We start from the raw sequence: 144,179 nt of genomic DNA on the forward strand, positions 1-144,179 counted from the left end.
ATAATTCAAACAACGAACAAGAAGTAATGTGACATAAACTTATGGGGTTTTTTCCTGGCACATTGCATTCTAATTTACAACCTGGTAACATGACTTCCAGAAAGGATCTGCTGCCCTAGTAACCGGATTTGGGGATGGAGAAATGCTGCAGACTTGTGGCCGTTTCCCACAACAGCAGCTTTAAAACCAGTGCTAAGGGTCACTAAATATTCACACTCATTGCAGCCCTGTAAATGACACCTACCCTCAAAAACATCCTGGTATCGAAAATCGACCGAAAAAATCAAGAGGGCAACCTTCCAAGAAGACAATTTCAAGAGGTTTATTGTACTCACAGTTTTTTCCTGTTTTTGTTTAACAGAATAAAAAAAGGTGTGGAAAAAAGCTGAACATTAGGAATTATTAAAGACATGCAAATCCAAATTACAAAAACCTATCAGCTCACACCAGTCAAAATAGTCATCAGCAAAAGTTCTGCAAACAATAAATGCTGAAGGGGTTGTGGAGAAATGCGTACCCTCGGTTCTAAGTGGGATGTGGTGAGAGCCACTAATGAAAACACAATGTAGCTGCCTCGAAAGGTAAACATTGAGCTACCATTCAATCAAGCATACCCGTGCTGGGCCTATCGCCTGAGAGGATGAGAATCAAAAAGACACAGGCTGGCAATCATGCACTCCAGCCATATTTAACACTGCCAACACTTTGAAGCAATGAAAATGTCCATCAACAGAGGAATGCACAAAGAAGAAGTGGTCCATGTACAGAATGGAATATTACACCAATAAAAAATGTAAATTCAATTTAAAAAACAAACATAAGTAAGGAGACATCAGCTTTTGTGGGTTTATGCGGGGACACTCCACTTTAATTTATAACCAAGGAACACCACTGGCAGGAAGGTCTGTTTCCCTAGTTACCAGAGTGGGGAAAGCAGAAATGCTGCTGCCCTCTGGCCGTTACCTGCAACAGCAGCTTTAAAACCTGTACTAATAGTCACTTCATATGCACAAGTACTGGAGGGCTGTAAATGAAACCTGCCCTCAAAATGTCTTCAGGGAGCTAATGGCCAAAATATTTCAAAATGTGGCACATATTTCAAGAAAACCATTTGAGGAGGTAAGCTGTACTCACAGTTTGAAGAAAAAAAGGACATGCCTGAATGCTAAATTTCAAGGCATTATGAGACACATGCAAATCCAACCACAAAGAGGTATCAGCTCACAGCAGTCAGAATGAAAATTAGTAGAAAAACTACAAACAATAAATGCTGAAGGGGTTATGGAGAAGTGCATACCCTCAACTTTAAATGGGACGTAACCTGGTAAGAGCCATTAATGGAACAGAATGGAGGTGCCTTTACAAGGTAAACAATTGGCTACCATATGATCCAGCGGGCCCACTACTTGGTCTAAAACCGAAGATGACAGAATTGGAAAGACACAGGCAGGCAAATGTGCACTGCAGCAGTATTACAATAGTCAAGACGTGGAAGCAACCAAAAATTCCATCAACAGATGAGTGGACAAAGAAGAACTGGTACATGCACAGACCGAATATTAGCCAAGGAAAAAAATGACACAATGCCATTTGCAACACCGTAGATGAGTCTAGAAGTAATCACACAACTTGTCGTAAGTCAGAAAGTGAAAGACACATATACTATGATATCACTTATAGGTGTCACCTAAAAATTGACACCAGTGAAGATGTTTCCACAGAGAAAGGCAATCACAGATTTATTAAACAAACTTATGATTCACCAATGGAAAGGTGTGAGGATTGGATACATTAAGATATCGGGGTTAACAGAGATATACAAACACAGGTGAAGTCTATAATCACCAAAGACCTACAGAATACCAAGAGAAGACTACTCAACATTGTGTCGTAACCTACATGGGAAAAGGATCCAAAGAACAATAGATATATGTGTAAAACCACCACATCTTGCACACCTAGAACAAGCAAAACATTGTAATCACACTTGCTGTGATAAAAAATGAAAATTAAATTTAAAAAACGAAGAAGTAGTGGGATATAAAGTTAAGGGGCTTTTTCCTGGCACATTCCATTCTAATTTACAACCTAGAACACGACTTTCATTAAGGCTCTGTTGCCCTAATAACCAGATTTGTTAAAGGAGAACTGTGCCTCTTTGTGGCCCTTTCACACAGCAGCAGCTCTAAACCCAGCGATAATGATTACTTGATATTCAAAATAATTCCAGGCTTGTTAATGACACCTGCCCTCTAAACAAATCCGTGGTCACTAAATCGAGCAAAAATCTCAAAAGACGTGCATGTTTCAAAACGACAATTTAAAGAGGCATATTTTACGCACATTTTGTATTCTTTCCTTTTCTCTTTTTTTTGTTAAAAAAAGGGCAAGGAAACATGCTCAACATCAGGAATTAATAAAGCCATGCAAATCCAGTCTACAAAAACGTTCACCTCACAGCCGTCAGAATGATCACCAGCAAAAAAGTCTACAACTTATAAATGGTGAAGGGGCTTTAGAGAACTCTGTACCCCTCTAGCTGCTGGTGGGATGTCACCTGGTAACAGACAGTACTGAAAACAGAATGGAGGTGTGTTTAAAGGTAAAAATTGAGCTACCATGTGATCCGGTAGGATCACTGATGGGCCTATCACCTGAGTAGACCAGAATCAAAGAGACACAGGCTGGCAATCCTGCACTGCAGCAACATGTACCATAGCCAAGACTTGGAAGAAACCAAAATGTCCATCAACAGAAAAATGCACCAAGAAGAAGTGGTCCGTGTACACAATGGAATATTAGCCATGGAAAAGCATGGAACAGTGCCATTGGCACCACCATAGAAGGATCTAGAGATAATCACCCAACTTGAAGTAAGAAAGAAACCAAAACACAGATATCCTATGACATCAATTATAGGTGTTACCTAAAAATTGATACCCATGAAATACTTTCCAAGAGAAGGACACTCATAGATTCAGAAAACCAAATTATGTTTAACCAAATGGAAAGGTGTAAGGAAGGTATGAATTAGGATATGGGGATTAACAGACATGTACTAATACACATGAAATATATAATCACCAAATACCTATGGAATACCAAGAGAGGTCTACTCAACATTCTGTAATAACCTACATGGGAAAGGATCCAAAGATGAATAGATCGATACATACATAAAATGAACCAGATTCTGTACACCTAGAACACACACAACATTTTTATCAAATTTACTCTGACACTAAATAAAAATTAAATTTAAAAAACAAACAAGGAGTAAGGAGATACAAGCTCTTGGGGGGTTGCCCTGGCACATTCCACCCTAATTTGCAGCCTACTAACAGGATTTCCAGGAAGGCTCTGTTGCTCAAAAACCCAGAGTTGGAAATGTAGAAATGCTGCCACCTTGTGGCCGTTTGCGGCAAGAGCGGCTTTAAACCCACTGCTAATGGTCACTTAACATTCACAGACTCAGGGCTGTAAAGGACACCTGCCCTCAAAAGATGTCCTGAGCTAGGGAATGCCCAAAAATATTCAAGACATGCAAATGTTTAAAGGAGATAGTATGAAGAGATAAGTTTGCACACTCTTCTTCAAAAGAAAGGAAAATGGATAAAAGCTCAACATCAGGAATTATTAGACTCATGCAAATCTAATCTACAAAAACGTTTCAACTCACACACGTCAACTACCATCAGCAAAACGTCTACAAACAATACATGCTGAAAGGGTTTTAGAGAACTGTGTACTCTCTAGCTGCTGGTGAGATGTAAAGTGGTTACAGCCAATAATGAGAACAGAAAGGACCTCGTTTAAAAGTAAAAACTGGGGCTTCCCTGGTGGTGCAGTGGTTGAGAGTCCACCTTCCGATGCAGGGGACACGGGTTCGTGCCCCAGTCCGGGAAGATCCCACATGTCGCAGAGTGGCTAGGCCCGTGAGGCATAGCCGCTGAGCATGCACGTCCGGAGACTGTGCTCCGCAACAGGAAAGGCCGCAACAGTGAGAGGCCATCGTACCACACACACCAAAAAAAGAAATGTAAAACCGAGCCACCATTCCATCCAGCAGGCCCAATGTTGGGCCTCTCACCTGAGAAGACCAGAATCGAGAAGACAGAGGCTGCAACAGCTGCACTGCAGCCACTTTCACAATAGCCAAGATACGGAAGCAACCAAAATGTCCATCAACAGATGAATTGATAAAGAAGAAGTGGTCCATGTACACAATGGAATATTAACCTTGGAAAACCATGAAACACTGCTCTTTGAGACACCATAGATGAGCCTAGAGATCATCACAGAACGTGAGGTAAGTCGGAAAGCAAAATACATATCCTATGATATCACTTATAGGCGTTATCTGACAACTGACCCAAATGAACATATTTCCACAGAGAAAGACACTCACAGACTTAGAAAACAAATTATGCTTATCTAAAAGGAAAGGTGGAGGGAATGGATAAATTAAGACCAGGTTTACCATACGTGTACAAATGCGTATTAAATACATATGTCAAAAAGACCGGCCATATAGAAACGGAGGTCTACGGGACACTCTTCAACAATTTACATGGGAGGAGGATCTGCACATCTATATCTATATATCTATATCTATATCTATATATCTATATCTATACACATATACATATATATAAATATAATGTACAAATGAACCAGATTGTGTCACCTAGGACAAACAATATTCTAATCATTACCCTGATTTAAATAATTCAAACAACGAACAAGAAGTAATGTGACATAAACTTATGGGGTTTTTTCCTGGCACATTGCATTCTAATTTACAACCTGGTAACATGACTTCCAGAAAGGATCTGCTGCCCTAGTAACCGGATTTGGGGATGGAGAAATGCTGCAGACTTGTGGCCGTTTCCCACAACAGCAGCTTTAAAACCAGTGCTAAGGGTCACTAAATATTCACACTCATTGCAGCCCTGTAAATGACACCTACCCTCAAAAACATCCTGGTATCGAAAATCGACCGAAAAAATCAAGAGGGCAACCTTCCAAGAAGACAATTTCAAGAGGTTTATTGTACTCACAGTTTTTTCCTGTTTTTGTTTAACAGAATAAAAAAAGGTGTGGAAAAAAGCTGAACATTAGGAATTATTAAAGACATGCAAATCCAAATTACAAAAACCTATCAGCTCACACCAGTCAAAATAGTCATCAGCAAAAGTTCTGCAAACAATAAATGCTGAAGGGGTTGTGGAGAAATGCGTACCCTCGGTTCTAAGTGGGATGTGGTGAGAGCCACTAATGAAAACACAATGTAGCTGCCTCGAAAGGTAAACATTGAGCTACCATTCAATCAAGCATACCCGTGCTGGGCCTATCGCCTGAGAGGATGAGAATCAAAAAGACACAGGCTGGCAATCATGCACTCCAGCCATATTTAACACTGCCAACACTTTGAAGCAATGAAAATGTCCATCAACAGAGGAATGCACAAAGAAGAAGTGGTCCATGTACAGAATGGAATATTACACCAATAAAAAATGTAAATTCAATTTAAAAAACAAACATAAGTAAGGAGACATCAGCTTTTGTGGGTTTATGCGGGGACACTCCACTTTAATTTATAACCAAGGAACACCACTGGCAGGAAGGTCTGTTTCCCTAGTTACCAGAGTGGGGAAAGCAGAAATGCTGCTGCCCTCTGGCCGTTACCTGCAACAGCAGCTTTAAAACCTGTACTAATAGTCACTTCATATGCACAAGTACTGGAGGGCTGTAAATGAAACCTGCCCTCAAAATGTCTTCAGGGAGGTAATGGCCAAAATATTTCAAAATGTGGCACATATTTCAAGAAAACCATTTGAGGAGGTAAGCTGTACTCACAGTTTGAAGAAAAAAAGGACATGCCTGAATGCTAAATTTCAAGGCATTATGAGACACATGCAAATCCAACCACAAAGAGGTATCAGCTCACAGCAGTCAGAATGAAAATTAGTAGAAAAACTACAAACAATAAATGCTGAAGGGGTTATGGAGAAGTGCATACCCTCAACTTTAAATGGGACGTAACCTGGTAAGAGCCATTAATGGAACAGAATGGAGGTGCCTTTACAAGGTAAACAATTGGCTACCATATGATCCAGCGGGCCCACTACTTGGTCTAAAACCGAAGATGACAGAATTGGAAAGACACAGGCAGGCAAATGTGCACTGCAGCAGTATTACAATAGTCAAGACGTGGAAGCAACCAAAAATTCCATCAACAGATGAGTGGACAAAGAAGAACTGGTACATGCACAGACCGAATATTAGCCAAGGAAAAAAATGACACAATGCCATTTGCAACACCGTAGATGAGTCTAGAAGTAATCACACAACTTGTCGTAAGTCAGAAAGTGAAAGACACATATACTATGATATCACTTATAGGTGTCACCTAAAAATTGACACCAGTGAAGATGTTTCCACAGAGAAAGGCAATCACAGATTTATTAAACAAACTTATGATTCACCAATGGAAAGGTGTGAGGATTGGATACATTAAGATATCGGGGTTAACAGAGATATACAAACACAGGTGAAGTCTATAATCACCAAAGACCTACAGAATACCAAGAGAAGACTACTCAACATTGTGTCGTAACCTACATGGGAAAAGGATCCAAAGAACAATAGATATATGTGTAAAACCACCACATCTTGCACACCTAGAACAAGCAAAACATTGTAATCACACTTGCTGTGATAAAAAATGAAAATTAAATTTAAAAAACGAAGAAGTAGTGGGATATAAAGTTAAGGGGCTTTTTCCTGGCACATTCCATTCTAATTTACAACCTAGAACACGACTTTCATTAAGGCTCTGTTGCCCTAATAACCAGATTTGTTAAAGGAGAACTGTGCCTCTTTGTGGCCCTTTCACACAGCAGCAGCTCTAAACCCAGCGATAATGATTACTTGATATTCAAAATAATTCCAGGCTTGTTAATGACACCTGCCCTCTAAACAAATCCGTGGTCACTAAATCGAGCAAAAATCTCAAAAGACGTGCATGTTTCAAAACGACAATTTAAAGAGGCATATTTTACGCACATTTTGTATTCTTTCCTTTTCTCTTTTTTTTGTTAAAAAAAGGGCAAGGAAACATGCTCAACATCAGGAATTAATAAAGCCATGCAAATCCAGTCTACAAAAACGTTCACCTCACAGCCGTCAGAATGATCACCAGCAAAAAAGTCTACAACTTATAAATGGTGAAGGGGCTTTAGAGAACTCTGTACCCCTCTAGCTGCTGGTGGGATGTCACCTGGTAACAGACAGTACTGAAAACAGAATGGAGGTGTGTTTAAAGGTAAAAATTGAGCTACCATGTGATCCGGTAGGATCACTGATGGGCCTATCACCTGAGTAGACCAGAATCAAAGAGACACAGGCTGGCAATCCTGCACTGCAGCAACATGTACCATAGCCAAGACTTGGAAGAAACCAAAATGTCCATCAACAGAAAAATGCACCAAGAAGAAGTGGTCCGTGTACACAATGGAATATTAGCCATGGAAAAGCATGGAACAGTGCCATTGGCACCACCATAGAAGGATCTAGAGATAATCACCCAACTTGAAGTAAGAAAGAAACCAAAACACAGATATCCTATGACATCAATTATAGGTGTTACCTAAAAATTGATACCCATGAAATACTTTCCAAGAGAAGGACACTCATAGATTCAGAAAACCAAATTATGTTTAACCAAATGGAAAGGTGTAAGGAAGGTATGAATTAGGATATGGGGATTAACAGACATGTACTAATACACATGAAATATATAATCACCAAATACCTATGGAATACCAAGAGAGGTCTACTCAACATTCTGTAATAACCTACATGGGAAAGGATCCAAAGATGAATAGATCGATACATACATAAAATGAACCAGATTCTGTACACCTAGAACACACACAACATTTTTATCAAATTTACTCTGACACTAAATAAAAATTAAATTTAAAAAACAAACAAGGAGTAAGGAGATACAAGCTCTTGGGGGGTTGCCCTGGCACATTCCACCCTAATTTGCAGCCTACTAACAGGATTTCCAGGAAGGCTCTGTTGCTCAAAAACCCAGAGTTGGAAATGTAGAAATGCTGCCACCTTGTGGCCGTTTCCGGCAAGAGCGGCTTTAAACCCACTGCTAATGGTCACTTAACATTCACAGACTCAGGGCTGTAAAGGACACCTGCCCTCAAAAGATGTCCTGAGCTAGGGAATGCCCAAAAATATTCAAGACATGCAAATGTTTAAAGGAGATAGTATGAAGAGATAAGTTTGCACACTCTTCTTCAAAAGAAAGGAAAATGGATAAAAGCTCAACATCAGGAATTATTAGACTCATGCAAATCTAATCTACAAAAACGTTTCAATTCACACACGTCAACTACCATCAGCAAAACGTCTACAAACAATACATGCTGAAAGGGTTTTAGAGAACTGTGTACTCTCTAGCTGCTGGTGAGATGTAAAGTGGTTACAGCCAATAATGAGAACAGAAAGGACCTCGTTTAAAAGTAAAAACTGGGGCTTCCCTGGTGGTGCAGTGGTTGAGAGTCCACCTTCCGATGCAGGGGACACGGGTTCGTGCCCCAGTCCGGGAAGATCCCACATGTCGCAGAGTGGCTAGGCCCGTGAGGCATAGCCGCTGAGCATGCACGTCCGGAGACTGTGCTCCGCAACAGGAAAGGCCGCAACAGTGAGAGGCCATCGTACCACACACACCAAAAAAAGAAATGTAAAACCGAGCCACCATTCCATCCAGCAGGCCCAATGTTGGGCCTCTCACCTGAGAAGACCAGAATCGAGAAGACAGAGGCTGCAACAGCTGCACTGCAGCCACTTTCACAATAGCCAAGATACGGAAGCAACCAAAATGTCCATCAACAGATGAATTGATAAAGAAGAAGTGGTCCATGTACACAATGGAATATTAACCTTGGAAAACCATGAAACACTGCTCTTTGAGACACCATAGATGAGCCTAGAGATCATCACAGAACGTGAGGTAAGTCGGAAAGCAAAATACATATCCTATGATATCACTTATAGGCGTTATCTGACAACTGACCCAAATGAACATATTTCCACAGAGAAAGACACTCACAGACTTAGAAAACAAATTATGCTTATCTAAAAGGAAAGGTGGAGGGAATGGATAAATTAAGACCAGGTTTACCATACGTGTACAAATGCGTATTAAATACATATGTCAAAAAGACCGGCCATATAGAAACGGAGGTCTACGGGACACTCTTCAACAATTTACATGGGAGGAGGATCTGCACATCTATATCTATATATCTATATCTATATCTATATATCTATATCTATACACATATACATATATATAAATATAATGTACAAATGAACCAGATTGTGTCACCTAGGACAAACAATATTCTAATCATTACCCTGATTTAAATAATTCAAACAACGAACAAGAAGTAATGTGACATAAACTTATGGGGTTTTTTCCTGGCACATTGCATTCTAATTTACAACCTGGTAACATGACTTCCAGAAAGGATCTGCTGCCCTAGTAACCGGATTTGGGGATGGAGAAATGCTGCAGACTTGTGGCCGTTTCCCACAACAGCAGCTTTAAAACCAGTGCTAAGGGTCACTAAATATTCACACTCATTGCAGCCCTGTAAATGACACCTACCCTCAAAAACATCCTGGTATCGAAAATCGACCGAAAAAATCAAGAGGGCAACCTTCCAAGAAGACAATTTCAAGAGGTTTATTGTACTCACAGTTTTTTCCTGTTTTTGTTTAACAGAATAAAAAAAGGTTTGGAAAAAAGCTGAACATTAGGAATTATTAAAGACATGCAAATCCAAATTACAAAAACCTATCAGCTCACACCAGTCAAAATAGTCATCAGCAAAAGTTCTGCAAACAATAAATGCTGAAGGGGTTGTGGAGAAATGCGTACCCTCGGTTCTAAGTGGGATGTGGTGAGAGCCACTAATGAAAACACAATGTAGCTGCCTCGAAAGGTAAACATTGAGCTACCATTCAATCAAGCATACCCGTGCTGGGCCTATCGCCTGAGAGGATGAGAATCAAAAAGACACAGGCTGGCAATCATGCACTCCAGCCATATTTAACACTGCCAACACTTTGAAGCAATGAAAATGTCCATCAACAGAGGAATGCACAAAGAAGAAGTGGTCCATGTACAGAATGGAATATTACACCAATAAAAAATGTAAATTCAATTTAAAAAACAAACATAAGTAAGGAGACATCAGCTTTTGTGGGTTTATGCGGGGACACTCCACTTTAATTTATAACCAAGGAACACCACTGGCAGGAAGGTCTGTTTCCCTAGTTACCAGAGTGGGGAAAGCAGAAATGCTGCTGCCCTCTGGCCGTTACCTGCAACAGCAGCTTTAAAACCTGTACTAATAGTCACTTCATATGCACAAGTACTGGAGGGCTGTAAATGAAACCTGCCCTCAAAATGTCTTCAGGGAGGTAATGGCCAAAATATTTCAAAATGTGGCACATATTTCAAGAAAACCATTTGAGGAGGTAAGCTGTACTCACAGTTTGAAGAAAAAAAGGACATGCCTGAATGCTAAATTTCAAGGCATTATGAGACACATGCAAATCCAACCACAAAGAGGTATCAGCTCACAGCAGTCAGAATGAAAATTAGTAGAAAAACTACAAACAATAAATGCTGAAGGGGTTATGGAGAAGTGCATACCCTCAACTTTAAATGGGACGTAACCTGGTAAGAGCCATTAATGGAACAGAATGGAGGTGCCTTTACAAGGTAAACAATTGGCTACCATATGATCCAGCGGGCCCACTACTTGGTCTAAAACCGAAGATGACAGAATTGGAAAGACACAGGCAGGCAAATGTGCACTGCAGCAGTATTACAATAGTCAAGACGTGGAAGCAACCAAAAATTCCATCAACAGATGAGTGGACAAAGAAGAACTGGTACATGCACAGACCGAATATTAGCCAAGGAAAAAAATGACACAATGCCATTTGCAACACCGTAGATGAGTCTAGAAGTAATCACACAACTTGTCGTAAGTCAGAAAGTGAAAGACACATATACTATGATATCACTTATAGGTGTCACCTAAAAATTGACACCAGTGAAGATGTTTCCACAGAGAAAGGCAATCACAGATTTATTAAACAAACTTATGATTCACCAATGGAAAGGTGTGAGGATTGGATACATTAAGATATCGGGGTTAACAGAGATATACAAACACAGGTGAAGTCTATAATCACCAAAGACCTACAGAATACCAAGAGAAGACTACTCAACATTGTGTCGTAACCTACATGGGAAAAGGATCCAAAGAACAATAGATATATGTGTAAAACCACCACATCTTGCACACCTAGAACAAGCAAAACATTGTAATCACACTTGCTGTGATAAAAAATGAAAATTAAATTTAAAAAACGAAGAAGTAGTGGGATATAAAGTTAAGGGGCTTTTTCCTGGCACATTCCATTCTAATTTACAACCTAGAACACGACTTTCATTAAGGCTCTGTTGCCCTAATAACCAGATTTGTTAAAGGAGAACTGTGCCTCTTTGTGGCCCTTTCACACAGCAGCAGCTCTAAACCCAGCGATAATGATTACTTGATATTCAAAATAATTCCAGGCTTGTTAATGACACCTGCCCTCTAAACAAATCCGTGGTCACTAAATCGAGCAAAAATCTCAAAAGACGTGCATGTTTCAAAACGACAATTTAAAGAGGCATATTTTACGCACATTTTGTATTCTTTCCTTTTCTCTTTTTTTTGTTAAAAAAGGGGCAAGGAAACATGCTCAACATCAGGAATTAATAAAGCCATGCAAATCCAGTCTACAAAAACGTTCACCTCACAGCCGTCAGAATGATCACCAGCAAAAAAGTCTACAACTTATAAATGGTGAAGGGGCTTTAGAGAACTCTGTACCCCTCTAGCTGCTGGTGGGATGTCACCTGGTAACAGACAGTACTGAAAACAGAATGGAGGTGTGTTTAAAGGTAAAAATTGAGCTACCATGTGATCCGGTAGGATCACTGATGGGCCTATCACCTGAGTAGACCAGAATCAAAGAGACACAGGCTGGCAATCCTGCACTGCAGCAACATGTACCATAGCCAAGACTTGGAAGAAACCAAAATGTCCATCAACAGAAAAATGCACCAAGAAGAAGTGGTCCGTGTACACAATGGAATATTAGCCATGGAAAAGCATGGAACAGTGCCATTGGCACCACCATAGAAGGATCTAGAGATAATCACCCAACTTGAAGTAAGAAAGAAACCAAAACACAGATATCCTATGACATCAATTATAGGTGTTACCTAAAAATTGATACCCATGAAATACTTTCCAAGAGAAGGACACTCATAGATTCAGAAAACCAAATTATGTTTAACCAAATGGAAAGGTGTAAGGAAGGTATGAATTAGGATATGGGGATTAACAGACATGTACTAATACACATGAAATATATAATCACCAAATACCTATGGAATACCAAGAGAGGTCTACTCAACATTCTGTAATAACCTACATGGGAAAGGATCCAAAGATGAATAGATCGATACATACATAAAATGAACCAGATTCTGTACACCTAGAACACACACAACATTTTTATCAAATTTACTCTGACACTAAATAAAAATTAAATTTAAAAAACAAACAAGGAGTAAGGAGATACAAGCTCTTGGGGGGTTGCCCTGGCACATTCCACCCTAATTTGCAGCCTACTAACAGGATTTCCAGGAAGGCTCTGTTGCTCAAAAACCCAGAGTTGGAAATGTAGAAATGCTGCCACCTTGTGGCCGTTTGCGGCAAGAGCGGCTTTAAACCCACTGCTAATGGTCACTTAACATTCACAGACTCAGGGCTGTAAAGGACACCTGCCCTCAAAAAATGTCCTGAGCTAGGGAATGCCCAAAAATATTCAAGACATGCAAATGTTTAAAGGAGATAGTATGAAGAGATAAGTTTGCACACTCTTCTTCAAAAGAAAGGAAAATGGATAAAAGCTCAACATCAGGAATTATTAGACTCATGCAAATCTAATCTACAAAAACGTTTCAACTCACACACGTCAACTACCATCAGCAAAACGTCTACAAACAATACATGCTGAAAGGGTTTTAGAGAACTGTGTACTCTCTAGCTGCTGGTGAGATGTAAAGTGGTTACAGCCAATAATGAGAACAGAAAGGACCTCGTTTAAAAGTAAAAACTGGGGCTTCCCTGGTGGTGCAGTGGTTGAGAGTCCACCTGCCGATGCAGGGGACATGGGTTCATGCCCTTGTCTCGTAAGATCCCACATGCCAAGGAGCTGCTGGGCCCATGAGCCATGGCCACTGAGCCTGCACATCCAGAGCCTGTGCTCCACAATGGGAGAGGCCACAAAAGTGAGAGGGCCGCGTACTGCAAAAAAGAAAAAATACACTAGAAGGAATCAATAGTAGAATAACTGAGGCAGAAGAACGGATAACTGGCCTGGAGACAGAAAGGTGGAATTCACTGCTGCAGAAAAGAATAAAGAAAAAAGAATGCAAAGAAATGAAAACAGCTTAAGAGACCTCTGGGATAACATTAAACGCAACAAAATTTGCATTATAGGGATCCCAGAAGGTGAAGAGAGAGAGAAAGGACGCGAGAAAATATTTGAAGAGATTATAGTCGAAAACTTCCCTAGCACGGGAAAGGAAATAGTAGCCACCCAAGTCCAGAAAACACAGAGAGTCCCAGGCAGGATAAACCCAGGAGAATAATGCCGAGACACATAATAATCAAACTGACAAAAATTAAAGACAAAGAAAAATTATTGAAAGCACAAGGGAAAAATGACAACATACAAGGGAACTCCCATAAGTTTAACAGCTGATTTCTCAGCAGAAACTCTACAAACCAGAAGGGAGTGGGCTGATATATTTAAAGTGATGAAAGGGAAGAACCTACAACCAAAAGAACTCTACCCAGCAAGATCTCATTCAGATTCAATGGAGAAATCAAAAGCTTTACAGACAAGCAAAAGCTAAGAGAACTCAGCACCACCAAACCAGCTCTACAACAAATGCTAAAGGAACCTATCTAAGTGGGAAACACAACAGAAGAAAAGAATCTACAAAAACAAACACATAACAATTAAGAAAATAGTAATAGGAATATACATATCAATATTTACCTTAAATGTGAATGGATTAAATGCTCCAAACAAAAGACACCGTCTTGCTGAATGGATACAAAAACAAGATCCATGTATATGCAGTCTATAAGAGACCCATTTCACACCTAGGGAAACATACAGACTGAAAGTGAGGGGATGGAAAAGGATATTCCATGCAAATGAAAATCAAAAGAAAGCTGGAGTAGCAATACTCATATCAGATACAATAGACTTTAAAATAAAGAGTGTTACAAGAGACAAGGAAGGACACTACATAATGATCAAGGGATCAATCCAAGAAGAAGACATAACAATTATAAATATATATGTACCCAACATAGGAGCACCTCAATACATAAGGCAACTGCTAACAGCTATAAAAGAGAAAATCGACAGTAACACAATAATAGCAGGGGACTTTAACACTTTACTTACACCAATGGAGATCATCCGGACAGAAAATTAATAAGGAAACACAAACTTTAAATGACACAATAGACCAAATAGATTTAATTGATATTTATAGGACATTCCATCCAAAAACAGCAGATTACATGTTTTTCTCAACTTCGCGCAGAACATTCTCCAGGATAGATCACATCTTGGGTCACAAATAAAGCCTCAGGAAATTTAATAAAACTGAAATCATATCAAGCATCTGTTCTGACCACAAGGTTATGAGATTAGAAATCAATTACAGGGAAAAAATATGTAAAAAACAGAAACACATGGAGGCTCAACAATACGTCACTAAATAACCAAGACATCACTGAAGAAAGAAAAGAGGAAATCAAAAACAACCTAGAGACAAATGACAACAAAAACATGATGATCCAAAACCTATGGGATGCAGCAAAAGCAGTCCTAAGAGGGAAGTTTATAGCAATACAAGCCTACCTCAAGAAACCAGAAAACTCTCAAATAAACAATCTAACCTTACACCTAAAGGAATTAGAGAAAGAAGAAAGAAACCCAAAGTTAGTAGAAGGAAAGAAATCATAAAGATCAGAGCAGAAATAAATGAAATAGAAACAAAGAAAACAATAGCAAAGATCAATAAAACTAAAAGCTGGTTCTTTGAGAAGATAAACAAAAATGATAAATCGTTAGCCAGACTCAAGGAAAAGAGGGAGAGGACTCAAATCAATAAAATTAGAAGTGAAAAAGGAGAAGTTGCAACAGACACCACAGAAATACAAAGCATCCTAAGAGACTTCTACAAGCAACTCTATGCCAATCAAATGGACAACCTGGAAGAAATGGACAAATTCTTAGAAAGGTATAACCTTCCAAGACTGAAAGAGGAATAAATAGAAAATATGAATAGACCAATCACAAGTAATGAAATTGAAACGGTGATTACAAATCTTCCAACAAACAAAAGTCCAGAACCAGATGGCATCAGAAGAGAATTCTATCAAATATTTCGACAAGAGCTAACACCCAACCTTCTCAAACTCTTCAGAAATTTGCAGGGAAAGGAACACTCCCAAACTCATTCTATGATACCACCATCACACTGATACCAAAACCAGACAATGATACTACAGAAAAAGAAAATTAGAGGCCAATATCACTGATGAATATAGATGTAAAAATCCTCAACAAAATACTAGCAAACAGAATTGAACAACACATTAAAAGGATCACACACCATGATCAGGTGGGGTCTATCCCAGGAACGCAAGGGTTCTTCAATATACACAAATCAATCAATGTGATACACCATATTAACAAATTGTAGAATAAAAATATCATCTCAATAGAAGCAGGAAAAAATTTTGACAAAATTCAACACCCATTTATGATTAAAAATTCTCCAGAAAGTGAACATAGAGGGAATCTACCTCAACATAATAAAGGCCATATATGACAAACCCACAACAAACATCATTCTCAATGGTGAAAAACTACAAGAATTTCCTCTAAGATCAGGAACAAAACAAGGATGTCCACTCTCACCAGTATTATTCAACATAGTTTTGGAAGGCCTAGACACAGCAATCAGAGAAAAAAAGAAATAAAAGGAATACAAATCAGAAAAGAAGTAAAATTTTCACTGTTTGCAAATGACATGATACTACACATAGTGAATCTTAAAGATGATGCTAGAAAATTACTAGAGCTAATCAATGAATTTGGTAAAGTTGCAGGGTACAAAATTAATGCACAGAAATCTCTTGCATTCCTCTACACTAACAATGAAAGATGAGAAAGAGAAATTAAGGAAACAATCCCATACACCATTGCAACAAAAGGAATAAAATATGTAGGAATGAACCTACCTAAGGAGGTCAAAGTCCTATACTCAGAAAACTATAAGACACTGCTGAAAGAAATCAAAGATTATATAAACAGACGGGAGTATTAACCATATGCTTGGATTAGAAGCATCAATATTGTGAAAATGACTATACTACCCAAAGCAATCTACAGATTCAATGCAATCCCTATCAAATTATCAGTGGCATTTTCTACAGAACTAGAACAAAAAAACCTTAAAATGTGTATGGAGACACAAAACACCCCGAATAGCCAAATCAGTCTTGAGGGAAATTAAAAGAGCTGGAGGAATCAGACTTCCTGACTTCAGACTATACTACAAAGCTACAGTAATCAAGACTATATGGTACTGGCACCAAATCAGGAATATAGATCAATGGAACAGGATAGAAAGCCCAGAGATAAACCTACATACCTATGGCTAACTCATCTATGACAAAGGAGGCAAGGATAAACAATGGAGAAAAGACAGTCTCTTCAGTAAGTGGTGCTGGGAAAACTGAACAGTTACACATAGAAGAATGAAATTAGAACATCCATAACACCATACACAAAAATAAACTCCAAATAGATTAGAGATCTAAATGTTAAGACCAGACGCTATTAAACTCTTAGAAGAAAACATAGGCAGAACACTCTATGACATAAATCACAGCAAGATCCTATTTGACCCACCTCCTAGAGAAATGGAAATAAAAACAAAAATAAACAAATGGGACCTAATGAAACTTAAAAGCTTTTGCACAGCAAAGAAACACATAAAGAAGACGAAAAGACAACCCTCAGAATGGGAGAAAATATTTTCAAATGAAGCAAATGACAAAGGATTAATCTCCAAAATTTACAAGCAGCTCATGTAGCTCAATATCACAAAAACAAACAACCCAATCCAGGAATGGGCAGAAGACCTAAATAGACATTTCTCCAAAGACGATATACAGGTTGCCAACAAACACATGAAAGGATGCTGAACATCACTAATCATTGCAGAAATGTAAATCAAAACTACAGTGAGGTATCACTCACAGCAGTCAGAATGGCAATCATCAAAAAATCTACAAAAAATAATTGCAGGAGAGGCATTTATTGGAGAAAAGGGAACACTCTTTCAGTGTTAGTGGGAATGTAAATTGATATAGCCATTAGGGAGAACGGTATGGAAGTTCCTTAAAAAACTAAAAATAAAAGTACCATACGACCCAGCAATCCAACTCCTGGGCATTTACCCTGAGAGAACCATAATTCAAAAAGAGTTATGTTCAACAATGTTCATTGCAGCTCTATTTACAATAGCCAGGACATGGAAGCAACCTAAGTGTCCATCGACTGATGAATCGATAAAGAAGATCTGGCACATATATACAATGGACTATTACTCAGCCATAAAAAGAAACAAAACTGAGTTATTTGTAGTGAGATGGATGGACGTAGAGACTGTCCTACACAGTAAAGTAAGTCAGAAAGAGAAAAACCAATAGCGTGTGCTAACACAGTTATATGGAGTCTAAAGAAAAAAAAGTTCATGAAGAACCTAGGGGTGGGACAGGATTAAGGACACAGACGTACAGAAAGGACTTGAGCACACGGGGAGGGGGAAGGGTAAGCTGGGACAAAGTGAGAGAGTGGCATGGACATATATACATTACCAAATGTAACATCGATAGCTACTGGGAAGAAGCCACATAGCACAGGAAGATCAGCTCAGTGCTTTGTGAACACTTAAAGTGGTGGGATAGAGACAGTGAGAGAGAGATGCAAGAGGGAGGGGATATGGTGGTATATGTATAGCTGATTCACTTTGTTATACAGCAGAAACTAACACATCATTGTAAAACAATTTTACTCCAATAAAGTGGTAAAATGAAAAAAGAAAGAAAGCCCAGAGATAAACCTACATACCAATGGTCAATAATCTATGACACAGGAGGCAAGATTATACAATGGAGAAAAGACAGTCTCTTCAATCAGTGGTTCTGGGAAAAATGGGCAGCTACATGTAAAAGAATGAAATTAGAATACTCCCTAACACCATACAGAAAAATAAATTCAAAATGGATTAGAGACCTTAATGTAAGACCGGACAGTATAAAACTCTTAGAGGAAAAAATAGGAAGAATACTCTGACATAAATCACAACAAGATCTTTTTTGATCCACCTCCTAGAGTAATGCAATAAAAAAGAAAAATAAACAAATGGGAACTAATGAAACATAAAACCTTTTGCAAAGCAAAGGAAAGTAAAAACAAGACGAAAAGACAACCCTCAGAATGGGAGAATATATTTGCAAATGAATCAACAAAGGATTAATCTCCAATAATATATAAACAGCACATGCAGCTCAATATTAAAAAAAAACCCAATACAAAAATGGAAGAAGATCTAAATAGACATTGATTCCAAGAAGAGAGAGAGATGGCCAAGAAGCACATGGAAAGTTTCTCAACATCACTAATTATTAGAGAAATGCAAATCAAAACTACAATGAGGTATCACCTCACACCTGTTAGAATGGACATCATCAGAAAATCTACAAATAACAAATGCTGGGGAGGGTGTGGAGAAAAGGAACCCTCTTCCACTATTGGTGGGAATGTAAATTGATACAGTCACTATGGAGAACAATATGGAGGTTCCTTAAAAAACTAAAAATAGAATTACCATATGATCCAGCAATCCCACTACTGGGCATATACCCAGAGAAAAACATAAATCAAAAAGACACATTCACCACAATGTTCACTGCAGCACTATTTACAATAGCCAGGTAATGGGAGCAACCTAAATGCACACAGACAGACGAATGGATAAAGATGTGGTATATATATAAAATGGAATGTTACTCAGCCATAAAAAGGAATGAAATTGGGTCATTTGTACAGACGTCGATGGACCTAGAGATTGTCATACAGAGTGAAACAAGACAGAAAGAGAAAAAGAAATATTGTATATTAATGCATATATGTGGAACCAAGAAAAATGGAACAGATGAACTGGTTTGCAGGGCAGAAATAGAGACACAGATGTAGAGAACAAACGTATGGACACCAAGGGGGGAAAGCCGTGGGGGGGGTAGTTTTGGGATGAATTGGGAGTTTGGGATTGACTTATATACACCCATATGTATAAAATCGATAACCAGAAAGAACCTGCTGTATAATAATAAAATTAAAAATGAAAAAAATAAATAAACATACAAAAAGTAAAACAAAAAAATAGTTCTTCCATTCCCATACATGTATTTACATGAATGAATTATTTCCATGCTTCTATCTATAAATACGAAAAAGAGGAATAAAACCTACATTCAACCCAAAAAGAAAAAAAAAAGCAGAAATCACCAGTTATAAAAAGGAAAACCCTATCAGGGCACTTGCTCCAAAGGTAAAGAATCCTGAAGTTGGTCAGAGGTGGGTAATCGTCTCCCATGCAGCCAGCAGCCCCCCCCCCAACAAGGAGCGTCCTCATTGCAAAGCTGGGGGACCGTGCTGAGGCATCTCTGAGTAAACGTGAGCTGAGCTCCAGGCCAGCTGCTGCTGAACTGTTCCCACAGTTCCCAGGTAAAACACCTGAATCTGTGCAAGGACTTGAAAGCCTAGAGGAAGGGCCATGGAGCCACACCAGTGACAGCACCCAGGCTGACTTGGTGCCTACAGGCCAACCAGGATGGTCCTGGCCCCGGGCACACTTCTGGAAGCTTTCCATTTCCCTGCCTGAGATACCCCTCCTGTCCCGGCCCCCACTGCTTTTTTCCTTACTCACCTCTGCCTGGGGAGAAATTCCAGCAGCAGATATGGGTGACACATCCTCTTCTTTAGCAGTTGGCAGCTTGACAACTCCTGCAGAAAGCCCAGCAGAGCCCCACTCACACCGGGCCACCCAAAAAACCGTGGCCCCTCCCTCCCTCCCACCAGCCCAGCCCCGACACTGCTGACGGGGCAGAGAATATGGCGTCAGACACAACTGAAGGGGCTCTTGCTGCCTGGAGCGGTGTTTATATTGACCCCAAACCAGGCACGCCTGTAGAGGGCTGGCCGGCAGTGTCAGGCTGCCCAGGTCAGCCAATCCTCGCCCCTCTGGGGCTCACAGCAGCAGAAAATGGACCTTGATGAACCGACCAGGTCCAAGGAACAGGTGTGGGCTCCTGAGAGTCAGGATAGACAAGGGGCTGCAGCTCTGGCTTGTTTTCTAATCATTTTATCTGGCCCATGAGTGGGAGACAACTTCAAGAAGACCCTCTCCTAATGAGAGGAACCCAGTGGTCAGGGAGAGGAGGGGTGGTGGGTGGAGACAGAGGCCTGGTGCCCCGGCTGCAGTGGAAGTCTCTGGAAGACCAGGTGGAGGGAGGCCGCACAGAGTGACGCCCAGTGTCACAGACCTGTTGGAGCTGTTGTCTGTTAGTTCAAGTCGTGCTCTGAGGTGCTCTGTGTCAGCCCTGAGTGACAGGTGAGCTGGGGGTGCTCTGCAATGGGGGCTATGTGCACAGTTCCTGTGTGCCCAGTCTTGCTGGGTACCTGCACAGGTGAGCTCCATATCCTGGGAGGGGCCTGACCACGAGAGCCCCGTGGGCTGCTGGGTATCTGCACAGGTGAGCTCCATATCCTGGGAGGGGCCTGACCATGAGAGGCCCATGGCCTGCTGGGTACCTGCCCAGGTGAGCTCCAAATCCTGGGAGGGGCCTGACCATGAGAGCCCTGTGAGCTACTGGGTACTTGGTAAAGGACGCCAGGTCAGTAAAGCACCTGAAAATATACATCCAGTAGTTCCTAATTCCTACACACTGATGGTCATTCTACCATCCACCAGGACATGGTATTCTGTATTAGACTTAGATGATGTCTTCTTCTGTATTCCATTAGTCCCAGAGTCACAAGAAATTTTGAAGTAGCGAGGAATCCAGCCGGTCTTATTGGCCACCGTCACTGCAGTGTCTGTAGGTTTTTCTATGGTGACAGTGTGATATACGGTTCCCCTGCCAAGGTATGGGTTAGGATCAGGGTACGGTTTAGGGTATGATTTAGGGTTAGGGTTATGGTTAGGATTAGCATTAGGGAATGGATACAGCTTATGGTACCAGTTAGTGTACGACAACGGGTTTGGTTAGAATCCATGTTAGGGTGTGGGTTAGTGTTAGTATACGGGTTAGGCTTAGGTTGTGGGTTAGGGGACGGTTTAGGGTTAGGTTTAGCGTTAGGGAAAGGGTACGGATTAGGTCACTGTCTAGGGTATGACAACGGTTTAGGGTACCTGTTATGGTTAGTGTTACTGTTAGTGTACGTGTTACAATTAGGACTTGGGTAAGTAGAAGGTTTAGGGTTAGGGTTAGGGTACGTGTTAGTGTTAGTCTATGTGTTATTATTATGGCAGAGCTTAGTGTAAGGTTTAGGGTTAGGGAACGGGTACGGATTTGGTTAGAGTTTAGTGTATGACAACATCAGCCTTTGGAGGTTTATCCAGGCACATTCACCTCTAGTGTATAAAAGAGGAACACCACTGGCAGGAAGGTCTGTTTCCCTGGTTACCAGAATGGGGAAAGCAGAAATGCTGCCGCCAAATGGCTGTTGCCTGCAACAGCAGCTTTACAACCTGTGCTGAACGGCACTTCATATGCACAAGTACTGGAGGGCTGTAAATGAAACCTGCCCTCAAAATGTCTTCAGGGAGGTAATGGCCAAAATATTTCAAAATGTGGCACATATTTCAAGAAAACCATTTGAGGAGGTAAGCTGTACTCACAGTTTGAAGAAAAAAAGGACATGCCTGAATGCTAAATTTCAAGGCATTATGAGACACATGCAAATCCAACCACAAAGAGGTATCAGCTCACAGCAGTCAGAATGAAAATTAGTAGAAAAACTACAAACAATAAATGCTGAAGGGGTTATGGAGAAGTGTATACCCTCAACCTTAAATGGGACGTAACCTGGTAAGAGCCATTAATGGAACAGAATGGAGGTGCCTTTACAAGGTAAACAATTGGCTACCATATGATCCAGCGGGCCCACTACTTGGTCTAAAACCGAAGATGACAGAATTGGAAAGACACAGGCAGGCAAATGTGCACTGCAGCAGTATTACAATAGTCAAGACGTGGAAGCAACCAAAAATTCCATCAACAGATGAGTGGACAAAGAAGAACTGGTACATGCACAGACCGAATATTAGCCAAGGAAAAAAATGACACAATGCCATTTGCAACACCGTAGATGAGTCTAGAAGTAATCACACAACTTGTCGTAAGTCAGAAAGTGAAAGACACATATACTATGATATCACTTATAGGTGTCACCTAAAAATTGACACCAGTGAAGATGTTTCCACAGAGAAAGGCAATCACAGATTTATTAAACAAACTTATGATTCACCAATGGAAAGGTGTGAGGATTGGATACATTAAGATATCGGGGTTAACAGAGATATACAAACACAGGTGAAGTATATGATCACCAAAGACCTACAGAATACCAAGAGAAGACTACTCAACATTGTGTCGTAACCTACATGGGAAAAGGATCCAAAGAACAATAGATATATGTGTAAAACCACCACATCTTGCACACCTAGAACAAGCAAAACATTGTAATCACACTTGCTGTGATAAAAAATGAAAATTAAATTTAAAAAACGAAGAAGTAGTGGGATATAAAGTTAAGGGGCTTTTTCCTGGCACATTCCATTCTAATTTACAACCTAGAACACGACTTTCATTAAGGCTCTGTTGCCCTAATAACCAGATTTGTTAAAGGAGAACTGTGCCTCTTTGTGGCCCTTTCACACAGCAGCAGCTCTAAACCCAGCGATAATGGTTACTTGATATTCAAAATAATTCCAGGCTTGTTAATGACACCTGCCCTCTAAACAAATCCGTGGTCACTAAATCGAGCAAAAATCTCAAAAGACGTGCATGTTTCAAAATGACAATTTAAAGAGGCATATTTTACGCACATTTTGTATTCTTTCCTTTTCTCTCTTTTTTTGGTAAAAAAAGGGCAAGGAAACATGCTCAACATCAGGAATTAATAAAGCCATGCAAATCCAGTCTACAAAAACGTTCACCTCACAGCCGTCAGAATGATCACCAGCAAAAAAGTCTACAACTTATAAATGGTGAAGGGGCTTTAGAGAACTCTGTACCCTCTAGCTGCTGGTGGGATGTCACCTGGTAAGAGACAGTACTGAAAACAGAATGGAGGTGTGTTTAAAGGTAAAAATTGAGCTACCATGTGATCCGGTAGGATCACTGATGGGCCTATCACCTGAGTAGACCAGAATCAAAGAGACACAGGCTGGCAATCCTGCACTGCAGCAACATGTACCAGAGCCAAGACTTGGAAGAAACCAAAATGTCCATCAACAGAAAAATGCACCAGGAAGAAGTGGTCCGTGTACACAATGGAATATTAGCCATGGAAAAGCATGGAACAGTGCCATTGGCACCACCATAGAAGGATCTAGAGATAATCACCCAACTTGAAGTAAGAAAGAAACCAAAACACAGATATCCTATGACATCAATTATAGGTGTTACCTAAAAATTGATACCCATGAAATACTTTCCAAGAGAAGGACACTCATAGATACAGAAAACCAAATTATGTTTAACCAAATGGAAAGGTGTAAGGAAGGTATGAATTAGGATATGGGGATTAACAGACATGTACTAATACACATGAAATATATAATCACCAAATACCTATGGAATACCAAGAGAGGTCTACTCAACATTCTGTAATAACCTACATGGGAAAGGATCCAAAGATGAATAGATCGATACATACATAAAATGAACCAGATTCTGTACACCTAGAACACACACAACATTTTTATCAAATTTACTCTGATACTAAATAAAAATTAAATTTAAAAAACAAACAAGGAGTAAGGAGATACAAGCTCTTGGGGGGTTGCCCTGGCACATTCCACCCTAATTTGCAGCCTACTAACAGGATTTCCAGGAAGGCTCTGTTGCTCAAAAACCCAGAGTTGGAAATGTAGAAATGCTGCCACCTTGTGGCCGTTTGCGGCAAGAGCGGCTTTAAACCCACTGCTAATGGTCACTTAACATTCACAGACTCAGGGCTGTAAAGGACACCTGCCCTCAAAAAATGTCCTGAGCTAGGGAATGCCCAAAAATATTCAAGACATGCAAATGTTTAAAGGAGATAGTATGAAGAGATAAGTTTGCACACTCTTCTTCAAAAGAAAGGAAAATGGATAAAAGCTCAACATCAGGAATTATTAGACTCATGCAAATCTAATCTACAAAAACGTTTCAACTCACACACGTCAACTACCATCAGCAAAACGTCTACAAACAATACATGCTGAAAGGGTTTTAGAGAACTGTGTACTCTCTAGCTGCTGGTGAGATGTAAAGTGGTTACAGCCAATAATGAGAACAGAAAGGACCTCGTTTAAAAGTAAAAACTGGGGCTTCCCTGGTGGTGCAGTGGTTGAGAGTCCACCTTCCGATGCAGGGGACACGGGTTCGTGCCCCAGTCCGGGAAGATCCCACATGTCGCAGAGTGGCTAGGCCCGTGAGGCATAGCCGCTGAGCATGCACGTCCGGAGACTGTGCTCCGCAACAGGAAAGGCCGCAACAGTGAGAGGCCATCGTACCACACACACCAAAAAAAGAAATGTAAAACCGAGCCACCATTCCATCCAGCAGGCCCAATGTTGGGCCTCTCACCTGAGAAGACCAGAATCGAGAAGACAGAGGCTGCAACAGCTGCACTGCAGCCACTTTCACAATAGCCAAGATACGGAAGCAACCAAAATGTCCATCAACAGATGAATTGATAAAGAAGAAGTGGTCCATGTACACAATGGAATATTAACCTTGGAAAACCATGAAACACTGCTCTTTGAGACACCATAGATGAGCCTAGAGATCATCACAGAACGTGAGGTAAGTCGGAAAGCAAAATACATATCCTATGATATCACTTATAGGCGTTATCTGACAACTGACCCAAATGAACATATTTCCACAGAGAAAGACACTCACAGACTTAGAAAACAAATTATGCTTATCTAAAAGGAAAGGTGGAGGGAATGGATAAATTAAGACCAGGTTTACCATACGTGTACAAATGCGTATTAAATACATATGTCAAAAAGACCGGCCATATAGAAACGGAGGTCTACGGGACACTCTTCAACAATTTACATGGGAGGAGGATCTGCACATCTATATCTATATATCTATATCTATATCTATATATCTATATCTATACACATATACATATATATAAATATAATGTACAAATGAACCAGATTGTGTCACCTAGGACAAACAATATTCTAATCATTACCCTGATTTAAATAATTCAAACAACGAACAAGAAGTAATGTGACATAAACTTATGGGGTTTTTTCCTGGCACATTGCATTCTAATTTACAACCTGGTAACATGACTTCCAGAAAGGATCTGCTGCCCTAGTAACCGGATTTGGGGATGGAGAAATGCTGCAGACTTGTGGCCGTTTCCCACAACAGCAGCTTTAAAACCAGTGCTAAGGGTCACTAAATATTCACACTCATTGCAGCCCTGTAAATGACACCTACCCTCAAAAAACATCCTGGTATCGAAAATCGACCAAAAAAATCAAGAGGGCAACCTTCCAAGAAGACAATTTCAAGAGGTTTATTGTACTCACAGTTTTTTCCTGTTTTTGTTTAACAGAATAAAAAAAAGGTGTGGAAAAAAGCTGAACATTAGGAATTATTAAAGACATGCAAATCCAAATTACAAAAACCTATCAGCTCACACCAGTCAAAATAGTCATCAGCAAAAGTTCTGCAAACAATAAATGCTGAAGGGGTTGTGGAGAAATGCGTACCCTCGGTTCTAAGTGGGATGTGGTGAGAGCCACTAATGAAAACACAATGTAGCTGCCTCAAAAGGTAAACATTGAGCTACCATTCAATCAAGCATACCCGTGCTGGGCCTATCGCCTGAGAGGATGAGAATCAAAAAGACACAGGCTGGCAATCATGCACTCCAGCCATATTTAACACTGCCAACACTTTGAAGCAATGAAAATGTCCATCAACAGAGGAATGCACAAAGAAGAAGTGGTCCATGTACAGAATGGAATATTACACCAATAAAAAATGTAAATTCAATTTAAAAAACAAACATAAGTAAGGAGACATCAGCTTTTGTGGGTTTATGCGGGGACACTCCACTTTAATTTATAACCAAGGAACACCACTGGCAGGAAGGTCTGTTTCCCTAGTTACCAGAGTGGGGAAAGCAGAAATGCTGCTGCCTTCTGGCCGTTACCTGCAACAGCAGCTTTAAAACCTGTACTAATAGTCACTTCATATGCACAAGTACTGGAGGGCTGTAAATGAAACCTGCCCTCAAAATGTCTTCAGGGAGGTAATGGCCAAAATATTTCAAAATGTGGCACATATTTCAAGAAAACCATTTGAGGAGGTAAGCTGTACTCACAGTTTGAAGAAAAAAAGGACATGCCTGAATGCTAAATTTCAAGGCATTATGAGACACATGCAAATCCAACCACAAAGAGGTATCAGCTCACAGCAGTCAGAATGAAAATTAGTAGAAAAACTACAAACAATAAATGCTGAAGGGGTTATGGAGAAGTGCATACCCTCAACTTTAAATGGGACGTAACCTGGTAAGAGCCATTAATGGAACAGAATGGAGGTGCCTTTACAAGGTAAACAATTGGCTACCATATGATCCAGCGGGCCCACTACTTGGTCTAAAACCGAAGATGACAGAATTGGAAAGACACAGGCAGGCAAATGTGCACTGCAGCAGTATTACAATAGTCAAGACGTGGAAGCAACCAAAAATTCCATCAACAGATGAGTGGACAAAGAAGAACTGGTACATGCACAGACCGAATATTAGCCAAGGAAAAAAATGACACAATGCCATTTGCAACACCGTAGATGAGTCTAGAAGTAATCACACAACTTGTCGTAAGTCAGAAAGTGAAAGACACATATACTATGATATCACTTATAGGTGTCACCTAAAAATTGACACCAGTGAAGATGTTTCCACAGAGAAAGGCAATCACAGATTTATTAAACAAACTTATGATTCACCAATGGAAAGGTGTGAGGATTGGATACATTAAGATATCGGGGTTAACAGAGATATACAAACACAGGTGAAGTCTATAATCACCAAAGACCTACAGAATACCAAGAGAAGACTACTCAACATTGTGTCGTAACCTACATGGGAAAAGGATCCAAAGAACAATAGATATATGTGTAAAACCACCACATCTTGCACACCTAGAACAAGCAAAACATTGTAATCACACTTGCTGTGATAAAAAATGAAAATTAAATTTAAAAAACGAAGAAGTAGTGGGATATAAAGTTAAGGGGCTTTTTCCTGGCACATTCCATTCTAATTTACAACCTAGAACACGACTTTCATTAAGGCTCTGTTGCCCTAATAACCAGATTTGTTAAAGGAGAACTGTGCCTCTTTGTGGCCCTTTCACACAGCAGCAGCTCTAAACCCAGCGATAATGGTTACTTGATATTCAAAATAATTCCAGGCTTGTTAATGACACCTGCCCTCTAAACAAATCCGTGGTCACTAAATCGAGCAAAAATCTCAAAAGACGTGCATGTTTCAAAATGACAATTTAAAGAGGCATATTTTACGCACATTTTGTATTCTTTCCTTTTCTCTCTTTTTTTTGTTAAAAAAAGGGCAAGGAAACATGCTCAACATCAGGAATTAATAAAGCCATGCAAATCCAGTCTACAAAAACGTTCACCTCACAGCCGTCAGAATGATCACCAGCAAAAAATCTACAACTTATAAATGGTGAAGGGGCTTTAGAGAACTCTGTACCCTCTAGCTGCTGGTGAGATGTAAAGTGGTAAGTGCCAATAGTGAGAACAGAAAGGAGCTGTGTTTAAAAGTAAAAGTTGAGCCAGCATTCCATTCAGCAGGTCAACCGCTGAACCTCTCACCTGAAAATACCAGAGTCGAGAAGACACAGGCTACAACAGCTTCACTGCAGGATTTTTCACAATAGCCAAGACACGGAAGCAACCAAAATGTCCATCAATGGATGAATGGATAAAGAAGAAGTGGTCCATGTACATAATGGAATATTAGCCATGGAAAACACTGAAACACTGCTCGTTGAGGCACCATTTATGAGCCTAGATATAATCTCAGAACATGCCGTAAGTCAGAAAGAAAAAGACATATAGTATGATATCACTTATAGGTGTTATCTAACAACTGACAAAAATGATAGCATTTTCACAGAGAAAGAAACTCACAGACTTAGAAAACAAACTATTCTTATGTAAATGGAAAGGTGGGTGGTATGGAAAATTAAGATTAGGGTTACCATATGTGTACAAATACCTACTAAATACATTTATCAAAGAGACCGACCATATAGCAAGGTAGGTCAATGGAGCACTCTGCAATAATTTACATGGGAAGAGTATCTGTACATGAATATATTACATATGTGTGTGTGTGTGTTTGTGTGTGTGTGTGTATATATATGTAATGTACAAATGAACCAGATTGTATACACCTAGGACAAACAATATTCTAAATATTACCTCGATTTAAAAAGACTAAAAAATCGAACAAGAAATAATGGAATATTAACTTACGTGTTTTTTTCCTAGCACATTCCATTCTAATTTACAACCTGGGAACACAACTTCCAGAAATGTTGTGCCGCCCTAGAAACCAGTTGTGGGAACGGAGAAATGCTGCCGCCTTGTGGCCGTTTCCCCCAACAGCACCTTTAAAGCCAGTAGTAGTGGTCACTAAATATTCACACTCATTACAAGCCTGTAAATGTCACCTGTTCTCAAAAAAATCCTGGGGTCAAAAATCGACGAAAAATTCAAAACAGGGCAGCCTTCCCAGAAGACCACTTCAAGTGGTTTATTGTACTCACAGTTTTTTTCTGTTTTTGTTTAACAGAAAGAAAACAAAGCATGGAAAAATGCTGAACATTAGGAATTATTAAAGACATGCAAATCCAAATTACAAAAACCTATCAGCTCACACCAGTCATAATGGCCATCAGCAAAAATTCTGCAAACAATAAATGCTGAAGGGGTTGTGGAGAAATGTGCACCCTCGTTTCTCAGTGGGACATGGTAAGAACCAGTAATGAAACCACAAAGGAGGTGCCTTGATAAGGTAAATATTGAGCTACCATTCAATCAAGCATACCCACTGCTGGGCCTATCACCTGAGAGGATGAGAATCCAAAAGACACAGGGTGGCAATCCTGCACTCCAGCAATATTTACCACAGCCAACACTTGGAAGCAACAAAAATGTCTGTCAACAGAGGAAGGCACAAAGAAGAAGTGGTCCATGTACACAATGGAATATTACTCCAGTAAAAAATATATATAATTTCAATTTAGAAACCAAACGTAAGTAAGGAGACATCAGCTTTTGGGGGTTTGTCCGGGCACATTCCTCTCTAATATACAACTGAGGAACACCACTGGCAGGAAGGACTCTTTCCGTAATTCCCAGAATGGGGAAAGGAGAAATGCTGCCGCCCAATGGCCGATACCTGCAACAGCAGCTTTAAAACTTGTGCTAATGGTCACTTCATATGCACAAGTACTGGAGGGCTGTAAATGAAACCTGCCCTCAGAATGTCTTCAGGGAGGTAATGGCCAAAATATTTCAAAATGTGACACATACTTCAAGAAAACCATTTGAAGAGGTAAGTGCTACTCACAGCTTGAAAAAAAAGAGGACATGCCTGAAAGTTCAATTTCAAGGGATTATGAGATGCATGCAAATCCAACCTCAAAGAGGTGTCAGCTCACACCTGTCAGAATAAACATCAGCAGAAAAACTACAAACAATAAATGCTGAAAGGGTTGTGGACAAGGGCATACCCTCAAATTTAAGTGGAACATAACCTGGTAAGAGCCACTAATGAGAACAGAATGGAGACGCCTTTACAAGGTAAACATTTTGCTACCATATGATCCAACAGGCCCTCTCCTGTGCCTATAACCGAAGAAGACATAATTGAAAGACACAGGCAGGCAAATGTGCATTTCAGCAGTGTTACAATAACCAAGACATGGAAGCAACCAAAAAGTCCATCAACAGGTGAGTGGACAAAGAAAAACTGGTCCACGTACAGATGGAATATTAGCCAAGGAAAAAATGACACAATGCCATTTGCATCACCATAGATGAGTCTAGAAGTAATCACGCAACTTGTAGTAAGTCAGAAAGCAAAAGACACGTATCCTGTGATATCACTTATAGGTGTTACCTAAAAATTGATATCAGTGAAGATATTTCCACAGAGAAAGGCAATCACAGATTCATTCAACAAACTTATGGTTCACCAATGGAAAGGTGTGAGGATTGGATACATTAGGATGTCAGAGTTAACGGAGATATACAAACACAGGTGAAGTATATAATCACCAAAGACCTAGGGAATACCAAGAGAAGACTACTCAACATTGTGTCATAACCTAAAATGGGAAAAGGATCCAAAGAAGAAAAGAGATATGTATATGTGGAAAACAACCACATCTTGCACACCTAAAACAAGCAAAACATTGTAATCACACTTGCTGTGATAAACAATGAAAATTAAATTTTAAAAAAGAACAATATTTAGTGAGATATAAACATAAGGGGCTTTTTCCTGGCCCATTCCATTCTAATTTGCAACCTAGAACAGGACTTCCATTGAGGCTCTGTTTCCCTAGTAACCAGATTTGGTTAATGAGAACTGCTGCCGCCTTGTGGCCGTTTCACACAACAGCAGCTCTAACTGCAGCTGTAATGGTTACTTGACAGTCAAAATAATTGCAGGCCTGTAAATGACACCTGTCCTCAAAACAATCCTTTGGTCATAAATCGAGCAAAAATCTCAAAAGACATCCATATTTCAAAACGACAATTTCAAGAGGCATATTTTATGCACATTTTATATTCTGTCTCTTTTTTTTGTTATAGAAAAAGGCATGGAAAAACGCTCAATGTCAGGAATTAATAAAGCCATGCAAATCCAGTCTAGAAACACATTCACCTCACAGCCGTCAGAAGGATCATCAGCAAAAAAGTCTACATAGTATAAATGCTGAAGGGGTTTTAGAGAACTGTGTACCCTCTAGCTGCTGATGGGATGTAACCTGGTAACCGCCAGTACAGAGAACAAAATGGAGGTGTGTTTAAAGGTAAAACTTGAGCTACTATGTGATCTGGTAGGCCCACTGATGGGCCTATCCGCTGAGTAGACCTGAATCAAAAAGACACAGGCTGGCAATCCTTCACTGCAGCAACATGTACCATAGCCAAGAGTTGGAAGAAACCAAAATGTCCATCAACAGAAAAATGTACCAAGAAGAAGTGGTCCATGTACACAATGGAATATTAGCCATGGAAAAGCATGGAACAATGCTGTTGGCACCACCATAGAAGGATCTAGAGATAATCACCCTACCTGAAGTAAGAAAGAAAACGAAAGACAGATATCCTATTACATCACTTATAGGTGTTACCTAAAAATTGATACCCATGAAATAATTTCCAAGAGAAGGACACTCATAGACTCAGAAAACCAAATTATGTTTAACCAAATGGAAATGTGTAAGGAATGTATGAATTAGGATATGGGGCTTAACAGACATGTAGTAATACATATGAAATATATAATCACAAAATACCTATAGAATGCTAAAAGAGGTGTACTCAACACTCTGTAATAACCTACATGGGAAAGGATCCAAAGATGAATAGATCTATACATAGATATAATGTAGCAGATTCTGTTCAGCTAGAACAAACACAACAATTTTCTCAAATTTGCTCTTATAATTAGTAAAAATTAAAGTTAAAAAAAGCAAACAAGAATTATGGAGATATAAGCTCTTGGGCGTTTGCCCTGACACATTCCACTCTAAATTGCATCCTACAAACATGATTTCCAGGAAAGATCTGTTGCCCAAAATCCCAGAATTGGAAACGTAGGAATGCTGTCACCTTGTGCCATTTCCCGCAAGAGCGGCTTTAAAACCACAGGTAACCATCACTTAACATTCACAAGGACTCACTCTGGGCTGTAAAGCACACCTGCCATCAAAACTTGTGCTGAGGTATGGAATGGCCAAAAGAATTCAAACCTGGCAAATTTTTCAAGGAGATAGTATGAAGAGGTAAGTTTTACTCACTATTTTTCAAATAAAAAAGGAAAATGGATAAAAGCTCAACATCAGGAATTATTAGACTCATGCAAATCTAGCCTATAAAAGGTTTCAACTCACGCAAGTCAACTACCATCAGCCAAAAGTCTACAAACAATAAATGCTGAAGGTGTTTTAGAGAACTGTGTATCCTCTAGCTGCTTGTGAGATGTAAAGTGGTAAGATCTGGTAATGAGAACAGAAAGGAGCTGCGTTTAAATGTAAAAATTGAGATGTCATTCGATCCAACACGCCCACAACTGGGCCTATCACCTAAGCGCCGAATCGAGAAGACACACGCTGACAAATGTGTACTGAAGTAATACTGAAAATAGCCAGGACATGGAAGCAGCAAAAATGTCAGTTAACAGATGAATGGACAAAGAAGAAGTGGTACATGTACCTAATGGAAGATTAGCTTTCAAAAAATGAACAATGTCATTTTCATGACTACAGGTGAGTCTAGAAATAATCATATTATGTGAAGTCAAAAGTGTATGATATATAGCCTATGATATAATTTATAGATGGTATCTTAAGATTCCTACCAATGAACATATTTCCAAAGGAAAAGACACTCAGAGACGTATAAAACAAACTAATGGTTAACCAAAATGAAAGGTGGGAGGATGAGTAAATTAGGATTATGGGGTTAACATACATACACTAATATATGTTATAAGTATATAAACTTATAATATATAAAATATACAAATTATATAATCATTAATATATATATATTATATAATCACCAAACACCTACCAAACACCAAGGGAGCTCTACTCAACACTATAATAACCTACATGGTAACAGGATCCAATGATGAACAGATATATGTATGAAAAATTGATCCTAATTGGTACATCCAGAGAATCACAACACTCTAATAAAATTTACTCCAATAGGGGCTTCCCTAGTGATGCAGTGGTTGAGAATCTGCCTGCCAATGCACGGGACATGGGTTCGAGCCCTGGTCTGGGAGGATCGCACATGCCATGGAGCAACTATGTCCGTGAGCCACAACTACTGAGCTTGCGTGTCTGCAGCGTGCGCTCCACAACAAGAGAGGCCACAATAGTGAGAGGACCACGCACCTCGATGAAGAGTGGTCCACGCTTGCTGCAACTAGAGAAAGCCCTCTCACAGAAACGAAGATGCAGCACAGCCAAAAATAAGTAAGTAAGAATCTTAAAACCTATGGATTTAAATGTCTCCATAACTGAATCAAGCGTGTGTACAGTGGCATAAGCGCAGCAGTGAAAATCAACTAAATCCCATTATAAAAATAAATTTTTTAAACAAAACACAATGACAGTGAATTAGAGAGCAATTCTTATATAATTCACTCAGGGCTTGTGATGCAACCTGGATTTACCTCATCTACACCCAGAGCTGAGTGACCCATAAGGCTGGACACTTGGGGCTGATAGGATTGGTGAGGTTTGGTGAGCAAATGCAGACCCTTTGAAGTCATATTGCATGGTACCCCTTCCATGGGTCTCAACTCTCCAGGTTTAAGGGATTCTTCCTTCAGCTAAAACATGCATGGGGACCCCAGAGTATGATCCACCATGTGATCAGGAAACGTGTTCAAATGTGTCTCAGTATTAGTCCCCTGGTACTCGGGTGCAACATTCCAGATGCTTTACTAACACTCTCCCCACTTGGAGAGTGAGTGCCTTTAACCTCCTGTTTGGCCCAGTTTGCAATTTCTGTGGAAAATAAACAGGAATAGGGAGAACGAATGAGAGACTAGCTGGAGGTGTCTGGACTGGCAAATTTAAATCTCATTTCCCACCAGGAAGAGGAATTAACCAAAGGCTCAGCATGGCATGCCGGAACCACACTAGGGTCTGAAGCAATCCTGCGGGGTTGTGGCCAGCTCAAAAGAAAGCGAGTTGAAGAAAGGAGCTCAGGGGCCCTGTAATTCACAAACCTGCAGGGGTATAAAAGACAGCTATCGTCCAAAAATATATTGAAGTAAGTCTGCCAAGAGGACTTGAAAGTGGGGCAGAATTGCAGGAAACCGATTTCAGGAGATAGACTGGAATTGCATGTAAAGCATAGGAAGAGAGGCAGAACGTCCACAATGATGCACTTGGCCAAAAAGGGCGTATGCGTTTTTTCCTGAATATATCCAGGAAAAAACGCATACGCCCTTTTTGGCCAACCAAGCAAGCTTGCAAAGGAAATCTGCACTACAATGAAGTCTCACTGCCCCCCGGTCAAAAGGGACATCTGAAAAAAGTGTAAAATCCAGAAAGGCAGGACAGGCCATGGAGAACTGGGAGCCTTGTTATGCTGATGGGCGGGATGTAAATTGCCAACAGCCACTCTGGAGAAGTGTATGGTGTTTCCTGAAACATCTAAAAAACAAAGCAACAGAGCCTAAGGCACTTCCACTTATGATCCTATAGCTTAGGGAAATTAAAATCAAAAAACACAGCCACCCCAAAGTTTGGGACGGGTCTGTTAGAAGAACCTCATTTACGGTACAAGTTTAATATCACAGAAAGCGAAAAATGGATAAAGAAGTTGTGGTACTTACATACAATGCAATATCACTCAGCAATGAAATCTATGTCATCAGGCCCGTAGCAGTATAATGAGTGGATTCAGGTACGATGATTCTAAGTGAAATAAGTCACACAGAAAAAGAAACATCATAAGATATCTCTAATACACTGAATGTAAACTTGGCTACACAGGAACAGAATTACAAAACAGAACAGGTTCTCAAGTGTAGAAAACCAACTTACGCTTGCTTAAGGGGAAAGGTGAGTTGGGGTGCTGCATAAAACCAGAGATTGAAATTAGCACAGATACCGTTCCATAAGCCAAATATGCAATAGAGAAGAGCTACTCCTTGCTCAACGAAGAGGACACAGAACCCCATATTAAACGCCTAAGAATATACCTGACTAGTAAGAATCTTAAAACCTATGGATTTATATGTCTCCGAAAGAGAATCAAGCGTGTGTACAGCGGCATAAGCGCACCAGTGATAGGATTGGTGAGGTTCGGTGAGCAAATGCAGAACCTTTGAAGTCATATTGCATGGTACCCATTCCATGGGTCTCAACTCTCCAGGTTTAAGGGATTCTTCCTTCAGCTAAAACATGCATGTGGAACCCAGAGTATGATCCACTGTGTGATCGGGAAACGTGTTCAAATGTGTCTCAGGTTTCATCCCCTGGTACTCGGGTGCAACATTCCAGACGCTTTACTAACACTCTCCCCACTTGGAGAGTCAGTGCCTTTAAACTCCTGTTTGGCCCAGTTTGCAATTTCTGCGGAAATGAACAGGAATAGGGAGAACCCATGAGACACTAGCTGGAGGTGTCTGGACGGGCAAATTTAACTCTCATTTCCCACCAGGAGGAGGAATTAACCAAAGGCTCAGCGTGCCATGCCGGTACCACACTAGGGCCTGAAGCAATCCTGCGGTGTTGCCGCCAGCTCACAAGAAAGCAAGTTGAAGAAAGGAGCTCAGGGGCACTGTCATTTACAAACATGCAGAGTTATAAATGACAGCTATCGTCCAAAAATATATTGAAGTAAGGCTGCCAAGAGGACTTCAAAGCGGGGCAGAATTGTAGGAAACCGATTTCAGGAGGTAGACTGGAGTTGCATGTAAAGCATAGGAAAAGAGACAGAACGTCCACAATAATGCACTTGGCCAAAAAGGGCGTATGCGTTTTTACCTGAATATATTCAGGAAAAAACGCATACGCCCTTTTTGGCCAACCAAGCAAGCTTGCAAAGGAAATCTGCACTACAATGAAGTCTCACTGCCCCCCAGTCAAAAGGGACATCTGAAAAAAGTGTAAAATACAGAAAGGCAGGACAGGCCATGGAGAACTGGGAGCCTTGTTATGCTGATGGGCGGGATGTAAATTGCCAAGAGCCACTCTGGAGAAGTGTATGGTGTTTCCTGAAATATCTAAAAAACAAAACAACAGAGCCTAGGGCACTTCCACTTATGGTCCTATAGCTTAGGGAAATTAAAATCAAAAAGACACAGCCACCCCAAAGTTTGGGATGGCTCTGTTTACAAGAACCTCGTTTACAGTACAAGTTGAATATCACAGAAAGTGAAAAATGGATAAAGAAGTTGTGGTACTTACGTAGAATGCAATATCACTCAGCAATGAAATCTATGTCATCAGGCCCGTAGCATCATAATGAGTGGATTCAGGTACGATGATTCTAAGTGAAATAAGTCACACAGAAAAAGAAACATCAAAGATATCACTACTACACGGAATGTAAACTTGGCTACACAGGAACTGAATTACAAAACAGAACAGGGTCTCAAATGTAGAAAACCAACTTATGCTTGCTTAAGGAGAAAGGTGAGTTGGGGTGCTGCATAAAACCAGAGATTGAAATTAGCACAGATACCGTTCCATAAGCCAAATATGTAATAGACAAGAGCTACTCCTTGCTTAACGAAGTGGACTCAACACCCCATATTAAACACCTAAAAATATACCTGACTAGAAAGAATCTTAAAACCTATGGATTTATATGTCTCTGAAAGAGAATCATGCATGTGTACAGCAGCATAAACACAGCAGTGATAGGATTGGTGAGGTTCGGTGAGCAAATGTAGACCCTTTCAAGTCATATTGCATGGTACCCATTCCATGGGTCTCAACTCTCCAGGTTTAAGGAATTCTTCCTTCAGCTAAAACATGCATGTGGATCCCAGAGTATGATCCACCGTGTGATCGGGAAACGTGTTCAAATGTGTCTCAGTTTTCATCCCCTGGTACTCAGGTGCAACATTCCAGACACTTTACTAACACTCTCCTCACTTGGAGAGTCAGTGCCTTTAACCTCCTGTTTGGCCCAGTTTGCAATTTCTGCATAAGATGTACAGGAATAGGGAGAACCAATGAGAGACTAGCTGGAGGTGTCTGGATGGGCAAATTTAACTCTCATTTCCCACCAGGAAGAGGAATTAACCAAAGGCTCAGCATGCCATGCCGGAACCACACTAGGGCCTGAAGCAATCCTGCGGTGTTGCGGAGAGCTCACAAGAAAGCGAGTTAAAGAAAGGATCTCAGAGGCACTGTCATTCACAAACCTGCAGAGTTATAAATGACACCTATGGTCCAAAAATATATTGAAGTAAGGCTGCCAAGAGGACTTGAAAGCGGGGCAGAATTGCAGGATTCCGATTTCAGAAGGTACACGGGAGTCGCTCTTAAAGCTTAGGAAAAGAGACAGAACCTGGAAAATAATGCACTTGGCAAAAAAGTGCATACGTGTTTTATCCAGAGCTCTCATAACTGAGGGGAGGAGATTCCCAGCAGGCTCCAACTGCCACCTGAGGGCTCACGTTGCCAAGGCAACGTGAGCAAGCCAGGCAGAAGTTACCTCACAGCAGAGGTCCCACCTCACAGAAGGGTGAGAAACCCAGCCAACATCAGACTCTCACCAGAGGGCCCACATCACCAAGGGGATGGGAACCAGGCAGGAGTGTCTTCACACCAGTGGGGCCACATCATCGAAAGGTGAGGTACTCAGCACATGTGTCCTCAAACCAGAGGACCCACATCACCAAGGGCCTCGGAGTGAGGCAGGCAGGAGTAGCCTCACAACACTGGGCACATAGAATAAAAAAGTGAGGAATCCAGCAGTTGGAAGCTCCCAGCAGGCGGCCCAGAGCACCGAGGCTATGGGATCCAGGCCACAGTGAACTCACAGAAGAGGGCCCATGTCATGAAACTGAGCAACCCAGCCATTGGGACCTCAGAGCAGGAGGCCCACATCCCCATGGGGATGGAAATCTGGTAGGAGTGTCCTCGCACCACTGAGAACGTATCAGAAAATTTTGTGAGACCAGCAGTTAGGGCCTGACGTCAGAGGACCCTCATCACCAAGGGAAGAAGGCGCCCAGCAGGCTCCAACTGCCACCAGAGGGCTGACGTCACCAAGGTGATGTGTGCCAACCAGGCATGAATGACCTCACAGCAGAGGGCCCACCTCAGAGAAGTGTGACGAACCCAGTCAGGATCAGACTCGCACCAGAGGGCCCACATCACCAAGGGGATGGGAACCAGGCAGGAGTGTCCCCACACCAGTGGGACAACATCATCGAAAGGTGAGGATCCCAGCACATGTAGCCTCAAACCAGAGGAACCACATCACCAACGGGTTCAGAATTAACTGGCAGGACCGGCCTCACAACACAGGGTCCATAGAATATAAAAGTTGAGGAATCCAGCAGTTGGAACCTCCCAGCAAGCGGCCCAGAGCACTGAGGCTATGGGATCCAGGCCGCAGTGAACTCACAGCAGAGGGCCCACATCATGAACCTGTGAGCAGCCCAACCCTTGGGACCTCAGAACAGAAGGCCCACATCCCCATTGGGATGGGAACCTGGCAGGAGTGGCCTCGCACCACTTAGCACATATCAGAAAATGTTAGGAGCCCAGCAGTTAGGGCCTGACGCCAGGGGGCCCTCATAACTGAGGGGAGGAGACTCCCAGCAGGTTCCAACTGCCAACAGAGGACCCACGTCTACAAGGTGGCATGCGCCAGCCAGGCAGTAGTGACCTCACAGCAGAGGGCCTATCTCACAGAAGGGTGAGGAACCGAGGCAGGATGAGACTCTCGCCAGAGGGCCCACAACACCAAGGGGATGGGAACCAGTCAGGACTGTCCTCCCACCAGTGGGGCCACATCATCGAAAGGTGAGGAACCCAGCACATGTGACCTCATATCAGAGGACATACATCACAAAGGGGATGGGAGTGAGACAGGTAGGAGTAGCCTAAAAACAGAGGGCCCAAAGAATAAAAAAGGTGAGGAATCCAGCATTTGGAACCTCCCAGCAGGTGGCCGAGAGCACAGAAGCTATGGGATGCAGGCAGGAGTGAACTAACACCAGAGAGCCCACATCATGAAAATGTGAACAACCCAGCCGTTGGGACCTCACAGCAGAAGGCCCACATCCCCATGGAGATGGGATCCTAAGAGGAGTGCCCAAGCATCACTGGGCTCACTAAGAAAAGTTGGTGAGCCCAGCAGTTAGGGCCTGACCCAAGAGGGTCCTCATCACCGGTGGGAGGAGATTCCCAGTACACTCCAACTGCCACCACACGGCTGACTTCACCAAGGCAATGTGTGCCAGCCATGCAGGAGTGACCTATCAGCAGAGGGTCTCCCTCACAGAAGGGTGAGGAACACAGCCAGGAACAGACTCTCACCAGGGGGTCCACATAACCACGTGGATGAGAACCAGGCAGGAGTGTCCTCACACTAGTGGGGCCACATCATCGAAAGGTGAGGAACCCAGCAAAGGTGGCCACAAACCAGAGGACCCACATAACCAAGGGGTTGAGAGTGAGGTAGGTGTCTGGACGGGCATATTTAACACTCATTTCCCACCAGGAAGAGGAATTAACCAAAGGCTCAGCATGCCCTGCCAGAAGCAGATTAGGGCCTGAAGCAGTCTTGCGGGTTTGCGGCCAGCTTACAAGAAAGCGAGTTGAAGAAAGGAGCTCAGGGGCCCTGTAATTCACAAACCTGCAGAGTTATAAATGACAGATAACGTCCAAAAATATATTGAAGTAAGGCTGCGAAGAGGACTTGAAAGCAGGGCAGAATTTCAGGAAACCGATTTCAGGAGGTAGACTGGATTTCCATTTAAGCATAGGAAAAGAGGCAGAACATCGACAATGATGCACTTGGCAAAAAAGGGCGTATGAGTTTGTTCCTGAATATATTCAGGAAAAAACACATACGCCCTTTTTGGCAAACCAAGCAAGCTTGCAATGGAAATCCGAACTACTATGAAGTGTCACTTCCCCCCGGCCTAAAGGGCCATCTGAAATAAGTGTAAAATCCAGAAAGGCAAGATAGGCCATGGGGAAAAAGGAGCCTTGTTATGCTGATGGGCGGGATGTAAATTGCCAACAGCCACTCTGGAGAAGTGTATGGTGTTTCCTGATACATCTGAAAAACAAAGCAACAGAGTCTAAGGCATTTCCACTTATGGTCCTATAGCTTAGGGAAATTAAAATCAAAAAGACACAGCCACCCCAAAATTTGGGATGGCTCTGTTTACAGTAACCTCTTCTACAGTACAAGTTAAATATCCCAGAGAACAAATAATTGATAAAGAAGTTGCAGTACTTACGTACAACAGAATACCACTCAGCAATGAAATCTGTGTCACCAGGCCTGTACCAGCATAATGAGTGGATTGAGGCACGATGATTCTAAGTGAAATAAGTCACACAGAAAAAGAAACATCATAAGGTATCACTAATACACGGAATGTAAACTTGGCTACACATGAACTGAATTACAAAACAGAACAGGGTCTCAAGTTTAGAAAACCAACTTATGCTTGCTTAAGGGGAAAGGTGAGTTGGGGTGCTGCATAAAACCAGAGTTTGAAATTAACACAGATACCGTTCCATAAGCCAAATATGTAATAGACAAGACCTACCCCTTGCTCAACGAAATGGACTCAACAATGAGGTATCACCTCACACCTGTTAGAATGGTCATCATCTGAAAATCTACAAACAACAAATGCTGGAAAGGGTGTGGAGAAAAGGAAGCCTCTTCCACTATTGTTGGGAATATAAATTGATACAGTCACTATGGAGAATAATATGGAGTTTCTTAAGAAACTAATAATAGAATTACCATATGATACAGCAATCCCAGTACTGGACATATACCCAGACAAAACCATAAATCAAAAAGAGACATTCAACGCAATGTTCATTGCATCACTATTTACAATATCGAGGTAATGGAAGCAACCTAAATGCACACAGACAGACGAATGCATAAAGATGTGGTACATATATAAAATGGAATATTACTAAGCCATGAAAGGAATGAAATTGGGTCATTTGTAGAGACGTCGATGGATCTAGAGACTGTCATACAGAGTGAAGTAAGTCAGAAAGAGAAAAACAAATCTTGTATATTCATGCATATATGTGGAACCTAGAAAAACTGTACAGATTAACCGTTTTGCAAGGCATAAATAGAGCAACAGATGTAGACAACAAACGTATGGACAACAAGGGGGGAAAGCTCTTGGGGGGGTGGTGGTGGGAGGAGTTGAGAGATTGGGATTGGCATGTAAACATTTATATGTATAAAATAGATAACCAATGAGAACCTGCTGTATAAAAATATAAAATAAAATTCAAAATTAAAAAGAAATAAAATTTAAAAAATAAAACAGAAAAAACAATTATTCCCTTCACATACATGTATTTATATGAATAAATTATTTCCATGCTTATATCTGTAAATACAAAAAAGAGGAATAAAATCTACCTTGAACCAAAAACGAAAAAGAGAAAAAAAAACAGAACCCACCAGTTACTCAGAGGAAAACCGTATCAGGGCACTTGCTCCAGTTGTAAACAATTCTGAAGTTGGTCAGTGGTGGGGAATCGTCTCCCATTCAGCCAGCAGCCCCCACACAACAAGCGTCCTCATTGCAAAGCTGGGGCACCATGCCGAGGCATCTGTGAGTAAACGTGAGCTGAGCCCCAGGCCAGTTGCTGCTGAACTGTTCCCACCCTTCCCAGGTAAAACACCTGAATATATACAAGGACTTGAAAGCCTAGAGGAAGGGCCATGGAGCCACACGAGTGACAGCATGTCAGCTGACTTGGTGCCTGCAGGCCAGCCAGGATGGTCCTGGCCCTGGGTGCTCTTCTGGAGGATTTCCATTTCCCTGCCTGAGATACTCGTCCTGTCCCTGCCCCCACTGCTTTTTTCTTTCCTCACCTCTGCCCAGGGAGAAATTCCAGCAGCAGGTATGGGTAACACATCCTCTTCTTTAGCAGATGGCAGCCTGGCAACTGCTGCAGAAAGTCCAGCAGAGCCCCACTCACACTGGGCCACCCACAAAGCCGTGGCCTCTCACTCCCTCCCACCAGCCCAGCCCCGAGACTGCTGACAGGGCAGAGAAAATGGCGTCAGGCACAGCTGCAGGGGCTCTTGCTGCCTGGAGTGGTATTTATATTGATCTCAACCCAGGCACACCTGGGGAGGGCTGGCCAGCACGGTAAGGCTGCCCAGGTCAGCCAATCATCACCCCTCAGGGGCTCACAGTTGCAGAAAATGGAACTTGCTGAACCGGCCAGGTCCAAGGAACAGGTGTGGGCTCCTGAGAGTCAGGATAGACAAGGGGCTGCAGCTTTGGCTTGTTTTCTAATCATTTTATCTGGCCCATGAGTGGGAGACAACTTCAAGAAAACCCTCTCCTAATGAGAGGAACCCAGGAGTCAGGGAGAGGAGGGGTGGGTGGTGGTTGGAGACAGAGGCCTGGTGCCCTGGGTGCAGTGGAAGTCTCTGGAAGACCAGGTGGAGGGAGGCCACACAGAGTGATGCCCATGGTCACAGACCTGTCGGAGCTGCTGTTTGTTAGTTCAAGTCCTGCTCTGAGGTACTCTGTGTCAGCTCTGAGCGACAGGTGAGCTGGGGTGCTCTTCAATGAGGGCTATGTGCACGGTTCCTGTGTGCCCAGCTCTGCCACGGTACCTGCAAGGGTAGCTCTGTATCCTGGGAGGGGCCTGACCATGAGAGCCCCGTGGGCTGGGTTGGGGGTGGGGTACCTGCCCAGGAGAGCTCCATATCCTGGGATTGGCCTGACCACGAGAGCCCCATGGGCTGCTGGGGACCTGGTAAAGGATGTCAGGACAGTCAGTGAAGCCACCGAGGATATACCTCCAGTTGCTCCTGATTCCTACACCCTGCTGGTCATTCTACCAACCACCAGGACATGGTATTCTGTATTAGTCTTCAATGATGCCTTCTTTTGTATTCCATTAGTCCCAGAGTCACAAGAAATTTTGGCTTGTGAGTGGCAGGACTCAACATACAACTAAAACAATACTTCCGGGCCGTCTTGCCCCAAGGGTTCAAAAATTCCCACACCATCTTTGGGGAAAGCTTAGCTAAAGACCAAAAAGTTCTACCTCTGGAAAAGGAAACCCTCCTTCAATATGCAGATGACATTCTGATCGCCAGCCCTACTAAGGAGGCCTCTGAACTACCAAGCCAATAAAGGATAGAAGTTGTCCAAGAAAAAGCTCAAATATCACAGACTGCGGTGACCTGCCTGGGCTTCATTCTCACACAAGGTCAGAGAAGCCCATCCCAGGAAAGGGAAGAAACCATTTGCAGCCTTACCCCTTTCTAAAACTAGAAGACAGCTTAGGGGTTCCTGGGGAGGCCAGGGTTTGCTGCTTCTGGATCCCTAACTACAGTCTACTAGCTGGGCCTCTATATGAAACACTGAAAGGAAAAGATGATGATCCTTTTGAACAGAATCCAGAAGTGGCCTTTCAAGAATGGAAAGAGCAGTCAATTCAGACCCTTGCCCTGGAACTCCCTAATTGAGCTAAACCCTTTGACCTTTCCATTCCCGGTGAAAGGTGAATCGCCATTGGAGAATTAGTGCAAAAACTGGGACCACTTGAAATGGAACAACGCAAGAATGCCATCCAGGTAGGATAAACTACAGTCACTAAGGGGCTTGGCCCACTGCCACATCTGGCCAAGATACTGGTGGTATCTAAAAATCTGGAAATCAGCAGCCCAAAAGGCCACCTCCCTCCTAAGGGAAAAGGACCCCACGTGGTGATCCTAATCACCAACCATGCCCTGAAGTTGCAGGGTTCGCTCCGTGGGCACACCGACCTCGAGTGAGGAGGCCCTCCAACTCCAACATCCAGATAGATAACCAGGGGCAACAGGGCACCATGACGACTCGTGTGAACATCACTTGACCTGGAGTTTCTCTCATAAAACAACAATAGTGTGTCCCGAAGGAGTAGACTACTGCTTGCAGGACTTGCTGCACCCGGAAGGGAGTTAATAATCTTGGCGGGGGAACCGTATATCACACTGTCACCATAGAAAAGCCTACAGACACCGTGATGATGGTGGCCAATAAGACCGGCTGGACTCCTGTTTACTTCAAAAGGCTGTTGACTCAGTGGCCATCATGGTCCTTGATCACCACTGACCCTGGACTGTCTGGGAGTTGAGCGGGCAGGGCTCTGACACCTGGTGCTGTTTTTACATTAATTCAGGGGCCTAATTGAAGAAAGAGCAGACTACTGGTCAGAGCATCTAGGCTGGCAGAAACGGTCAGCCTAAGGTGGCCGAACAAATGTGGGGCGGGGTGAAACCGGCCCCCACAGCGTCTCTGCACATCTCTTTCCTGGACCCTTAAAGGTCATTAGAATCTATAACACTTCCAATGCTGGTGCTCAGGCAGACGAGCAGGGAGGCAGGGGTCCTGGGGCCAATCAACGTCACCTGGAGGCTGCTGGGGAGAAGTTCTGACCCTCGTCCCCTGGTATGAGAGCTCCCAACTCAGCACTCAGCAGTTACAGAAGAAGGGTCTGCACCCTCAGCACTCCAAGAATGAGGAACGGGACAAAAGGCAGAGGAGGGCTTTGTCCCCAGCAAAGCCCATTAAAAATCCCTGGGAGATAAAAATAGAATCTGGGCAATAAAGTCAAGTCTGACCTTTTTTATCCTTTGTGCTTTGTCTAATTTCACGAGCTCCTAGGGTCCCACATGCAGAGGTTCCACACCTGGCACTTCAGACCAGATTTCCTAGTGCAGAATGGCTGGGTCGACACCTCAGCTCCTGGGGCCCAGTGCAGACTCCGAGATATAGAGCCTGAGCTGCAGCCAACCTGGCCCTCGAGAACTCCGCCCCCTCCCTCCCACTGACTCTGACAGGATCTCTACACAGCAGCCCAGCCCACAGCCCACGGGGTAGTGCATGCTCTCACCTCTCCATTCTCTGATGAAAATATAAAGTTTCCTTTGCTTGGGAACCAAACTCAGTCTCGATCTGTTGGCCCCAATGACACTGGGCAGGGGGACCCTTGTTGGGGTCCACTCTGGAAGATCAGTAACAGAAATTGAGACTATTGTAACTTCAATGAACAGATGTGTGAGCCAAACTGTAGTTAACATAGAACAGTTTATAAGGCTCGGGTAAAATAAGATGTTTCTAACACTTCCATTTGATATTTCCATCACTTTATTATAAGCAAGTTCAGTGAAAAGGTTTGTCTTATTTGTCAGGTCAATATTAGAGAAATGAAGTGATTTCTTTCCAAGGATGTACATCTAATAATCTTGGTTAAAGCTTCAATCTTGTTTTAAATGCTTTTCCATTGAAAATGATACCTCTCTTTCAGCTCCCGCATTTCTGAGAAGTATAAAATCTTATAATTTATTATTACCAAAGGGGAAAGGTGGGAGGAGGGATAAATTAACAGTTTGGAATTAACACATACACACTGCTATGTATAAAATAGATCATCAACAAGGAACTACTGTATAGCACAGGGAACTACACTCAATATTTTGCAATAACCTATAAGGGGAAATAATCGGAAAAAGAATAGATATTTTTATTGACATCATCTATCAATGACAGTTAAAGTGTAACCTAAGGGAAGCCGGTGGTGAGTGCTTCTGACCCTGAAGACTTCAATCATCTAAAGTTTGGACTCTGCCTATTTCCCAAGGCCCTTAATGAACATATGTGTAGCTGTAGCTTAAAAAATTTCCCAGTTTGGGTTTCGGGGAGACACTGATTTTGAAAAAGCCCTGGTGTTCTCCTTACATGAATGGGACTCTTCCTACTGCTAAAACATGTCTGTCACACCCAGAGGATGGTATACCGTCTGATCGGGAAGAGTTTGGAAAAGGCATCTCATCTCCTCATCTCCTGGTGCTCGGGTTCACCCCTCCAGCGTCTTTACTAACAGTCTCCCTACTTGGAGATGTCAGCACTGTCAACATCCTGTTGCGTACAGTTTGGAATTTGTCCAGAGGATGAAGCGGAAGGATGAGGAACAATGAGAGACAAGTCCTAGGTGTTCAGACAGGCACATGTCACTCTAATTTCCAATCAGGAAGACGAATTGACCAAAGGCTAGGGTTGCCCATGGAAACAGTATAGGGTTTGAGGAAATCCCACTGCTTTGTGGCCAGTTCCCATAAACACAAGTTGAACAATGGAACTCAGGGGCAGTAAAATTCATGAAACTGCAGAGTTGAAAATATCTATCACTGAAAAATGTCTTGAGGAAAGTCAGAGAAAAGGATTGGTAAGCAAGGGAGAATGGCAGGAAAGGGATTTGAGGAGGTAGAAAGGACTCGCCATTAAGCACAAGAAAAGGGGCTGAACATTGCCAACATTGTAGTTGGCCAAAAAGGCTGTATGCGTTTTTTTCTGCATATATTCAAGAAAAGGGCATACACTTTTCTGCCAACCAAACAGGTGGGCACTGGAAATCAATACTACAAAAGATATCACTTCGCATCAGTCAGAAGAGCCATCCTCATAAAGTGTAAACACCAGAAATGCAGGACAGGGCAAGGAGAAGAGGGAGCCCTGTGAGGCTTATAGTGGAAATGTATATGGCCAACGGCCATTCTGGAGAAGTGTATTGTGTTTACTGAAGCATCTAAAAAATGAGCTACAGAGCATAGGGCACTTGCACTCATGGGCGTATATCTTGGGAAAAACAAAAATCGAGAGGACACAGGCACCCCAATGTTTACTGCCTCTCTGTTTAAAAGATCCTCGACTAGGATATAACTTAAATGTCTCTGGAGGGAAAAAATGGATAGAGATGTGGTACTTATGTAGAGTGGAATATTACTCAGCCTGGAAATCAATGTAATATGGCCAGTTGTAACAACTCCGGAGGAGTTACGTATGATCATTCTAAGTGACATAATTCAAAAAGAAAAAGACACATATCATAAGATATCACTTAAAGGTGGAATCCAAAATGGCTACACATGAAATAAATTACAAAACAAAAACATAGTCAAATATGTAGAAAACACGCATAAGGCTGCTAAACGGGAAAGGTGGGGAGGGGTGAGGCATCATCCAGGAGGTTGAAATTAGCAAAGATACCATTCCAAATACCAAACTGATAATCAACAAGGCCTACACGGTAGCTAAAAGAACTGCCCTCAGCACACTCAAGTCACCGGAAAAAAATATCTATGACTGGTAAGAATCTGAAAAAGAATTTATTGATGTCTCTCTGTACGTGAATCAAGTGGATGTACAGCAGCAAGAAACAGAGCTTTGAAAATCAGCTGTAACCAACATAGTAATAAATTGAAAAAAATAAACGACAGAGAGACAGAGAAAACCTCTTACAACTTTTCCTCAGGGACGGTGATGCAACATGGATTGAACACATCTAGACCCACAGCAGGATGAGACATAAGGCTGGAAACTGTTCACGCTAAGAGAAATGTGAGGTTGGGTGAGGAAATGCACACCCTTTAAAGTAATACTACCTGGTACCCATTCAATGGGTCCCAAATCTGCAGGTTCAAGGAATCTTCCTACAGCTAAAACATGCATGGAAAACCCAGAGGACTGTACACCATGTGATTGGGAGATGTGTCTAAAATGCACCTCATTTATCCTCTCCTGGTGCTCCTGTTCATCATTCCAGCCACGTTACTTAAAAACTCCCCACTTAGAGAATCAGCACATTTAAACTTCTGTTTCACACATTTTGCAAATTGTGAGGAGGATGAACGGGAAGAGGGGGAACCAATGAGAGAATAGTTGTAGGGGTTTGGACGGGCACATGTCACTCTAATTTCCCATTAAGAATAAGAATTAAAAAAGGCTCAGCCCACCTCGCCGGAGCCAAAATAGGGCCTGAAGCAATCCTGCAGCTTTGAGGCCAGCTCACAAAAGAGCAACTTAAAAAATGGAGCTCAGGGTCACTGCAATTCACAAACCTGCAGAGTTATAAATGAAAACTAACGTCCAAAAATATGTTGAGGTAAGGCAAAGAAGAGGATCTGAATGCAAGACAGAATTGCAAGAAATAGATTTCAAGAGATAGATTGGACTCGTCTTTAAAGCACAAGAAAAGCGGCACAATTTCGACAATGATGCAGTTGGCCCAAAAGGGAGTATGCGTTTTTTCCTGAATATATCCAGGAAAAAACGCATACACACTTTATGGGCAACCAAGCAAGCAAGCAATGCAAATGTGCACAACAAAGAAGTCTCATTTACCACCGGTCAAAAGGGCCATCCGAAAAAATTGTAAAAACCAGAAATGCAGCACAGGCCATGGAGAACAGGGAGACTTTATACGCTGATGGACAGTGTGTGAACTGCTGAGAGCCACTCTGGAGAAGTGTATGGTGGTTCCTAAATCATCTAAAAAAGACAGCTACAATTTCTATGGAAGATGAACAGGAATAGGGAGAACCAATGAGAGACTAGCTGGAGGTGTCTGGACGGGCAAATTTAACTCTCATTTCCCACCAGGAAGAGGAATTAACCCAAGGCTCAGAGTGCCATGCCGGAACCACACTAGGGCCTGAAGCAATCCTGAGGTGTTGCGGCCAGCTCACAGGAAAGCGAGTTGAAGAAAGGAGCTCAGGGGCACTGTAATTCACAAACTTGCAGAGTTATAAATGACAGCTATCGTCCAAAAATATATTGAAGTAAGGCTGCCAAGAGGAATTGAAAGCGGGGCAGAATTGCAGGAAACCGATTTCAGGAGGTAGACTGGATTTGCATGTAAAGCATAGGAAAAGAGGCAGAACGTCCACAATGATGCACTTGGCCAAAAAGGGCATATGCGTTTTTTCCTGAATATATTTAGGAAAAAACGCATACGCCCTTTTTGGCCAACCAAGCAAGCTTGCAAAGAAATCTGCACTACAATGAAGTCTCACTGCCCCCCGGTCAAAAGGGCCATCTGAAAAAAGTGTAATATCCAGAAAGGCAGGACAGGCCATGGAGAACTGGGAGCATTGTTATGCTGATGGGCGGGATGTAAATTGCCAACAGCCACTCTGGAGGAGTGTATGGTGTTTCCTGAAACATCTAAAAAACAAAGCAACAGAGCCTAAGGCACTTCCACTTATGGTCCTATAGCTTAGGGAAATTAAAATCAAAAAGACACAGCCACCCCAAAGTTTGGGACGGCTCTGTTTACAAGAAACTCGTTTACAGTACAAGTTCAATATCGCAGAAAGCGAAAAATGGATAAAGAAGTTGTTGTACTTACGTACAAAGCAATATCACTCAGCAATGAAATCTATGTCATCAGGCCCGGAGCAGCATAATGAGTGGATTCAGGTTCGATGATTCTAAGTGAAATAAGTCACAAAGAAAAAGAAACATCATAAGATATCACTACTACACGGAATGTAAACTTGGCTACACAGACACTGAATTACAAAACAGAACAGGGTCTCAAATGTAGAAAACCAACTTATGCTTGCTTAAGGGGAATGGTGAGTTGGGGTGCTGCATGAAACCAGAGATTGAAATTGGCACAGATACCGTTCCATAAGCCAAAAATATAATAGACAAGAACTACTCCTTGCTCAACGAAGTGGACTCAACACCCCATATTAAACGCCTAAGAATATACCTGACTAGTAAGAATCTTAAAACCTATGGATTTATATGTCTCCGAAAGAGAATCAAGTGTGTGTACAGCGGCATAAGCGCAGCAGTGATAGGATTGGTGAGGTTCGGTGAGCAAATGCAGACCCTTTGAAGTCATATTGCATGGTACCCATTCCATGGGTCTCAACTCTCCAGGTTTAAGGGATTCTTCCTTCAGCTAAAACATGCATGTGGAACCCAGAGTATGATCCACCGTGTGATCGGGAAACGTGTTCAAATGTGTCTCAGTTTTCGTCCCCTGGTACTCGGGTGAAACATTCCAGATGCTTTACTAACACTCTCCCCACTTGGAGAGTCAGTGCCTTTAACCTCCTGTTTGGCCCAGTTTGCAATTTCTGCGGAAAATGAACAGGAATAGGGAGAACCAATGAGAGACTAGCTGGAGGTTTCTGGACGGGCAAATTTAACTCTCATTTCCCACCAGGAAGAGGAATTAACCAAAGGCTCAGCGTGCCATGCCGGAACCACACTAGGGCCTGAAGCAATCCTGCGGTGTTGCGGCCAGCTCACAAGAAAGCGAGTTGAAGAAAGGAGCTCAGGGGCACTGTAATTCACAAACCTGCAGAGTTATAAATGACAGCTATCGTCCAAAAATGTATTGAAGTAAGGCTGCCAAGAGGACTTGAAAGTGGAGCAGAATTGCAGGAAACCGATTTCAGGAGGTAGACTGGAATTGCATGTAAAGCGTAGGAAAAGAGGCAGAACGTCCACAATGATGCACTTGGCCAAAAATGGCGTATGCGTCTTTTCCTGAATATATTCAGGAAAAGACGCATACGCCCTTTTTGGCCAACCAAGCAAGCTTGCAAAGGAAATCTGCACTACAATGAAGTCTCACTGCCCCCCGGTCAAAAGGGCCATCTGAAAAAAGCGTAAAATCCAGAAAGGCAGGACAGGCCATGGAGAACTGGGAGCCTTGTTATGCTGATGGACGGGATGTAAATTGCCAACAGCCACTCTGGAGAAGTGTATGGTGTTTCCTGAAACATCCAAAAAACCAAGCAACAGAGCCTAGGGCACTTCCACTTATGGTCCTATAGCTTAGGGAAATTAAAATCAAAAAGACACAGCCACCCCAAGTTTGGGACGGCTCTGTTTACAAGAACCTCGTTTACGGTACAAGTTCAATATCGCAGAAAGCGAAAAATGGATAAAGAAGTTGTGGTACTTACGTACAAAGCAATATCACTCAGCAATGAAATCTATGTCATCAGGCCCGTAGCAGCATAATGAGTGGATTCAGGTACGATGATTCTAAGTGAAATAAGTCACAAAGAAAAAGAAACATCATAAGATATCACTACTACACGGAATGTAAACTTGGCTACACAGACACTGAATTACAAAACAGAACAGGGTCTCAAATGTAGAAAACCAACTTATGCTTGCTTAAGGGGAATGGTGAGTTGGGGTGCTGCATGAAACCAGAGATTGAAATTGGCACAGATACCATTCCATAAGCCAAAAATATAATAGACAAGAGCTACTCCTTGCTCAACGAAGTGGACTCAACACCCCATATTAAACGCCTAAGAATATACCTGCCTAGTAAGAATCTTAAAACCTATGGATTTATATGTGTCCGAAAGAGAATCAAGGGTGTGTACAGTGGCATAAGCACAGCAGTGATAGGATTGGTGAGGTTCGGTGAGCAAATGCAGACCCTTTGAAGTCATATTGCATGGTACCCATTCCATGGGTCTCAACTCTCCAGGTTTAAGGGATTCTTCCTTCAGCTAAAACATGCATGTGGAACCCAGAGTATGATCCACCGTGTGATCGGGAAACGTGTTCAAATGTGTCTCAGTTTTCGTCCCCTGGTACTCAGGTGCAACATTCCAGACGCTTTACTAACACTCTCCCCACTTGGAGAGTCAGTGCCTTTAACCTCCTGTTTGGCCCAGTTTGCAATTTCTGCGGAAAATGAACAGGAATAGGGAGGACCAATGGGAGACTAGGTGGAGGTGTCTGGACGGGCAAATTTAACTCTCATTTCCCACCAGGAAGAGGAATTAACCCAAGGCTCAGCGTGCCATGCCGGAACCACACTAGGGCCTGAAGCAATCCTGCGGTGTTGCGGCCAGCTCACAAGAAAGCGAGTTGAAGAAAGGAGCTCAGGGGCACTGTAATTCACAAACCTGCGGAGTTATAAATGACAACTATCATCCAAAATTATACTGAACTAAGGCTGTGAAGAGGACTTGAATGTGGGGCAGAATTGCTGGAAACCGATTTCAGAACGTACACAGGAGTCGCTCTTAAGGTATAGGAAAAGAGACAGAACTTGGAAAATAATGCACTTGGCAAAAAAGGGCATATGTGTTTTATCCAGAGCTCTCATAACTGAGGGGAGGAGATTCCCAACAGGCTCCAACTGCCACCTGAGGGCTCACATTGCCAAGGCAACGTGAGCAAGCCAGGCAGGAGTTACCTCACAGCAGAGTTCCCACCTCACAGAAGGGTGAGAAACCCAGCCAACATCAGACTCTCACCAGAGGGCCCACATCACCAAGGGGATGGGAACCAGGCAGGAGTGTCTTCACACCAGTGAGGTCACATCATCGAAAGGTGAGGTACTCAGCACATGTGTCCTCAAACCAGAAGACCCACATCACCAAGGGGCTCGGAGTGAGGCAGGCAGGAGTAGCCTCACAACACTGGGCACATAGAATAAAAAAGTGAGGAATCCAGCAGTTGGAACCTCCCAGCAGGCGGCCCAGAGCACCGAGGCTATGGGATCCAGGCCACAGTGAACTCACAGAAGAGGGCCCATGTCATGAAACTGAGCAACCCAGCCATTGGGACCTCAGAGCAGGAGGCCCACATCCCCATGGGGATGGAAATCTGGTAGGAGTGTCCTCGCACCACTGAGAACGTATCAGAAAATTTTGGAAAACCAGCAGTTAGGGCCTGACGCCAGAGGCCCTCATCACCAAGGGAAGGAGGCTCCCAGCAGGATCCAACTGCCACCAGAGGGCTGATGTCACCAAGACGATGTGTGCCAACCAGGCACGAATGACCTCACAACAGAGGGCCCACCTCAGAGAAGTGTGACGAACCCAGTCAGGATCACACTCGCACCAGAGGGCCCACATCACCAAATGGATTGGAACCAGGCAGGAGTGTCCTCACATGAGTAGGGTCACATCATCTAAAGGTGAGGAACCCAGAACATGTGGCTTCAAACCATAGGACACCCATCACCAAGGGGCTGGGAGTGAGGCAGGCAGGAGGAGCCTCATAACAGAGGGCCCAAAAATAAGAAAGGTGAGGAATCCAGCAGTTGGAACCTCCCAGCAGGCGGCCCAGAGCACAGAGGCTAGGGGATCCAGGCTGGAGTGAACTAACACCAGACAGCTCACATCATGAAACTGTGAGCAACCCAGACATTGGGACCTCAGAGCAGAAGGCCCACATCCCCATGGTGATGGGAACATGACAGGAGTGTCCTGGCATCACTGGGCTCACATCAGAAAACGTGGGGTGCTCAGAAGTTAGAGCCTGACGCTAGAGGGCACTCATCACCGAGAGGAGGAGGCTCCCAGCAGGCTCCAGCTGCCACCAGAGGGCCAAAGTCGCCAAGGCGATGTGTCCCAGCCTGGCAGGAGTGACCTCACAGCAGAGGGCCCACCTCACAGAAGGGTGAGGAACACAGCCAGGATCAGACTCTCACCAGAGGGCCCACATCACCAAGGGGATGGGAACCAGGCAGGAGTGTCCCCACACCAGTGGGACAACATCATCGAAAGGTGAGGATCCCAGCACATGTGTCCTCAAACCAGAGGAACCACATCACCAAGGGGTTCGGAATGAGGCTGGCAGGACCGGCCTCACAACACAGGGTCCATAGAATATAAAAGTTGAGGAATCCAGCAGTTGGAACCTCCCAGCAAGTGGCCCAGAGCACCGAGGCTATGGGATCCAGGCCGCAGTGAACTCACAGCAGAAGACCCACATCATGAACCTGTGAGCAGCCCAGCTGTTGGGACCTCAGAACAGAAGGCCCACATCCCCATTGGGATGGGAACCTGGCAGGAGTGGCTTCGCACCACTTAGCACATATCAGAAAATGTTAGGAGCCCAGCAGTTAGGGCCTGACGCCAGGGGGCCCTCATAACTGAGGGGAGGAGACTCCCAGCAGGTTCCAACTGCCAACAGAGGGCCCACGTCTACAAGGTGGCATGTGCCAGCCAGGCAGTAGTGACCTCACAGCAGAGGGCCTATCTCACAGAAGGGTGAGGAGCCAAGGCAGGATGAGACTCTCACCAGAGGGCCCACAACACCAAGGGGATGGGAACCAGTCAGGACTGTCCTCCCACCAGTGGGGCCACATCATCGAAAGGTGAGGAACCCAGCACATGTGGCCTCATATCAGAGGACATACATCACAAAGGGGATGGGAGTGAGGCAGGTAGGAGTAGCCGAAAAACAGAGGGCCCAAAGAATAAAAAAAGTGAGGAATCCAGCATTTGGAACCTCCCAGCAGGCGGCCGAGAGCACAGAAGCTATGGGATGCAAGCAGGAGTGAACTAACACCAGAGAGCCCACATCATGAAACTGTGAACAACCCAGGCGTTGGGACCTCAGAGCAGAAAGCCCACATCCCCATGGGGATGGGAACCTGACAGGAGTGTCCTGGCATCACTGGGCTCACGTCAGAAAACGTGGGGAGCCCAGCAGTTAGAGCCTGATGCTAGAGGGCCGTCATCACCGAGGGCAGGAGGCTCCCAGCAGGTTCCATGTGCCAACAGAGGGCCCACGTCGCCAAGGTGATGTGTGCAAGTCAGGCAGGATTGACCTCACAGCAGAGGGCCTACCTCACAGAAGAGTGAGGAACCCAGCCAGGATAAGACTGTCACCAGAAGGCCCACATCACCAAGTGGATGGGAACCAGGCAAGAGTCTCCTAAGACCAGTGTTACCACATCATTTAAAGTTGCGGAACCCAGCACATGTGGCCTCAAACCAGAAGACCCACATCACGAAGGGGTTGCGAGTGAGGCAGGCAGGAGGAGCATCACAACACAGGACCCATAGAATACAAAAGTTGAGGAATCGAGCAGTTGGAACCTCCCAGCAGGTGGCCAAGAGCACAGAGGCTATGGGATCCAGGCCACAGTGAACTAACACCAGAGAGCCCACATCATGAAATTGTGATCAACCCAGCCGTTGGAACCTCAGAGCAGAAAGCCCACATCCCCATGGAGATGGGAACCTAAGAGGAGTGCTCGAGCAACACTGGGCTCACTAAGAAAAGTTGGGGAGCCCAGCAGTTAGGGCCTGACGTCAGAGGGCCCTCATCACAGAGGTGAGGAGGCTCCCAGCAGGGTCCAAGTGCCACCAGAGGGCTCATGTCAACAAGGCGAGGTGAGCAAGCCAGGAAAGAATTACCTGATAGTAGAGGGCCCAACTCACAGATGGGTGAGGAACCCAGCCAGGATCAGACTCTCACCAGAGGGCCCACATCACAAAGGGGATGGGAACCAGTCAGGATTATCCTCACACCAGTGGGGCCTCATCATCTTAAGGTGAGGAACCCAGCACATGTGTCCTCAAACCAGAGGACCCACATCACCAAGGGCCTTGGAGTGAGGCAGGCAGGAGTAGCCTCACAACACAGGGCACATAATATAAAAAACGTGAGGATTCCAGCATTTAGACCTTCCAGCAGGCGGCTCAGAACACCGAGGCTATGGGATCCAGGCCACAGTGAACTCACAGCCGAGGGCCCACATCATAATACTGTGAGCAACCCGGGCGTTGGGACCTCAGCGCAGAAGGCCCACATCCCCATGGGAATGGGAACCTGGCTGGAGTGTCCTCGCACCACTGGGCGCACATCAGAAAATGTGGGGAGCCCACCATTTAGGGCCTGACGCCAGAGGGCCGTCATCAACGAGAGGAAGAGGCACGCTGCATGCTCCAACTGCCACCAGAGGGCTCACGTCTCCAAGGTGACGTGTGCCAACCAGGCAGGAGTGACCTCACAGCAGAGGGCCTACCTCACAGAACGTTGAGGAACCCAGCCAGGATTAGACTCTCGCCAGAGGGCCCACCTCACCAAGGGGATGGGAACCAGGCAGGAGTGTCCTCACACGAGTGGGGTCACATCATCGAAAGGTGAGGAACGCAGCACATGTGGCCTCAAGCCATAGGACAGTCATCACCAAGGGGCTGGCAGTGAAGCAGGCAGGAGGAGCCTCACAACAGAGGGCACATAGAATAAAAAGGTTGAGGAATCCAGCAGTTGGAACCTCCCAGCAGGCGGCTCAGAGCACCGATGATAAGGGATCCTTGCTGGAGTGAACTCACAGCAGAGGGCCCACATCATGGTACTGTGAGCAAGCCAGCCGTTTTGACCTCAGAGCAGAAGGCCCATATCGCCATGGGGATGGGAACCTGGCAAGAGTCTCCTCATTCACTTGGCGCACATCAGAAAATGTGGGGAGCCCAGCAGTTATGGCCTAAGGCAAGAGGGCTCTCATCACCGAGGGGAGGAGGATCCCAGCACACTCCAACTGCCACCAGAGGGCCCACGTCGCTAAGGTGACGTGTGCCAGACAGGCATGATTGACCTCACAGCAGAGGGCCCACCTCACAGAAGGGTGAGGAACCCAGCCAGGATCAGACTCTCACCTGAGGGCCCACATCAGCAAGGGGATGGGAACCAGTCAGGACTGTCTTCCCTCCAGTGGGGCCACATCATCGAAAGGTGAGGAACCCAGCACATGTGGCCTCAAATCAGAGGACACATATCACAAAGGGAATGGGAGTGAGGCAGGCAGGAGTAGACTAAAAACAGAGGGCCCAAAGAATAAGAAAGGAGAGGAATCCAGGAGTTGGAACCTCCCAGCAGGTGGCCGAGAGCACAGAAGCTATGGGATGCAGGCAGGAGTGAACTAACAGCAGAGAGCCCACATCATGAAACTGTGAGCAACCCAGGCGTTGGGACCTCAGAGCAGAAGGCCCACATCCCAATGGGGATGTGAACCTGGCTGGAGTGTCCTCGCACCACTGGGCGCCCATCACAAAATGTGGGGAGCCCAGCAGTTAGGGCCTGACGCCAGAAGGCCCTCATCACCGAGGGGAGGAGGCTCCCAGCAGGCTCCAAGTGCCACCAGAGGGCTCACGTCCACAAGGCGAGGTGAGCAAGCCAGACAGGACTGACCTCACATCAGACGGCCCACCTCACAGATGGGTGAGGAACCCAGCCAGGATCAGACTCTCACCAGAGGGCCCACATCACCAAGGGGATGTGAACCAGGCAGGAGTCTCCTAAGACCATTGGTCCCACATCATCGAAAGGTGAGGAACCCAGCAAAGGTGGCCACAAACCAGAGGACCCACATCACCAAGGGGTTGAGAGTGAGGTAGGTGTCTGGACGGTCATATTTAACACTCATTTCCCACCAGGAAGAGAAATTAACCAAAGACTCATCATGCCCTGCCAGAAGCAGATTAGGGCCTGAAGCAGTCTTGCGGGTTTGCGGCCAGCTCACAAGAAAGCGAGTTGAAGAAAGGAGCTCAGGGGCCCTGTAATTCACAAACCTGGAGAGTTATAAATGACAGATAACATCCAAAAATATATTGAAGTAAGGCTGCGAAGAGGACTTGAAAGCGGGGCAGAATTTCAGGAAACCAATTTCAGGAGGTAGACTGGATTTGCATTTAAAGCATAGGAAAAGAGGCAGAACATCGACAATGATGCACTTGGCAACAAAGGGCGTATGAGTTTGTTCCTGAATATATTCAGGAAAAAACACATACGCCCTTTTTGGCAAACCAAGCAAGCTTGCAATGGAAATCCGAACTACTATGAAGTGTCACTTCCCCCCGGTCTAAAGGGCCATCTGAGAAAAGTGTAAAATCCAGAAAGGCAAGACAGGCCATGGGGAAAAAGGAGCCTTGTTATGCTGATGGGCGGGATGTAAATTGCCAACAGCCACTCTGGAGAAGTGTATGGTGTTTCCTGATACATCTGAAAAACAAAGCAACAGAGTCTAGGGCATTTCCACTTATGGTCCTATAGCTTAGGGAAAGTAAAATCAAAAAGACACTGCCACCCCAAAATTTGGGACGGCTCTGTTTACAGGAACCTCTTCTACAGTACGAGTTAAATATCCCAGAGAACAAATAATTGATAAAGAAGTTGCGGTACTTACGTACAACAGAATACCACTCAGCAATGAAATCTGTGTCACCAGGCCTGTACCAGCATAATGAGTGGATTGAGGCATGATGATTCTAAGTGAAATAAGTCACACAGAAAAAGAAACATCATAAGGTATCACTAATGCACGGAATGTAAACTTGGCTACACATGAACTGAATTACAAAACAGAACAGGGTCTCAAGATTAGAAAACCAACTTATGCTTGCTTAAGGGGAAAGGTGAGTTAAGGGGGTGCTGCATAAAACCAGAGTTTGAAATTAGCACAGATACCGTTCCATAAGCCAAATATGTAATAGACAAGACCTACACCCTGCTCAACGAAATGGACTCAACAATGAGGTATCACCTCACACCTGTTAGAATGGTCATCATCTGAAAATCTACAAACAACAAATGCTGGAAAGGGTGTGGAGAAAAGGAAGCCTCTTCCACTATTTTTGGGAATATAAATTGATAGAGTCACTATGGAGAACAATATGGAGTTTCTTAAGAAACTAATAATAGAATTACCATATGATACAGCAATCCCAGGACTGGACATATACCCAGACAAAACCATAAATCAAAAAGAGACATTCAACGCAATGTTCATTGCATCACTATTTACAATATCGAGGTAATGGAAGCAACCTAAATGCCCACAGACAGACGAATGCATAAAGATGTGGTACATATATAAAATGGAATATTACTAAGCCATGAAAGGAATGAAATTGGGTCATTTGTAGAGACGTCGATGGATCTAGAGACTGTCATACAGAGTGAAGTAAGTCAGAAAGAGAAAAACAAATCTTGTATAGTCATGCATATATGTGGAACCTAGAAAAACTGTACAGATTAACCGTTTTGCAAGGCATAAATAGAGCAACAGATGTAGACAACAATCGTATGGACAACAAGGGGGGAAAGCTCTTGGAGGGGTGGTGGTGGGAGGAGTTGAGAGATTGGGATTGGCATGTAAACATTTATATGTATAAAATAGATAACCAATGAGAAGCTGCTGTATAAAAATATAAAATAAAATTCAAAATTAAAAAGAAATAAAATTTAAAAAATAAAACAGAAAAAACAATTATTCCCTTCACATACATGTATTTATATGAATAAATTATTTCCATGCTTATATCTGTAAATACAAAAAAGAGGAATAAAATCTACCTTGAACCAAAAACGAAAAAGAGAAAAAAAAAAAAACAGAACCCACCAGTTACTCAGAGGAAAACCGTATCAGGGCACTTGCTCCAGTTGTAAACAATTCTGAAGTTGGTCAGTGGTGGGGAATCGTCTCCCATTCAGCCAGCAGCCCCCACACAACAAGCGTCCTCATTGCAAAGCTGGGGCACCGTGCTGAGGCATCTGTGAGTAAACGTGAGCTGAGCCCCAGGCCAGTTGCTGCTGAACTGTTCCCACCCTTCCCAAGTAAAACACCTGAATATATACAAGGACTTGAAAGCCTAGAGGAAGGGCCATGGAGCCACACGAGTGACAGCATGCCAGCTGACTTGGTGCCTGCAGGCCAGCCAGGATGGTCCTGGCCCTGGGTGCTCTTCTGGAAGATTTCCATTTCCCTGCCTGAGATACCCGTCCTGTCCCTGCCCCCACTGCTTTTTTCCTTCCTCACCTCTGCCCAGGGAGAAATTCCAGCAGCAGGTATGGGTGACACATCCTCTTCTTTAGCAGGTGGCAGCCTGGCAACTGCTGCAGAAAGTCCAGCAGAGCCCCACTCACACTGGGCCACCCACAAAGCCGTGGCCTCTCACTCCCTCCCACCAGCCCAGCCCCGAGACTGCTGACAGGGCAGAGAAAATGGCGTCAGGCACAGCTTCAGGGGCTTTTGCTGCCTGGAGTGGTATTTATATTGATCTCAACCCAGGCACACTTGGGGAGGGCTGGCCGGCAAGGTAAGGCTGCCCAGGTCAGCCAATCATCACCCCTCAGGGGCTCACAGTTGCAGAAAATGGAACTTGCTGAACCGGCCAGGTCCAAGGAACAGGTGTGGGCTCCTGAGAGTCAGGATAGACAAGGGGCTGCAGCTTTGGTTTGTTTTCTAATCATTTTATCTGGCCCATGAGTGGGAGACAACTTCAAGAAAACCCTCTCCTAATGAGAGGAACCCAGGAGTCAGGGAGAGGAGGGGTGGGTGGTGGTTGGAGACAGAGGCCTGGTGCCCTGGGTGCAGTGGAAGTCTCTGGAAGACCAGGTGGAGGGAGGCCACGCAGAGTGATGCCCAGGGTCACAGACCTGTCGGAGCTGCTGTTTGTTAGTTCAAGTCCTGCTCTGAGGTGCTCTGTGTCAGCTCTGAGTGACAGGTGAGCTAGGGGTGCTCTTCAATGAGGGCTATGTGCACGGTTCCTGTGTGCCCAGCCCTGCCACGGTACCTGCAAGGGTAGCTCTGTATCCTGGGAGGGGCCTGACCATGAGAGCCCCGTGGGCTGGGTTGGGGGTGGGGTACCTGCCCAGGAGAGCTCCATATCCTGGGATTGGCCTGACCACGAGAGCCCCATGGGCTGCTGGGGACCTGGTAAAGGATGTCAGGACAGTCAGTGAAGCCACCGAGGATATACCTCCAGTTGCTCCTGATTCCTACACCCTGCTGGTCATTCTACCAACCACCAGGACATGGTATTCTGTATTAGTCTTCAATGATGCCTTCTTTTGTATTCCATTAGTCCCAGAGTCACAAGAAATTTTGGCTTGTGAGTGGCAGGACTCAACATACAACTAAAACAATACTTCCGGGCCGTCTTGCCCCAAGGGTTCAAAAATTCCCACACCATCTTTGGGGAAAGCTTAGCTAAAGACCGAAAAGTTCTACCTCTGGAAAAGGAAACCCTCCTTCAATATGCAGATGACATTCTGATCGCCAGCCCTACTAAGGAGGCCTCTGAACTACCAAGCCAATAAAGGATAGAAGTTGTCCAAGAAAAAGCTCAAATATCACAGACTGTGGTGACCTGCCTGGGCTTCATTCTCACACAAGGTCAGAGAAGCCCATCCCAGGAAAGGGAAGAAACCATTTGCAGCCTTACCCCTTTCTAAAACTAGAAGACAGCTTAGGGGTTCCTGGGGAGGCCAGGGTTTGCTGCTTCTGAATCCCTACCTACAGTCTACTAGCTGGACCTCTATATGAAACACTGAAAGGAAAAGATGATGATCCTTTTGAACAGAATCCAGAAGTGGCCTTTCAAGAATGGAAAGAGCAGTCAATTCAGACCCTTGCCCTGGAACTCCCTAATTGAGCTAAACCCTTTGACCTTTCCATTCCCGGTGAAAGGTGAATCGTCATTGGAGAATTAGTGCAAAAACTGGGACCACTTGAAATGGAACAACGCAAGAATGCCATCCAGGTAGGATAAACTACAGTCACCAAGGGGCTTGGCCCACTGCCACATCTGGCCAAGATACTGGCGGTATCTAAAAACCTGGAAATCAGCAGCCCAAAAGGCCACCTCCCTCCTAAGGGAAAAGGACCCCACGTGGTGATCCTAATCACCAACCATGCCCTGAAGTTGCAGGGTTCGCTCCGTGGGCACACCGACCTCGAGTGAGGAGGCCCTCCAACTCCAACATCCAGAGAGATAACCGGGGGCAACAGGGCACCATGACGACTCGTGTGAACATCACTTGACCTGGAGTTTCTCTCATAAAACAACAATAGTGTGTCCCGAAGGAGTAGACTACTGCTTGCAGGACTTGCTGCACCCAGAGGGGAGCTAATAGTCTTGGCGGGGGAACCGTATATCACACTGTCACCATAGAAAAGCCTACAGACACCGTGATGATGGTGGTCAATAAGACCGGCTGGACTCCTGTTTACTTCAAAAGGCTGTTGACTCAGTGGCCATCATGGTCCTTGATCACCACTGACCCTGGACTGTCTGGGAGTTGAGCAGGCAGGGCTCTGACACCTGGTGCTGTTTTTACGTTAATTCAGGGGCCTAATTGAAGAAAGAGCAGACTACTGGTCAGAGCATCTAGGCTGGCAGAAACGGTCAGCCTAAGGTGGCCAAACAAATGTGGGGTGGGGTGAAACCGGCCCCCACAGCGTCTCTGCACATCTCTTTCCTGGACCATTAAAGGTCATTAGAATCTATAACACTTCCAATGCTGGTGCTCAGGCGGACGAGTAGGGAGGCAGGGGTCCTGGGGCCAATCAACGTCACCTGGAGGCTGCTGGGGAGAAGTTCTGACCCTCGTCCCCTGGTATGAGGGCTCCCAACTCAGCACTCAGCAGTTACAGAAGAAGGGTCTGCACCCTCAGCATTCCAAGAATGAGGAACGGGACAAAAGGCAGAGGAAGGGTTTGTCCCCAGCAAAGCCCATTAAAAATCCCTGGGAGATAAAAATAGAATCTGGGCAATAAAGTCAAGTCTGACCTTTTTTATCCTTTGTGCTTTGTCTAATTTCACGTGCTCCTAGGGTCCCGCATGCAGAGGTTCCACACCCGGCACTTCAGACCAGATTTCCTAGTGCAGAATGGCTGGGTCAACACCTCAGTTCCTGGGACCCAGTGCAGACTCCGAGATATAGAGCCTGAGCTGCAGCCAACCTGGCCCTCGAGAGCTCCGCCCCCTCCCTCCCACTGACTCTGACAGGATCTCTACACAGCAGCCCAGCCCACAGCCCACGGGGTAGTGCATGCTCTCACCTCTCCATTCTCTGATCAAAATATAAAGTTTCCTTTCCTTGGGAACCAAACTCAGTCTCGATCTGTTGGCCCCAATGACACTGGGCAGGGGGACACTTGTTGGGGTCCACTCTGGAGGATCAGTAACAGAAATTGAGACTATTGTAACTTCAATGAACAGATGTGTGAGCCAAACTGTAGTTAACATAGAACAGTTTATAAGGCTCGGGTAAAATAAGATGTTTCTAACACTTCCATTTGATATTTCTATCACTTTATTATAAGCAAGTTCAGTGAAAAGGTTTGTCTTATTTGTCAGGTCAATATTAGAGAAATGAAGTGATTTCTTTCCAAGGATGTACATCTAATAATCTTGGTTAAAGCTTCAATCTTGTTTTAAATGCTTTTCCATTGAAAATGATACCTCTCTTTCAGCTCCCGCATTTCTGAGAAGTATAAAATCTTATAATTTATTATTACCAAAGGGGAAAGGTGGGAGGAGGGATAAATTAACAGTTTGGAATTAACACATACACACTGCTATGTATAAAATAGATCATCAACAAGGAACTACTGTATAGCACAGGGAACTACACTCAATATTGTGCAATAACCTATAAGGGGAAATAATCGGAAAAAGAATAGATATTTTTATTGACATCATCTATCAATGACAGTTAAAGTGTAACCTAAGGGAAGCCGGTGGTGAGTGCTTCTGACCCTGAAGACTTCAGTCATCTAAAGTTTGGACTCTGCCTACTTCCCAAGGCCCTTAATGAACATATGTGTAGCCGTAGCTTAAAAAACTCCCCAGTTTGGGTTTCGGGGAGACACTGATTTTGAAAAAGCCCTGGTGTTCTCCTTACATGAATGGGACTCTTCCTACTGCTAAAACATGTCTGTCACATCCAGAGGATGGTATACCGTCTGATCGGGAAGAGTTTGGAAAAGGCATCTCATCTCCTCATCTCCTGGTGCTCGGGTTCACCCCTCCAGCGTCTTTACTAACAGTCTCCCCACTTGGAGATGTCAACACTGTCAACATCCTGTTGCGTACAGTTTGGAATTTGTCCAGAGGATGAAGCGGAAGGATGAGGAACAATGAGAGACAAGTCCTAGGTGTTCAGACAGGCACATGTCACTCTAATTTCCAATCAGAAAGATGAATTGACCAAAGGCTAGGGTTGCCCATGGAAACAGTATAGGGCTTGAGGAAATCCCACTGCTTTGTGGCCAGTTCCCATAAACACAAGTTGAACAATGGAACTCAGGGGCAGTAAAATTCACGAAACTGCAGAGTTGAAAATATCTATCACTGAAAAATGTCTTGAGGAAAGTCAGAGAAAAGGATTGGCAAGCAAGGGAGAATGGCAGGAAAGGGATTTGAGGAGGTAGAAAGGACTCGCCATTAAGCACAAGAAAAGGGGCTGAACATTGCCAACATTGCAGTTGGCCAAAAAGGCTGTATGCAGTTTTTTCTGTATATATTCAAGAAAAGGGCATACACATTTTTAGCCAACCAAACAGGTGGGCACTGGAAATCAATACTACAAAAGATATCACTTCGCATCAGTCAGAAGAGCCATCCTCATAAAGTGTAAACGCCAGAAATGCAGGACAGGGCAAGGAGAAGAGGGAGCCCTGTGAGGCTTATAGTGGAAATGTATATTGCCAACGGCCATTCTGCAGAAGTGTATTGTGTTTACTAAAGCATCTAAAAAATGAGCTACAGAGCATAGGGCACTTGCACTCATGGGCGTATATCTTGGGAAAAACAAAAATCGAGAGGACACAGGCACCCCAATGTTTACTGCCTCTCTGTTTAAAAGATCCTCGACTAGGATATAACTTAAATGTCTCTGGAGGGAAAAAATGGATAGAGATGTGGTACTTATGTAGAGTGGAATATTACTCAGCCTGGAAATCAATGAAATATGGCCAGTTGTAACAACTCCGGAGGAGTTACGTATGATCATTCTAAGTGACATAATTCAAAAAGAAAAAGACACATATCATAAGATATCACTTAAAGGTGGAATCCAAAATGGCTACACATGAAATAAATTACAAAACAAAAACATAGTCAAATATGTAGAAAACACGCGTAAGGCTGCTAAACGGAAAAGGTGGGGAGGGGTGAGGCATCATCCAGGAGGTTGAAATTAGCAAGGATACCATTCCAAATACCAAACTGATAATCAACAAGGCCTACACGGTAGCTAAAAGAACTGCACTCAGCACACTCAAGTCACCGGAAAAGAATATCTATGACTGGTAAGAATCTGAAAAAGAATTTATTGATGTCTCTCTGTACGTGAATCAAGTGGATGTACAGCAGCAAGAAACAGAGCTTTGAAAATCAGCTGTAACCAATATAGTAATAAATTGAAAAAAATAAACGACAGAGAGACAGAGAAAACCTCTTACAACTTTTCCTCAGGGACGGTGATGCAACATGGATTGAACACATCTAGACCCACAGCAGGATGAGACATAAGGCTGGAAACTGTTCGCGCTAAGAGAAATGTGAGGTTGGGTGAGGAAATGCACACCCTTTAAAGTAATACTACCTGGTACCCATTCAATGGGTCCCAAATCTGCAGGTTCAAGGAATCTTCCTACAGCTAAAACATGCATGGAAAACCCAGAGGACTGTACACCATGTGATCGGGAGATGTGTCTAAAATGCACCTCATTTATCCTCTCCTGGTGCTCCTGTTCATCATTCCAGCCACGTTACTTAGAATCTCCCCACTTAGAGAATCAGCACATTTAAACTTCTGTTTCACACATTTTGCAAATTGTGAGGAGGATGAACGGGAAGAGGGGGAACCAATGAGAGAATAGTTGTAGGGGTTTGGACGGGCACATGTCACTCTAATTTCCCATTAAGAATAAGAATTAAAAAAAGGCTCAGCCTGCCTCGCCGGAGCCAAAATAGAGCCTGAAGCAATCCTGCGGCTTTGAGGCCAGCTCACAAAAGAGCAACTTAAAAAATGGAGCTCAGGGTCACTGCAATTCACAAACCTGCAGAGTTATAAATGAAAACTAACATCCAAAAATATGTTGAGGTAAGGCAAAGAAGAGGATCTGAATGCAAGACAGAATTGCAAGAAACAGATTTCAAGAGATAGATTGGACTCGTCTTTAAAGCACATGAAAAGTTGCAGAATTTCGACAATGATGCAGTTGGCCCAAAAGGGAGTATGCGTTTTTTCCTGAATATATCCAGGAAAAAACGCATATGCACTTTATGGGCAACCAAGCAAGCAAGCAATGCAAATGTGCACAACAAAGAAGTCTCATTTCCCACCGGTCAAAAGGGCCATCTGAAAAAATTGTAAAAACCAGAAATGCAGGACAGGCCATGGAGAACAGGGAACCTTTATACGCTGATGGACAGTGTGTGAACTGCCGAGAGCCACTCTAGAGAAGTGTATGGTGGTTCCTAAATCATCTAAAAAACAGAGCTACAGAGCATAGGGCACTTCCAATCATGGAAGTATATCTAGGGAAGTCTAAAAATCAACAAGACACAAGCACACCACAGTTTAGGGCTACTCTGTTTACAAGAACCTCAACTTCAGTACACCTTAAATACCCCAGGAAAGAGAACAATGGATAAAGAAAATGTGGTACTTATGTACAATGGAATATCTCTTCACCATGAAATCAATGTAATAAGGCTAGTAGAAGGATAAAGAGTGGATTTAGGTCCGATAATACTACTTGAAATAAGTCAAACAGAAAAAGAAACATATCATAAGATATCACTTATAGAGGGAGGATGAATATGGCTACACAAAAAATGAATTACAAAACAGAACAGTGTCTCACATTTAGAAAACACACTTAGTCAGCATAAGGGGAAAGGAGAGGTGGGGTGATGCATAAAACCAGAGTTTGAAATTAGCACAGATACCGTTCAATAAACCAAATAGGTATTAGACAAGATCTACACCTTGCTCAATGAACTGGCCTCAACACACCCTATACATCGCAGAGAAATATATCTGAGTAATAAGAATCTTAAAACCCATGTATTGATATATCTCCATAAGGGAATCAAGTGTGCGCAGAGCGGCACAAACAAAGCAGTGAAAATGAGCTAAACCCCATTATAGAAATAAATTTTAAAACCAAAACACAGAAACAATGAAAGAGAGAAAAATTCTTACAAAATTCGCTCAGGGGCTGTGATGCAACCTGGAATGACCACATATAAACCCACAGCTGGATAAGACATAAGGCTGGACACTTGGGGCTGAGAGGATTGGTGAGCTTTGGTGAGCAACTGCCGAAAGTTTAATGCAATACTTCATGCTACTCAATCCAAGGGTCCCAACACTCCAGGTTGAAGGGAATCTTCCTACAGCTAAACCATACATGGGAAATCCAGCGGATGGTATACCATATGATTGGGAAAGGTTTCTAAAATGCACCTCATTTTCCTCTCCTGGGGCTCCAGATCAACATTCCAGCCACTTTACTAAAAACATCTCCACATGGAGAGTCAATGCCTTTAAGTTCCGGTATCGCACAGTCTGCAGTTAGTGCGGAGGATGAATGGAACTAGGGGGAACCAGTGAGAAAATAGCTGTAGCGGTTTCAATGGGCACATGTCACTCTAATTTCACATCAGGAAGAAGAATTAACCAAAGGCAGAGCAAGGCGCCCCAGAAGAAGAATAAGGCCTGAAGAAATCCTGTGGATATGAGGAAAGATCACAAAAATAAGAGCTGAAAAATAGAGCTAAGGGCCACTGCAATAAAAAACCTGCAGAGTTATAAAAGCCAACTATTTTCCAAAAGTATATTGAGATAAGGCTATGAAGAGGCACTGAAAGCAAGGCAGAATTGCAGGAAACCGATTTCAGGAGGTGGACTGGAATTGCATTGAAAACATATGAAACGACTCAGAATGTCCACAAAGATGCACTTGGTCAAAAAGGGCGTATGCGTTTTTTCCTGAATATATTCCTGAATATATTTCCTGAATATATTCAGGAAAAAACGCATACGCCCTTTTTGGCCAACCAAGCAAGCTTGCAAAGGAAATCTGCACTACAATGAATTCTCACTGACCCCCGGTCAAAAGGGCCATCTCAAAAAAGTGTAAAATCCAGAAAGGCAGGACAGGCCATGGAGAAATGGGAGCCTTGTTATGCTGATGGGCGGGATATAAATTGCCAACAGCCACTCTGGAGAAGTGTATGGTGTTTCCTGAAACATCTAAAAAACAAAGCAACAGAGCCTAGGGAACTTCCACTTATGGTCCTATAGCTTAGGGAAATTAAAATCAAAAAGACACAGCCACCCCAAAGATTGGGACGGTTCTGTTTACAAGAACCTCGTTTACGGTACAAGTTCAATATCGCAGAAAGCAAAAAATGGATAAAGAAGTTGTGGTACTTACGTACAATGCAATATCACTCAGCAATGAAATCTATGTCATCAGGCCCGTGACAGCATAATGAGTGGATTCAGGTACGATGATTCTAAGTGAAATAAGTCACACAGAAAAAGAAACATCATAAGATATCACTACTACACGGAATGTAAACTTGGCTACACAGGAACTGAATTACAAAACAGAACAGGGTCTCAAATGTAGAAAACCAACTTATGCTTGCTTAAGCGGAATGGTGAGTTGGGGTGCTGCATGAAACCAGAGATTGAAAATAGCACAGATACCGTTCCATAAGCCAAATATGTAATAGACAAGAGCTACTCCTTGCTCAACGAAGTGGACCCAACACGCCATATTAAACGCCTAAGAATATACCTGACTAGAAAGAATCTTAAAACCTATGGATTTATATGTGTCCGAAAGAGAATCAAGCGTGTTTACAGCGGCATAAGGACAGCAGTGATAGGATAGGTGATGTTCGGTGAGCAAATGTAGACCCTTTGAAGTCATATTGCATGGTACCCATTCGATGGGTCTCAACTCTCCAGGTTTAAGGGATTCTTCCTTCAGCTAAAACATGCATGTGGAACCCAGAGTATGATCCACAGTGTGATCGGGAAACGTGTTCAAATGTGTCTCAGTTTTCGTCCCCTGGTAGTCGGGTGCAACATTCCAGATGCTTTACTAACACTCTCCCCACTTGGAGAGTCAGTGCCTTTAACCTCCTGTTTGGCCCAGTTGGCAATTTCTGCGGAAAATGAACAGGAATAGGGAGAACCAATGGGAGACTAGCTGGAGGTGTCTGGACGGGCAAATTTAACTCTCATTTCCCACCAGGAAGAAAAATTAACCAAAGGCTCATCATGCCATGCCGGAACCAAACTAGGGCCTGAAGCAATCCTGCGGTGTTGCGGACAGCTCACAAGAAAGCGAGTTGAAGAAAGGAGCTCAGGGGCACTGTAATTCACAAACCTGCAGAGTTATAAATGACAGCTATCTTTCAAAAATATATTGAAGGAAGGCTGCCAAGAGAAGTTGAAAGCGGGGCGGAATTGCAGGAAACCGATTTCAGGAGGTAGACTGGAATTGCATGTAAAGCATAGGAAAAGAGGCAGAACGTCCACAATGATGCACTTGGCCAAAAAGGGCGTAAGCGTTTTTTCCTGAATATATTCAGGAAAAAACGCATACGCCCTTTTTGGCCAACCAAGCAAGCTTGCAAAGGAAATCTGCACTACAATGAAGTCTCACTGCCCTCCGGTCAAAAGGGACATCTGAAAAAAGTGTAAAATCCAGAAAGGCAGGACAGGCCATGGAGAACTGGGAGCCTTGTTATGCTGATGGGCGGGATGTAAATTGCCAACAGCCACTCTGGAGAAGTGTATGGTGTTTCCTGAAACATCTAAAATACAAAGCAACAGAGCCTAGGGCACTTCCACTTATGGTCCTATAGCTTAGGGAAATTAAAATAAAAAAGACACAGCCACCCCAAAGTTTCGGCCGGCTCTGTTTACAAGAACCTCGTTTACGGTACAAGTTCAATATCACAGAAAGCGAGAAATGGATAAAGAAGTTGTGGTACTTACGTACAATGCAATATCACTCAGCAATGAAATCTATGTCATCAGGCCCGTAGCAGCATAATGAGTGGATTCAGATACGATGATTCTAAGTGAAATAAGTCACACAGAAAAAGAAACATCATAAGATATCACTACTACACGGAATGTAAACTTGGCTACACAGGAACTGAATTACAAAACAGAACAGGGTGCCAAATGTAGAAAACCAACTTATGCTTGCTTAAGGGGAAAGGTGAGTTGGGGTGCGGCATAAAACCAGAGATTGAAATTAGCACAGATACCGTTCCATAAGCCAAATATGTAATAGACAAGAGCTACTCCTTGCTCAACGAAGTGGACTCAACACCCCATATTAAACGCCTAAGAATATACCTGACTAGTAAGAATCTTAAAACCTATGGATTTATATGTCTTCGAAAGAGAATCAAGCGTGTGTACAGTGGCATAAACGCAGCAGTGATAGGATTGGTGAGGTTCGGTGAGCAAATGCAGACCCTTTGAAGTCATATTGCATGGTACCCATTCAATGGGTCTCAACTCTCCATGTTTAAGGGATTCTTCCTTCAGCTAAAACATGCATGTGGAACCCAGAGTATGATCCACCATGTGATCGGGAAACGTGTTCAAATGTGTCTCAGTTTTCGTCCCCTGGTACTCGGGTGCAACATTCCAGACGCTTTACTAACACTCTCCCCACTTGGAGAGTCAGTGCCTTTAACCTCCTGTTTGGCCCAGTTTGCAATTTCTGTGGAAAATGAACAGGAATAGGGAGAACCAATGAGAGACTAGCTGGAGGTGTCTGGACAGGCAAATTTAACTCTCATTTCCCACCAGGAAGAGGAATTAACCAAAGGCTAAGCATGCGATGCCGGAACAAAACTAAGGCCTGAAGCAATGCTGCGGTGTTGCGGCCAGCTCACAAGAAAGCGAGTTGAAGAAAGGAGCTCAGGGGCACTGTAATTCACAAACCTGCAGAGTTATAAATGACAGCTATCTTCCAAAAATTTATTGAAGTAAGGCTGCCAAGAGTAGTTGAAAGCGGGGCAGAATTGCAGGAAACCGATTTCAGGATGTAGACAGGAATTGCATGTAAAGCATAGGAAAAGAGGCAGAACGTCCACAATGATGCACTTGGCCAAAAAGGGCGTATGCGTTTTTTCCTGAATATATTCAGGAAAAAACGCATACGCCCTTTTTGGCCAACCAAGCAAGCTTGCAAAGGAAATCTGCACTACAATGAAGTCTCACTGCCCCCTGGTCAAAAGGGCCATCTGAAAAAAGTGTAAAATCTAGAAAGTCAGGACAGGCCATGGAGAACTGGGAGCCTTGTTATGCTGATGGGCGGGATGTAAATTGCCAGCAGCCACTCTGGAGAAGTGTATGGTGTTTCCTGAAACATCCAAAAAAGAAAGCAACAGAGCCGAGGGCACTTCCACTTATGGTCCTATATCTTAGGGAAATGAAAATCAAAAAGACACAGCCACCCCAAAGTTTGGGACGGCTCTGTTTACAAGAACCTCATTTACAGTACAAGTTCAATATCACAGAAAGCGAAAAATGGATAAAGAAGTTGTGGTACTTATGTACAATGCAATATCACTCAGCAATGAAATCTATGTCATCAGGCCTGTAGCAGCATAATGAGTGGATTCAGGTACGATGATTCTAAGTGAAATAAGTCACACAGAAAAAGAAACATCATAAGATATCACTACTACACGGAATGTAAACTTGGCTACACAAGAACTGTATTACAAAACAGAACAGGGTGTCAAATGTAGAAAACCAACTTATGCTTGCTTAACGGGAAAGGTGAGTTGGGGTGCTGCATAAAACCAGAGATTGAAATTATCACAGATACCATTCAATAAGCCAAATATGTAATAGACAAGAGCTACTCCTTGCTCAACGAAGTGGACTCAACACCCCATATTAAACGCCTAAGAATATACCTGCCTAGTAAGAATCTTAAAACCTATCGATTTATATGTCTCCGAAAGAGAATCAAGTGTGTGTACAGCGGCATAAACGCAGCAGTGATAGGATTGGTGAGGTTCGGTGAGCAAATGCAGACCCTTTGAAGTCCTATTGCATGTACCCATTCCATGGGTCTCAACTCTCCATTTTTAAGGGATTCTTCCTTCAGCTAAAACATGCATGTGGAACCCAGAGTATGATCCACCGTGTGATCGGGAAACGTGTTCAAATGTGTCTCAGTTTTCGTCCCCTGGTACTCAGGTGTTACATTCCAGACGCTTTACTAACACTCTCCCCACTTGGAGAGTCAGTGCCTTTAACCTCCTGTTTGGCCCAGTTTGCAATTTCTGTGGAAAATGAACGGAATAGGGAGAACCAATGAGAGACTAGGTGGAGGTGTCTTGACGGGCAAATTTAACTCTCATTTCCCACCAGGAAGAGGAATTAACCAAAGGCTCAGCGTGTCATGCCGGAACCACACTAGGGCCAGAAGCAATCCTGCGGTGTTGCGGCCAGCTCACAAGAAAGCGAGTTGAAGAAAGGAGCTCAGGGGCACTGTAATTCACAAACCTGCAGAGTTATAAATGACAGCTATCTTTCAAAAATATATTGAAGGAAGGCTGCCAAGAGAAGTTGAAAGCGGGGCGGAATTGCAGGAAACCGATTTCAGGAGGTAGACTGGAATTGCATGTAAAGCATAGGAAAAGAGGCAGAACGTCCACAATGATGCACTTGGCCAAAAAGGGCATAAGCATTTTTTTCCTGAATATATTCAGGAAAAAACGCATACGCCCTTTTTGGCCAACCAAGCAAGCTTGCAAAGGAAATCTGCACTACAATGAAGTCTCACTGCCCTCCGGTCAAAAGGGACATCTGAAAAAAGTGTAAAATCCAGAAAGGCAGGACAGGCCATGGAGAACTGGGAGCCTTGTTATGCTGATGGGCGGGATGTAAATTGCCAACAGCCACTCTGGAGAAGTGTATGGTGTTTCCTGAAACATCTAAAATACAAAGCAACAGAGCCTAGGGCACTTCCACTTATGGTCCTATAGCTTAGGGAAATTAAAATCAAAAAGACACAGCCACCCCAAAGTTTCGGCCGGCTCTGTTTACAAGAACCTCGTTTACGGTACAAGTTCAATATCACAGAAAGCGAGAAATGGATAAAGAAGTTGTGGTACTTACGTACAATGCAATATCACTCAGCAATGAAATCTATGTCATCAGGCCCGTAGCAGCATAATGAGTGGATTCAGATACGATGATTCTAAGTGAAATAAGTCACACAGAAAAAGAAACATCATAAGATATCACTACTACACGGAATGTAAACTTGGCTACACAGGAACTGAATTACAAAACAGAACAGGGTGTCAAATGTAGAAAACCAACTTATGCTTGCTTAAGGGGAAAGGTGAGTTGGGGTGCGGCATAAAACCAGAGATTGAAATTAGCACAGATACCGTTCCATAAGCCAAATATGTAATAGACAAGAGCTACTCCTTGCTCAACGAAGTGGACTCAACACCCCATATTAAACGCCTAAGAATATACCTGACTAGTAAGAATCTTAAAACCTATGGATTTATATGTCTTTGAAAGAGAATCAAGCGTGTGTACAGTGGCATAAATGCAGCAGTGATAGGATTGGTGAGGTTCGGTGAGCAAATGCAGACCCTTTGAAGTCATATTGCATGGTACCCATTCAATGGGTCTCAACTCTCCATGTTTAAGGGATTCTTCCTTCAGCTAAAACATGCATGTGGAACCCAGAGTATGATCCACCATGTGATCGGGAAACGTGTTCAAATGTGTCTCAGTTTTCGTCCCCTGGTACTCGGGTGCAACATTCCAGACGCTTTACTAACACTCTCCCCACTTGGAGAGTCAGTGCCTTTAACCTCCTGTTTGGCCCAGTTTGCAATTTCTGTGGAAAATGAACAGGAATAGGGAGAACCAATGAGAGACTAGCTGGAGCTGTCTGGACAGGCAAATTTAACTCTCATTTCCCACCAGGAAGAGGAATTAACCAAAGGCTAAGCATGCGATGCCGGAACAAAACTAAGGCCTGAAGCAATGCTGCGGTGTTGCGGCCAGCTCACAAGAAAGCGAGTTGAAGAAAGGAGCTCAGGGGCACGGTAATTCACAAACCTGCAGAGTTATAAATGACAGCTATCTTCCAAAAATTTATTGAAGTAAGGCTGCCAAGAGTAGTTGAAAGCGGGGCAGAATTGCAGGAAACCGATTTCAGGATGTAGACAGGAATTGCATGTAAAGCATAGGAAAAGAGGCAGAACGTCCACAATGATGCACTTGGCCAAAAAGGGCGTATGCGTTTTTTCCTGAATATATTCAGGAAAAAACGCATACGCCCTTTTTGGCCAACCAAGCAAGCTTGCAAAGGAAATCTGCACTACAATGAAGTCTCACTGCCCCCTGGTCAAAAGGGCCATCTGAAAAAAGTGTAAAATCTAGAAAGTCAGGACAGGCCATGGAGAACTGGGAGCCTTGTTATGCTGATGGGCGGGATGTAAATTGCCAGCAGCCACTCTGGAGAAGTGTATGGTGTTTCCTGAAACATCCAAAAAAGAAAGCAACAGAGCCTAGGGCACTTCCACTTATGGTCCTATATCTTAGGGAAATGAAAATCAAAAAGACACAGCCACCCCAAAGTTTGGGACGGCTCTGTTTACAAGAACCTCATTTACGGTACAAGTTCAATATCACAGAAAGCGAAAAATGGATAAAGAAGTTGTGGTACTTATGTACAATGCAATATCACTCAGCAATGAAATCTATGTCATCAGGCCTGTAGCAGCATAATGAGTGGATTCAGGTACGATGATTCTAAGTGAAATAAGTCACACAGAAAAAGAAACATCATAAGATATCACTACTACACGGAATGTAAACTTGGCTACACAAGAACTGAATTACAAAACAGAACAGGGTGTCAAATGTAGAAAACCAACTTATGCTTGCTTAACGGGAAAGGTGAGTTGGGGTGCTGCATAAAACCAGAGATTGAAATTATCACAGATACCATTCAATAAGCCAAATATGTAATAGACAAGAGCTACTCCTTGCTCAACGAAGTGGACTCAACACCCCATATTAAACGCCTAAGAATATACCTGCCTAGTAAGAATCTTAAAACCTATGGATTTATATGTCTCCGAAAGAGAATCAAGTGTGTGTACAGCGGCATAAACACAGCAGTGATAGGATTGGTGAGGTTCGGTGAGCAAATGCAGACCCTTTGAAGTCCTATTGCATGTACCCATTCCATGGGTCTCAACTCTCCATTTTTAAGGGATTCTTCCTTCAGCTAAAACATGCATGTGGAACCCAGAGTATGATCCACCGTGTGATCGGGAAACGTGTTCAAATGTGTCTCAGTTTTCGTCCCCTGGTACTCAGGTGCAACATTCCAGACGCTTTACTAACACTCTCCCCACTTGGAGAGTCAGTGCCTTTAACCTCCTGTTTGGCCCAGTTTGCAATTTCTGTGGAAAATGAACGGAATAGGGAGAACCAATGAGAGACTAGGTGGAGGTGTCTTGACGGGCAAATTTAACTCTCATTTCCCACCAGGAAGAGGAATTAACCAAAGGCTCAGCGTGTCATGCCGGAACCACACTAGGGCCAGAAGCAATCCTGCGGTGTTGCGGCCAGCTCACAAGAAAGCGAGTTGAAGAAAGGAGCTCAGGGGCACTGTAATTCACAAACCTGCAGAGTTATAAATGACAGCTATCTTCCAAAAATATATTGAAGTAAGGCTGCCAAGAGGAGTTGAAAGCGGGGCGGAATTGCAGGAAACCGATTTCAGGAGGTAGACTGGAATTGCATGTAAAGCATAGGAAAAGAGGCAGAACGTCCACAATGATGCACTTGGCCAAAAAGTGTGTATGCGTTTTTTCCTGAATATATTCAGGAAAAAACGCATACGCCCTTTTTGGCCAACCAAGCAAGCTTGCAAAGGAAATCTGCACTAAAATGAAGTCTCACTGCCCTCCGGTCAAAAGGGCCATCTGAATAAAGTGTAAAATCCAGAAAGGCAGGACAGGCCATGGAGAACTGGGAGCCTTGTTATGCTGATGGGCGGGATGTAAATTGCCAGCAGCCACTCTGGAGAAGTGTATGGTGTTTCCTGAAACATCTAAAATACAAAGCAACAGAGCCTAGGGCACTTCCACTTATGGTCCTATAGCTTAGGGAAATTAAAATCAAAAAGACACAGCCACCCCAAAGTTTCGGCCGGCTCTGTTTACAAGAACCTCGTTTACGGTACAAGTTCAATATCACAGAAAGCGAAAAATGGATAAAGAAGTTGTGGTACTTACGTACAATGCAATATCACTCAGCAATGAAATCTATGTCATCAGGCCCGTAGCAGCATAATGAGTGGATTCAGATAAGATAATTCTAAGTGAAATAAGTCACAGAGAAAAAGAAACATCATAAGATATCACTACTACACGGAATGTAAACCTGGCTACACAGGAACTGAATTACAAAACAGAACAGGGTCTCAAATGTAGAAAACCAACTTATGCTTGCTTAAGGGGAAAGGTGAGTTGGGGTGCGGCATAAAACCAGAGATTGAAATTAGCACAGATACCGTTCCATAAGCCAAATATGTAATAGACAAGAGCTACTCCTTGCTCAACGAAGTGGACTCAACACCCCATATTAAACGCCTAAGAATATACTTGACTAGTAAGAATCTTAAAACCTATGGATTTATATGTCTCCGAAAGAGAATCAAGCGTGTGTACAGCGGCATAAACGCATTAGTGATAGGATTGGTGAGGTTCGGTGAGCAAATGCAGACCCTTTGAAGTCATATTGCATGGTACCCATTCCATGGGTCTCAACTCTCCATGTTTAAGGGATTCTTCCTTCAGCTAAAACATGCATGTGGAACCCAGAGTATGATCCACCGTGTGATCGGGAAACGTGTTCAAATGTGTGTCAGTTTTCGTCCCCTGGTACTCGGGTGCAACATTCCAGACGCTTTACTAACACTCTCCCCACTTGGAGAGTCAGTGCCTTTAACCTCCTGTTTGGCCCAGTTTGCAATTTCTGTGGAAAATGAACAGGAATAGGGAGAACCAATGAGAGACTAGCTGGAGGTGTCTGGACGGGCAAATTTAACTCTCATTTCCCACCAGGAAGAGGAATTAACCAAAGGCTCAGCATGCGATGCCGGAACCAAACTAGGGCCTGAAGCAATCCTGCGGTGTTGCGGCCAGCTCACAAGAAAGCGAGTTGAAGAAAGGAGCTCAGGGGCACTGTAATTCACAAACCTGCAGAGTTATAAATGACAGCTATCGTCCAAAAATATATTGAAGGAAGCCTGCCAAGAGGACTTGAAAGTGGGGCAGAATTGCAGGAAACCGATTTCAGGAGGTAGACTGGAATTGCATGTAAAGCATAGGAAAAGAGGCAGAACGTCCACAATGATGCACTTGGCCAAAAAGGGCATATGCGTTTTTTCCTGAATATATTCAGGAAAAAACGCATACGCCCTTTTTGGTCAACCAAGCAAGCTTGCAAAGGAAATCTGCACTACAATGAAGTCTCACTGCCCCCCTGTCAAAAGTGACATCTGAAAAAAGTGTAAAATCCAGAAAGGCAGGACAGGCCATGGAGAACTGGGAGCTTTGTTATGCTGATGGGCGGCATGTAAATTGCCAGCAGCCACTCTGGAGAAGTGTATGGTGTTTCCTGAAACATCCAAAAAACAAACCAACAGAGCCTAGGGCACTTCCACTTATGGTCCTATAGCTTAGGGAAATTAAAATCAAAAAGACACAGCCACCCCAAAGTTTGGGACGGCTCTGTTTACAAGAACCTCGTTTACGGTACAAGTTCAATATCACAGAAAGCGAAAAATGGATAAAGAAGTTGTGGTACTTACGTACAATGCAATATCACTCAGCAATGAAATCTATGTCATCAGGCCCGTAGCAGCATAATGAGTGGATTCAGGTACGATGATTTTAAGTGAAATAAGTCACACAGAAAAAGAAACATCATAAGATATCACTACTACACGGAATGTAAACTTGGCTACACAGGAACTGAATTACAAAACAAAACAGGGTGTCAAATGTAGAAAACCAACTTATGCTTGCTTAAGGGGAAAGGTGAGTTGGGGTGCGGCATAAAACCAGAGATTGAAATTAGCACAGATACCGTTCCATAAGCCAAATATGTAATAGACAAGAGCTACTCCTTGCTCAACGAAGTGGACTCAACACCCCATATTAAACGCCTAAGAATATACCTGACTAGTAAGAATCTTAAAACCTATGGATTTATATGTCTTCGAAAGAGAATCAAGCGTGTGTACAGTGGCATAAACGCAGCAGTGATAGGATTGGTGAGGTTCGGTGAGCAAATGCAGACCCTTTGAAGTCATATTGCATGGTACCCATTCAATGGGTCTCAACTCTCCATGTTTAAGGGATTCTTCCTTCAGCTAAAACATGCATGTGGAACCCAGAGTATGATCCACCATGTGATCGGGAAACGTGTTCAAATGTGTCTCAGTTTTCGTCCCCTGGTACTCGGGTGCAACATTCCAGACGCTTTACTAACACTCTCCCCACTTGGAGAGTCAGTGCCTTTAACCTCCTGTTTGGCCCAGTTTGCAATTTCTGTGGAAAATGAACAGGAATAGGGAGAACCAATGAGAGACTAGCTGGAGGTGTCTGGACGGGCAAATTTAACTCTCATTTCCCACCAGGAAGAGGAATTAACCAAAGGCTAAGCATGCGATGCCGGAACAAAACTAAGGCCTGAAGCAATGCTGCGGTGTTGCGGCCAGCTCACAAGAAAGCGAGTTGAAGAAAGGAGCTCAGGGGCACTGTAATTCACAAACCTGCAGAGTTATAAATGACAGCTATCTTCCAAAAATATATTGAAGGAAGGCTGCCAAGAGGAGTTGAAAGCGGGGCAGAATTGCAGGAAACCGATTTCAGGATGTAGACAGGAATTGCATGTAAAGCATAGGAAAAGAGGCAGAACGTCCACAATGATGCACTTGGCCAAAAAGGGCGTATGCGTTTTTTCCTGAATATATTCAGGAAAAAACGCATACGTCCTTTTTGGTCAACCAAGCAAGCTTGCAAAGGAAATCTGCACTACAATGAAGTCTCACTGCCCCCCGGTCAAAAGTGACATCTGAAAAAAGTGTAAAATCCAGAAAGGCAGGACAGGCCATGGAGAACTGGGAGCTTTGTTATGCTGATGGGCGGCATGTAAATTGCCAGCAGCCACTCTGGAGAAGTGTATGGTGTTTCCTGAAACATCCAAAAAACAAAGCAACAGAGCCTAGGGCACTTCCACTTATGGTCCTATAGCTTAGGGAAATTAAATTCAAAAAGACACAGCCACCCCAAAGTTTGGGCCGGCTCTGTTTACAAGAACCTCGTTTACGGTACAAGTTCAATATCACAGAAAGCGAAAAATGGATAAAGAAGTTGTGGTACTTACGTACAATGCAATATCACTCAGCAATGAAATCTATGTCATCAGGCCCGTAGCAGCATAATGAGTGGATTCAGGTACGATGATTTTAAGTGAAATAAGTCACACAGAAAAAGAAACATCATAAGATATCACTACTACACGGAATGTAAACTTGGCTACACAGGAACTAAATTACAAAACAGAAGAGGGTCTCAAATGTAGAAAACCAACTTATGCTTGCTTAAGGGGAAAGGTGAGTTGGGGTGCGGCATAAAACCAGAGATTGAAATTAGCACAGATACCGTTCCATAAGCCAAATATGTAATAGACAAGAGCTACTCCTTGTTCAACGAAGTGGACTCAACACCCCATATTAAACGCCTAAGAATATACCTGACTAGTAAGAATCTTAAAACCTATGGATTTATATGTCTCCGAAAGAGAATCAAGCGTGTGTACAGTGTCATAAACGCAGCAGTGATAGGATTGGTGAGTTTCGGTGAGCAAATGCAGACTCTTTGAAATCATATTGCATGGTACCCATTCCATGGGTCTCATCTCTCCAGGTTTAAGGGATTCTTCCTTCAGCAAAAACATGCATGTGGAACCCAGAGTATGATCCACCGTGTGATCGGGAAACGTGTTCAAATGTGTCTCAGTTTTCGTCCCCTGGTACTCGGGTGCAACATTCCAGACGCTTTACTAACACTCTCCCCACTTGGAGAGTCAGTGCCTTTAACCTCCTGTATGGCCCAGTTTGCAATTTCTGCGGAAAATGTACAGGAATAGGGAGAACCAATGATAAACTAGCTGGAGGTGTCTGGACGGGCAAATTTAACTCTCATTTCCCACCAGGAAGAGGAATTAACCAAAGGCACAGCGTGCCGTGCCGGATCCACACTAGGGCCTGAAGCAATCCTGTGGTGTTGCGGCCAGCTCACAAAAAAGCGAGTTGAAGAAAGGAGCTCAGGGGCACTGTAATTCACAAACCTGCAGAGTTATAAATGACAGCTATCGTCCAAAAATATATTGAAGTAAGGCTGCCAAGAGGACTTGAAAGTGGTGCAGAATTGCACGAAACCGATTTCAGGAGGTAGACTGGAATTGCATGTAAAGCATAGGAAAAGAGGCAGAACATCCACAACGATGCACTTGGCCAAAAAGGGGGTATGCATTTTTTCCTGAATATATTCAGGAAAAAACGCATACGCCCTTTTTGGCCAACCAAGCAAGCTTGCAAAGGAAATCTGCACTACAATGAAGTCTCACTGCCCCACGGTCAAAATGGCCATCTGAAAAAAGTGTAAAATCCAGAAAGGCAGGACAGGCCATGGAGAACTGGGAGCCTTGTTATGCTGATGGGCGGGATGTAAATTGCCAACAGCCACTCTGGAGAAGTGTATGCTGCTTCCTGAAACATCTAAAAAACAAAGCAACAGAGCCTAGGGCACTTCCACTTATGGTCCTATAGCTTAGGGAAATTAAAATCAAAAAGACACAGCCACCCCAAAGTTTTGGACGGCTCTGTTTACAAGAACCTCGTTTATGGTACAAGTTCAATATCACAGAAAGCGAAAAATGGATAAAGAATTTGTGGTACTTACGTACAATGCAATATCACTCAGCAATGAAATCTATGTCATCAGGCCCGTAGCAGCATAATGAGTGGATTCAGGTACAATGATTCTAAGTGAAATAAGTCACACAGAAAAAGAAACATCATAAGATATAACCAATACACGGAATGTAAACTTGGCTACACAGGAACTGAATTACAAAACAGAACAGGGTCTCAAATGTAGAAAACCAACTTATGCTTGCTTAAGGGGAAAGGTGAGTTGGGGTGCTGCATGAAACCAGAGATTGAAATTAGCACAGATACCGTTCCATAAGCCAAATATGCAATAGACAAGAGCTACTCCTTGCTGAACGAAGTGGACTCAACACCCCATATTAAACGCCTAAGAATATACCTGACTAGAAATAATCTTAAAACCTACGGATTTATATGTCTCCGAAAGAGAATCAAGCGTGTGTACAGCGGCATAAACGCAGCAGTAATAGGATTGGTGAGGTTCGGTGAGCAAATGCAGACCCTTTGAAGTCATATTGCATGGTACCCATTCCATGGGTCTCAACTCTCCAGGTTTAAGGGATTCTTCCTTCAGCTAAAACATGCATGTGGAACCCAGAGTATGATCCACCGTGTGATCGGGAAACGTGTTCAAATGTGTCTCAGTTTTCGTCCCGTGGAACTCGGGTGCAACATTCCAGATGCTTTACTAACACTCTCCCCACTTGGAGAGTCAGTGCCTTTAACCTCCTGTTTGGCCCAGTTTGCAATTTCTGTGGAAAATGAACAGGAATAGGGAGAACGAAAGAGAGACAAGCTGGAGGTGTCTGGACGGGCAAATTTAACTCTCATTTCCCACCAGGAAGAGGAATTAACCAAAGGCTCAGCGTGCCGTGCCGGAACTACACTAGGGCCTGAAGCAATCCTGCGGTGTTGCGGCCAGCTCACAAGAAAGCGAGTTGAAGAAAGGAGCTCAGGGGCACTGTAATTCACAAACCTGCAGAGTTATAAATGACAGCTATCGTCCAAAAATATATTGAAGTAAGGCTGCCAAGAGGACTTGAAAGCGGGGCAGAATTGCAGGAAATCGATTTCAGGAGGTACACTGGAATTGCATGTAAAGCATAGAAAAGAGGCAGAACGTCCACAATGATGCACTTGGCCAAAAAGGGCGTATGAGTTTTTTCCTGAATATATTCAGGAAAAAACGCATACGCCCTTTTTGGCCAACCAAGCAAGCTTGCAAAGGATATCTGCACTGCAATGAAGTCTCACTGCCTCCTGGTCAAAAGGGCCATCTGAAAAAAGTGTAAAATCCAGAAAGGCAGGACAGGCCATGGAGAACTGGGAGCCTTGTTATGCTGATGGGCGAGATGTAAATTGCCAACAGCCACTCTGGAGAAGTGTCTGGTGTTTCCTGAAACATCTAAAAAACAAAGCAACAGAGCCTAGGTCACTTCCACTTATGGTCCTATAGCTTAGGGAAATTAAAATCAAAAAGACACGGTCACCGCAAAGTTTGGGACGGCTCTGTTTACAAGAACCTCGTTTACGGTACAAGTTCAATATCACAGAAAGGGAAAATGGATAAAGATGTTGTGGTACTTACGTACAATGCAATATCACTCAGCAATGAAATCTATGTCATCAGGCCCGTAGCAGCATAATGAGTGGATTCAGGTATGATGATTCTAAGTGAAATAAGTCACACAGAAAAAGAAACACCATAAGATATCACTACTACACGGAAGGTAAACTTGGCTACACAAGAACTGAATTACAAAACAGAACAGGGTCTCAAATGTAGAAAACCAACTTATGCTTGCTTAAGGGGAAAGGTGAGTTGGGGTGCTGCATGAAACCAGAGATTGAAATTAGCACAGATACCGTTCCATAAGCCAAATATGTAATAGACAAGAGCTACTCCTTGCTCAACGAAGTGGACTCAACACCCCATATTAAACGCTTAAGAATACACCTGACTAGAAATAATCTTAAAAACTACAGATTTATATGTCTCCGAAAGAGAATCAAGCGTGTGTACAGCGGCATAAACGCAGCAGTGATAGGATTGGTGAGGTTCGGTGAGCAAATGCAGACCCTTTGAAGTCATATTGCATGGTACCCATTCCATGGGTCTCAACTCTCCAAGTTTAAGGGATTCTTCCTTCAGCTAAAACATGCATGTGGAACACAGAGTATGATCCACCGTGTGATCAGGAAACGTCTTCAAATGTGTCTCAGTTTACGTCCCCTGGTACTCGGGTTCAACACTCCAGACGCTTTACTAACACTCTCCCCACTTGGAGAGTCAGTGCCTTTAACCTCCTGTATGGCCCAGTTTGCAATTTCTGCGGAAAATGTACAGGAATAGGGAGAACCAATGAGAGACTAGCTGGAGGTGTCTGGACGGGCAAATTTAACTCTCATTTCCGACCAGAAAGAGGAATTAACCAAAGGCTCAGCATGCCGTGCCGGAACCACACTGGGGTCTGAAGCAATCCTACGGTGTTGCGGCCAGCTCACAAGAAAGCGAGTTGAAGAAAGGAGCTCAGGGGCACTGTAATTCACAAACCTGCAGAGTTATAAATGACAGCTATCGTCCAAAAATATATTGAAGTAAGGCTGCCAAGAGGACTTGAAAGCGGGGCAGAATTGCAGGAAACCGATTTCAGGAGGTAGACGGGAATTGCATGTAAAGCATAGGAAAAGAGGCAGAACGTCCACAATGATGCACTTGGCCAAAAAGGGCGTATGCGTTTTTTCCTGAATATATTCAGGAAAAAACGCATACGCCCTTTTTGGCCAACCAAGCAAGCTTGCAAAGGAAATCTGCACTACAATGAAGTCTCACTGCCCCCCGGTCAAAAGGGCCATCTGAAAAAAGTGTAAAATCCAGAAAGGCAGGACAGGCCATGGAGAACTGGGAGCCTTGTTATGCTGGTGGGCGGGATGTAAATTGCCAACAGCCACTCTGGAGAAGTGTATGGTGTTTCCTGAAACATCTAAAAAACAAAGCAACAGAGCCTAGGGCACTTCCACTTATGGTCCTATAGCTTAGGGAAATTAAAATCAAAAAGACACAGCCACCCCAAAGTTTGGGACGGTTCTGTTTACAAGAACCTCATTTACGGTACAAGTTCAATATCACAGAAAGCGAAAAATGGATAAAGAAGTTGTGGTACTTACGTACAATGCAATATCACTCAGCAATGAAATCTATGTCATCAGGCCCGTAGCAGCATAATGAGTGGATGCAGGTACGATGATTCTAAGTGAAATAAGTCACACAGAAAAAGAAACATCATAAGATATCACTACTACACGGAATGTAAACTTGGCTACACAGGAACTGAATTACAAAACAGAACAGGGTGTCAAATGTAGAAAACCAACTTATGCTTGCTTAAGGGGAAAGGTGAGTTGGGGTGCTGCATAAAACCAGAGATTGAAATTAGCACAGATACCGTTCCATAAGCCAAATATGTAATAGACAAGAGCTACTCCTTGCTCAACGCAGGGGACTCAACACCCCATATTAAACGCCTAAGAATATACCTGACAAGTAAGAATATTAAAACCTACGGATTTATATGTCTCCGAAAGAGAATCAAGCGTGTGTACAGCGGCATAAACGCAGCAGTGATAGGAGTGGTGAGGTTCGGTGAGCAAATGCAGACCCTTTGAAGTCATATTGCATGGTACCCATTCCATGGGTCTCAACTCTCCAGTTTTAAGGGATTCTTCCTTCAGCTAAAACATGCATGTGGAACCCAGAGTATGATCCACCGTGTGATCGGGAAACGTGTTCAAATGTGTCTCAGTTTTCGTCCCGTGGAACTCGGGTGCAACATTCCAGATGCTTTACTAACACTCTCCCCACTTGGAGAGTCAGTGCCTTTAACCTCCTGTTTGGCCCAGTTTGCAATTTCTGTGGAAAATGAACAGGAATAGGGAGAACGAAAGAGAGACTAGCTGGAGGTGTCTGGATGGGCAAATTTAACTCTCATTTCCCACCAGGAAGAGGAATTAACCAAAGCCTCAGCGTGCCGTGCCGGAACTACACTAGGGCCTGAAGCAATCCTGCGGTGTTGCGGCCAGCTCACAAGAAAGCGAGTTGAAGAAAGGAGCTCAGGGGCACTGTAATTCACAAACCTGCAGAGTTATAAATGACAGCTATCGTCCAAAAATATATTGAAGTAAGGCTGCCAAGAGGACTTGAAAGTGGGGCAGAATTGCAGGAAATCGATTTCAGGAGGTACACTGGAATTGCATGTAAAGCATAGGAAAAGAGGCAGAACGTCCACAATGATGCACTTGGCCAAAAAGGGCGTATGCGTTTTTTCCTGAATATATTCATGAAAAAACGCATACGTCCTTTTTGGCCAACCAAGCAAGCTTGCAAAGGAAATCTGCACTACAATGAAGTCTCACTGCCCCCCGGTCAAAAGGGCCATCTGAAAAAAGTGTAAAATCCAGAAAGGCAGGACAGGCCATGGAGAACTGGGAGCCTTGTTATGCTGGTGGGCGGGATGTAAATTGCCAACAGCTACTCTGGAGAAGTGTATGGTGTTTCCTGAAACATCTAAAAAACAAAGAAACAGAGCCTAGGGCACTTCCACTTATGGTCCTATAGCTTAGGGAAATTAAAATCAAAAAGACACAGCCACCCCAAAGTTTGGGACGGCTCTGTTTACAAGAACCTCGTTTACGGTACAAGTTCAATATCACAGAAAGCGAAAAATGGATAAAGAAGTTGTGGTACTTACGTACAATGCAATATCACTCAGCAATGAAATCTATGTCATCAGGCCCGTAGCAGCATAATGAGTGGATGCAGGTATGATGAGTATAAGTGAAATAAGTCACACAGAAAAAGAAACATCATAAGATATCACTACTACACGGAATGTAAACTTGGCTACACAGGAACTGAATTACAAAACAGAACAGGGTGTCAAATGTAGAAAACCAACTTACGCTAGCTTAAGGGGAAAGGTGAGTTGGGGTGCTGCATGAAACCAGAGATTGAAATTAGCACAGATACCGTTCCATAAGCCAAATATGTAATACAAAAGAGCTACTCCTTGCTCAACGAAGTTGACTCAACACCCCATATTAAACGCTTAAGAATACACCTGACTAGAAATAATCTTAAAAACTACGGATTTATATGTCTCCGAAATAGAATCAAGCATGTGTACGGCGGCATAAACGCAGCAGTGATAGGATTGGTGAGGTTCGGTGAACAAATGCAGACCCTTTGAAGTCCTATTGCATGGTACCCATACCATGGGTCTCAACTCTCCAAGTTTAAGGGATTCTTCCTTCAGCTAAAACATGCATGTGGAACACAGAGTATGATCCACCGTGTGCTCAGGAAAAGTGTTCAAATGTGTCTCAGTTTTCGTCCCCTGGTACTCGGGTGCAACACTCCAGACGCTTTACTAACACTCTCCCCACTTGGAGAGTCAGTGCCTTTAACCTCCTGTATGGCCCAGTTTGCAATTTCTGCGGAAAATGTACAGGAATAGGGAGAACCAATGAGAAACTAGCTGAAAGTGTCTGGACGGGCAAATTTAACTCTCATTTCCCACCAGAAAGAGGAATTAACCAAAGGCTCAGCATGCCGTGCCGGAACCACACTAGGGCCTGAAGCAATCCTGCGGTGTTGCGGCCAGCTCACAAGAAAGCGAGTTGAAGAAAGGAGCTCAGGGGCACTGTAATTCACAAACCTGCAGAGTTATAAATGACAGCTATCGTCCAAGAATATATTGAAGTAAGGCTGCCAAGAGGACTTGAAAGCGGGGCAGAATTGCAGGAAACCGATTTCAGGAGCTAGACAGGAATTGCATGTAAAGCATAGGAAAAGAGGCAGAACGTCCACAATGATGCACTTGGCCAAAAAGGGCGAATGGGTTTTTTCCTGAATATATTCAGCAAAAAACGCATACGCCCTTTTTGGCCAACCAAGCAAGCTTGCAAAGGAAATCTGCAGTACAATGAAGTCTCCCTGCCCCCCGGTCAAAAGGGCCATCTGAAAAAAGTGTAAAATCCAGAAAGGCAGGACAGGCCATGGAGAACTGGGAGCCTTGTTATGCTGGTGGGCGAGATGTAAATTGCCAACAGCCACTCTGGAGAAGTGTATGGTGTTTCCTGAAACATCTAAAAAACAAAGCAACAGAGCCTAGGGCACTTCCACTTATGGTCCTATAGCTTAGGGAAATTAAAATCAAAAAGACACAGCCACCCCAAAGTTTGGGACGGCTCTGTTTACAAGAACCTCGTTTACGGTACAAGTTCAATATCACAGAAAGCAAAAAATGGATAAAGAAGTTGTGGTACTTACGTACAATGCAATATCACTCAGCAATGAAATCTACGTCATCAGGCCTGTAGCAGCATAATGAGTGGATTCAGGTACGATGATTCTAAGTGAAATAAGGCACACAGAAAAAGAAACACCATTAGATATCACTACTACACGGAAGGTAAACTTGGCTACACAAGAACTGAATTACAAAACAGAACAGGGTCTCAAATGTAGAAAACCAACTTATGCTTGCTTGAGGGGAAAGGTGAGTTGGGGTGCTGCATGAAACCAGAGATTGAAATTAGCACAGATACCGTTCCATAAGCCAAATATGTAATAGACAAGAGCTACTCCTTGCTGAACGAAGTGGACTCAACACCCCATATTCAACGCCTAAGAATATACCTGACTAGTAAGAATATTAAAACCTACGGATTTATATGTCTCCGAAAGAGAATCAAGCATGTGTACAGCAGCATAAACGCAGCAGTGATAGGATTGGTGAGGTTCGGTGAGCAAATGCAGACCCTTTGAAGTCATATTGCATGGTACCCATTCCATGGGTCTCAACTCTCCAGGTTTAATGGATTCTTCCTTCAGCTAAAACATGAATGTGGAACACAGAGTATGATCCACCGTGTGATCAGGAAACGTGTTCAAATGTGTCTCAGTTTTCGTCCCCTGGTACTCGGGTGCAACACTCCAGACGCTTTACTAACACTCTCCCCACTTGGAGAGTCAGTGCCTTTAACCTCCTGTATGGCCCAGTTTGCAATTTCTGCGGAAAATGTACAGGAATAGGGAGAACCAATGATAAACTAGCTGGAGGTGTCTGGACGGGCAAATTTAACTCTCATTTCCCACCAGGAAGAGGAATTAACCAAAGGCACAGCGTGCCGTGCCGGATCCACACTAGGGCCTGAAGCAATCCTGTGGTGTTGCGGCCAGCTCACAAAAAAGCGAGTTGAAGAAAGGAGCTCAGGGACACTGTAATTCACAAACCTGCAGAGTTATAAATGACAGCTATCGTCCAAAAATATATTGAAGTAAGGCTGCCAAGAGGACTTGAAAGTGGTGCAGAATTGCACGAAACCGATTTCAGGAGGTAGACTGGAATTGCATGTAAAGCATAGGAAAAGAGGCAGAACATCCACAACGATGCACTTGGCCAAAAAGGGGGTATGCATTTTTTCCTGAATATATTCAGGAAAAAACGCATACGCCCTTTTTGGCCAACCAAGCAAGCTTGCAAAGGAAATCTGCACTACAATGAAGTCTCACTGCCCCACGGTCAAAATGGCCATCTGAAAAAAGTGTAAAATCCAGAAAGGCAGGACAGGCCATGGAGAACTGGGAGCCTTGTTATGCTGATGGGCGGGATGTAAATTGCCAACAGCCACTCTGGAGAAGTGTATGCTGCTTCCTGAAACATCTAAAAAACAAAGCAACAGAGCCTAGGGCACTTCCACTTATGGTCCTATAGCTTAGGGAAATTAAAATCAAAAAGACACAGCCACCCCAAAGTTTTGGACGGCTCTGTTTACAAGAACCTCGTTTATGGTACAAGTTCAATATCACAGAAAGCGAAAAATGGATAAAGAATTTGTGGTACTTACGTACAATGCAATATCACTCAGCAATGAAATCTATGTCATCAGGCCCGTAGCAGCATAATGAGTGGATTCAGGTACAACGATTCTAAGTGAAATAAGTCACACAGAAAAAGAAACATCATAAGATATAACCAATACACGGAATGTAAACTTGGCTACACAGGAACTGAATTACAAAACAGAACAGGGTCTCAAATGTAGAAAACCAACTTATGCTTGCTTAAGGGGAAAGGTGAGTTGGGGTGCTGCATGAAACCAGAGATTGAAATTAGCACAGATACCGTTCCATAAGCCAAATATGCAATAGACAAGAGCTACTCCTTGCTGAACGAAGTGGACTCAACACCCCATATTAAACGCCTAAGAATATACCTGACTAGAAATAATCTTAAAACCTACGGATTTATATGTCTCCGAAAGAGAATCAAGCGTGTGTACAGCGGCATAAACGCAGCAGTAATAGGATTGGTGAGGTTCGGTGAGCAAATGCAGACCCTTTGAAGTCATATTGCATGGTACCCATTCCATGGGTCTCAACTCTCCAGGTTTAAGGGATTCTTCCTTCAGCTAAAACATGCATGTGGAACCCAGAGTATGATCCACCGTGTGATCGGGAAACGTGTTCAAATGTGTCTCAGTTTTCGTCCCATGGAACTCGGGTGCAACATTCCAGATGCTTTACTAACACTCTCCCCACTTGGAGAGTCAGTGCCTTTAACCTCCTGTTTGGCCCAGTTTGCAATTTCTGTGGAAAATGAACAGGAATAGGGAGAACGAAAGAGAGACAAGCTGGAGGTGTCTGGACGGGCAAATTTAACTCTCATTTCCCACCAGGAAGAGGAATTAACCAAAGGCTCAGCGTGCCGTGCCGGAACTACACTAGGGCCTGAAGCAATCCTGCGGTGTTGCGGCCAGCTCACAAGAAAGCGAGTTGAAGAAAGGAGCTCAGGGGCACTGTAATTCACAAACCTGCAGAGTTATAAATGACAGCTATCGTCCAAAAATATATTGAAGTAAGGCTGCCAAGAGGACTTGAAAGCGGGGCAGAATTGCAGGAAATCGATTTCAGGAGGTACACTGGAATTGCATGTAAAGCATAGAAAAGAGGCAGAACGTCCACAATGATGCACTTGGCCAAAAAGGGCGTATGAGTTTTTTCCTGAATATATTCAGGAAAAAACGCATACGCCCTTTTTGGCCAACCAAGCAAGCTTGCAAAGGATATCTGCACTGCAATGAAGTCTCACTGCCTCCTGGTCAAAAGGGCCATCTGAAAAAAGTGTAAAATCCAGAAAGGCAGGACAGGCCATGGAGAACTGGGAGCCTTGTTATGCTGATGGGCGAGATGTAAATTGCCAACAGCCACTCTGGAGAAGTGTCTGGTGTTTCCTGAAACATCTAAAAAACAAAGCAACAGAGCCTAGGTCACTTCCACTTATGGTCCTATAGCTTAGGGAAATTAAAATCAAAAAGACACGGTCACCGCAAAGTTTGGGACGGCTCTGTTTACAAGAACCTCGTTTACGGTACAAGTTCAATATCACAGAAAGGGAAAATGGATAAAGATGTTGTGGTACTTACGTACAATGCAATATCACTCAGCAATGAAATCTATGTCATCAGGCCCGTAGCAGCATAATGAGTGGATTCAGGTATGATGATTCTAAGTGAAATAAGTCACACAGAAAAAGAAACACCATAAGATATCACTACTACACGGAAGGTAAACTTGACTACACAAGAACTGAATTACAAAACAGAACAGGGTCTCAAATGTAGAAAACCAACTTATGCTTGCTTAAGGGGAAAGGTGAGTTGGGGTGCTGCATGAAACCAGAGATTGAAATTAGCACAGATACCGTTCCATAAGCCAAATATGTAATAGACAAGAGCTACTCCTTGCTCAACGAAGTGGACTCAACACCCCATATTAAACGCTTAAGAATACACCTGACTAGAAATAATCTTAAAAACTACAGATTTATATGTCTCCGAAAGAGAATCAAGCGTGTGTACAGCGGCATAAACGCAGCAGTGATAGGATTGGTGAGGTTCGGTGAGCCAATGCAGACCCTTTGAAGTCATATTGCATGGTACCCATTCCATGGGTCTCAACTCTCCAGGTTTAAGGGATTCTTCCTTCAGCTAAAACATGCATGTGGAACCCAGAGTATGATCCACCGTGTGATCGGGAAACGTGTTCAAATGTGTCTCAGTTTTCGTCCCGTGGAACTCGGGTGCAACATTCCAGATGCTTTACTAACACTCTCCCCACTTGGAGAGTCAGTGCCTTTAACCTCCTGTTTGGCCCAGTTTGCAATTTCTGTGGAAAATGAACAGGAATAGGGAGAACCAAAGAGAGACTAGCTGGAGGTGTCTGGACGGGCAAATTTAACTCTCATTTCCCACCAGAAAGAGGAATTAACCAAAGGCTCAGCGTGCCGTGCCGGAACCACACTAGGGCCTGAAGCAATCCTGCGGTGTTGCGGCCAGCTCACAAGAAAGCGATTTGAAGAAAGGAGCTCAGGGGCACTGTAATTCACAAACCTGCAGAGTTATAAATGACAGCTATCGTCCAAAAATATATTGAAGTAAGGCTGCCAAGAGGACTTGAAAGCGGGGCAGAATTGCAGGAAACCGATTTCAGGAGGTAGACGGGAATTGCATGTAAAGCATAGGAAAAGAGGCAGAACGTCCACAATGATGCACTTGGCTAAAAAGGGCGTATGCGTTTTTTCCTGAATATATTCAGGAAAAAACGCATACGCCCTTTTTGGCCAACCAAGCAAGCTTGCAAAGGAAATCTGCACTACAATGAAGTCTCACTGCCCCCTGGTCAAAAGCGCCATCTGAAAAAAGTGTAAAATCCAGAAAGGCAGGACAGGCCATGGAGAACTGGGAGCCTTGTTATGCTGGTGGGCGGGATGTAAATTGCCAACAGCCACTCTGGAGAAGTGTATGGTGTTTCCTGAAACATCTAAAAAACAAAGCAACAGAGCCTAGGGCACTTCCACTTATGGTCCTATAGCTTAGGAATATTAAAATCAAAAAGACACAGCCACCCCAAAGTTTGGGCCGGCTCTGTTTACAAGAACCTCGTTTATGGTACAAGATCAATATCACAGAAAGCGAAAAATGGATAAAGAAGTTGTGGTACTTACGTACAATGCAATATTACTCAGCAATGAAATCTATGTCATCAGGCCCTTAGCAGCATAATGAGTGGATGCAGGTACGATGATTCTAAGTGAAATAAGTCACACAGAAAAAGAAACATCATAAGGTATCACTACTACACGGAATGTAAACTTGGCTACACAGGAACTGAATTACAAAACAGAACAGGGTCTCAAATGTAGAAAACCAACTTATGCTTGCTTAAGGGGAAAGGTGAGTTGGGGTGCTGCATAAAACCAGAGATTGAAATTAGCACAGATACCGTTCCATAAGCCAAATATGTAATAGACAAGAGCTACACCTTGCTCAACGCAGTGGACTCAACACCCCATATTAAACGCCTAAGAATATACCTGACTAGAAATAATCTTAAAACCTACGGATTTATTTGTCTCCGAAAGAGAATCAAGCGTGTGTACGGCGGCATAAACGCAGCAGTGATAGGATTGGTGAGGTTCGGTGAGCAAATGCAGACCCTTTGAAGTCATACTGCATGGTACCCATTCCATGGGTCTCAACTCTCCTGGTTTAAGGGATTCTTCCTTCAGCTGAAACATGCATGTGGAACACAAAGTATGATCCACCGTGTGATCAGGAAACGTGTTCAAATGTGTCTCAGTTTTCGTCCCCTGGTACTCGGGTGCAACATTCAAGACGCTTTACTAACACTCTCCCCACTTGGAGAGTCAGTGTCTTTAAACTCCTGTTTGGCACAGTTTGCAATTTCTGCGGAAAATGTACAGGAATAGGGAGAACCAATGAGAGACTAGGTGGAGGTGTGTGGACGGGCAAATTTAACTCTCATTTCCCACCAGGAAGAGGAATTAACCAAAGGCTCAGCGTGCCGTGCCGGAAATACACTAGGGCCTGAAGCAATCCTGCGGTGTTGCGGCCAGCTCACAAGAAAGCGAGTTGAAGAAAGGAGCTCAGGGGCACTGTAATTCACAAACCTGCAGAGTTATAAATGACAGCTATCGTCCAAAAATATATTGAAGTAAGGCTGCCAAGAGGACTTGAAAGCGGGGCAGAATTGCAGGAAACCGATTTCAGGAGGTAGACGGGAATTGCATGTAAAGCATAGGAAAAGAGGCAGAACGTCCACAATGATGCACTTGGCCAAAAAGGGCGTATGCGTTTTTTCCTGAATATAGGAAAAAACGCATACGCCCTTTTTGGCCAACCAAGCAAGCTTGCAAAGGAAATCTGTACTACAATGAAGTCTCAGTGCCCCCCGGTCAAAAGGGCCATCTGAAAAAAGTGTAAAATCCAGAAAGGCAGGACAGGCCATGGAGAACTGGGAGCCTTGTTATGCTGGTGGGCGGGATGTAAATTGCCAACAGCCACTCTGGAGAAGTGTATGGTGTTTCCTGAAACATCTAAAAAAAAAGCAACAGAGCCTAGGGCACTTCCACTTATGGTCCTATAGCTTAGGGAAATTAAAATCAGAAAGACACAGCCACCCCAAAGTTTGGGCCGGCTCTGTTTACAAGAACCTCGTTTACGGTACAAGTTCAATATCACAGAAAGCGAAAAATGGATAAAGAAGTTGTGGTACTTACGTACAATGCAATATCACTCAGCAATGAAATCTTGTCATCAGGCCCGTCGCAGCATAATGAGTGGATTCAGCTACGATGATTGTAAGTGAAATAAGTCACACAGAAAAAGAAACATCATAAGATATCACTACTACACAGAATATAAACTTGGCTACACAGGAACTGAATTACAAAACAGAACAGGGTCTCAAATATAGAAAACCAACTTATGCTTGCTTAAGGGGAAAGGTGAGTTGGGGTGCTGCATGAAACCAGAGATTGAAATTAGCACAGATACCGTTCCATAAGCCAAGTATGTAATAGACAAAAGCTACTCCTTGCTCAACGCAGTGGACTCAACACCCCATATTAAACGCCTAAGAATATACCTGACTAGAAATAATATTAAAACCTACGGATTTATATGTCTCCAAAAGAGAATGAAGCGTGTGTATGGCGGCATAAACGCAGCAGTGATAGGATTGGTGAGGTTCGGTGAGCAAATGCAGACCCTTTGAAGTCATATTGCATGGTACCCATTCCATGGGTCTCAACTCTCCAGGTTTAAGGGATTCTTCCTTCAGCTAAAACATGCATGTGGAACGAAGTGTATGATCCACTGTGTGATCGGGAAACGTGTTCAAATGTGTCTCAGTTTTCGTCCCTTGGTACTCGGGTGCAACATTCCAGACGCTTTACTAACACTCTCCCCACTTGGAGAGTCAGTGCCTTTAACCTCCTGTTTGGCCCAGTTTGCAATTTCTTCGGAAGATGAACAGGAATAAGGAGAAGCAATGGGAGACTATCTGTAGGTGTCTGGACGGGCAAATTTAACTCTCATTTCCCACCAGGAAGATAAATGAACCAAAGGCTCCACGTGCCATGCTGGAACTAGATTAGGGCCTGAGGAGATCTTGCGGTGTTGCGGCCAGCTCACAAGAAAGCGAGTTGAAGAAAGGAGCTCAGGGGCACTGTAATTCAGAAACCTGTGGAGTTATAAATGACAGCTATCATCCAAAATTATACTGAAGTAAGGCTGCGAAGAGGACTTGAATGCGGGGCAGAATTGCTGGAAACTGATTTCAGAACGTACACGGGAGTAGCTCTTAAAGCATAGGAAAAGAGACAGAACTTGGAAAATAATGCACTTGGCAAAAAAAGGCATATGTGTTTTATCCAGAGCTCTCATACCTGAGGGGAGGAGATTCCCAGCAGGCTCCAACTGCCACCTGAGGGCTCACATTGCCAAGGCAACGTGAGCATGCCAGGCAGGAGTTACCTCACAGCAGAGGTCCCACCTCACAGAAGGGTGAGAAACCCAGCCAACATCAGACTCTCACCAGAGGGCCCACATCACCAAGGGGATGGGAACCAGGCAGGAGTGTCTTCACATCAGTGGGGCCACATCATCAAAAGCTGAGGTACTCAGCACATGTGTCCTCAAACCAGAGGACCCACATCACCAAGGACCTCGGAGTGAGGCAGGCAGGAGTAGCCTCACAACACTGGGCCCATAGAATAAAAAAGTGAGGAATCCAGCAGTTGGAACCTCCCAGCAGGCGGCCCAGAGCACCGAGGCCATGGGATCCAGGCCACAGTGAACTCACAGAAGAGGGCCCATGTCATGAAACTGAGCAACCCAGCCATTGGGACCTCAGAGCAGGAGGCCCACATCCCCATGGGGATGGAATTCTGGTAGGAGTGTCCTCGCACCACTGAGAACGTATCAGAAAATTTTGGGCGACCAGCAGTTAGGGCCTGACGCCAGAGGACCCTCATCACCAAGGGAAGGAGGCTCCCAGCAGGCTCCAACTGCCACCAGAGGGCTGACGTCGCCAAGGCGATGTGTGCCAACCAGGCACGAATGACCTCACAGCAGAGGGCCCACCTCAGAGAAGTGTGACGAACCCAGTCAGGATCAGACTCGCACCAGAGGGCCCACATCACCAAATGGATTGGAACCAGGCAGGAGTGTCCTCACATGAGTAGGGCCACATCATCTAAAGGTGAGGAACCCAGAACATGTGGCTTCAAACCATAGGACACCCATCACCAAGGGGCTGGGAGTGAGGCAGGCAGGAGGAGCCTCATAACAGAGGGCCCAAAAATAAGAAAGGTGAGGAATCCAGCAGTTGGAACCTCCCAGCAGGCGGCCCAGAGCACAGAGGCTAGAGGAACCAGGCCAGAGTGAACTAACACCAGACAGCCCACATCATGAAACTGTGAGCAACCCAGACATTGGGACCTCAGAGCAGAAGGCCCACATCCCCATGGTGATGGGAACATGACAGGAGTGTCCTGGCATCACTGGGCTCACATCAGAAAACGTGGGGTGCTCAGAAGTTAGGGCCTGACGCTAGAGGGCACTCATCACCGAGAGGAGGAGGCTCCCAGCAGGCTCCAGCTGCCACCAGAGGGCCAACGTCGCCAAGGTGATGTGTGCCAGCCTGGCAGGAGTGACCTCACAGCAGAGGGCCCACCTCACAGAAGGGTGAGGAACACAGCCAGGATCAGACTCTCACCAGAGGGCCCACATCACCAAGGGGATGGGAACCAGGCAGGAGTGTCCCCACACCAGTGGGACAACATCATTGAAAGGTGAGGATCCCAGCACATGTGTCCTCAAACCAGAGGAACCACATCACCAAGGGGTTCGGAATGAGGATGGCAGGACTGGCCTCACAACACAGGGTCCATAGAATATAAAAGTTGAGGAACCAGCAGTTGGAACCTCCCAGCAAGTGGCCCAGAGCACCGAGGCTATGGGATCCAGGCCGCAGTGAACTCACAGCAGAGGGCCCACATCATGAACCTGTGAGCAGCCCAGCTGTTGGGACCTCAGAACAGAAGGCCCACATCCCCATTGGGATGGGAACCTGGCAGGAGTGGCTTTGCACCACTTAGCACATATCAGAAAATGTTAGGAGCCCAGCAGTTAGGGCCTGACGCCAGGGGGCCCTCATAACTGAGGGGAGGAGACTCCCAGCAGGTTCCAACTGCCAACAGAGGGCCCACGTCTACAAGGTGGCATGCGCCAGCCAGGCAGTAGTGACCTCACAGCAGAGGGCCTATCTCACAGAAGGGTGAGGAACCGAGGCAGGATGAGACTCTCACCAGAGGGCCCACAACACCAAGGGGATGGGAACCAGTCAGGACTGTCCTCCCACCAGTGGGGCCACATCATCGAAAGGTGAGGAACCCAGCACATGTGGCCTCATATCAGAGGACATACATCACAAAGGGGATGGGAGTGAGGCAGGTAGGAGTAGCCTAAAAACAGAGGGCCCAAAGAATAAAAAAAGTGAGGAATCCAGCATTTGGAACCTCCCAGCAGGCGGCCGAGAGCACAGAAGCTATGGGATGCAGGCAGGAGTGAACTAACAGCAGAGAGCCCACATCATGAAACTGTGAGCAACTCAGGCATTGGGACCTCAGAGCAGAAAGCCCACATCCCCATGGGGGTGGGAACCTGACAGGAGTGTCCTGGCATCACTGGGCTCACATCAGAAAACGTGGGGAGCCCAGCAGTTAGAGCCTGATGCTAGAGGGCCGTCATCACCGAGGGCAGGAGGCTCCCAGCAGGTTCCATGTGCCAACAGAGGGCCCACATCGCCAAGGTGATGTGTGCAAGTCAGGCAGGATTGACCTCACAGCAGAGGGCCTACCTCACAGAAGAGTGAGGAACCCAGCCAGGATAAGACTGTCACCAGAAGGCCCACATCACCAAGGGGATGGGAACCAGGCAGGAGTGTCCTCACACCAGTGGGGCCACATCATTGAAAGTTGCCTAACCCAGCACATGTGGCCTCAAACCAGAAGACCCACATCACGAAGGGGTTGCGAGTGAGGCAGGCAGGAGGAGCATCACAACACAGGACCCATAGAATACAAAAGTTGAGGAATCGAGCAGTTGGAACCTCCCAGCAGGCAGCCAAGACCACAGAGGCTATGGGATCCAGGCCACAGTGAACTAACACCAGAGAGCCCACATCATGAAATTGTGATCAACCCAGCCGTTGGAACCTCAGAGCAGAAGGCCCACATCCCCATGGGGATGGGAACCTAAGAGGAGTGCTTGAGCAACACTGGGCTCACTAAGAAAAGTTGGGGAGCCCAGCAGTTAGGGCCTGACGTCAGAGGGCCCTCATCACAGAGCTGAGGAGGCTCCCAGCAGGGTCCAATTGCCACCAGAGGGCTCATGTCAACAAGGCGAGGTGAGCAACCCAGGCAAGAGTTACCTGATAGTAGAGGGCCCACCTCACAGATGGGTGAGGAACCCAGCCAGGATCAGACTCTCACCAGAGGGCCCACATCACAAAGGGGATGGGACACAGTCAGGATTATCCTCACACCAGTGGGGCCTCATCATCTTAAGGTGAGGAACCCAGCACATGTGTCCTCAAACCAGAGGACCCACATCACCAAGGGCCTTGGAGTGAGGCAGGCAGGAGTAGCCTCACAACACAGGGCACATAATATAAAAAACGTGAGGATTCCAGCATTCAGACCTTCCAGCAGGCGGCCCAGAACACCGAGGCTATGGGATCCAGGCCACAGTGAACTCACAGCAGAGGGCCCACATCACAAAACTGTGAGCAACCCAGGAGTTGAGACTTCAGCGCAGAAGGACCACATCCCCATGGGAATGGGAACCTGGCTGGAGTGTCCTCGCACCACTGGGCGCACATCAGAAAATGTGGGGAGCCCACCATTTAGGGCCTGACGCCAGAGGGCCGTCATCACCGAGAGGAGGAGGCGCCCTGCACGCTCCAACTGCCACCAGAGGGCTCACGTCTCCAAGGTGACGTGTGCCAGCCAGGCAGGAGTGACCTCACAGCAGAGGGCCTACCTCACAGAACGTTGAGGAACCCAGCCAGGATTAGACTCTCGCCAGAGGGCCCACCTCACCAAGGGGATGGGAACCAGGCAGGAGTGTCCTCACACGAGTGGGGTCACATCATCGAAAGGTGAGGAACGCAGCACATGTGGCCTCAAGCCATAGGACAGTCATCACCAAGGGGCTGGCAGTGAGGCAGGCAGGAGGAGCCTCACAACAGAGGGCACATAGAATAAAAAAGTTGAGGAATCCAGCAGTTGGAACCTCCCAGCAGGCGGCTCAGAGCACCGATGATAAGGGATCCTTGCCGGAGTGACTCACAGAGGGCCCACATCATGGTACTGTGAGCAAGCCAGCCGTTTTGACCTCAGAGCAGAAGGCCCATATCGCCATGGGGATGGGAACCTGGCAAGAGTCTCCTCACTCACTTGGCGCACATCAGAAAATGTGGGGAGCCCAGCAGTTATGGCCTAAGGCAAGAGGGCCCTCATCACCGAGGGGAGGAGGATCCCAGCACACTCCAACTGCCACCAGAGGGCCCACGTCGCCAAGGTGACGTGTGCCAGACAGGCATGATTGACCTCACAGCAGAGGGCCCACCTCACAGAAGGGTGAGGAACCCAGCCAGGATCAGACACTCACCTGAGGGCCCACATCAGCAAGGGGATGGGAACCAGTCAGGACTGTCTTCCCTCCAGTGGGGTCACATCATCGAAAGGTGCGGAACCCAGCACATGTGGCCTCAAATCAGAGGACACATATCACAAAGGGAATGGGAGTGAGGCAGGCAGGAGTAGCCTAAAAACAGAGGGCCCAAAGAATAAGAAAGGTGAGGAATCCAGCTGTTGGAACCTCCCAGCAGGCGGTCCAGAGCACAGAAGCTATGGGATGCAGGCAGGAGTGAACTAACAGCAGAGAGCCCACATCATGAAACTGTGAGCAACCCAGGCTTTGGGACCTCAGAGCAGAAGGCCCACACCCCAATGGGGATGTGAACCTGGCTGGAGTGTCCTCGCACCACTGGGCACACATCACAAAATGTGGGGAGCCCAGCAGTTAGGGCCTGATGCCAGAGGGCCCTCATCACCGAGGAGAGGAGGCTCCCAGCAGGCTCCAAGTGCCACCAGAGGGCTCATGTCCACAAGGCGAGGTGAGCAAGCCAGGCAGGACTGACCTCACATCAGACGGCCCACCTCACAGATGGGTGAGGAACCCAGCCAGGATCAGACTCTCAACAGAGGGCCCACATCACCAAGGGGATGTGAACCAGGCAGGAGTCTCCTAAGACCATTGGTCCCACATCATCGAAAGGTGAGGAACCCAGCACATGTGGCCTCAAACCAGACGACACACATCACGAAGGGGCTGGGAGTGAGGCAGGCAGGAGGATCCTCACAACAGAGGGCCCAAAAATTTAAAAAAGTGAGGAATCCAGCAGTTGGAACCTCCCAGCAGGCGGCCAAGAGCACAGAGGCTATGGGATCCAGGCTTCTGTGAACTAACACCAGAGAGCCCACATCATGAAAATGTGAACAACCCAGCCGTTGGGACCTCAGAGCAGAAGGCCCACATCCCCATGGAGATGGGATCCTAAGAGGAGTGCCAAAGCATCACTGGGCTCACTAAGAAAAGTTGGTGAGCCCAGCAGTCAGGGCCTGATGCAAGAGGGCCCTCATCACCGGGGGGAAGAGATTCCCAGCACGCTCCAACTGCCACCACACGGCTGACTTCACCAAGGCAATGTGTGCCAGCCATGCAGGAGTGACCTATCAGCAGAGGGTCTCCCTCACAGGTGGGTGAGGAACAAAGCCAGGAACAGACTCTCACCAGGGGGTCCACATAACCACGTGGATGAGAACCAAGCAGGAGTGTCCTCACACTAGTGGGGCCACATCATCGAAAGGTGAGGAACCCAGCAAAAGTGGCCACAAACCAGAGGACCCACATCACCAAGGGGTTGAGAGTGAGGTAGGTGTCTGGACGGGCATATTTAACACTCATTTCCCACCAGGAAGAGGAATTAACCAAAGGCTCAGCGTGCCCTGCCAGAAGCAGATTAGGGCCTGAAGCAGTCTTGCGGGTTTGCGGCCAGCTCACAAGAAAGCGAGTTGAAGAAAGGAGCTCAGGGGCCCTGTAATTCACAAACCTGCAGAGTTATAAATGACAGATAACGTCCAAAAATATATTGAAGTAAGGCTGCGAAGAGGACTTGAAAGCGGGGCAGAATTGCAGGAAACCGATTTCAGGAGGTAGACTGGATTTGCATTTAAAGCATAGGAAAAGAGGCAGAACATCGACAATGATGCACTTGGCAACAAAGGGCGTATGAGTTTGTTCCTGAATATATTCAGGAACAAACACATACGCCCTTTTTGGCAAACCAAGCAAGCTTGCAATGGAAATCCGAACTACTATGAAGTGTCACTTCCCCCCGGTCTAAAGGGCCATCTGAGAAAAGTGTAAAATCCAGAAAGGCAAGACAGGCTATGGGGAAAAAGGAGCCTTGTTATGCTGATGGGCGGGATGTACATTGCCAACAGCCACTCTGGAGAAGTGTATGGTGTTTCCTGATACATCTGAAAAACAAAGCAACAGAGTCTAGGGCATTTCCACTTATGGTCCTATAGCTTAGGGAAATTAAAATCAAAAAGACACAGCCACCCCAAAATTTACAACGGCTCTGTTTACAGGAGTCTCTTCTACAGTACAAGTTAAATATCCCAGAGAACAAATAATTGATAAAGAAGTTGCGGTACTTATGTACAACAGAATACCACTCAGCAATGAAATCTGTGTCACCAGGCCTGTACCAGCATAATGAGTGGATTGAGGCATGATGATTCTAAGTGAAATAAGTCACACAGAAAAAGAAACATCATAAGGTATCACTAATGCACGGAATGTAAACTTGGCTACACATGAACTGAATTACAAAACAGAACAGGGTCTCAAGTTTAGAAAACCAACTTATGCTTGCTTAAGGGGAAAGGTGAGTTGGGGTGCTGCATAAAACCAGAGTTTGAAATTAGCACAGATACCGTTCCATAAGCCAAATACGTAATAGACAAGACCTACCCCTTGCTCAACGAAATGGACTCAACAATGAGGTATCACCTCACACCTGTTAGAATGGGCATCATCTGAAAATCTACAAACAACAAATGCTGGAAAGGGTGTGGAGAAAAGGAAGCCTCTTCCACTATTGTTGGGAATATAAATTGATACAGTCACTATGGAGAACAATATGGAGTTTCTTAAGAAACTAATAATAGAATTACCATATGATACAGCAATCCCAGGACTGGACATATACCCAGACAAAACCATAAATCAAAAAGAGACATTCACCGCAATGTTCATTGCATCACTATTTACAATATCGAGGTAATGGAAGCAACCTAAATGCCCACAGACAGACGAATGCATAAAGATGTGGTACATATATAAAATGGAATATTACTAAGCCATGAAAGGAATGAAATTGGGTCATTTGTAGAGACGTCGATGGATCTAGAGACTGTCATACAGAGTGAAGTAAGTCAGAAAGAGAAAAACAAATCTTGTATATTCATGCATATATGTGGAACCTAGAAAAACTGTACAGATTAACCGTTTTGCAAGGCATAAATAGAGCAACAGATGTAGACAACAATCGTATGGACAACAAGGGGGGAAAGCTCTTGGAGGGGTGGTGGTGGGAGGAGTTGAGAGATTGGGATTGGCATGTAAACATTTATATGTATAAAATAGATAACCAATGAGAAGCTGCTGTATAAAAATATAAAATAAAATTCAAAATTAAAAAGAAATAAAATTTAAAAAATAAAACAGAAAAAACAATTATTCCCTTCACATACATGTATTTATATGAATAAATTATTTCCATGCTTATATCTGTAAATACAAAAAAGAGGAATAAAATCTACCTTGAACCAAAAACGAAAAAGAGAAAAAAAAAACAGAACCCACCAGTTACTCAGAGGAAAACCGTATCAGGGCACTTGCTCCAGTTGTAAACAATTCTGAAGTTGGTCAGTGGTGGGGAATCGTCTCCCATTCAGCCAGCAGCCCCCACACAACAAGCGTCCTCATTGCAAAGCTGGGGCACCGTGCCGAGGCATCTGTGAGTAAACGTGAGCTGAACCCCAGGCCAGTTGCTGCTGAACTGTTCCCGCCCTTCCCAGGTAAAACACCTGAATATATACAAGGACTTGAAAGCCTAGAGGAAGGGCCATGGAGCCACACGAGTGACAGCATGCCAGCTGACTTGGTGCCTGCAGGCCAGCCAGGATGGTCCTGGCCCTGGGTGCTCTTCTGGAAGATTTCCATTTCCCTGCCTGAGATACCCGTCCTGTCCCTGCCCCCACTGCTTTTTTCCTTCCTCACCTCTGCCCAGGGAGAAATTCCAGCAGCAGGTATGGGTGACACATCCTCTTCTTTAGCAGGTGGCAGCCTGGCAACTGCTGCAGAAAGTCCAGCAGAGCCCCACTCACACTGGGCCACCCACAAAGCCGTGGCCTCTCACTCCCTCCCACCAGCCCAGCCCCGAGACTGCTGACAGGGCAGAGAAAATGGCGTCAGGCACAGCTGCAGGGGCTTTTGCTGCCTGGAGTGGTATTTATATTGATCTCAACCCAGGCACACCTGGGGAGGGCTGGCCGGCATGGTAAGGCTGCCCAGGTCAGCCAATCATCACCCCTCAGGGGCTCACAGTTGCAGAAAATGGAACTTGCTGAACCGGCCAGGTCCAAGGAACAGGTGTGGGCTCCTGAGAGTCAGGATAGACAAGGGGCTGCAGCTTTGGCTTGTTTTCTAATCATTTTATCTGGCCCATGAGTGGGAGACAACTTCAAGAAAACCCTCTCCTAATGAGAGGAACCCAGGAGTCAGGGAGAGGAGGGGTGGGTGGTGGTTGGAGACAGAGGCCTGGTGCCCTGGGTGCAGTGGAAGTCTCTGGAAGACCAGGTGGAGGGAGGCCACACAGAGTGATGCCCAGGGTCACAGACCTGTCGGAGCTGCTGTTTGTTAGTTCAAGTCCTGCTCTGAGGTGCTCTGTGTCAGCTCTGAGCGACAGGTGAGCTGGGGGTGCTCTTCAATGAGGGCTATGTGCACGGTTCCTGTGTGCCCAGCCCTGCCACGGTACCTGCAAGGGTAGCTCTGTATCCTGGGAGGGGCCTGACCATGAGAGCCCCGTGGGCTGGGTTGGGGGTGGGGTACCTGCCCAGGAGAGCTCCATATCCTGGGATTGGCCTGACCACGAGAGCCCCATGGGCTGCTGGGGACCTGGTAAAGGATGTCAGGACAGTCAGTGAAGCCACCGAGGATATACCTCCAGTTGCTCCTGATCCCTACACCCTGCTGGTCATTCTACCAACCACCAGGACATGGTATTCTGTATTAGTCTTCAATGATGCCTTCTTTTGTATTCCATTAGTCCCAGAGTCACAAGAAATTTTGGCTTGTGAGTGGCAGGACTCAACATACAACTAAAACAATACTTCCGGGCCGTCTTGCCCCAAGGGTTCAAAAATTCCCACACCATCTTTGGGGAAAGCTTAGCTAACGACCGAAAAGTTCTACCTCTGGAAAAGGAAACCCTCCTTCAATATGCAGACGACATTCTGATCGCCAGCCCTACTAAGGAGGCCTCTGAACTACCAAGCCAATAAAGGATAGAAGTTGTCCAAGAAAAAGCTCAAATATCACAGACTGCAGTGACCTGCCTGGGCTTCATTCTCACACAAGGTCAGAGAAGCCCATCCCAGGAAAGGGAAGAAACCATTTGCAGCCTTACCCCTTTCTAAAACTAGAAGACAGCTTAGGGGTTCCTGGGGAGGCCAGGGTTTGCTGCTTCTGGATCCCTAACTACAGTCTACTAGCTGGGCCTCTATATGAAACACTGAAAGGAAAAGATGATGATCCTTTTGAACAGAATCCAGAAGTGGCCTTTCAAGAATGGAAAGAGCAGTCAATTCAGACCCTTGCCCTGGAACTCCCTAATTGAGCTAAACCCTTTGACCTTTCCATTCCCGGTGAAAGGTGAATCGCCATTGGAGAATTAGTGCAAAAACTGGGACCACTTGAAATGGAACAACGCAAGAATGCCATCCAGGTAGGATAAACTACAGTCACCAAGGGGCTTGGCCCACTGCCACATCTGGCCAAGATACTGGCGGTATCTAAAAACCTGGAAATCAGCAGCCCAAAAGGCCACCTCCCTCCTAAGGGAAAAGGACCCCACGTGGTGATCCTAATCACCAACCATGCCCTGAAGTTGCAGGGTTCGCTCCGTGGGCACACCGACCTCGAGTGAGGAGGCCCTCCAACTCCAACATCCAGAGAGATAACCGGGGGCAACAGGGCACCATGACGACTCGTGTGAACATCACTTGACCTGGAGTTTCTCTCATAAAACAACAATAGTGTGTCCCGAAGGAGTAGACTACTGCTTGCAGGACTTCCTGCACCCGGAGGGGAGCTAATAATCTTGGCGGGGGAACCGTATATCACACCGTCACCATAGAAAAGCCTACAGACACCGTGATGATGGTGGCCAATAAGACCGGCTGGACTCCTGTTTACTTCAAAAGGCTGTTGACTCAGTGGCCATCATGGTCCTTGATCACCACTGACCCTGGACTGTCTGGGAGTTGAGCGGGCAGGGCTCTGACACCTGGTGCTGTTTTTACGTTAATTCAGGGGCCTAATTGAAGAAAGAGCAGACTACTGGTCAGAGCATCTAGGCTGGCAGAAACGGTCAGCCTAAGGTGGCCGAACAAATGTGGGGCCCGGTGAAACCGGCCCCCACAGCGTCTCTGCACATCTCTTTCCTGGACCCTTAAAGGTCATTAGAATCTATAACACTTCCAATGCTGGTGCTCAGGCGGACGAGCAGGGAGGCAGGGGTCCTGGGGCCAATCAACGTCACCTGGAGGCTGCTGGGGAGAAGTTCTGACCCTCGTCCCCTGGTATGAGGGCTCCCAACTCAGCACTCAGCAGTTACAGAAGAAGGGTCTGCACCCTCAGCACTCCAAGAATGAGGAACGGGACAAAAGGCAGAGGAGGGGTTTGTCCCCAGCAAAGCCCATTAAAAATCCCTGGGAGATAAAAATAGAATGTGGGCAATAAAGTCAAGTCTGACCTTTTTTATCCTTTGTGCTTTGTCTAATTTCACGTGCTCCTAGGGTCCCGCATGCAGAGGTTCCACACCCGGCACTTCAGACCAGATTTCCTGGTGCAGAATGGCTGGGTCGACACCTCAGCTCCTGGGGCCCAGTGCAGACTCCGAGATATAGAGCCTGAGCTGCAGCCAACCCGGCCCTTGAGAGCTCCGCCCCCTCCCTCCCACTGACTCTGACAGGATCTCTACACAGCAGCCCAGCCCACAGCCCACGGGGTAGTGCATGCTCTCACCTCTCCATTCTCTGATGAAAATATAAAGTTTCCTTTGTTTGGGAACCAAACTCAGTCTCGATCTGTTGGCCCCAATGACACTGGGCAGGGGGACCCTTGTTGGGGTCCACTCTGGAGGATCAGTAACAGAAATTGAGACTATTGTAACTTCAATGAACAGATGTGTGAGCCAAACTGTAGTTAACATAGAACAGTTTATAAGGCTCGGGTAAAATAAGATGTTTCTAACACTTCCATTTGATATTTCCATCACTTTATTATAAGCAAGTTCAGTGAAAAGGTTTGTCTTATTTGTCAGGTCAATATTAGAGAAATGAAGTGATTTCTTTCCAAGGATGTACATCTAATAATCTTGGTTAAAGCTTCAATCTTGTTTTAAATGCTTTTCCATTGAAAATGATACCTCTCTTTCAGCTCCCCCATTTCTGAGAAGTATAAAATCTTATAATTTATTATTACCAAAGGGGAAAGGTGGGAGGAGGGATAAATTAACAGTTTGGAATTAACACATACACACTGCTATGTATAAAATAGATCATCAACAAGGAACTACTGTATAGCACAGGGAACTACACTCAATATTGTGCAATAACCTATAAGGGGAAATAATCGGAAAAAGAATAGATATTTTTATTGACATCATCTATCAATGACAGTTAAAGTGTAACCTAAGGGAAGCCGGTGGTGAGTGCTTCTGACCCTGAAGACTTCAGTCATCTAAAGTTTGGACTCTGCCTACTTCCCAAGGCCCTTAATGAACATATGTGTAGCCGTAGCTTAAAAAACTCCCCAGTTTGGGTTTCGGGGAGACACTGATTTTGAAAAAGCCCTGGTGTTCTCCTTACATGAATGGGACTCTTCCTACTGCTAAAACATGTCTGTCACATCCAGAGGATGGTATACCGTCTGATCGGGAAGAGTTTGGAAAAGGCATCTCATCTCCTCATCTCCTGGTGCTCGGGTTCACCCCTCCAGCGTCTTTACTAACAGTCTCCCCACTTGGAGATGTCAACACTGTCAACATCCTGTTGCGTACAGTTTGGAATTTGTCCAGAGGATGAAGCGGAAGGATGAGGAACAATGAGAGACAAGTCCTAGGTGTTCAGACAGGCACATGTCACTCTAATTTCCAATCAGGAAGATGAATTGACCAAAGGCTAGGGTTGCCCATGGAAACAGTATAGGGCTTGAGGAAATCCCACTGCTTTGTGGCCAGTTCCCATAAACACAAGTTGAACAATGGAACTCAGGGGCAGTAAAATTCACGAAACTGCAGAGTTGAAAATATCTATCACTGAAAAATGTCTTGAGGAAAGTCAGAGAAGAGGATTGGCAAGCAAGGGAGAATGGCAGGAAAGGGATTTGAGGAGGTAGAAAGGACTCGCCATTAAGCACAAGAAAAGGGGCTGAACATTGCCGACATTGCAGTTGGCCAAAAAGGCTGTATGCGTCTTTTTCTGTATATATTCAAGAAAAGGGCATACACTTTTTTAGCCAACCAAACAGGTGGGCACTGGAAATCAATACTACAAAAGATATCACTTCGCATCAGTCAGAAGAGCCATCCTCATAAAGTGTAAACGCCAGAAATGCAGGACAGGGCAAGGAGAAGAGGGAGCCCTGTGAGGCTTATAGTGGAAATGTATATTGCCAACGGCCATTCTGGAGAAGTGTATTGTGTTTACTAAAGCATCTAAAAAATGAGCTACAGAGCATAGGGCACTTGCACTCATGGGCGTATATCTTGGGAAAAACAAAAATCGAGAGGACACAGGCACCCCAATGTTTACTGCCTCTCTGTTTAAAAGATCCTCGACTAGGATATAACTTAAATGTCTCTGGAGGGAAAAAATGGATAGAGATGTGGTACTTATGTAGAGTGGAATATTACTCAGCCTGGAAATCAATGAAATATGGCCAGTTGTAACAACTCCGGAGGAGTTACGTATGATCATTCTAAGTGACATAAATATGTAGAAAACACGCGTAAGGCTGCTAAACGGGAAAGGTGGGGAGGGGTGAGGCATCATCCAGGAGGTTGAAATTAGCAAAGATACCATTCCAAATACCAAACTGATAATCAACAAGGCCTACACGGTAGCTAAAAGAACTGCACTCAGCACACTCAAGTCACCGGAAAAGAATATCTATGACTGGTAAGAATCTGAAAAAGAAATTATTGATGTCTCTCTGTACGTGAATCAAGTGGATGTACAGCAGCAAGAAACAGAGCTTTGAAAATCAGCTGTAAACAACATAGTAATAAATTGAAAAAAATAAACGACAGAGAGACAGAGAAAACCTCTTACAACTTTTCCTCAGGGACGGTGATGCAACATGGATTGAACACATCTAGACCCACAGCAGGATGAGACATAAGGCTGGAAACTGTTCGCGCTAAGAGAAATGTGAGGTTGGGTGAGGAAATGCACACCCTTTAAAGTAATACTACCTGGTACCCATTCAATGGGTCCCAAATCTGCAGGTTCAAGGAATCTTCCTACAGCTAAAACATGCATGGAAAACCCAGAGGACTGTACACCATGTGATCGGGAGATGTGTCTAAAATGCACCTCATTTATCCTCTCCTGGTGCTCCTGTTCATCATTCCAGCCACGTTACTTAGAATCTCCCCACTTAGAGAATCAGCACATTTAAACTTCTGTTTCACACATTTTGCAAATTGTGAGGAGGATGAACGGGAACAGGGGGAACCAATGAGAGAATAGTTGTAGGGGTTTGGACGGGCACATGTCACTCTAATTTCCCATTAAGAATAAGAATTAAAAAAAGGCTCAGCCCGCCTCGCCGGAGCCAAAATAGGGCCTGAAGCAATCCTGCGGTTTTGAGGCCAGCTCACAAAAGAGCAACTTAAAAAATGGAGCTCAGGGTCACTGCAATTCACAAACCTGCAGAGTTATAAATGAAAACTAACGTCCAAAAATATGTTGAGGTAAGGCAAAGAAGAGGATCTGAATGCAAGACAGAATTGCAAGAAACAGATTTCAAGAGATAGATTGGACTCGCCTTTAAAGCACATGAAAAGCGGCAGATTTTCGACAATGATGCAGTTGGCCCAAAAGGGAGTATGCGTTTTTTCCTGAATATATCCAGGAAAAAACGCATACGCACTTTATGGGCAGCCAAGCAAGCAAGCAATGCAAATGTGCACAACAAAGAAGTCTCATTTCCCACCGGTCAAAAGGGCCATCCGAAAAAATTGTAAAAACCAGAAATGCAGGACAGGCCATGGAGAACAGGGAGCCTTTATACGCTGATGGACAGTGTGTGAACTGCCGAGAGCCACTCTGGAGAAGTGTATGGTGGTTCCTAAATCATCTAAAAAACAGAGCGACAGAGCATAGGGCACTTCCAATCACGGGAGTATATCTAGGGAAGTCTAAAAATCAACAAGACACAAGCACACCACAGTTTAGGGCTACTCTGTTTACAAGAACCTCAACTTCAGTACACCTTAAATATCCCAGGAAAGAGAACAATGGATAAAGAAAATGTGGTACTTATGTACAATGGAATATCTCTTCACCATGAAATCAATGTAATAAGGCTAGTAGAAGGATAAAGAGTGGATTGAGGTCCGATAATACTACTTGAAATAAGTCAAACAGAAAAAGAAACATATCATAAGATATCACTTATAGAGGGAGGATAAATATGGCTGCACAAAAAATGAATTACAAAACAGAACAGTGTCTCACATTTAGAAAACACACTTATGTCAGCTTAAGGGGAAAGGAGAGGTGGGGTGATGCATAAAACCAGAGTTTGAAATTAACACAGATACCGTTCAATAAACCAAATAGGTATCAGACAAGATCTACACCTTGCTCAATGAACTGGCCTCAACACACCCTATAAACCACAGAGAAATATATCTGAGTAATAAGAATCTTAAAACCCATGTATTGATATATCTCCATAAGGGAATCAAGTGTGCGCAGAGCGGCACAAACACAGCAGTGAAAATGAGCTAAACCCCATTATAGAAATAAATTTTAAAACCAAAACGCAGAAACAATGAAAGAGAGAAAAATTCTTACAAAATTCACTCAGGGGCTGTGATGCAACCTGGAATGACCACATATAAACCCACAGCTGGATAAGACATAAGGCTGGACACTTGGGGCTGAAAGGATTGGAGAGCTTTGGTGAGCAACTGCCGAAAGTTTAATGCAATACTTCATGCTACTTATTCCAAGGGTCCCAACACTCCAAGTTGAAGGGAATCTTCCTACAGCTAAACCATGCATGGGAAATCCAGCAGATGGTATACCATATGATCGGGAAAGGTTTCTAAAATGCACCTCATTTTCCTCTCCTGGGGCTCCGGATCAACATTCCAGCCACTTTACTAACAACATCTCCACATGGAGAGTCAATGCCTTTAAGTTCCGGTATCGCACAGTCTGCAGTTAGTGCGGAGGATGAATGGGAATAGGGGGAACCAGTGAGAAAATAGCTGTAGCGGTTTCAATGGGCACATGTCACTCTAATTTCAATTCAGGAAGAAGAATTAACCAAAGGCAGAGCAAGGCGCCCCAGAAGAAGAATAGGGCCTGAAGAAATCCTGTGGATATGAGGCAAGATCACAAAAATAAGAGCTGAAAAATGGAGCTAAGGGCCACTGCAATTCAAAAACCTGCAGAGTTATAAAGGCCAACTATTTTCCAAAAGTATATTGCAGTAAGGCTATGAAGAGGCACTGAGAGCAAGGCAGAACTGCAGGAAACCTATTTCAGGAGGTAGACTGGAATTGCACTGAAAACATATGAAAAGACTCAGAACGTCGACAATGATGCACTTGGCCAAAAAGGGCGTATGCGTTCTTTCCTGAATATATTCAGGAAAAAACGCATACGCCCTTTTTGGCCAACCAAGCAAGCTTGCAAAGGAAATCTGCACTACAATGAAGTCTCACTGCCCCCTGGTCAAAAGGGCCATCTGAAAAAAGTGTAAAATCCAGAAAGGCAGGACAGGCCATGGAGAACTGGGAGCCTTGTTATGCTGATGGGTGGGATGTAAATTACCAGCAGCCACTCTGGAGAAGTGTATGGTGTTTCCTGAAACATCCAAAAAACAAAGCAACAGAGCCTAGGGCACTTCCACTTATGGTCCTATAGCTTAGGGAAATTAAAATCAAAAAAACACAGCCATCCCAAAGTTTGGGACGGCTCTGTTTACAAGAACCTCGTTTACCGTACAAGTTCAATATCACAGAAAGCGAAAAATGGATAAAGAAGTTGTGGTACTTACGTACAATGCACTATCAGTCAGCAATGAAATCTATGTCATCAGGCCCATAGCAGCATAATGAGTGGATTCAGGTACGATGATTCTAAGTGAAATAAGTCACACAGAAAAAGGAACATCATAAGATATCCCTAATACACGGAATGTAAACTTGGCTACACAGGAACTGAATTACAAAACAGAACAGGGTCTCAAATGTAGAAAACCAACTTATGCTTGCTTAAGGGGAAAGGTGAGTTGGGGTGCTGCATGAAACCAGAGATTGAAATTAGCACAGATACCGTTCCATAAGCCAAATAAGCAATAGACAAGAGCTACTCCTTGCTCAACGAAGTGGACTCAACACCCCATATTAAACGCCTAAGAATATACCTGACTAGTAAGAATCTTAAAACCTTTGAATTTATATGTCTCCGAAAGAGAATCAAGCGTCTGTACAGCGGCATAAACGCAGCAGTGATAGGATTGGTGAGGTTCGGTGAGCAAATGCAGACCCTTTGAAGTCATATTGCATGGTACCGATTCCATGGGTCTCAACTCTCCAGGTTTAAGGGATTCTTCCTTCAGTTAAAACATGCATGTGGAACGGAGTGTATGATCCACCGTGTGATCGGGAAACGTGTTCAAATGTGTCTCAGTTTTCGTCCCTTGGTACTCGGGTGCAACATTCCAGACGCTTTACTAACACTCTCCCCACTTGGAGAGTCAGTGCCTTTAACCTCCTGTTTGGCCCAGTTTGCAATTTCTTCGGAAGATGAACAGGAATAAGGAGAAGCAATGGGAGACTATCTGTAGGTGTCTGGACGGGCAAATTTAACTCTCATTTCCCACCAGGAAGATAAATGAACCAAAGGCTCCGCGTGCCATGCTGGAACTAGATTAGGGCCTGAGGAGATCCTGCGGTGTTGCGGCCAGCTCACAAGAAAGCGAGTTGAAGAAAGGAGCTCAGGGGCACTGTAATTCAGAAACCTGCGGAGTTATAAATGACAGCTATCATCCAAAATTATACTGAAGTAAGGCTGCGAAGAGTACTTGAATGCGGGGCAGAATTGCTGGAAACTGATTTCAGAACGTACACGGGAGTAGCTCTTAAAGCATAGGAAAAGAGACAGAACGTGGAAAATAATGCACTTGGCAAAAAAGGGCATATGTGTTTTATCCAGAGCTCTCATACCTGAGGGGAGGAGATTCCCAGCAGGCTCCAACTGCCACCTGAGGGCTCACATTGCCAAGGCAACGTGAGCATGCCAGGCAGGAGTTACCTCACAGCAGAGGTCCCACCTCACAGAAGGGTGAGAAACCCAGCCAACATCAGACTCTCACCAGAGGGCCCACATCACCAAGGGGATGGGAACCAGGCAGGAGTGTCTTCACATCAGTGGGGCCACATCATCAAAAGCTGAGGTACTCAGCACATGTGTCCTCAAACCAGAGGACCCACATCACCAAGGACCTCGGAGTGAGGCAGGCAGGAGTAGCCTCACAACACTGGGCCCATAGAATAAAAAAGTGAGGAATCCAGCAGTTGGAACCTCCCAGCAGGCGGCCCAGAGCACCGAGGCCATGGGATCCAGGCCACAGTGAACTCACAGAAGAGGGCCCATGTCATGAAACTGAGCAACCCAGCCATTGGGACCTCAGAGCAGGAGGCCCACATCCCCATGGGGATGGAATTCTGGTAGGAGTGTCCTCGCACCACTGAGAACGTATCAGAAAATTTTGGGCGACCAGCAGTTAGGGTCTGACGCCAGAGGACCCTCATCACCAAGGGAAGGAGGCTCCCAGCAGGCTCCAACTGCCACCAGAGGGCTGACGTCGCCAAGGCGATGTGTGCCAACCAGGCACGAATGACCTCACAGCAGAGGGCCCACCTCAGAGAAGTGTGACGAACCCAGTCAGGATCAGACTCGCACCAGAGGGCCCACATCACCAAATGGATTGGAACCAGGCAGGAGTGTCCTCACATGAGTAGGGCCACATCATCTAAAGGTGAGGAACCCAGAACATGTGGCTTCAAACCATAGGACACCCATCACCAAGGGGCTGGGAGTGAGGCAGGCAGGAGGAGCCTCATAACAGAGGGCCCAAAAATAAGAAAGGTGAGGAATCCAGCAGTTGGAACCTCCCAGCAGGCGGCCCAGAGCACAGAGGCTAGAGGAACCAGGCCAGAGTGAACTAACACCAGACAGCCCACATCATGAAACTGTGAGCAACCCAGACATTGGGACCTCAGAGCAGAAGGCCCACATCCCCATGGTGATGGGAACATGACAGGAGTGTCCTGGCATCACTGGGCTCACATCAGAAAACGTGGGGTGCTCAGAAGTTAGGGCCTGACGCTAGAGGGCACTCATCACCGAGAGGAGGAGGCTCCCAGCAGGCTCCAGCTGCCACCAGAGGGCCAACGTCGCCAAGGTGATGTGTGCCAGCCTGGCAGGAGTGACCTCACAGCAGAGGGCCCACCTCACAGAAGGGTGAGGAACACAGCCAGGATCAGACTCTCACCAGAGGGCCCACATCACCAAGGGGATGGGAACCAGGCAGGAGTGTCCCCACACCAGTGGGACAACATCATCGAAAGGTGAGAATCCCAGCACATGTGTCCTCAAACCAGAGGAACCACATCACCAAGGGGTTCGGAATGAGGCTGGCAGTACTGGCCTCACAACACAGGGTCCATAGAATATAAAAGTTGAGGAATCCAGCAGTTGGAACCTCCCAGCAAGTGGCCCAGAGCACCGAGGCTATGGGATCCAGGCCGCAGTGAACTCACAGCAGAGGGCCCACATCATGAACCTGTGAGCAGCCCAGCTGTTGGGACCTCAGAACAGAAGGCCCACATCCCCATTGGGATGGGAACCTGGCAGGAGTGGCTTTGCACCACTTAGCACATATCAGAAAATGTTAGGAGCCCAGCAGTTAGGGCCTGACGCCAGGGGGCCCTCATAACTGAGGGGAGGAGACTCCCAGCAGGTTCCAACTGCCAACAGAGGGCCCACGTCTACAAGGTGGCATGCGCCAGCCAGGCAGTAGTGACCTCACAGCAGAGGGCCTATCTCACAGAAGGGTGAGGAACCGAGGCAGGATGAGACTCTCACCAGAGGGCCCACAACACCAAGGGGATGGGAACCAGTCAGGACTGTCCTCCCACCAGTGGGGCCACATCATCGAAAGGTGAGGAACCCAGCACATGTGGCCTCATATCAGAGGACATACATCACAAAGGGGATGGGAGTGAGGCAGGTAGGAGTAGCCTAAAAACAGAGGGCCCAAAGAATAAAAAAAGTGAGGAATCCAGCATTTGGAACCTCCCAGCAGGCGGCCGAGAGCACAGAAGCTATGGGATGCAGGCAGGAGTGAACTAACAGCAGAGAGCCCACATCATGAAACTGTGAGCAACCCAGGCATTGGGACCTCAGAGCAGAAAGCCCACATCCCCATGGGGATGGGAACCTGACAGGAGTGTCCTGGCATCACTGGGCTCACATCAGAAAACGTGGGGAGCCCAGCAGTTAGAGCCTGATGCTAGAGGGCCGTCATCACCGAGGGCAGGAGGCTCCCAGCAGGTTCCATGTGCCAACAGAGGGCCCACATCGCCAAGGTGATGTGTGCAAGTCAGGCAGGATTGACCTCACAGCAGAGGGCCTACCTCACAGAAGAGTGAGGAACCCAGCCAGGATAAGACTGTCACCAGAAGGCCCACATCACCAAGGGGATGGGAACCAGGCAGGAGTGTCCTCACACCAGTGGGGCCACATCATTGAAAGTTGCCTAACCCAGCACATGTGGCCTCAAACCAGAAGACCCACATCACGAAGGGGTTGCGAGTGAGGCAGGCAGGAGGAGCATCACAACACAGGACCCATAGAATACAAAAGTTGAGGAATCGAGCAGTGGGAAGCTCCCAGCAGGCAGCCAAGACCACAGAGGCTATGGGATCCAGGCCACAGTGAACTAACACCAGAGAGCCCACATCATGAAATTGTGATCAACCCAGCCTGGAACCTCAGAGCAGAAGGCCCACATCCCCATGGGGATGGGAACCTAAGAGGAGTGCTTGAGCAACACTGGGCTCACTAAGAAAAGTTGGGGAGCCCAGCAGTTAGGGCCTGACGTCAGAGGGCCCTCATCACAGAGCTGAGGAGGCTCCCAGCAGGGTCCAATTGCCACCAGAGGGCTCATGTCAACAAGGCGAGGTGAGCAACCCAGGCAAGAGTTACCTGATAGTAGAGGGCCCACCTCACAGATGGGTGAGGAACCCAGCCAGGATCAGACTCTCACCAGAGGGCCCACATCACAAAGGGGATGGGACCCAGTCAGGATTATCCTCACACCAGTGGGGCCTCATCATCTTAAGGTGAGGAACCCAGCACATGTGTCCTCAAACCAGAGGACCCACATCACCAAGGGCCTTGGAGTGAGGCAGGCAGGAGTAGCCTCACAACACAGGGCACATAATATAAAAAACGTGAGGATTCCAGCATTTAGACCTTCCAGCAGGCGGCCCAGAACACCGAGGCTATGGGATCCAGGCCACAGTGAACTCACAGCAGAGGGCCCACATCACAAAACTGTGAGCAACCCAGGAGTTGAGACCTCAGCGCAGAAGGACCACATCCCCATGGGAATGGGAACCTGGCTGGAGTGTCCTCGCACCACTGGGCGCACATCAGAAAATGTGGGGAGCCCACCATTTAGGGCCTGACGCCAGAGGGCCGTCATCACCGAGAGGAGGAGGCGCCCTGCACGCTCCAACTGCCACCAGAGGGCTCACGTCTCCAAGGTGACGTGTGCCAGCCAGGCAGGAGTGACCTCACAGCAGAGGGCCTACCTCACAGAACGTTGAGGAACCCAGCCAGGATTAGACTCTCGCCAGAGGGCCCACCTCACCAAGGGGATGGGAACCAGGCAGGAGTGTCCTCACACGAGTGGGGTCACATCATCGAAAGGTGAGGAACGCAGCACATGTGGCCTCAAGCCATAGGACAGTCATCACCAAGGGGCTGGCAGTGAGGCAGGCAGGAGGAGCCTCACAACAGAGGGCACATAGAATAAAAAAGTTGAGGAATCCAGCAGTTGGAACCTCCCAGCAGGCGGCTCAGAGCACCGATGATAAGGGATCCTTGCCGGAGTGACTCACAGAGGGCCCACATCATGGTACTGTGAGCAAGCCAGCCGTTTTGACCTCAGAGCAGAAGGCCCATATCGCCATGGGGATGGGAACCTGGCAAGAGTCTCCTCACTCACTTGGCGCACATCAGAAAATGTGGGGAGCCCAGCAGTTATGGCCTAAGGCAAGAGGGCCCTCATCACCGAGGGGAGGAGGATCCCAGCACACTCCAACTGCCACCAGAGGGCCCACGTCGCCAAGGTGACGTGTGCCAGACAGGCATGATTGACCTCACAGCAGAGGGCCCACCTCACAGAAGGGTGAGGAACCCAGCCAGGATCAGACACTCACCTGAGGGCCCACATCAGCAAGGGGATGGGAACCAGTCAGGACTGTCTTCCCTCCAGTGGGGTCACATCATCGAAAGGTGCGGAACCCAGCACATGTGGCCTCAAATCAGAGGACACATATCACAAAGGGAATGGGAGTGAGGCAGGCAGGAGTAGCCTAAAAACAGAGGGCCCAAAGAATAAGAAAGGTGAGGAATCCAGCAGTTGGAACCTCCCAGCAGGCGGTCCAGAGCACAGAAGCTATGGGATGCAGGCAGGAGTGAACTAACAACAGAGAGCCCACATCATGAAACTGTGAGCAACCCAGGCTTTGGGACCTCAGAGCAGAAGGCCCACACCCCAATGGGGATGTGAACCTGGCTGGAGTGTCCTCGCACCACTGGGCACACATCACAAAATGTGGGGAGCCCAGCAGTTAGGGCCTGATGCCAGAGGGCCCTCATCACCGAGGAGAGGAGGCTCCCAGCAGGCTCCAAGTGCCACCAGAGGGCTCATGTCCACAAGGCGAGGTGAGCAAGCCAGGCAAGAGTGACCTCACATCAGACGGCCTACCTCACAGATGGGTGAGGAACCCAGCCAGGATCAGACTCTCAACAGAGGGCCCACATCACCAAGGGGATGTGAACCAGGCAGGAGTCTCCTAAGACCATTGGTCCCACATCATCGAAAGGTGAGGAACCCAGCACATGTGGCCTCAAACCAGACGACACACATCACGAAGGGGCTGGGAGTGAGGCAGGCAGGAGGATCCTCACAACAGAGGGCCCAAAAATTTAAAAAAGTGAGGAATCCAGCAGTTGGAACCTCCCAGCAGGCGGCCAAGAGCACAGAGGCTATGGGATCCAGGCTTCTGTGAACTAACACCAGAGAGCCCACATCATGAAAATGTGAACAACCCAGCCGTTGGGACCTCAGAGCAGAAGGCCCACATCCCCATGGAGATGGGATCCTAAGAGGAGTGCCAAAGCATCACTGGGCTCACTAAGAAAAGTTGGTGAGCCCAGCAGTCAGGGCCTGATGCAAGAGGGCCCTCATCACCGGGGGGAAGAGATTCCCAGCACGCTCCAACTGCCACCACACGGCTGACTTCACCAAGGCAATGTGTGCCAGCCATGCAGGAGTGACCTATCAGCAGAGGGTCTCCCTCACAGGTGGGTGAGGAACAAAGCCAGGAACAGACTCTCACCAGGGGGTCCACATAACCACGTGGATGAGAACCAAGCAGGAGTGTCCTCACACTAGTGGGGCCACATCATCGAAAGGTGAGGAACCCAGCAAAAGTGGCCACAAACCAGAGGACCCACATCACCAAGGGGTTGAGAGTGAGGTAGGTGTCTGGACGGGCATATTTAACACTCATTTCCCACCAGGAAGAGGAATTAACCAAAGGCTCAGCGTGCCCTGCCAGAAGCAGATTAGGGCCTGAAGCAGTCTTGCGGGTTTGCGGCCAGCTCACAAGAAAGCGAGTTGAAGAAAGGAGCTCAGGGGCCCTGTAATTCACAAACCTGCAGAGTTATAAATGACAGATAACGTCCAAAAATATATTGAAGTAAGGCTGCGAAGAGGACTTGAAAGCGGGGCAGAATTGCAGGAAACCGATTTCAGGAGGTAGACTGGATTTGCATTTAAAGCATAGGAAAAGAGGCAGAACATCGACAATGATGCACTTGGCAACAAAGGGCGTATGAGTTTGTTCCTGAATATATTCAGGAACAAACACATACGCCCTTTTTGGCAAACCAAGCAAGCTTGCAATGGAAATCCGAACTACTATGAAGTGTCACTTCCCCCCGGTCTAAAGGGCCATCTGAGAAAAGTGTAAAATCCAGAAAGGCAAGACAGGCCATGGGGAAAAAGGAGCCTTGTTATGCTGATGGGCGGGATGTACATTGCCAACAGCCACTCTGGAGAAGTGTATGGTGTTTCCTGATACATCTGAAAAACAAAGCAACAGAGTCTAGGGCATTTCCACTTATGGTCCTATAGCTTAGGGAAATTAAAATCAAAAAGACACAGCCACCCCAAAATTTACAACGGCTCTGTTTACAGGAGCCTCTTCTACAGTACAAGTTAAATATCCCAGAGAACAAATAATTGATAAAGAAGTTGCGGTACTTATGTACAACAGAATACCACTCAGCAATGAAATCTGTGTCACCAGGCCTGTACCAGCATAATGAGTGGATTGAGGCATGATGATTCTAAGTGAAATAAGTCACACAGAAAAAGAAACATCATAAGGTATCACTAATGCACGGAATGTAAACTTGGCTACACATGAACTGAATTACAAAACAGAACAGGGTCTCAAGTTTAGAAAACCAACTTATGCTTGCTTAAGGGGAAAGGTGAGTTGGGGTGCTGCATAAAACCAGAGTTTGAAATTAGCACAGATACCGTTCCATAAGCCAAATATGTAATAGACAAGACCTACCCCTTGCTCAACGAAATGGACTCAACAATGAGGTATCACCTCACACCTGTTAGAATGGGCATCATCTGAAAATCTACAAACAACAAATGCTGGAAAGGGTGTGGAGAAAAGGAAGCCTCTTCCACTATTGTTGGGAATATAAATTGATACAGTCACTATGGAGAACAATATGGAGTTTCTTAAGAAACTAATAATAGAATTACCATATGATACAGCAATCCCAGGACTGGACATATACCCAGACAAAACCATAAATCAAAAAGAGACATTCACCGCAATGTTCATTGCATCACTATTTACAATATCGAGGTAATGGAAGCAACCTAAATGCCCACAGACAGACGAATGCATAAAGATGTGGTACATATATAAAATGGAATATTACTAAGCCATGAAAGGAATGAAATTGGGTCATTTGTAGAGACGTCGATGGATCTAGAGACTGTCATACAGAGTGAAGTAAGTCAGAAAGAGAAAAACAAATCTTGTATATTCATGCATATATGTGGAACCTAGAAAAACTGTACAGATTAACCGTTTTGCAAGGCATAAATAGAGCAACAGATGTAGACAACAATCGTATGGACAACAAGGGGGGAAAGCTCTTGGAGGGGTGGTGGTGGGAGGAGTTGAGAGATTGGGATTGGCATGTAAACATTTATATGTATAAAATAGATAACCAATGAGAAGCTGCTGTATAAAAATATAAAATAAAATTCAAAATTAAAAAGAAATAAAATTTAAAAAATAAAACAGAAAAAACAATTATTCCCTTCACATACATGTATTTATATGAATAAATTATTTCCATGCTTATATCTGTAAATACAAAAAAGAGGAATAAAATCTACCTTGAACCAAAAACGAAAAAGAGAAAAAAAAAACAGAACCCACCAGTTACTCAGAGGAAAACCGTATCAGGGCACTTGCTCCAGTTGTAAACAATTCTGAAGTTGGTCAGTGGTGGGGAATCGTCTCCCATTCAGCCAGCAGCCCCCACACAACAAGCGTCCTCATTGCAAAGCTGGGGCACCGTGCCGAGGCATCTGTGAGTAAACGTGAGCTGAACCCCAGGCCAGTTGCTGCTGAACTGTTCCCGCCCTTCCCAGGTAAAACACCTGAATATATACAAGGACTTGAAAGCCTAGAGGAAGGGCCATGGAGCCACACGAGTGACAGCATGCCAGCTGACTTGGTGCCTGCAGGCCAGCCAGGATGGTCCTGGCCCTGGGTGCTCTTCTGGAAGATTTCCATTTCCCTGCCTGAGATACCCGTCCTGTCCCTGCCCCCACTGCTTTTTTCCTTCCTCACCTCTGCCCAGGGAGAAATTCCAGCAGCAGGTATGGGTGACACATCCTCTTCTTTAGCAGGTGGCAGCCTGGCAACTGCTGCAGAAAGTCCAGCAGAGCCCCACTCACACTGGGCCACCCACAAAGCCGTGGCCTCTCACTCCCTCCCACCAGCCCAGCCCCGAGACTGCTGACAGGGCAGAGAAAATGGCGTCAGGCACAGCTGCAGGGGCTTTTGCTGCCTGGAGTGGTATTTATATTGATCTCAACCCAGGCACACCTGGGGAGGGCTGGCCGGCATGGTAAGGCTGCCCAGGTCAGCCAATCATCACCCCTCAGGGGCTCACAGTTGCAGAAAATGGAACTTGCTGAACCGGCCAGGTCCAAGGAACAGGTGTGGGCTCCTGAGAGTCAGGATAGACAAGGGGCTGCAGCTTTGGCTTGTTTTCTAATCATTTTATCTGGCCCATGAGTGGGAGACAACTTCAAGAAAACCCTCTCCTAATGAGAGGAACCCAGGAGTCAGGGAGAGGAGGGGTGGGTGGTGGTTGGAGACAGAGGCCTGGTGCCCTGGGTGCAGTGGAAGTCTCTGGAAGACCAGGTGGAGGGAGGCCACACAGAGTGATGCCCAGGGTCACAGACCTGTCGGAGCTGCTGTTTGTTAGTTCAAGTCCTGCTCTGAGGTGCTCTGTGTCAGCTCTGAGCGACAGGTGAGCTGGGGGTGCTCTTCAATGAGGGCTATGTGCACGGTTCCTGTGTGCCCAGCCCTGCCACGGTACCTGCAAGGGTAGCTCTGTATCCTGGGAGGGGCCTGACCATGAGAGCCCCGTGGGCTGGGTTGGGGGTGGGGTACCTGCCCAGGAGAGCTCCATATCCTGGGATTGGCCTGACCACGAGAGCCCCATGGGCTGCTGGGGACCTGGTAAAGGATGTCAGGACAGTCAGTGAAGCCACCGAGGATATACCTCCAGTTGCTCCTGATCCCTACACCCTGCTGGTCATTCTACCAACCACCAGGACATGGTATTCTGTATTAGTCTTCAATGATGCCTTCTTTTGTATTCCATTAGTCCCAGAGTCACAAGAAATTTTGGCTTGTGAGTGGCAGGACTCAACATACAACTAAAACAATACTTCCGGGCCGTCTTGCCCCAAGGGTTCAAAAATTCCCACACCATCTTTGGGGAAAGCTTAGCTAACGACCGAAAAGTTCTACCTCTGGAAAAGGAAACCCTCCTTCAATATGCAGACGACATTCTGATCGCCAGCCCTACTAAGGAGGCCTCTGAACTACCAAGCCAATAAAGGATAGAAGTTGTCCAAGAAAAAGCTCAAATATCACAGACTGCAGTGACCTGCCTGGGCTTCATTCTCACACAAGGTCAGAGAAGCCCATCCCAGGAAAGGGAAGAAACCATTTGCAGCCTTACCCCTTTCTAAAACTAGAAGACAGCTTAGGGGTTCCTGGGGAGGCCAGGGTTTGCTGCTTCTGGATCCCTAACTACAGTCTACTAGCTGGGCCTCTATATGAAACACTGAAAGGAAAAGATGATGATCCTTTTGAACAGAATCCAGAAGTGGCCTTTCAAGAATGGAAAGAGCAGTCAATTCAGACCCTTGCCCTGGAACTCCCTAATTGAGCTAAACCCTTTGACCTTTCCATTCCCGGTGAAAGGTGAATCGCCATTGGAGAATTAGTGCAAAAACTGGGACCACTTGAAATGGAACAACGCAAGAATGCCATCCAGGTAGGATAAACTACAGTCACCAAGGGGCTTGGCCCACTGCCACATCTGGCCAAGATACTGGCGGTATCTAAAAACCTGGAAATCAGCAGCCCAAAAGGCCACCTCCCTCCTAAGGGAAAAGGACCCCACGTGGTGATCCTAATCACCAACCATGCCGTGAAGTTGCAGGGTTCGCTCCGTGGGCACACCGACCTCGAGTGAGGAGGCCCTCCAACTCCAACATCCAGAGAGATAACCGGGGGCAACAGGGCACCATGATGACTCGTGTGAACATCACTTGACCTGGAGTTTCTCTCATAAAACAACAATAGTGTGTCCCGAAGGAGTAGACTACTGCTTGCAGGACTTCCTGCACCCGGAGGGGAGCTAATAATCTTGGCGGGGGAACCGTATATCACACCGTCACCATAGAAAAGCCTACAGACACCGTGATGATGGTGGCCAATAAGACCGGCTGGACTCCTGTTTACTTCAAAAGGCTGTTGACTCAGTGGCCATCATGGTCCTTGATCACCACTGACCCTGGACTGTCTGGGAGTTGAGCGGGCAGGGCTCTGACACCTGGTGCTGTTTTTACGTTAATTCAGGGGCCTAATTGAAGAAAGAGCAGACTACTGGTCAGAGCATCTAGGCTGGCAGAAACGGTCAGCCTAAGGTGGCCGAACAAATGTGGGGCCCGGTGAAACCGGCCCCCACAGCGTCTCTGCACATCTCTTTCCTGGACCCTTAAAGGTCATTAAAATCTATAACACTTCCAATGCTGGTGCTCAGGCGGACGAGCAGGGAGGCAGGGGTCCTGGGGCCAATCAACGTCACCTGGAGGCTGCTGGGGAGAAGTTCTGACCCTCGTCCCCTGGTATGAGGGCTCCCAACTCAGCACTCAGCAGTTACAGAAGAAGGGTCTGCACCCTCAGCACTCCAAGAATGAGGAACGGGACAAAAGGCAGAGGAGGGGTTTGTCCCCAGCAAAGCCCATTAAAAATCCCTGGGAGATAAAAATAGAATGTGGGCAATAAAGTCAAGTCTGACCTTTTTTATCCTTTGTGCTTTGTCTAATTTCACGTGCTCCTAGGGTCCCGCATGCAGAGGTTCCACACCCGGCACTTCAGACCAGATTTCCTGGTGCAGAATGGCTGGGTCGACACCTCAGCTCCTGGGGCCCAGTGCAGACTCCGAGATATAGAGCCTGAGCTGCAGCCAACCCGGCCCTTGAGAGCTCCGCCCCCTCCCTCCCACTGACTCTGACAGGATCTCTACACAGCAGCCCAGCCCACAGCCCACGGGGTAGTGCATGCTCTCACCTCTCCATTCTCTGATGAAAATATAAAGTTTCCTTTGCTTGGGAACCAAACTCAGTCTCGATCTGTTGGCCCCAATGACACTGGGCAGGGGGACCCTTGTTGGGGTCCACTCTGGAGGATCAGTAACAGAAATTGAGACTATTGTAACTTCAGTGAACAGATGTGTGAGCCAAACTGTAGTTAACATAGAACAGTTTATAAGGCTCGGGTAAAATAAGATGTTTCTAACACTTCCATTTGATATTTCCATCACTTTATTATAAGCAAGTTCAGTGAAAAGGTTTGTCTTATTTGTCAGGTCAATATTAGAGAAATGAAGTGATTTCTTTCCAAGGATGTACATCTAATAATCTTGGTTAAAGCTTCAATCTTGTTTTAAATGCTTTTCCATTGAAAATGATACCTCTCTTTCAGCTCCCCCATTTCTGAGAAGTATAAAATCTTATAATTTATTATTACCAAAGGGGAAAGGTGGGAGGAGGGATAAATTAACAGTTTGGAATTAACACATACACACTGCTATGTATAAAATAGATCAACAAGGAACTACTGTATAGCACAGGGAACTACACTCAATATTGTGCAATAACCTATAAGGGGAAATAATCGGAAAAAGAATAGATATTTTTATTGACATCATCTATCAATGACAGTTAAAGTGTAACCTAAGGGAAGCCGGTGGTGAGTGCTTCTGACCCTGAAGACTTCAGTCATCTAAAGTTTGGACTCTGCCTACTTCCCAAGGCCCTTAATGAACATATGTGTAGCCGTAGCTTAAAAAACTCCCCAGTTTGGGTTTCGGGGAGACACTGATTTTGAAAAAGCCCTGGTGTTCTCCTTACATGAATGGGACTCTTCCTACTGCTAAAACATGTCTGTCACATCCAGAGGATGGTATACCGTCTGATCGGGAAGAGTTTGGAAAAGGCATCTCATCTCCTCATCTCCTGGTGCTCGGGTTCACCCCTCCAGCGTCTTTACTAACAGTCTCCCCACTTGGAGATGTCAACACTGTCAACATCCTGTTGCGTACAGTTTGGAATTTGTCCAGAGGATGAAGCGGAAGGATGAGGAACAATGAGAGACAAGTCCTAGGTGTTCAGACAGGCACATGTCACTCTAATTTCCAATCAGGAAGATGAATTGACCAAAGGCTAGGGTTGCCCATGGAAACAGTATAGGGCTTGAGGAAATCCCACTGCTTTGTGGCCAGTTCCCATAAACACAAGTTGAACAATGGAACTCAGGGGCAGTAAAATTCACGAAACTGCAGAGTTGAAAATATCTATCACTGAAAAATGTCTTGAGGAAAGTCAGAGAAAAGGATTGGCAAGCAAGGGAGAATGGCAGGAAAGGGATTTGAGGAGGTAGAAAGGACTCACCATTAAGCACAAGAAAAGGGGCTGAACATTGCCGACATTGCAGTTGGCCAAAAAGGCTGTATGTGTTTTTTTCTGTATATATTCAAGAAAAGGGCATACACATTTTTAGCCAACCAAACAGGTGGGCACTGGAAATCAATACTACAAAAGATATCACTTCGCATCAGTCAGAAGAGCCATCCTCATAAAGTGTAAACGTCAGAAATGCAGGACAGGGCAAGGAGAAGAGGGAGCCCTGTGAGGCTTATAGTGGAAATGTATATTGCCAACGGCCATTCTGGAGAAGTGTATTGTGTTTACTAAAGCATCTAAAAAATGAGCTACAGAGCATAGGGCACTTGCACTCATGGGCGTATATCTTGGGAAAAACAAAAATCGAGAGGACACAGGCACCCCAATGTTTACTGCCTCTCTGTTTAAAAGATCCTCGACTAGGATATAACTTAAATGTCTCTGGAGGGAAAAAATGGATAGAGATGTGGTACTTATGTAGAGTGGAATATTACTCAGCCTGGAAATCAATGAAATATGGCCAGTTGTAACAACTCCGGAGGAGTTACGTATGATCATTCTAAGTGACATAATTCAAAAAGAAAAAGACACATATCATAAGATATCACTTAAAGGTGGAATCCAAAATGGCTACACATGAAATAAATTACAAAACAAAAACATAGTCAAATATGTAGAAAACACGTGTAAGGCTGCTAAACGGGAAAGGTGGGGAGGGGTGAGGCATCATCCAGGAGGTTGAAATTAGCAAAGATACCATTCCAAATACCAAACTGATAATCAACAAGGCCTACACGGTAGCTAAAAGAACTGCACTCAGCACACTCAAGTCACCGGAAAAGAATATCTATGACTGGTAAGAATCTGAAAAAGAAATTATTGATGTCTCTCTGTACGTGAATCAAGTGGATGTACAGCAGCAAGAAACAGAGCTTTGAAAATCAGCTGTAAACAACATAGTAATAAATTGAAAAAAATAAACGACAGAGAGACAGAGAAAACCTCTTACAACTTTTCCTCAGGGACGGTGATGCAACATGGATTGAACACATCTAGACCCACAGCAGGATGAGACATAAGGCTGGAAACTGTTCGCGCTAAGAGAAATGTGAGGTTGGGTGAGGAAATGCACACCCTTTAAAGTAATACTACCTGGTACCCATTCAATGGGTCCCAAATCTGCAGGTTCAAGGAATCTTCCTACAGCTAAAACATGCATGGAAAACCCAGAGGACTGTACACCATGTGATCGGGAGATGTGTCTAAAATGCACCTCATTTATCCTCTCCTGGTGCTCCTGTTCATCATTCCAGCCACGTTACTTAGAATCTCCCCACTTAGAGAATCAGCACATTTAAACTTCTGTTTCACACATTTTGCAAATTGTGAGGAGGATGAACGGGAACAGGGGGAACCAATGAGAGAATAGTTGTAGGGGTTTGGACGGGCACATGTCACTCTAATTTCCCATTAAGAATAAGAATTAAAAAAAGGCTCAGCCGGCCTCGCCGGAGCCAAAATAGGGCCTGAAGCAATCCTGCGGTTTTGAGGCCAGCTCACAAAAGAGCAACTTAAAAAATGGAGCTCAGGGTCACTGCAATTCACAAACCTGCAGAGTTATAAATGAAAACTAACGTCCAAAAATATGTTGAGGTAAGGCAAAGAAGAGGATCTGAATGCAAGACAGAATTGCAAGAAACAGATTTCAAGAGATAGATTGGACTCGCCTTTAAAGCACATGAAAAGCGGCAGAATTTCGACAATGATGCAGTTGGCCCAAAAGGGAGTATGCGTTTTTTCCTGAATATATCCAGGAAAAAACGCATACGCACTTTATGGGCAACCAAGCAAGCAAGCAATGCAAATGTGCACAACAAAGAAGTCTCATTTCCCACCGGTCAAAAGGGCCATCCGAAAAAATTGTAAAAACCAGAAATGCAGGACAGGCCATGGAGAACAGGGAGCCTTTATACGCTGATGGACAGTGTGTGAACTGCCGAGAGCCACTCTGGAGAAGTGTATGGTGGTTCCTAAATCATCTAAAAAACAGAGCGACAGAGCATAGGGCACTTCCAATCACGGGAGTATATCTAGGGAAGTCTAAAAATCAACAAGACACAAGCACACCACAGTTTAGGGCTACTCTGTTTACAAGAACCTCAACTTCAGTACACCTTAAATATCCCAGGAAAGAGAACAATGGATAAAGAAAATGTGGTACTTATGTACAATGGAATATCTCTTCACCATGAAATCAATGTAATAAGGCTAGTAGAAGGATAAAGAGTGGATTGAGGTCCGATAATACTACTTGAAATAAGTCAAACAGAAAAAGAAACATATCATAAGATATCACTTATAGAGGGAGGATAAATATGGCTGCACAAAAAATGAATTACAAAACAGAACAGTGTCTCACATTTAGAAAACACACTTATGTCAGCTTAAGGGGAAAGGAGAGGTGGGGTGATGCATAAAACCAGAGTTTGAAATTAGCACAGATACCGTTCAATAAACCAAATAGGTATCAGACAAGATCTACACCTTGCTCAATGAACTGGCCTCAACACACCCTATAAACCGCAGAGAAATATATCTGAGTAATAAGAATCTTAAAACCCATGTATTGATATATCTCCATAAGGGAATCAAGTGTGCACAGAGCGGCACAAACACAGCAGTGAAAATGAGCTAAACCCCATTATAGAAATAAATTTTAAAACCAAAACGCAGAAACAATGAAAGAGAGAAAAATTCTTACAAAATTCACTCAGGGGCTGTGATGCAACCTGGAATGACCACATATAAACCCACAGCTGGATAAGACATAAGGCTGGACACTTGGGGCTGAAAGGATTGGAGAGCTTTGGTGAGCAACTGCCGAAAGTTTAATGCAATACTTCATGCTACTTATTCCAAGGGTCCCAACACTCCAAGTTGAAGGGAATCTTCCTACAGCTAAACCATGCATGGGAAATCCAGCAGATGGTATACCATATGATCGGGAAAGGTTTCTAAAATGCACCTCATTTTCCTCTCCTGGGGCTCCGGATCAACATTCCAGCCACTTTACTAACAACATCTCCACATGGAGAGTCAATGCCTTTAAGTTCCGGTATCGCACAGTCTGCAGTTAGTGCGGAGGATGAATGGGAATAGGGGGAACCAGTGAGAAAATAGCTGTAGCGGTTTCAATGGGCACATGTCACTCTAATTTCAATTCAGGAAGAAGAATTAACCAAAGGCAGAGCAAGGCGCCCCAGAAGAAGAATAGGGCCTGAAGAAATCCTGTGGATATGAGGCAAGATCACAAAAATAAGAGCTGAAAAATGGAGCTAAGGGCCACTGCAATTCAAAAACCTGCAGAGTTATAAAGGCCAACTATTTTCCAAAACTATATTGAAGTAAGGCTATGAAGAGGCACTGAGAGCAAGGCAGAACTGCAGGAAACCAATTTCAGGAGGTAGACTGGAATTGCACTGAAAACATATGAAAAGACTCAGAACGTCGACAATGATGCACTTGGCCAAAAAGGGCGTATGCGTTCTTTCCTGAATATATTCAGGAAGAAACGCATACGCCCTTTCTGGCCAACCAAGCAAGCTCGCAAAGGAAATCTGCACTACAATGAAGTCTCACTGCCCCCCGGTCAAAGGGACTTCTGAAAAAAGAGTAAAATCCAGAAAGACAGGACAGGCCATGGAGAACTGGGAGCCTTGTTATGCTGATGGGCGAGATGTAAATTGCCAACAGCCACTCTGGAGAAGTGTATGGTGTTTCCTGAAACATCCAAAAAATTAAGCAACAGAGCCTAGGGCACTTCCACTTATGGTCCTATAGCTTAGGGAAATTAAAATCAAAAAGACACAGCCACCCCAAAGGTTGGGATGGCTCTGTTTACAAGAACCTCGTTTACGGTACACGTTCAATATCGCAAAAAGCGAAAAATGGATAAAGAAGTTGTGGTACTTACGTACAATGCAATATCACTCAGCAATGAAATCTATGTCATCAGGCCCGTAGCAGCATAATGAGTGGATTCAGGTACGATGATTCTATGTGAAATAAGTCACACAGAAAGAGAAACATCATAAGATATCACTACTACACGGAATGTAAACTTGGCTACACAGGAACTGAATTACAAAACAGAACAGCGTCTCAAATGTAGAAAACCAACTTATGCTTGCTTAAGGGGAAAGGTGAGTTGGGGTGCTGCATAAAACCAGAAATTGAAATTAGCAGATACCGTTCCATAAGACAAATATGTAATAGACAAGAGCTACTCCTTGCTCAACGAAGTGGACTCAACATCCCATATTAAAAGCCTAAGAATATACCTGACTAGTAAGAATCTTAAAACCTATGGATTTATATGTCTCCGAAAGAGAATCAAGCATGTGTACAGCGGCATAAATGCAGCAGTGATAGGATTGGTGAGGTTCGGTGAGCAAATGCAGACCCTTTGAAGTCATATTGCATGGTACCCATTCCATGGTCTCAACTCTCCAGGTTTAAGGGATTCTTCATTCAGCTAAAACATGCATGTGGAACCCAGAGTATGATCCACGGTGTGATCGGGAAACGTGTTCAAATGTGTCTCAGTTTTCGTCCCCTGGTACTCGGGTACAACATTCCAGACGCTTTACTAACACTCTCCCCACTTGGAGAGTCAGTGCCTTTAACCTCCTGTTTGGCCCAGTTTGCAGTTTCTATGGAAGATGAACAGGAAGATGGAGAACCAAGGAGAGACTAGCTGGAGGTGTCTGGAAGGGAAAATTTAACTCTCATTTCCCACCAGGAAGAGGAATTAACCAAAGGCTCAGCGTGCCATGCCGGAACCACACTAGGGACTGAAGCAATCCTGCGGTGTTGCGGCCAGCTCACAAAAAAGTGAGTTGAAGAAAGGAGCTCAGGGACACTGTAATTCACAACCCTACAGAGTTATAAATGACACTTATCGTCCAAAAATATATTGAAGTAAGGCTGCCAAGAGGACTTGAAAGCGGGGCAGAATTGCAGGAAACCGATTTCAGGAGGTAGACTGGAATTGCATGTAAAGCATAGGAAAAGAGGCAGAACGTCCACAATGATGCACTTGGCCAAAAAGGGCGTATGCGTTCTTTCCTGAATATATTCAGGAAAAAACGCATACGCCCTTTTTGGCCAACCAAGCAAGCTTGCAAAGGAAATCTGCACTACAATGAAGTCTCACTGCCCCCACGGTCAAAAGGGCCATCTGAAAAAAGTGTAAAATCCAGAAAGGCAGGACAGGCCATGGAGAACTGGGAGCCTTGTTATGCTGATGGGCGGGATGTAAATTGCCAGCAGCCACTCTGGAGAAGTGTATGGTGTTTCCTGAAACATCCAAAAAACAAAGCAACAGAGCCTAGGGCACTTCCACTTATGGTCCTATAGCTTAGGGAAATTAAAATCAAAAAGACACAGCCACCCCAAGTTTGGGACGGCTCTGTTTACAAGAACCTCGTTTACGGTACAAGTTCAATATCACAGAAAGTGAAAAATGGATAAAGAAGTTGTGGTACTTACGTACAATGCAATATCACTCAGCAATGAAATCTATGTCATCAGGCCTGTAGCAGCATAATGACTGGATTCAGGTACGATGATTCTAAGTGAAATAAGTCACACAGAAAAAGAAACATCATAAGGTATCACTAATACATGGAATGTAAACTTGGCTACACAGGAACTGAATTACAAAGCAAAACAGGGTCTCAAATGTAGAAAACCAACTTATGCTTGCTTAAGGGGAAGGGTGAGTTGGGGTGCTGCATAAAACCAGAGATTGAAATTAGCACAGATACCGTTCCATAAGCCAAATATGTAATAGACAAGAGCTACTCCTTACTCAACGAAGTGGACTCAACACCCCATATTAAACGCCTAAGAATATACCTGACTAGTAAGAATCTTAAAACCTATGGATTTATATGTCTCCGAAAGAGAATCAAGCGTGTGTACAGCGGCATAAACGCAGCAGTGATAGGATTGGTGAGGTTCGGTGAGCAAATGCAGACCCTTTGAAGTCATATTGCATGGTACCCATTCCATGGGTCTCAACTCTCCAGGTTTAAGGGATTCTTCCTTCAGCTAAAACATGCATGTGGAACACAGAGTATGATCCACCGTGTGATCGGGAAACGTGTTCAAATGTGTCTCAGTTTTCGTCCCCTGGTACTCGGGTGCAACACTCCAGACGCTTTACTAACACTCTCCCCACTTGGAGAGTCAGTGCCTTTAACCTCCTGTATGGCCCAGTTTGCAATTTCTGCGGAAAATGTTCAGGAATAGGGAGAACCAATGAGAAACTAGCTGGAGGTGTCTGGACGGGCAAATTTAACTCTCATTTCCCACCAGGAAGAGGAATTAACCAAAGGCTCAGCGTGCCGTGCCGGATCCACACTAGGACCAGAAGCAATCCTTTGGTGTTGCAGCCAGCTCACAAGAAAGCGAGTTGAAGAAAGGAGCTCAGGGGCACTGTAATTCACAAACCTGCAGAGTTATAAATGACAGCTATCTTCCAAAAATATATTGAAGTAAGGCAGCCAAGAGGAGTTGAAAGCGGAGCAGAATTGCAGGAAACCGATTTCAGGAGGCAGACAGGAATTGCATGTAAAGCATAGGAAAAGAGGCAGAACGTCCACAATGATGCACTTGGCCAAAAAGGGCGTATGCGTTTTTTCCTGAATATATTCAGGAAAAAACGCATACGCCCTTTTTGGCCAACCAAGAAAGCTTGCAAAGGAAATCTGCACTACAATGAAGTCTCACAGCCCCCCAGTCAAAAGGGCCATCTGAAAAAAGTGTAAAATCCAGAAAGGCAGGACAGGCCATGGAGAACTGGGAGCCTTTTTATGCTGATGGGCGGGATGTAAATTGCCAGCAGCCACTCTGGAGAAGTGTATAGTGTTTCCTGAAACATTCAAAAAACAAAGCAACAGAGCCTAGGGCACTTCCACTTATGGTCCTATAGCTTAGGGAAATTAAAATCAAAAAGACACAGCCACCCCAAAGTTTGGGATGGCTCTGTTTACAAGAACCTCGTTTACGCTGCATGTTCAATATCACAGAAAGTGAAAAATGTATAAAGAAGTTGTGGTACTTACGTACAATGCAATATCACTCAGCAATGAAATCTATGTCATCAGGCCCGTAGCAGCATAATGAGTGGATTCAGGTACAATGATTCTAAGTGAAATAAGTCACACAGAAAAAGAAACATCATAAGATATCACTATTACACGGAATGTAAACTTGGCTACAAAGGAACTGAATTACAAAACAGAACAGGGTGTCAAATGTAGAAAACCAACTTATGCTTGCTTAAGGGGAAAGGTGAGTTGGGGTGCTGCATACAACAAGAGATTGAAATTAGCACAGATACCGTTCCATAAGCCAAATATGTAATAGACAAGAGCTACTCCTTGCTCAACGAAGTGGACTCAACACCCCATATTAAACGCCTAACAATATACCTGACTAGTAAGAATCTTAAAACCTATGGATTTATATGTCTCCGAAAGAGAATCAAGCGTGTGTACAGTGGCATAAACGCAGCAGTGATAGTATTGGTGAGGTTCGGTGAGCAAATGCAGACCCTTTGAAGTCATATTGCATGGTACCCATTCCATGGGTCTCAACTCTCCAGGTTTAAGGGATTCTTCCTTCAGCTAAAACATGCATGTGGAACACAAAGTATGATCCACCGTGTGATCAGGAAACGTGTTCAAATGTGTCTCAGTTTTCGTCCCCTGGTACTCGGGTGCAACACTCCAGACGCTTTACTAACACTCTCCCCACTTGGAGAGTCAGTGCCTTTAACCTCCTGTATGGCCCAGTTTGCAATTTCTGCGGAAAATGTACAGGAATAGGGAGAACCAATGATAAACTAGCTGGAGGTGTCTGGACGGGCAAATTTAACTCTCATTTCCCACCAGAAAGAGGAATTAACCAAAGGCTCAGCATGCCGTGCCGGAACCACACTAGGGCCTGAAGCAATCCTGTGGTGTTGCGGCCAGCTCACAAGAAAGCGAGTTGAAGAAAGGAGATCAGGGGCACTGTAATTCACAAACCTGCAGAGTTATAAATGACAGCTATCGTCCAAAAATATATTGAAGTAAGGCTGCCAAGAGGACTTGAAAGCGGGGCAGAATTGCAGGAAACCGATTTCAGGAGGTAGACGGGAATTGCATGTAAAGCATAGGAAAAGAGGCAGAACGTCCACAATGATGCACTTGGCCAAAAAGGGCGTATGTATTCTTTCCTGAATATATTCAGGAAAAAACGCATACGCACTTTTTGGCCAACCAAGCAGGCTTGCAAAGGAAATCTACACTACAATGAAGTCTCACTGCCGCCCAGTCAAAAGGGCCATCTGAAAAATGTGTAAAATCCAGAAAGGCAGGACAGGCCATGGAGAACTGGGAGCCTTGTTATGCTGATGGGCGGGATGTAAATTGCCAACAGCCACTCTGGAGAAGTGTATGGTGTTTCCTGAAACATCTAAAAAACAAAGCAACAGAGCCTAGGGCACTTCCACTTATGGTCCTATAGCTTAGGGAAATTAAAATCAAAAAGACACAGTCACCCCAAGTTTGGGATGGCTCTGTTTACAAGAACCTCGTTTATGGTACAAGTTCAATATCACAGAAAGCGAAAAATGGATAAAGAAGTTGTGGTACTTACGTACAATGCAATATCACTCAGCAATGAAATCTATGTCATCAGGCCCGTAGCAGCATAATGAGTGGATTCAGGTACGATGATTCTAAGTGAAATAAGTCACACAGAAAAAGAAACATCATAAGATATCACCAATACACGGAATGTAAACTTGGCTACACAGGAACTGAATTACAAAACAGAACAGGGTCTCAAATGTAGAAAACCAACTTATGCTTGCTTAAGGGGAAAGGTGAGTTGGGGTGCTGCATGAAACCAGAGATTGAAATTAGCACAGATACCGTTCCATAAGCCAAATATGCAATAGACAAGAGCTACTCCTTGCTGAACGAAGTGGACTCAACACCCCATATTAAACGCCTAAGAATATACCTGACTAGAAATAATCTTAAAACCTACGGATTTATATGTCTCCGAAAGAGAATCAAGCGTGTGTACAGCGGCATAAACGCAGCAGTGATAGGATTGGTGAGGTTCGGTGAGCAAATGCAGACCCTTTGAAGTCATATTGCATGGTACCCATTCCATGGGTCTCAACTCTCCAGGTTTAAGGGATTCTTCCTTCAGCTAAAACATGCATCTGGAACACAGAGTATGATCCACCGTGTGATCGGGAAACGTGTTCAAATGTGTCTCAGTTTTCGTCCCCTGGTACTCGGGTGCAACATTCCAGACGCTTTACTAACACTCTCCCCACTTGGAGAGTCAGTGCCTTTAACCTCCTGTATGGCCCAGTTTGCAATTTCTGCGGAAAATGTACAGGAATAGGGAGAACCAATGAGAAACTAGCTGGAGGTGTCTGGACGGGCAAATTTAACTCTCATTTCCCACCAGAAAGAGGAATTAACCAAAGGCTCAGCATGCCGTGCCGATACCACACTAGGGCCTGAAGCAATCCTACGGTGTTGCGGCCAGCTCACAAGAAAGCGAGTTGAAGAAAGGAGCTCAGGGGCACTGTAATTCACAAACCTGCAGAGTTATAAATGACAGCTATCGTCCAAAAATATATTGAAGTAAGGCTGCCAAGAGGACTTGAAAGCGGGGCAGAATTGCAGGAAACCGATTTCAGGAGGTAGACAGGAATTGCATGTAAAGCATAGGAAAAGAGGCAGAACGTCCACAATGATGCACTTGGCCAATAAGGGCGTATGCGTTTTTTCCTGAATATATTCAGGAAAAAACTTATACGCACTTTTTGGCCAACCAAGCAAGCTTGCAAAGGAAATCTGCACTACAATGAAGTCTCACTGCCCCCCGGTCAAAAGGGCCATCTGAAAAAAGTGTAAAATCCAGAAAGGCAGGACAGGCCATGGAGAACTGGGAGCCTTGTTATGCTGATGGGCGTGATGTAAATTGCCAACAGCCACCTTGGAGAAGTGTATGGTGTTTCCTGAAACATCCAAAAAACAAAGCAAAAGAGCCTAGGGCACTTCCACTTATGGTCCTATAGCTTAGGGAAATTAAAATCAAAAAGACACAGCCACCCTAAAGTTTGGGACGGCTCTGTTTGCAAGAACCTCGTTTACGGTACAAGTTCAAAATCACAGAAAGCGAAAAATGGATAAAGAAGTTGTGGTACTTACGTACAATGCAATATCAGTCAGCAATGAAATCTATGTCATCAGGCCCGTAGCAGCATAATGAATGGATTCAGGTACGATGATTCTAAGTGAAATAAGTCACACAGAAAAAGAAACATCATAAGATATCACTAATACATGGAATGTAAACTTGGCTACACAAGAACTGAATTACAAAACAGAACAGAGTGTCAAATGTAGAAAACCAACTTAGGCTTGCTTAAGGGGAAGGGTGAGTTGGGGTGCTGCATAAAACCAGAGATTGAAATTAGCACAGATACCGTTCCATAAGCCAAATATGTAATAGACGAGAGCTACTCCTTGCTCAACGAAGTGGACTCAACACCCCATATTAAACGCCTAAGAATATACCTGACTAGTAAGAATCTTAAAACCTTTGAATTTATGTCTCCGAAAGAGAATCAAGCGTGTGTACAGCGGCATAAACGCAGCAGTGATAGGATTGGTGAGGTTCGGTGAGCAAATGCAGACCCTTTGAAGTCATATTGCATGGTACCCATTCCATGGGTCTCAACTCTCCAGGTTTAAGGGATTCTTCCTTCAGCTAAAACATGCATCTGGAACACAGAGTATGATCCACCGTGTGATCGGGAAACGTGTTCAAATGTGTCTCAGTTTTCGTCCCCTGGTACTCGGGTGCAACACTCCAGACGCTTTACTAACACTCTCCCCACTTGGAGAGTCAGTGCCTTTAACCTCCTGTATGGCCCAGTTTGCAATTTCTGCGGAAAATGTTCAGGAATAGGGAGAACCAATGAGAAACTAGCTGGAGGTGTCTGGACGGGCAAATTTAACTCTCATTTCCCACCAGGAAGAGGAATTAACCAAAGGCTCAGCGTGCCGTGCCGGATCCACACTAGGACCAGAAGCAATCCTTTGGTGTTGCAGCCAGCTCACAAGAAAGCGAGTTGAAGAAAGGAGCTCAGGGGCACTGTAATTCACAAACCTGCAGAGTTATAAATGACAGCTATCGTCCAAAAATATATTGAAGTAAGGCTGCCAAGAGGACTTGAAAGCGGGGCAGAATTGCAGGTAACCGATTTCAGGAGGTAGACGGGAATTGCATGTAAAGCATAGGAAAAGAGGCAGAACGTCCACAATGATGCACTTGGCCAAAAAGGGCGTATGTGTTCTTTCCTGAATATATTCAGGAAAAAACGCATACGCCCTTTTTGGCCAACGAAGCAGGCTTGCAAAGGAAATCTACACTACAATGAAGTCTCACTGCCCCCCCCGTCAAAAGGGCCATCTGAAAAAAGTGTAATATCCAGAAAGGAAGGACAGGGCATGTAGAACTGGGAGCCTTGTTATGCTGATGGGCGGGATGTAAATTGCCAACAGCCACTCTGGAGAAGTGTATGGTGTTTCCTGAAACATCTAAAAAACAAAGCAACAGAGCCTAGGGCACTTCCACTTATGGTCCTATAGCTTAGGGAAATTAAAATAAAAAAGACACAGCCTCCCCAAACTTTGGGACGGCTCTGTTTACAAGAACCTCATTTACGGTACAAGTTCAATATCACAGAAAGCGAAAAATGGATACAGAAGTTGTGGTACTTACGTACAATGCAATATCACTCAGCAATGAAATCTATGTCATCAGGCCCGTAGCAGCATAATGAGTGGATTCAGGTATGATGATTCTAAGTGAAATAAGTCACACAGAAAAAGAAACACCATAAGATATCACTACTACACGGAAGGTAAACTTGGCTACACAAGAACTGAATTACAAAACAGAACAGGGTCTCAAATGTAGAAAACCAACTTATGCTTGCTTGAGGGGAAAGGTAAGTTGGGGTGCTGCATGAAACCAGAGATTGAAATTAGCACAGATACCGTTCCATAAGCCAAATATGTAATAGACAAGAGCTACTCCTTGCTCAACGAAGTGGACTCAACACCCCATATTAAATGCCTAAGAATATACCTGACTAGTAAGAATATTAAAACCTACGGATTTTTATGTCTCCGAAAGAGAATCAAGCGTGTGTACAGCAGCATAAACGCAGCAGTGATAGGATTGGTGAGGTTCGGTGAGCAAATGCAGACCCTTTGAAGTCATATTGCATGGTACCCATTCCATGGGTCTCAACTCTCCAAGTTTAAGGGATTCTTCCTTCAGCTAAAACATGCATGTGGAACACAGAGTATGATCCACCGTGTGATCAGGAAACGTCTTCAAATGTGTCTCAGTTTTCGTCCCCTGGTACTCGGGTGCAACACTCCAGACGCTTTACTAACACTCTCTCCACTTGGAGAGTCAGTGCCTTTAACCTCCTGTATGGCCCAGTTTGCAATTTCTGCGGAAAATGTACAGGAATAGGGAGAACCAATGATAAAGTAGCTGGAGGTGTCTGGACGGGCAAATTTACCTCTCATTTCCCACCAGGAAGAGGAATTAACCAAAGGCTCAGCGTGCCATGCCGGATCCACACTAGGGCCTGAAGCAATCCAGCGGTGTTGCGGCCAGCTCACAAAAAAGCGAGTTGAAGAAAGGAGATCAGGGGCACTGTAATTCACAAACCTGCAGAGTTATAAATGACAGCTATCGTCCAAAAATATATTGAAGTAAGGCTGCCAAGAGGACTTGAAAGTGGTGCAGAATTGCACGAAACCGATTTCAGGAGGTAGACTGGAATTGCATGTAAAGCATAGGAAAAGAGGCAGAACGTCCACAATGATGCACTTGGCCAAAAAGGGCGTATGTGTTCTTTCCTGAATATATTCAGGAAAAAACGCATACGCCCTTTTTGGCCAACCAAGCAAGCTTGCAAAGGAAATCTGCACTACAATGAAGTCTCACTGCCGCCCAGTCAAAAGGGCCATCTGAAAAATGTGTAAAATCCAGAAAGGCAGGGCAGGCCATGGAGAACTGGGAGCCTTGTTATGCTGATGGGCGGGATGTAAATTGCCAACAGCCACTCTGGAGAAGTGTATGGTGTTTCCTGAAACATCTAAAAAACAAAGCAACAGAGCCTAGGGCACTTCCACTTATGGTCCTATAGCTTAGGGAAATTAAAATCAAAAAGACACAGCCACCCCAAAGTTTGGGACGGATCTGTTTACAAGAACCTCGTTTATGGTACAAGTTCAATATCACAGAAAGCGAAAAATGGATAAAGAAGTTGTGGTACTTACGTACAATGCAATATCACTCAGCAATGAAATCTATGCCATCAGGCCCGTAGAAGCATAATGAGTGGATTCAGGTACGATGATTCTAAGTGAAATAAGTCACACAGAAAAAGAAACATCATAAGATATCACCAATACACGGAATGTAAACTTGGCTACACAGGAACTGAATTACAAAACAGAACAGGGTGTCAAATGTAGAAAACCAACTTATGCTTGCTTAAGGGGAAAGGTGAGTTGGGGTGCTGCATGAAACCAGAGATTGAAATTAGCACAGATACCGTTCCATAAGCCAAATATGCAATAGACAAGAGCTACTCCTTGCTGAACGAAGTGGACTCAACACCCCATATTAAACGCCTAAGAATATACCTGACTAGTAAGAATCTTAAAACCTACGGATTTATATGTCTCCGAAAGAGAATCAAGCGTGTGTACAGTGGCATAAACGCAGCAGTGATAGGATTGGTGAGGTTCGGTGAGCAAATGCAGACCCTTTGAAGTCATATTGCATGGTACCCATTCCATGGGTCTCAACTCTCCAGGTTTAAGGGATTCTTCCTTCAGCTAAAACATGCATGTGGAACCCAGAGTATGATCCACCGTGTGATCGGGAAACGTGTTCAAATGTGTCTCGTTTTCGTCCCTGGTACTCGGGTGCAACATTCCAGATGCTTTACTAACACTCTCCCCACTTGGAGAGTCAGTGCCTTTAACCTCCTGTTTGGCCCAGTTTGTAATTTCTGTGGAAAATGAACAGGAATAGGGAGAACGAAAGAGAGACTAGCTGGAGGTGTCTGGACGGGCAAATTTAACTCTCATTTCCCACCATGAAGAGGAATAAACCAAAGGCTCAGCGTGCCGTGCCGGAACTACACTAGGGCTTGAAGCAATCCTGCGGTGTTGCGGCCAGCTCACAAGAAAGCGAGTTGAAGAAACGAGCTCAGGGGCACTGTAATTCACAAACCTGCAGAGTTATAAATGACAGCTATCGTCCAAAAATATATTGAAGTAAGGCTGCCAAGAGGACTTGAAAGCGGGGCAGAATTGCAGGAAATCGATTTCAGGAGGTACACTGGAATTGCATGTAAAGCATAGGAAAAGAGGCAGAACGTCCACAATGATGCACTTGGCCAAAAAGGGCGTATGCATTTTTTCCTGAATATATTCAGGAAAAAACGCATACGCCCTTTTTGGCCAACCAAGCAAGCTTGCAAAGGAAATCTGCACTACTATGTAGTCTCACTGCCCCCCCGGTCAAAAGGGCCATCTGAAAAAAGTGTAAAATCCAGAAAGGCAGGACAGGCCATGGAGAACTGGGAGCCTTGTTATGCTGGTGGGCGTGATGTAAATTGCCAACAGCCACTCTGGAGAAGTGTATGGTGTTTCCTGAAACATCTAAAAAACAAAGCAACAGAGCCTAGGGCACTTCCACTTATGGTCCTATAGCTTAGGGAAATTAAAATCAAAAAGACACAGCCACCCCAAAGTTTGGGCCGGCTCTGTTTACAAGAACCTCGTTTACGGTACAAGTTCAATATCACAGAAAGCAAAAAATGGATAAAGAAGTTGTGGTACTTACGTACAATGCAATATCACTCAGCAATGAAATCTATGTCATCAGGCCCGTAGCAGCATAATGAGTGGATTCAGGTATGATGATTCTAAGTGAAATAAGTCACACAGAAAAAGAAACATCATAAGATATCACTACTACACGGAATGTAAACTTGGCTACACAGGAACTGAATTACAAAACAGAACAGGGTGTCAAATGTAGAAAACCAACTTATGCTTGCTTAAGGGGAAAGGTGAGTTGGGGTGCTGCATGAAACCAGAGATTGAAATTAGCACAGATACTGTTCCATAAACCAAATATGCAATAGACTAGAGCTACTCCTTGCTGAACGAAGTGGACTCAACACCCCATATTAAACGCCTAAGAATATACCTGACTAGAAATAATCTTAAAACCTACGGATTTCTATGTCTCTGAAAGAGAATCAAGCGTGTGTACAGCGGCATAAACGCAGCAGTGATAGGATTGGTGAGGTTCGGTGAGCAAATGCAGACCCTTTGAAGTCATATTGCATGGTACCCATTCCATGGGTCTCAACTCTCCATGTTTAAGGGATTCTTCCTTCAGCTAAAACATGCATGTGGAACACAGAGTATGATCCACCGTGTGATCAGGAAACGTGTTCAAATGTGTCTCAGTTTTCGTCCCCTGGTACTCGGGTGCAACATTCAAGACGCTTTACTAGCACTCTACCCACTTGGAGAGTCAGTGTCTTTAAACTCCTGATTGGCCCAGTTTGCAATTTCTGCGGAAAATGTACAAGAATAGGGAGAACCAATGAGAAACTAGCTGGAGGTGTCTGGACTGGCAAATTTAACTCTCATTTCCCACCAGAAAGAGGAATTAACTAAAGGCTCAGCATGCCTTGCCGGAACCATACTAGGGCCTGAAGCAATCCTGCGGTGTTGCGGCCAGCTCACAAGAAAGCGAGTTGAAGAAAGGAGCTCAGGGGCACTGTAATTCACAAACCTGCAGAGTTATAAATGACAGCTATCGTCCAAAAATATATTGAAGTAAGGCTGCCAAGAGGACTTGAAAGCGGGGCAGGATTGCAGGAAACCGATTTCAGGAGGTAGACAGGAATTGCATGTAAAGCATAGGAAAAGAGGCAGAACGTCCACAATGATGCACTTGGGCAAAAAGTGCGTATGCGTTTTTTCCTGAATATATTCAGGAAAAAACGCATACGCCCTTTTTGGCCAACCAAGCAAGCTTGCAAAGGAAATCTGCACTACAATGAAGTCTCACTGCCCCCTGGTCTAAAGGGCCATCTGAAAAAAGTGTAAAATCCAGAAAGGCAGGACAGGCCATGGAGAACTGGGAGCCTTGTTATGCTGATGGGCGGGATGTAAATTGCCAACAGCCACTCTGGAGAAGTGTATGGTGTTTCCTGAAACATCTAAAAAACAAAGCAACAGAGCCTAGGGCACTTCCACTTATGGTCCTATAGCTTAGGGAAATTAAAATCAAAAAGACACAGCCTCCCCAAACTTTGGGACGGCTCTGTTTACAAGAACCTCGTTTTCCGTACAAGTTCAATATCACAGAAAGCGAAAAATGGATACAGAAGTTGTGGTACTTACATACAATGCAATATCACTCAGCAATGAAATCTATGTCATCAGGCCCGTAGCAGCATAATGAGTGGATTCAGGTATGATGATTCTAAGTGAAATAAGTCACACAGAAAAAGAAACACCATAAGATATCACTACTGCACGGAAGGTAATCTTGGCTACACAAGAACTGAATTACAAAACAGAACAGTGTCTCAAATGTAGAAAACCAACTTATGCTTGCTTGAGGGGAAAGGTGAGTTGGTGTGCTGCATGAAACCAGAGATTGAAATTAGCACAGATACCGTTCCATAAGCCAAATATGTAATAGACAAGAGCTACTCCTTGCTCAACGAAGTGGACTCAACACCCCATATTAAACGCCAAAGAATATACCTGACTAGTAAGAATATTAAAACCTACGGATTTATATGTCTCCGAAAGAGAATCAAGCGTGTGTACAGCAGCATAAACGCAGCAGTGATAGGATTGGTGAGGTTCGGTGAGCAAATGCAGACCCTTTGAAGTCATATTGCATGGTACCCATTCCATGGGTCTCAACTCTCCAAGTTTAAGGGATTCTTCCTTCAGCTAAAACATGCATGTGGAACACAGAGTATGATCCACCGTGTGATCAGGAAACGTGTTCAAATGTGTCTCAGTTTTCGTCCCCTGGTACTCGGGTGCAACACTCCAGACGCTTTACTAACACTCTCCCCACTTGGAGAGTCAGTGCCTTTAATCTCCTGTTTGGCCCAGTTTGTAATTTCTGTGGAAAATGAACAGGAATAGGGAGAACGAAAGAGAGACTATCTGTAGGTGTCTGGACGGGCAAATTTAACTCTCATTTCCCACCAGGAAGAGGAATTAACCAAAGGCTCAGCGTGCCGTGCCGGAACTACACTAGGGCCTGAAGCAATCCTGCGGTGTTGCGGCCAGCTCACAAGAAAGCGAGTTGAAGAAACGAGCTCAGGGACACTGTAATTCACAAACCTGCAGAGTTATAAATGACAGCTATCGTCGAAAAATATATTGAAGTAAGGCTGCCAAGAGGACTTGAAAGCGGGGCAGAATTGCAGGAAATCGATTTCAGGAGGTACACTGGAATTGCATGTAAAGCATAGGAAAAGAGGCAGAACGTCCACAATGATGCACTTGGCCAAAAAGGGCGTATGCATTTTTTCCTGAATATATTCAGGAAAAAACGCATACGCCCTTTTTGGCCAACCAAGCAAGCTTGCAAAGGAAATCTGCACTACTATGAAGTCTCACTGCCCCCCGGTCAAAAGGGCCATCTGAAAAAAGTGTAAAATCCAGAAAGGCAGGACAGGCCATGGAGAACTGGGAGCCTTGTTATGCTGGTGGGGGTGATGTAAATTGCCAACAGCCACTCTGGAGAAGTGTATGGTGTTTCCTGAAACATCTAAAAAACAAAGCAACAGAGCCTAGGGCACTTCCACTTATGGTCCTATAGCTTAGGGAAATTAAAATCAAAAAGACACAGCCACCCCAAAGTTTGGGCCGGCTCTGTTTACAAGAACCTCGTTTACGGTAGAAGTTCAATATCACAGAAAGCAAAAAATGGATAAAGAAGTTGTGGTACTTACGTACAATGCAATATCACTCAGCAATGAAATCTATGTCATCAGGCCCGTAGCAGCATAATGAGTGGATGCAGGTATGATGAGTCTAAGTGAAATAAGTCACACAGAAAAAGAAACATCATAAGATATCACTACTACACGGAATGTAAACTTGGCTACACAGGAACTGAATTACAAAACAGAACAGGGTGTCAAATGTAGAAAACCAACTTATGCTTGCTTAAGGGGAAAGGTGAGTTGGGGTGCTGCATGAAACCAGAGATTGAAATTAGCACAGATACTGTTCCATAAGCCAAATATGCAATAGACTAGAGCTACTCCTTGCTGAACGAAGTGGACTCAACACCCCATATTAAACGCCTAAGAATATACCTGACTAGAAATAATCTTAAACCCTACGGATTTCTATGTCTCTGAAAGAGAATCAAGCGTGTGTACAGCGGCATAAACGCAGCAGTGATAGGATTGGTGAGGTTAGGTGAGCAAATGCAGACCCTTTGAAGTCATATTGCATGGTACCCATTCCATGGGTCTCAACTCTCCAGGTTTAAGGGATTCTTCCTTCAGCTAAAACATGCATGTGGAACACAGAGTATGATCCACCGTGTGATCAGGAAACGTGTTCAAATGTGTCTCAGTTTTCGTCCCCTGGTACTCGGGTGCAACATTCAAGACGCTTTACTAGCACTCTCCCCACTTGGAGAGTCAGTGTCTTTAAACTCCTGATTGGCCCAGTTTGCAATTTCTGCGGAAAATGTACAAGAATAGGGAGAACCAATGAGAAACTAGCTGGAGGTGTCTGGACTGGCAAATTTAACTCTCATTTCCCACCAGAAAGAGGAATTAACCAAAGGCTCAGCATGCCTTGCCGGAACCATACTAGGGCCTGAAGCAATCCTGCGGTGTTGCGGCCAGCTCACAAGAAAGCGAGTTGAAGAAAGGAGCTCAGGGGCACTGTAATTCACAAACCTGCAGAGTTATAAATGACAGCTATCGTCCAAAAATATATTGAAGTAAGGCTGCCAAGAGGACTTGAAAGCGGGGCAGAATTGCAGGAAATCGATTTCAGGAGGTACACTGGAATTGCATGTAAAGCATAGGAAAAGAGGCAGAACGTCCACAATGATGCACTTGGCCAAAAAGGGCGTATGCATTTTTTCCTGAATATAT

This window comes from Leucopleurus acutus (genome assembly GCF_964270905.1).
Source record: "Leucopleurus acutus genome assembly, chromosome: 1".
NCBI lineage: Eukaryota > Metazoa > Chordata > Mammalia > Artiodactyla > Delphinidae > Leucopleurus > Leucopleurus acutus.